This window comes from Apteryx mantelli, chromosome 4 (assembly GCF_036417845.1).
Source record: "Apteryx mantelli isolate bAptMan1 chromosome 4, bAptMan1.hap1, whole genome shotgun sequence".
In the NCBI taxonomy this organism is placed as follows: Eukaryota; Metazoa; Chordata; class Aves; order Apterygiformes; family Apterygidae; genus Apteryx; species Apteryx mantelli.
This window is the reverse complement of record NC_089981.1, coordinates 27,620,780-27,764,958: the sequence shown is the minus strand read 5'-3', so window position 1 is coordinate 27,764,958 and position 144,179 is coordinate 27,620,780. Positions and strand designations below refer to the sequence as shown.

The 144,179-nt window shown below is 38.6% G+C and overlaps 1 protein-coding gene across 1 annotated transcript; it reads left to right on the top strand.

The window, feature by feature from the left end:
* Positions 1-29,567: 29,567 nt before the first annotated feature.
* Positions 29,568-131,855, top strand: INSC (INSC spindle orientation adaptor protein). The gene is made up of 12 exons (XM_067295517.1): positions 29,568-29,613; positions 62,021-62,366; positions 62,875-62,927; positions 64,629-64,752; positions 67,461-67,574; positions 77,148-77,273; positions 108,187-108,358; positions 110,277-110,455; positions 126,208-126,274; positions 129,731-129,886; positions 130,585-130,661; positions 131,727-131,855. The coding sequence occupies exons 2-12, from the start codon at positions 62,022-62,024 to the stop codon at positions 131,853-131,855; spliced, it is 1,542 nt and encodes a 513-aa protein (XP_067151618.1). The 5' UTR covers positions 29,568-29,613; position 62,021.
* The last annotated feature ends 12,324 nt before the right edge of the window (positions 131,856-144,179 follow it).

The following is a 144,179-nucleotide window of genomic DNA, read 5'->3' as shown; positions in this document are numbered from 1 at the left end:
GAAGGACAGCGCAACTTATTTCACTGAAGATTCACAAGCCACTTAGCTGGGAGGTGCTGAGGTTGCTGGCCCTAATGTAGCAAAGCACTTAAGGAGATGTCAGGTTTTAAACATGCGAGGTTTTTCATTTTGGTTCCTATGAACGTCCTTAAGCACTTTGCTGGACTGGGGTCCTGGCAGGACCGAAACCTGGGTATCTTTGCACATTAAGCAGTGTAAGTTAAAGCAAGTTTAGATTTGTACCTTTTTCTTATATAATATAACACAGGTATGCTATTTTTCTTCTGGCTGCTCTTACTTCTTTTTGAGCTTGAAAGAGTTTACTATTTTTCCATAATATTGAAGTCTACGTTCTCTTGCTATTAGATATGCATACATGCTTAAAGGACTTGAAAAAAATAGAAAATATTCCCTTTCCAGAACTTTGAGGCTTTCCATAAAGAGAACTGCAATCTTGTCAAATAAATTGGTATAGAGAAGGAACTGTTTGGATTCTGGTCTGTGAGAAAGAGTCAAGCTTGACAGTTGCTATGCTTCTGTATTTGCACTTAGCATGAAGCCAAAGATAAAGCAAATCTAACAACAGCTGATCATGGTGCTTTTTCTTTAAAACAAAAGGTGTTCAGGTAGGAACTTGCAGCTAAAAGCAAACCGTCATAAATGATGTATTAGTTACACTAGAAAACAAGTGCTGTTGAGCTCGATTCTGCTTACGTTTCATGATTGCATTACACGCCCCTCTGTGCCTCTTAGGTGATGATACCCCTCCCTTTTGTAAAGTTCCTTCATTGTGTATCTATATATTATTAAGAAGGATTTGGAAGGTTGGATGGCAAATACTGTACACAATGAATTTTTCAAAAGGCGTTGTTAGCATCATCTTGCTGGATTAAGTGTTAATAAGGCCACAAAATGACGTTTCAGCATAGAGCTACGTATGTTCATTTTGGTTGATGAGAAGAAAGCTAGACCAAGGCAGGGGGGGCTGTAATGATTCAGGCAGCAGGAACTGGACTAGTTCCTACAACTAGGAACAGTTTGCTATGTTGCAGCTTGCAGGCTTCCTATTCTTATTATTCTTCTAAAACAGATCTTTAAAAATTAATTGAGGATCTCCTTTGGCCTGGAGCAAAGGTGAATGCTGCAGTTCTTCAGTGGCAGAGGAAGCCTGTTCAGGTGGAGGGATTTTGTTCCAGCTTTGGGTATTCTGTCTTCCTAGCTAATCAGTCTGTCTGAGATTGAGGGACTTCAGCAGTTCCCAATACAAAAAACTGGACCAGCGAAGAAACCAAAGAAGATATGATTTCAGGAAGAATTTTTCTTATATAAAAAAATGAAAATCTCTTTTAGCAATTAAATGCTGGTCTTTTGGGAGAGAGCACTGATACTGCTGTTCTTCTAGCCAGAAGTATATAAGTTTCTATTTCCCAAAATGTGCCAGATATGTCAACCCCCAGAATATGATACTGGTTGCCTTAGTTACATTACAGACCTGACTATTATTTTGAGGTTATATAGATCTTCAAAAGGGCTGAATTGGCCCCTTCATTTCTTTTCTAAAAATTCTGTTAGTAACAAAACATGAGTTCAACTTTCATTCTTTGCTCCAGCTGAGGTAAAAGGAATTGAGTCCGTTTTCAGCATTATATCGTCAACCACTGGCCTAGGCTTTGGTTTAATGATGTTATCTGATATTCCAATAGTATCCAAACTAATAGGTAGACTAGCGTTCAGAATAACTGTAAAATAAGCAAGCAGAGCCTTGTAGATTGTATGTATGAAGACTATATATTTTTTTTATTCCAAGTCAATTATCGAATAATTATTGAATAAGTGGCTGAGACTGTAAAGCTTCTATAGACAGTCTCCTAAGAGAACTACTTGTTTGGAAAACTTGCAAGCTGGCGCAAGGGCTGCATGGTAGCCACTCCTTGCCTTTGGTATTGGGAGGACCTATGAGGAAGAGAGAAAGAGAAACGAAGTGTGTTCCCAACTGCACTGAGTTATTCCCTGTTCTCCAGATCCTCGGGATGACATGTGTTTTGAGAAACAGAACGAATTTTGAGCAGATGTGGGTATGCCTTGCTAGCACTTGGGACTAGGCAAGCCACTAGCTTAAAACTATTTGCAAGGACGTAATTACTGAGTATTGGGGCCAATATGTGTATATGAGATTAGCGCAAAAAGCGGCCTTGTTAGTTGTCTGTTAGGATTGTCAATTTTTAAAATCTGGAATGGAAATGAAAAGTTATTTAACTCCCCTCTTCGTACCACTACTACCTCTTTCCTTCTCCAATCTCAAACATATCTAAACTAGTTATTTGGGACTGAGCCACGGTGATGCAAAACTGACTGAATTATGAACTCACTTGTCCTGTGACATCACACAGCTGTGTGGTGTGTGTGTAACCTGTGCCTCATACTGTATGCGTAGATTAAAAAGGAGAGCGAGAAGTAAGACATCCTTTTCACAAGGTGCAGCAACATTCGTCCCCTTCCTGGTAAGTCTATTAACGCCATGATGGTAAACGTCTCTTGCAGCAACTTTTTGATCTTAGCTCTGCTAGTTAGTCTTTGTACTGGCTACTGAAGAGGAAGCATGTGGATATGTGCAAGTCTCGTGGGCAATACATTTTCGGGGGGCTAGGGGGGTTGTTTTGTTTTTTACAGATGTCTGACTGTGCTCAGCGCAGTATGGAGATTTAATGTGCCTACGTAAGGCCAAAGCATCCTGGACTGTGGCATTGCTTGCTCCTCTCTTGCTCTCCACTATGCAGGCCTGCAGTGGGCAGAAATGCACACAACACAGTCCTACAGTTGCCTCAAAAAAGTGGCTCATAGAATAAATGTCTGTTTGTCTATTAGTATGGATTGAAAGACAGAAAGGTAAATGCCATGCCTAAGTATAAACTCTGCTACTACACTATGAAAAAGCAAACTGAACTTAACATCTATATTGTGTTATTATGCTGGTTTCTTTATTGTTCTTGACAGGTAGCTTTGAAAACTACTTTTAAACTTTAATGTGAGCATATTTGTGTCAGATAATCCAAAGGAACACTTTATGCTTTTTGAGGAAAGGATTTTTTTCTTATTAACTTTTTGGGTGGCCTGATTATATTTCATAAACTGAGCATGCTAGTAGCTGTTAAAAGATGAGGTAGATACCAGAATCAAAATCTCAGGGTATCTGTTTTCATTTTCTCCAAGTAAGATTATTTTAATTATGGCAGTAATTAATGTGATGTTTTACTAATCATGAAATGTTAATTGATTCAGTAGTTTAATGCTTTGTGTGATTAATGAAAGTTCATTGTAGCACACAGCTTTTAAGTACTAGTAAGTAGTAACTAGTAACTAGTTCCTAAAAATTGTGAACGAAGTAGCAAAATTTTAGGGGGAGCAGCTAAATATTTTTCTGCTTTTCTGCTTTATGTGAAATCCTTCCACATTATTTTGAAAGTTTTTTTAGTTATTCTTCATATACTCTAGTTAATAGTGACAACACAAATGACTTATTTTTTAACTGGTTGGGTGCTGATGGTCTTTACTTAATTGTTAATATTATTTGTATCCTGAAGAGGACTCTAAATGATAACAGTTTCAGCCTGTGCTCTGATCCTACAGTGAAGCAGCTTCTCCTTTCTGCTTACTGGCCCTATGTTGTAAGGTAACAATACAGTATGTAGGGAAAAACAATCCCCACCATTTACAACTTAAATAAAAAAACCTGAGTTTTATGTGTAGGAAAGTCACACCCAGAGATGTTGTATCTCTCCAGAGATGGCTCATTCTATCACACATGCTGAATTCTAGTTCACCACCTTCTTCAGGACAGAGTGTAAACATTTCAGAGAAAATATGACAGCTGGAAATTTACATTAATAAACCTAGGCTGTTCTATAGTCTTCTTAGATTATAGCTTGCTATGGCAAGAAGAGTGAGCCATATTTTCAGGTGGTGTAAACTGGCACTGCTCCTTGACTGCCATCTATTGTTGGCATCCATGCTGTCCTTCAGTAAAGCAAAACCTGTTCATTTGCCATGGGTTATGTTCTTAATGGATCCACATTACAACATTAGATTTGGCTTCAGAAAAGACATTTCAACTTCAGATGCGAGATACGTGTTTTGCATTATGCTGGAAGCCATATATCTGATCCAGAACAGCAGTATTTATCAAATTTTGAAAAGATTTCTGATGCTTTTTGCTGTGTGTTTTTTTTTTAATTTGAAAATCAGATCCTTGTTCCTTGAAAGATTTTTTCAAGATCTGCTTCATGAGATCTACTTTTATTTGGAGAAAAAACATTTGAAAAGTTGTTCACTGGAATCAAATGGCCTGTTGATCAGTAGCTATCTTCAGAAGACAGCTGGAGTCCCAGTGATTGAAAGGGAAGAAAATGCACCTATAAGAACTTTGCAGTTATCAGAAAGGAGCCATTAGAAGCTGTAAAAAACATTAGTCATTAGACCATATATTAGACGATAACTGAACTTTGACGTACACAATGAAAGCCTCAACTTCTGTCAGTTTCTCATGTATCTTCAATACTGGTATACTGTTTGGAGTGAAGAGGGAAAAATATATTGTAGGGAGCAATCTTTCAGGGCTGGCTTCCTGGCTGATATACTTTCCCAGGCACTGCAGATGGCAAAGCAAACCTATTCAAAGAGACAAGCACAGGAAGAATTAAACCTAGGTCAACTTGTTCTAAAAGATCAGGATCTGAGTAATTTGCAAAACTCAGCTTTCTTCATATAAAGGAACTATACTGCCAAGCATGCACTGCATAGGGGGTTTAAACATGCCTTTTCAGACCAAGTGCAAGGGAGTTTGAATGCATTTTCTTGTGCCAAGAGAATGGACTGTTTTTTGTGGATTTTTTATTTTTTTCAGACTCAGTTGTTTACTGGCCAGCTGGGTGGGTGGATGATTCTTTTTTGAAAGCAGTATTTATTGTATGTCCATTATGGTGTGATAGAGCAAGCAACTGCAAGGGTTTAAGTCGGTCTCTGCAACGGAGCAGTGGCAAACAGGAATGTGTGCTTCTGTATTTCTTAGGCTTGTGTCTTTGACAGGATCAGTCTAATACATTGAACTGTGAACTGTTAAGGTAGGCATAGGCCCATTCCTGATAGATTGTAACCTCTGGTACCAGGGCAGGCTGAGGACTGGGGTTGTATTTTCTTAAAAAGCCACAGTATTTAATACCATTTTTTGTATGTCAGAACCTGAAGAGTTTACATATACTGGATTCTAGAATCGCTGCTTCACAATTTAGTACTGAAGTGGCAAATTTACTTCTTGCCTATTGGAACAAGCTTTATTTTTACTTTATTCTAAGCTGTTTAGTTGCCTTTGCTGCTGCCACTTTTTTCTAGCTGTGATGTAGTTGTGCTAGAGACTGCACTTATTTATATAAGTGCTTGGGAGTTTTCTAATGACACCATGATGGTTGTGTCATATCCAAGACAGTGCAGACAAGCAAAATTGCTCTCAACTCCAGTGCAGTGTGCTCCTCTGGAAAGCAGAGTAAGCTGCACCTAGGCAAACAGTAGTACTGAACTACTTTAGTCCCTGTACAGACAATGCTTTAATTTTTACATAAAATCCCAAGAAAAGATCAAAACAGTTGAGAAAGCTGTGCTAAGAGACAGAAAGGGAGCTTGAAAAATAATTCCCCAATGATTTTTGCATATTTGATCTAGTGTACCTTAAGAAACACATTTACCTTTGTGATTTTTTTTTCTAGGTCTGATTTCTCTCCCTTGCACTCTCTCCTCTCCCTCTCCCCCTGCTCTACAAGCATTTTGCCAGCTTCAGAACAAAATGAAAATAAGAAAATACACTAACTGTGTCTATGCTGAGGAAGTGGTTTCCTTAGAAATGGTAACCATATGAAAGCTATAAATGCTGATACCAAAACCATATTTGAATATATGGATGTGGGCCCTGGAAAAAGGGAAATGGGATATGTTTGCTAGCTAAAGGGAAAATCTTGTTGCTGCCTAGGTTTTTTGCCAAAGTACAGTTGAGTAAGATTACTTTAGGTGTGTGTTGTGTGGCATTTTTTTCCCTCTTGCTTTCTCTGTAAGGTGCTCATAGGAACCTGCCTATGAACAAAGAAAAGTCTGAGCACATGCATTACAGTGATTCAATTTCATATTTTCATGGACTCAGTGGAAAGGGTGGGTATATGCTTTGAAAACTTAGTTTTGGGTCCACAGGTTGGACGGGACTCCCTGTGACACCTGGGAAGGGGGGTGCCTTTGAGAAATGAGGGACAAAAGGGGAACCCACCCATTACCCCAGTAGCACTGCCAGGGACTGCGCTCCTCCCTGCAGGAAGCTGGGAGCAGCTCTAGCAGCTCCTGGTGCTCAGCTGCAACTCAGTACCTGTTGGCTCTCTATTATGGCTGCTGCAGGGTCTGGGCAGACACTAGATGGGCACTGCTGTTCCTGGGTCCCTTACAGCACTGGAGATGTGAGCTTGATAACTGGAAGAGGTCACAGGAACGAGCACTGGGAACAGAGTGGGAGACAAACTGTGCAACCAACAAGTTGGTTAGTCTGTTAGCCACAGAGCCTCCTCCATTTTATAAAGACAGGCACTGGCAGCAGTAGGCTGTGAAGCCAGCAGAGGCTTCACCTTGGTCTGTCCTTGAACTCCAAGTGCAGACTGCTCCTGGCCACCAAACCCTGAATTGCAAGTCCTTATTATAACAGGGATGAGTAATGTCCACCTCCTCTGTCAGCTCTCGTGGCACAACGACTTCCTCTCCAGAGTGCTCAGCCAGTCTTTCCTGTCCACTCATCACAACAGCTCTTTCCAGCCTGCTTCCTTTTACTCAGCAATTCTCCTTCCATACTGTCCCACAGCCCTGATTCCTTCAAATACCCCTCGTGGCCTTCCTCAGCCTCCTTCATTACCCTGGCTTCCTTTGAGCACCTTTGCTTCATGGAAGTCTGGGGATACTTTCCTTTTGCCCACAGGCATTAACGCTGAAGCAGATTTCACCTTCTTTCTCTGAGTTATGAATCACTTTAAATGGCAGAGAACAAAACTCATCAGTTCTGGTAAACCTGGCAGCTAATTTTCTTCTAAATAGGAAAGTCTCTCAGGTACTAGAAGGACAACATACTTTCTGAAAGTACCCATGCTAACCTGCAGAGAGCTTCCTGCTAAGCCTGAGTTACAATGACAATTTAATATAAATGTGGTATTGGTTCCTATCTTGAGTAAATGCTAAACCATCAGTGAATGTTAGTAGGCACCCAGTTAGAGCTAGATTTCTGTAGAAATGTTAGCATATGGCCATGCCACACAGCACTGTCAATGTACAATGAGTGATGTGTAGAGTTTTATGCCTGTTTCCTTCAATTAGTAGAGATCCACTGACTAAAGCACCTTGTCATTTAGTCTTGCTTCTCAGCTAAGCTAATTAACCTGGGTACAGATTAGCGTCTGTAGGGCCAGGTTGCCTAACGTTTGGAAGCTAACTTGGTTGCTGCCAGTTTGGAGTTCTCACATGCATAACACTGTACAGCATAGCCCTACCTGCAGATGGTTTTTGGAATAAATGTCTCTGTACTTAGGTTGATTTTGAACTACAAGGCAATTGCCTTTGAGACACTAGTAACTTTCCTTATAAGGTATACACTTTGGTACCTTTACATCCCCTCTATTTTTTCTGCTGGGACCAGCACCTGGATGCAAGTTACAAAATCAGTCAGTCAGTACATCTCCTTTAAAGGAAAAAACAGGAATGAATATGGAGCCATCACAGAAATGCTTTGGAGATTGCTATCTTATTGTGATGAAATAGAAGGCAGAAGATGATTTGAATTCCAGAAGAAGGGATATTCTTCCATTTGTATGTATTTGAGTCTTGTTATGCAAGATTTTGTAATTTGGTTCTCAAAATATCCTTGAGATTTCAAGCACTTCTAGAATAAGTCATTAAATGAAGAAAAAGAGAAACTGTTCTGTCATTTTAAAGATACAGGAATTTAGAAAGAGCCAAATTACAGCATCAGTCTTGCAGAGAAAAATGTAGCCAACATAGATTGTTTAGCTGAAGGATGTGTAAGTAAAATTTAACACATTACTGTGCCTGAAACATGTTCTCATTGCTGAAGCGCTGCCTCATATTAGATTGAGACTTACTGTCTACATCACTGGCTGAGGTGCTAAACTAGCACAGGATGCAAGAGATTTTTTCATGTCAGGCCTTTTGCTGTTTTTTCAGACCAAATCATAGTCCTCTTCAATATAAGTGCCTCCCTCCCTAGAACAGATTTCTTTCATAAGTATTTTCTCACATTCTTTGTGTGTTTGAATGAACCCTTGTTTCTCTCCTCCCATTTCTAGCTCCTAAACATTAGGACTTCAGAAAGCATTTGTAGGACTTGTAAGAAGAAGGTGACCTCTGGCTGCTGAGAAAGAAAATATAAAAATTACTGGCCATTGCTAAAGGGATGTATTAGATAGCTTCTGACATTGTGGGAAACCTGGAAAACCTCAGGGAGTGGTTCTACTCTGTGTTTGGCTCTATTAAAAACATTCTTTGGGTTCTTTTTATCTAAACTTATATGAATTATGGCATTAGGGAGATGGCCCATTATAGGATAGCACACTTAGCTCATATAGAAGTGTTTCCTGTTCCTTTATTTATTTAAGTATTACCATAGCTAGAAAACAATGTCAAGGGTTCTGAGGAAAAAAAAACCTCAAAACAAGCAAAGCCTGATGCTAAGTGAGCAGGGTTGGGCTAAATAATCATCATGCTATTTTCTAGCTGATATGTTTGCCTGACCCTTAATGTCTGTTAATTGTAATATGAATGAGAATGCAGTGCACCTGCCTAAGGTGGAGGAAAATTGTACTGTATTTTGGTATAATTGTACTGTGTTCTGCCTCTCAAGAGGGATGCTAGAGTGCTTTGTAAATACTACTTGTGAATCAAGTCCATTTGGAGCAGTTAGCACTCTTGTTTTAGAGAAACTTCCGCACTACAGGGATAGGGAGAGCTGTCCCAAGCTTTCCCGTGCCCTGGACAGCAGGGATTGGCAGTAAACTGGGATGAGAACACAGCTGCAGTGAGTCCCTGAACCTCAGCATTCCTCCCCACACCATCAGACCGGAGATGATGTCACGTAACTCATCCTAGGCCAAGTCATTACTTCAAATAGTGGTTTTCACATTTATTGGCAATAGTATTAGCCATGTTCTTGAGTCAACTTTGCAGCCGTGGCACTGCTGGTGTAACTGGCCTCCTGAGCCACCCCTGCGGGGGTGAGCACCTTCGGTCTCAGCTCTGGGTGCTGCAGCACCTGGCGCCCAGGCCTGCTCCTCCCAGCTACATGGGCCGTAGTGCAGTGAAGACCTTAGGAAAAACTGAAGTGCAACATTGACTCCTCCTGCCTCCTCCACTTCAGTGTCTTCTAACTTCTGTCATTCCAAGCAGGCTGTTCTGAGCAAGTATTCAAAAACATATATACTATTTTGTACACTCTCAATACTTCATTCTCAGTACTGCTCAGTGTAGCTACTATGTGTAGCTGTTTTACTGGCAATGTAGCTTGAAAGTCTAAGTTGCTCTGAACTTTCCTGTTTGGCTATCTAGGGGATTTCAAAACTAGAGAAATAAAGATGTTAGTAGTTTGGTGAAGAGAAGTCAATTTTATTTTAGTGAATTAAATTCTCAAAAATGTGGAGCTAAATTCATATTCTCAGTGTTTATTTTATCTGATTATTTTTAATATGGGCTTTGTGGGTTTCAAATACAATGCTACAAGTTTTTTCATCATTATGAACTTGTTACTAGGGGAAGAATTGGCTTGCAATCTGGTTTAACTTCAGTGCCTTTCAGGTGGATAATTTTTCAGCAGAAAGTAACTGTAGAACATTTCAGAGGATCATCACATATTTGAAGAATTTAACTCAGAAAGCCACTTCCTTGTGCACCAGAGGGAATGTCAGCAGATATGTTTAGTCTGAGAGCAGGGGGGAGAACAACGAAGACATTGTGTGAAGAGATGTAGGTAAAAGCAGAGATTACTTTACAGGCTGAAGGACTAGAGTACTGCTTGCTAAGGCCTTGTATTGTTATTACTATTATTTGTATTATTATATCCTTTAGAAAGTTTTTCAAATTGACAGTATTTTTGAGTTTCTTCACATAATAATGAAGAAGCAACCTTTGCCTGGTGAAAACTGACATAGCATGCATGACAGCTTGGAGCCACTGAGAATCTGGAGCAAAATTTAGTTGATGTATTTCGTTTGGGTAGAGCTCAGAGTCAAAGTAAGATAAATCCTTCATAAAAAAGAAGAGAGCTAGCAGAATAAGCAGGGAGCATCAAATTACAGAAAACAGACTTTAGAGACAATGAAATGCAAACCTTTCTTAGGCACTCAGGAGCCATACGTGTAGGAGGTCTTTTGAATAATTTGATAAGCACTTTTGGATTTACAGGCACAAAATGTCAGTTAAATTCACAGTAGTCTAGTTGGACTAAGCCAATCTTTTGATTAAATCCATCAGTATGAACAGCCAGTCTGGAATCCTTGCTCACACAGGTGAGCACAAGTAAGTAAATACCTGCTGAGAGTGGGAAGGGTTCCACTGTCCCAGCAGCTTTAAAAAAGGTGAAACGGAAAGAGAAATTACAACAGTCCAGTCTGTAGCTTTTCACATGTATCCTTTGAATAAAGAAGCTAGCTACAGCTGTTTTCCGTAGTCTGTTGCTTGCAGTCCTCAGGCAAATTTCATTTGTTGGCCTAGGTGAGTGCAACTCCCATTAAAGTGAGCAGGTGCTGTATCTGCTGAGCTTGGCCCTCTGCCTACAGAAAATTAAATGCATTTGCAGGTTAGCCAGAGGAAAGCGTGGGATGCCTAGTACTTGTTCTGCAGTGTTCCAGCTCACAAAAGTGAGATGCTCTGCAAAATCAGAGCTCACCAGTGGGGACATGTTGCCTGTTTCTTCTTTCCCTCTGTCTTAAATTTTGCAGATCCTTAGAACTGTGCAAAGTATGGTCACTGTCAGGCTCAAGATATGTAACAGCCCTACCCACACCTTGGATTTTGTGTCCACACCTATAATCATGAGAGTTCCTCCTGTATTTTCTCTTTTATGAGGCAGGGATTTGGCAGGGGACAATCAGAACCATGGCTTCAGCCTCTTCTCCAGGTTTGGTGGCCACAGCCTGCAGTCAGCATATATACAGCAGGGTTTGTAACCTACTTACACATGTGCTTATGTGTGAATGTGTGCCCTTCAGTGACTGAAAAAGAATAGAAATATGGAGAAAAAGGTCTTTGAATTTGTCTAAGGCTACTTTTGAGTTACTGCAGTGTGATCATTCTCCCTTCTTTCTATTTTTTAGCCCCAAACTGTATCCCTCTTGCTTGTACTTTATTTGATGTTTTTTCTGAATCCTCTTCCTTAATTCATGACAGCAACTGAGCTGTCATTTGCTTAGATTACATGAAGAAGAAATATTCCAGAGTCCAAATGTCTTGGGAGAGTCAGGCCTGTTTCCAAAAGTGAGGTAGCACTTAGTAGTATAAATCCCATTACAAATAAAAGTGATTCTGGTTTGCTTGTGCCTAAAATCCTTTTTAAAATAGAAATTTAGTCTCCTAAATACCTGCAGGCATGTGGAAAAAAAATATCACTTTGTGTATTAGTTTAAATTATGCTTAAAATCAAGCAGTTCTATAAGATGGTGGCTACCAGCATTCCTTGTATTGTTTGTATGATGACTTATTTCTGAAGTGGGTAGAATTATATTACCTAGATTTGCAACACTTCAGTGTCTCTTAGAATGTTTACAATAAAAATCTGATGCTGACAAATATTGTGGAGTATATTTAGTCTCTTGTTGTGGATTAAACAATTGATTCTGAAAGATTAAAATGCCCCACCTGCCTTCTTGCACACTTCTGTTTTGCCATGTCAAACAATATAAAATGAATACTGCACTTCCCTCTATCTAATTGAATAATTTACTGTAAATAGCTGTCATTTACTTTAGAGCAGTAGGGGATCATTAGCCAAATGGATGTGAGTAAGTCATGCCTTTAATGCGTTAGAGGGGCCTAAAATGGAATCATCTAAATGGGACCATCAATACAGCATGCTGAATTAAGTCAGAGGCACTCAAAGCTTTAAGTCCTCTTTCTTGTAAATTACATGCTCCCTCGGCAGAAAGGTAATCAAGAACTTGCATAAAATATGCCATCTTTGTTTCAAAGCTTTATTTTTAATGAATAAAATAGTACAATTTGGATGACATGAGTGGTAGCTATAACTGTGTTTTGGATTTCCCTCATTTTAATTACCTCCCTTCCTTACTGATTGAAGCATTCTTGCTTGGAAGCAACTACTTGTGCTGACTAATATTGGCTCTATTCTGTAAACAAGTAAGATGAGCAGGTAATAAAATATCTTCTTTTGGCTTTTATGGGTATATGACCTGATAATCATTTGCAGAAGTTTGTGTTTTGTGTATGTAATTTTTAGAAAAGTTCCAGTTAATCTTAACTCCTAAAATGTACAATATATTTTGGGTTCATTTCACCAAGCTCACTGGCAAGGCTGTTGGGTGCTTTAATGCATCTGTCCTTCTCATTCACTCCCCCTGTCCCAATGTTGCCTCCAGCTCCTCAGCTCAGGTCCCTGTTATCATGGAAAAGGTTGTTCTTCAGCTAGAATCAGAATCCAGACTTCCAGTGACGTCCTAAGAAGTGGAAGCAATACAGACAGTAACTGTCCTGAGGTGCAAGCCTTAATTTAAAAATTGTTTTAATTAATTGTAGCTCTGATAACTCGTATTACCCATAAGAATGTTCCTTTTTGAAATTTACTGGGTTCTGGGTCACAGCGACTTCCTGGGAACAAGCGTCACATCCTCTGAAAAAGCCTTTCTGAGTTTTGAGTTTTCTACACTTTAACTTCATAGAACCCCTAGAAGATTAGAAGAATAAAGTTCCTGACCTATCTTTCCAATGTTAATTCATTATTCAATTCCCCTGTTAGTCATCTCTTGACATGGTCAATCATCTCATAGTCTTTTAAAACCATTTTTTTGTGCAGTAAGCATTCTACTTTCAGGAGTATGAACTGTTTAATTCCTGAAATAACATATGGTCAGATTTTTAAAATCAAATTGTGAGGTTTCAAGGGCTGTAAATAAAGGAAAAAAACAATAATGTTATGTGTGAATTTCTAATTGTTTCATTGCAAATGTAATCTGTCACTTGGGCATTGAAGAAAATAAAAGAATTGGATACACTATCATTTCAGAGATGCAGATTAAATAACTTGCTGTGTGGCCAAGTTTGTGAGAAACCTTGTTGTAGAAAGCAGGGTGATTCCTTATTTTCATTCCCCAGCTGTAACCACTGTCCTATGTTTCCTGTAACTGATCTTTTTCCTTCTTACTGAAATGGATTTTTTTTTTAAAGGTAAATTCATTTTGTGCTTTGAAACTCTTCAGATTCTGCTTATGAACTGCTTTCACTTTTATTAGATGAGTCATGAGTCAAAAGCTCTGTCTTGTAGTTTCACCATGAGTAATGCTTAGCATTTTCTTGGGTTTTCTTTTAGAACACTATTAAATTAAAAGAAGAATCTGTTTTTTGATATCCTAATGGACAATTAGGTGGCTGGGTCTCAGAACTGATTTACATTTACTACAGCAACAATTTGAATTTTTTCCTCCAACTTAAGGATGTCACTTTTTTTCCCCCTTGCATGAACATGTTACAGGGCATAGCTTTCCATCTGATTCAAAAAAGAATGAGAAAAATAACATGATTTCAGCATTGGGACTGCTGCTCAAGTATTGACTCTGCTTTTGGGAAGGGTCTTTCATTGAGATCTGTATTGATACCAGCTATCAAAGTTGGTAGCATGAAGCCTGTGCAGACAGGTCTACATGACATTGAAGGTATGGTAGTGAATGTAGTACATCTGAGGATGTATACTCAGAAATTCTCTTCTTTCATTCTGGCACTGACCTGAGAGGTCATGCTCTAAGGTCATGCTCTGAGAGGTCACGTGCTCCTGAAACATCCGTGCTGACTCTTGTCCAAGTAATGCGTATCTAGGATGAAACTGATGTGGACAGTCTCTACTGCCAGTGGGGAGGGGACTGTCTCCCAAGGCGCTGGCACATCAGCAGATGTGTATAGGCACTACCCAACAAGTCATTTGACATACCTGGCACTCAAGTATTTACTGGTGAAACATTACGTGTCATCAGCACAAGCAGCGTTTGGATCCAGCCAACATAAATGCTGACTGTTGATAGTACCTCTAAGCTTAGGCACCCTGAAAAAATGCAAGCCATATTTGTAGGTGGAATATGGACTCTGTCTCCACAAGGGGTTAGGAACATGTCTATTTCCTTGCTGAGGCCAATTACTGGCTTCAGTTACATTGACAATATTGGAAGATAATGGTCCCTTTGGAGACAGGCAGTTTTGTGAGGCTGATGACGGAAAAAGAGATGTATGAAACAAACCTGAAAGGCTCTCAATAGAGGTGGTAAATAGAGTAACACTGGTATTTGAATAATGAAATGAGCTGTCTGCAGAAATTTTGGAGTTTACTTGGCAACTCTCACCCTGTTCTTGCAAATGGAAGATCACCTGCTTCACATCCCACATTTCACAGCTAACAATGGAAATGAGCCTTAGGACTGAAGTTTTCAAGGCAATGGATCAGCTTTGTGGCCTCAGCTAAGTTTTGGTGCATTTGCACCCAAAATGATCATCATCAGATTTTGGGAATGCAAGTTCACGTAGAACTTTCAAACTTTTAATGTACTCAGTTTTATCAGTCTCCTGTGCCTGGAGCGTTTGTAGTGCATGGACTTGCACTGGAAATAAGTGAACAGACTGTTATAAAAATGGGACTCTGTGCATCTATCTGTTTGACTTTCAGTGAAGTATTAATGAGTTCTGCAGTACAGCCATAAATACCTGCAAGGCTCAAGTCAAAACTGTGAATAGAAATCCAAAGTCATAGTTATGTTTTTCTATGAGAAGGAAAAATAAAGTCTGGAATCTGAACACTCCTAAGCCTAATGATTAGGAACTCACTGAATTTTAGATGCTAATAGCAAAAGTTTGGCTTTGGAATCTTTAATTTCAACTAACTCTGGTGTATGTTTCTCTGCTTGGGCCATCACAAACTATTAAAAAGCCATAATATTAATATTTATCAAAATATCAGCTCTTTTCTACAATGAGACATGCATGTCTTAAAAGATAATTTTTCTCTTCTCTCAGTATCACTTTTTAGAAAATCATGAGAACAAATAATACAGCCATTCTGGAACAGACTGTGAAGCAGTTCATTGTGTACTCAAAACTCACACGCCACTTCTTTTGCGTAATAGGTTACTGAACATCAGTTGAGCAGCAGTCAGTTACTGTAGTTCAGCTGACACACAGTAAGTTGCTGGACTCCAGTAACTTGCTGTGTATCTGGGCCCTATAGTTAGAAAAGAGAATGAAGGAAAATACAGACTCTAATTTGTGTACCTTCCAAATTTGGGACTTTACTTTGTAGCATTGCTACAAGTAGATAATCACTTCTTAAATGAAGCTACAAATACCCCCCAATAGTTTGTGTAAGGACAGTAGTGTGCAATACAGATTTATGACATATATTACTCAATGTTACTGTAAGCTGATGAAAGATTTCATGTTGACTCTATAGCATAGCCAGACTTAAAAAAACAACCCTCCCCCCAAACACCCAAAGGCCTAGAAGAAGAGGCCTAGCCCTCTTTGCTCTACACTACAGGCACACCTCGGAGATATTGCAGGTTTGGTTCCAGACCACTGCAATAAAGTGAATATTGCAATGAAGCGAGTCACATGAATTTTTTGTTTTCCCAGTGCATATAAAAGTTATGTTTACACTATAGTCTATTAAGTGTGCAATGCTAACGATCATCTGAGCCTTCAGCGAGTCGTAATCTTTTTGCTGATAGAGGGTCTTGCCTCAATGTTGATGGCTGCTGACTGATCGGGGTGGTGGTTGCTGAAGGTTGGGGTGGCTGTGGCAGTTTCTTAAAATAAGACAGCAATGAAGTTTGCTGCATTGATTGACTCTTCCTTTCACAAAGGATTTCTCTGTAGCCTGTGATGCTGTTTGATAGCGTTTTACCCACAACAGAACTTCTTTCCAAATTGGAGTCAATCCTCTCAAACTCTGCTGCTGCTTTATCAGCTAAGTTCATGTAACATTCTAAATCCTTTGTTGTCATTTCAACAGTGTTCACAGCGTCTTCACCAGGAGTAGATTCCATCTCAAGGAATCACTTTCTTTGCTCATCCATAAGAAGCAACTCCTCAGCCGTGAAAGTTTTATCATGAGACTGCAGCAATTCAGTCACTTCTTCAGGCTCCACTTCTCATTCTAGTTCTCTGGCTGTTTCCACCACATCTGCGGTTACTTCCTCCACTGAAGTGTTGAACCCCTCAAAGTCATCCGTGAGGGTTGGAATCAACCTCTTCCAAACTCCTGTGGATGTTGATATTTTGACCTCCTCCCATGAATCACAAATGTTCTTCATGGCATCTAGAATGCTGAATCCTTTCCAGAAGGTTTTCAATTTACTTTGCCCAGATCCGTCAGAGGAATCACTACCTATGGCAGCTCTAGCCTTATGAAATGTATTTCTTAAATCATAAGACTTGAAAGTCGAAATGACTCCTTGATCCGTGGGCTGCGGAATGGACGTTGTGTTAGCAGGCATGAAAACAACATGAATCTCGTTGTACATCTCCATCAGAGCTCTTGGGTGACCAGGTGCATTGTCAATGAGCAGTAATATTTTGAAAGGAATCTTTTTTTCTGAGCAGTAGGTCTCAACAGTGGGCTTAAAATATTCAGTAAACCATGGTGTAAACAGATGTGCTGTCGTCCAGGCTCTGTTGTTCCCTTTATAGAGCACAGGCAGAGTAGATTGAGCATAATTCTTAAGGGCCCTAGGCTTTCCAGAATGGTAAATGAGCGCTGGCTTCCACTTAAAGTCACCAGCTGCATTAGCCCCTAACAAGAGAGTCAGCCTGTCCTCTGAAGCTTTGAAGCCAGGCATCGACTTCTCCTCTCTAGCTATGAAAGTCCTAGATGGCATCTTCTTCCAATAGAAGGCTGCTCGGTCTCCATTGAAAATCTGTTGTTTAGTGTAGCCACCTTCATCAGTTCTCTCAGCTAGATCTTCTGGATAACTTGCTGCAGCTTCTACATCAGCACTTGCTGCTTCACCTTGCACTTTGATGTTGTGGAGACGCCTTCTTTCCTTAAACCTCATGAACCAACCTCTGCCAGCTTCAAACTTTTCTTCTGCAGCTTCCTCACCTCTCTCAGCCTTCATAGAATTGAGGAGAGTTCAGGCCTTGCTCTGGATTAGGCTTTGGCTTAAGGGACGGTTGTGGCTGGTTTGATCTTCTTTCCAGACCACTAAAACTTTCTCCATATCAGCGGCAATAAGGCTGTTTTGCTTTCTTATCCTCCGTGTGTTCACTGGAGTAGCACTTTGAATTTCCTTCAAGAACTTTTCCTTTGCATTCACCACTTGGCTAGCTGTTTGGCGCAAGAGGCCTAGCTTTCGGCCTCTCTCGGCTTTCGACATGCCTTCCGCACTAAGCTTCATCGTTTCTAGCTTTTGATTTAAAGTGAGAGACGTGCGACTCTTCCTTTCACTCGAACACTTAGAGGCCATTGTAGGGTTATTAATTGGCCCAATTTCACTATTGTTGTGTCTCGGGGAATAGGGAGGCCCGAGGAGAGGGGGAGAGACGGGAACGGCCGGTTGGTGGGGCAGTCAGAACACACACAACATTTATCGATTAAGTTTGCCGTCTTATATGGGCGCAGTTTGTGGCGCCCCAAAACAATTACAATAGTAACATCAAAGATCACTGATCACAGACCACCATAGCAGATATAATAATAATGAAAAAGTTTGAAATATTGCGAGAATGACCAAAATGTGACACAGAGACACGAAGCGAGCACATGCTGTTGGAAAAATGGCGCCGATAGACTTGCTCGACGCAGGGTTGCCACAGACCTCCAATTTGTAAAAACTGCAGTATCTGTGAAGTGCAATAAAGCGAAGCGCAATAAAACGAGGTATGCCTGTAATATGCTTTTGTTCATAGTTACTAAGTATCAGTGGCAAATGCTACATTTTCTTCCCTGTTTTCACTGAATTCTTAATGATGCACAGTTTTCATTGACAAAGACACTTCTGTCTGGAAAGGGGAATCCAGTTTTGTTTTTATCAGAATTAGTAATGTTATATGCTCTTAGGTGCAGCATGGGTCTTCATATATACACTACTCAATAGCTACACTTTACTTGATAATGAGCAATGCTCCTCTCCTCATGTCTCTTCTATTGCTTTGTTGCCTGTACTCTCTCCTCCTTGGCCCTTCCATAATAAAACTTCAGCTTCTAAAATGGAAAAACTGCAAACCATATAAATCTTAACATTATATCAAATAATACCATTTGAAAGCTCTCAGCTTGGCCTTCCAGGGGTCTGCACCCAAAGGCTCAAGAGTGTGTCTTGACACAAAGTGTGATTGCAGCACATTGACCTGAAGTAGACACTGCACTTTCAGCTCCAAGCTGTTCCCAGGACACAGCTTGATCTTTGGCGTAGGTCTAATCTAACGTGTAGAGGCTGCACAATCCCCCTGAGCCTTCAGGTTTGCTAGGGATTTCTGGATGTACTCTGGCTGTACTACATCTGCCCCCAAGACATTAAATACGTGGATCACGCTACAGAGCAGTTTGTTCTGCCTCTAGTACTGCTGGGGATTCCCTTTTTGTATCTTTATAACAGCTTTCTGGCCCTTCACATCTCTTTGTTTGACGGATGGAGGGGGAGGAGAATGTCTGATGACTGGATACTCTCTGGCAGTGGTTCAAAAATATACATACCATTTTTTTTAAGTAGAAAATGCTGTAACAGTGAGATTTTTCTCTCTCTTTTATTATTTCATCTTTATGTAGAAATATAATGACTAGGAAACTAAGTTCTGCTGACATACCGTCTGGAAGTGTTAATTGGAATTATTAAAGAAAAAAAAAAAAAGTACAACACTCAAATGTTGCAGTAGGTGCAAATGTGTTCATATTTTGCATATCCAGGCACTTTCACAAACCTGCTCTGATTTTTCACCCTTGTATGAAAAAGTCTGTGTTACTTTACTGGATTTGTTGTTTCACATTTTAGGAAAGACATACTTTAAGACAGAGACTGCAATTAGCATGAAGTTACCCTAGTGGAGAATCCCTGTTAAGATAACCGGCTTCCTTAAAAGTGCATGAATTGACCACCTTTGTTTTACATGTTCCTTGTTGTGCTGGCTAATCATCACATGCTTGTCATTAAATTGGGTCCCTGAACACTGGGTTCCCTGCTTTTTGCATTGTGTCCAGGTGCCTCATTAGCAAGCAATAACTTTGACATCTCGTTTATTTTCTTCCATATTAACTTTTCTATATAAAAGTCTCTAATGTCCTTTTATTTCTTTCCCCCAATATGCAGAAGAAGGAAAAGAAAAGACAAATTTTAGTGATAGAAGCAACAAGTTTATAGGTAATGCAAATAGAGAGGTTGTTCAATGGCTAGAGTGAGCTGTCTTTCATGTCCGTGTTAACTTTTAGGTGAATGTGCATTTATATGTATTGGTCTAAAGCTGGTTTTAAGGGTTTCAGAGTAATGACAAAAAACAGCAACTGGATATTAACTCTGTAAAATGAAAAACTTAATGGCTGCTGCCAAATATTGTGAAAATGCCACCACTGTTTACCATGCAATGACTTGCAATACTTCCAATAAAGACTTTGATAGTATGGGCTGTGACCTGAATTAATAATATTGTTTTGCTCATCTCTGTTAAAATGTCAGGTTTTTTTTTTTGTTCTTTAGGGGAATATCAATATAAGTGAGGATGTCTTTCAGACTGCCTGAGTAACTGAAATGGATATTAAGGTGAAATCCTTTAATTATAGGAAATGGATTGTATACAAAGATGAGTAGAGATATTGCCATCTTTCTTTGTAGGAAGTGAGTAATTTGTATAGGTTCTTATTCTTTTCCCTTCACTGAAGCTGCTAAGTACAAGGTTATCTTCTACAGGTACTAACTCACAATATTAGACTTTGGGATACTTGGTTTCAATTTGTGGTTGTATCATGTTTAACTTTGGGTAAGTCACTTCATTTCTGTTTCTCCACTCCTTGCCTGAAAGTGAAGATGATTTCATCTATTTTGACTTTAAGCTCCTTTGGATTTTTTTTTGATGTTTGTAAGGTGAATAATGAGCTTTAGCCATAATTTTTTTGCATCTAGAAGCCCTGTATTACCAAATAACAGTAAAACTGCTATAGTCTGTAGGCACTTCTGAGCAGCGCTGGCTGCAGAAGACAGCAGGACTCATCATGAGTGAGAGGAGGCTATAGACTAAGTAGAATTCATTTAAAAGCTTGACCGTAGACACGTTTACTAGGAAGAAAAAAAAATTTTTCCTTCATGAAGAAGCATCAATTTTATGAATTAGTTACAAAGTTATGAAGCAATTTAACAGAGGGATAAGAAGGAAGGGGCAAAGAAATGCCTCTCTTGCTTTAAGCAATCTGTACAACTTCCTGCTTGAAGATCTATTAAGAAATCAAGAAGACATATAAAACAATACTTCATGAAGCTTTTTGGAAGTTAGTCCTTGTGCAACTCAAATGACTATTCTTCAGCATATCTGTGCTGTAAATCTACATTGGGCTGCCATTTAGTTTTTCATTTGCCCTTGCCTTTAGCTGTCCTTTCACAATATGCTGCCCATTCCGATGTTTGCCTTGAACCAGCACTTGCCCCACTAACCTGCAGGATACAGCCTAGAGCCTGCGTTTTGTCTTCACCGTAGCATTAGTCAAATCACCTCACTGCCACTGGTGGAGCTGCGGCTCTCTCACAGTGCGCAGGGCCTGTTTTCTCACGCTGTTTGTCTACTCACTGTGAAAGAAGCTACAACCTACAGTATCTAGTTGCTATTGAATCCTTTATATTGCACATTCAATTCAGCTGTTCTTAGCCAAGCAATTTCCTTGAGATCTCCCAGCATGTTTTCAGCTAGCCAGAAAAGCATATTACAGTTTGCTGTACTTCAATGCGAGTATATGATAGCATAATTTGGAGGTAAACGTCCCCACTTCTGGATCTGCTGCACTGATGACATACTGTTCTCCTTTTGCATTGGTTAGGCTGTAATCTTTTAAAAATGCTTCGTACACGGTAGGAGCAAAATCCCCTTTTCTTTTTATTTATGTCCTATACAATAGCTAGTTAAAATAACAGCCCCTTTATTTCTGATCTCTCTACAAGGAGAGTGGGAGGGATACGAGGTCCCATCTCCTTCAAACAGAACATACTGGGGAGACAAGATGAAGCATTTGTTGCACCTACACTGGACTGTATTTGCCTGTGGCTATTGTGCCACAGGCAAAACAAACTAAAGTAGGGGAATTGTACTCAACTTATTGCCAACCAGTGCAAACCTCCACTCTCTGATTTAGGAATTAGGGGTGGGGAGGGAGAACACAATTAGATAAATGCAGAAACCCCCCCGCGCTGCACCCGGCCCCGCCTCACCTGGCCTTGTTTGCGCCACGGCGTCCCCTCCCCTTCCCCCGACGGGAGGCGGCCAACGCGGGCGGGTGAGGGGCGAGGGTGGCGGGGTGGCGGTGTGCTGCCGCGCCCAGCGTTACAGCTTCCTCGTGGCGTGGCCCCCCTCATCGTGGGGGCAAAGCGCCCCTTAAGCACGGCCTGGCTGCTGGGTGAAGTTGCCGCCCGCGCAGGGCTTTGCCGCGGCCGTTTTATTTTACCTCAGGACCGGCTGGAACCGGTTCCAACTGGCCGGTGGCCGTTGGCGGCTGTTGGTGCACGCGCTCCCCCCTCAGGTGAGTGTTGGAGCCCTTCGTGAGGTGCAGCCCGTCACGTTCGCCCGTTAGGGACTGAACCTGCGAATCGCGCGGCCCTGTTACTGGTTTAAAGCCGTGTGTCTCACTGTATACGTAGTCTTAAAAAAAAAAAAAATCTTTTTTAAATGGGGGTTTTGGTCTGGTTGCGGCTGAGAGTCTCCTAAAAGATGTTCCTCGCACCGCGGATGGGCTGTTGTGGCTGAGGCGGCCACTCTGAAAAGAGAAGGTCTGCAGACCGCACGGTCAAAATGAGCCTGTTTTAGCCACTGCGTGGCAGAAATGCCGTGGAAACCACGAACCCATTGCTGAGAAGGAGGTTGCTGCCACTGTGAGTGTTAGAACTGAGACGTGTGTTGGTGTGAAGCAGGTGATGTCAAATTAGCTTTTTTCATTAAGACAGAAGGGGGAAAGCACTGTGCAGTTAGTCCCTCAGAAAGCAAGGAAAGCATAAATATGAAGAAGTTGTACTTCTTCGCGTTTTGTGATAGCAAGCTGTGTTAATACTGCTCTGAGAACCAATAAACACTTTTATATGGTGATTATTCTGCATTATATAAAAAGATAAAATACGACTCCAAAGTGCACCAGCTTGCCGCTTATTCAGTTCCTGAATGTCAAAGGCAAATTCTTTCCTTTCCGCAAAAACTTTCAGAAGCAAACTGCTTCTGAAGTTCTAATCACTGGAAATGTGACCACTGATCAGTTTGCTCCAATAATACTGCTATCTATATAAATTTGTGTGTCCCTTCTAGTAGGGGAGATTATAAAGACTTTCAATGATAAGAAAAAAAGATGCCAAGTAAGTGATTAGGCCAGTGGCTTTTTGCCCCAAATAATTTTCTTAAAGGGGGGGAAGGAAATCTAGAATGTTATCCTTTTCTCTCTCCTTATTTAAACATTTTTATAAGCAGTCTATGATCATGGAAATTCCATTTTTCCAGAGATTTTATGTCTGAACTGGAAAATTTGCTAAAGATATACTAAATGAAAATTCATGCCTTGGCAAAAGAACTGACTGTAGTTTGTGAGATGACAGAGCTCTTCTGTCCCTGATCTCTATGGTTATATGCATGCTTTATCATGGTCAGCTGTGTAACAGTTTGGGTCTCTGCTTCCTCTCCCAGTGTAGCCAAATCTCCTAGTTGTGTTGCAAGTATGCTATTTAGTGCTTTCCATATGCTTCACTTGCTAAAATAAATGACAGGAACAAGTCAGTATCTGTTGTTTTAAAAGCAGAATTTTTCATTGGGCTCACAAAGAAAATTGTAAGTGTTGAAGGATGTTCTGAAGGCTTCAAATCCAGAAAGTGAATGAAGGACTCAAAAGCTCTGTATGAAGATAAATGAGATAGTGTCCTAAGAGCCTGGCTTGAGATTTCTTTCTTTTTTTCTTGCTTGGTATTTGCAGTTGGCAATGTTGCACTTCTCATGCTAACTTAAGACCTATGAAGTAATGAATCCTGCTTGTAATTTTCAACATGATCTGTTTAAACTGAGATAGATTTTATCTGCCACTCTATATATTTTTTGAGTTTCCAAGGTATAGCTGTGTATGGTAAGGCTAAGATGAGAAAACTTTCTTCAGTATCTGGAACAGAAAAGCAGCAGCACAGACTTAAGTTTGCAATAGTTTGCACATGTATGATGGGCATTGTCAAAGATAAACACAGAAATGTTTGAAATGGGACCCTCTGCCTGCAGAAAATAAAGAGAGATCAGATGGAAAGAAATATGCCTTAAAAATAAAACCCTTTATGAGTGAAAATGGATTTGTGCTTCTGACTGTACTTGACAATGTAAAGCATAAACTGCTCAGCAGTGCTTTCAGTTTGATCTGCAAGAGCAGTTGTTACGAATGAATGCTTCAGGTAGCCCTTGTTCCCATCTCTGCCTCTTTTAGTTTTAATTTTGCATTCTAGGAGTACTGATGCATACATCTGTGTATATGGATCCATATTAATATGATCCATTTTAATGCATTGTTTGAAGGACAATTTTCTGGTTTTATTGCTTCCTAGGTTTGTGAAACTCAGCTTAATTCTGAGTTGGCTTTTACTATTGTAAATAATTCATGCCTGTATAAACCTGATGTAAAGTAAAATGAGGATGGGATCCTGAGTCCTCAAATGGTTAGTGTGAAAAACTTCTGATGGACCAGACGTGTTGCTGAAGGACAGAATCTATGTATTTACTTTCTGACCTATCACATAAGTGCTGTCAGAATTTTCCTCTTAATTTGATTTGTAGCATTCCATTAACAGTTATTCTGTGTACCAGGAGAATAATAACTAATGATTCCCAGACTTCCAGAGTTGTAAAATAAGGACAGGCACTATTTGGCAGAACAGAGACTGTACTTTATTATGGTGGAGGAACTGTTCATATTAATCAAATGTTATCTAGTCTAAAATGACTTCTAGCTAATGACTTCTTGTTCTCAGATTAACCATACTACTTACAGATAACATGCTCTTCTAATTCTGATGATTATTAATAATCAAAGGCTAAATATGTGGTTGTCCTTCTTTCAGAAAGAGGAATGATGCTCTCGATTGACCTTATTTTAAGATAGTCTTTTTAGTGTTGAAATTATGATGTTAGGTGTTAGAAATGAGATGGCAAAAGTTCATTGATTAGCCTTTTAACTTAAGCCTTTATGAGGGTGGGTATGCTAGCAGTGAGTGAGTTCAAAAATGTGAATTTAATTGTGAGAGTTTCAGAACTTAATTGTTCAGGACATCATTTTTTGATGGAGAACTTCCTTGGGGCCATCAGTAACAGGAGTAAATGAGTCACACCTATTTCACTTTGAAGAATATATGCTGTAGCTGTGATGCTTTAGGACATGGATGCATTTCTAATAGAATTCTGTCTGCTAAAATCCTCCTAATTTCTGGTTGGTTAAATATGAGTTAATGATGAATGATGTTGATGATGTTAATGTTGAATGATGGGGAAGAAATTTAAATTGGGAGTTTTGTCAAGGTGCGGTCTATTGTCCTAGCAGAAATAACATCTTTTCCAGGATGCTAAAAGCAGTGTGGCACTTCAGAAGCTTCTATCCAATGCTAAAGTAGACTTAAGCAAGAGGTTCCTAGCAAGGAGTTTCTGAAATGCAGGTGGAATCTGCTGTTGTGGAACCAGCAGTTCGAGGTCTCCTAGCCACTCCACTGTGCTCACGAGGCATCACACAGGTTTCACAGGTGAACCTGTGTGCTATGGTGCCTAGTGTAAATTAGGATGAGAACCCTCCTCCTTTAACTTACGGAGGGGCTGGTTTGTCAGATTTTCAAGCTGCTTTTAGGTCTCTATATCAGTTGCCAACATCAGGTCCTGATGCTTGTATATGAGAAAGTTATGTTTTTCTGGTGTGTGTGTGTGTATGTATGTATATATATGTGTGTATATTTTATATATATGTGTGTGTGTGTGCATTTATATAGGTCTGTGCCCCCTTCCCCCCCCCAGTGGTCATGTCCTCTGCTGACATCATTGTTTCTGTGAGCAATGCTTACAGGCTGCTTCAGGTGTGCTGTTTTATTTTCTTCTTGTGTAGTAGTTTTCTCTGAAGGAAACTTTTGGGTGACTGTCTTCACTGGAAATGAAATGTAGCTTGCGGTCTGCTTATCTACATCTATCTAGTAAACATGAGGAAATAACATTTTAAAATCTAATTCAGTGTTGACATGACAAAGAGGATGATGCAGGACGCAAGGAGAGACTGCTGCCTTGAATGCGTCTAATTCTACATGCACACACCATTACCTACCAAAAGAATTAAGCTGATTGTAAGTCATTATTTATGATTGTGATGCAAGTCCATGTGCAGACATCTATTTGTGTTAAATCCTGTTTAAGGTATTAAAAATTGGCTTTAGAAAAGTCCAAGAATGTAGATTCTATTATTTCAGCACAGAAGTGTCACTCAGGCTTGTACCAAAATGAACAGTATTGCAAATTACAAGTAGTGTTACTGTTTTTGTGCAAAATTGCCTAGACAGCATCTGTGAGCAGCTGTGGGCATGATCTGGTGGCCACTGAAGCCAGTGGAAAGAACATAATTAACATCAGCTGCACAACTCTGCTAATATATTTAATAAATGTCTGTGTATATGTATAAAAATGTTTTGATGAAATTTTGTACGCATGAATTCAGAGGGGCATCTTTCAAATGATCTTTGGGAGAAAGGCCTCACTTCAGGCACTGTTTCGGATCTGTAGTTCTACTTGCTGCAATGCTGTCTGCCAATTGTCAGGAAGCAGCTCGTGGGGAGGGTTGAGAAACATGTATGTGCGTGCTTACACTTTGTGTATCGTTGGGTACGTGGGCTGATGTGCATGCCACCTGCTTTAGTTGCATATAACTATTGTGAAAGCTATTGAACTTCTCAATGTCTGCCTCAGAGGCTCAGATAGCAGTGACAGCAGAGAGTACACACAGTGCCCTACATGTGTTTCAGTCCTTCAAGGGAAAAGCATTGGAGAGTTTTTCATGACAGGTTGCTAGCACATGTTTCTGCTGGTAACAGTGTGTCTGTGTCCCTCTGTGCATTTTGTCCTGCATTTGCTAGATCAAAGAAGCCTTTAACTCTGAGTAGCTAACATAAAAGATTAAACATTTGATACTCTGAAGGTTTCTTGCTCTGACTTGAGATGATGCTTAGGGGTCATCTGCATGGGCAGCTTTAGTATGAGGTGTTATTTTAGGAATGCTGACTAGAGCTCAACACTATTGTGGCTTTTGACAAAAAGCATCAACAACTGATCAGAGGGTTTCCATCAGTCCTGTAATGGTCTTTACTAGGAAATACAATCTGTGTGTCTTGGCCTCAGCCAGAAAGCAGAATGAGAGCACCTGAGACTGAACAACATCTCCCACTGTGTACCATAAATACCCAGCAACATGGAGAAGCCATTGTGAGCAAGGATCAGGAGACTGGGACATGAGGTGCTGGGCAGATAACAGTATTGTGCTGCGTCATTCACTGGGGCTTGAATCAGTCTTCTAGTCATGGGTTTAGGCAGACTGTAGTGTGAGGTGCTGTGCTGTTGGAGGTGCATTCAGTCTTCTGGCAGATTGCCATGTGTTTGGGGAGAACACACCTGCTGTAGAGAGAGTGCTTCCTTACTTGGTCAGCATTAACGTGGGCTTAAAGATTTGAGCTAAATGTAGTCTTGAGGCAGACTGGTTAAGGTATTAGTGAGGTATTTTGTTATTGTTCCTGGAGCATAAGTGACTTCTAAGTAGGAGCTGATCATGTTTTTAGAGGCTCTTAGCCATAATATAACTGTATTTTGTGGGAAGAAAGAAAATAAAAAGCTGTATTTTTTTTGTCAGGTTTCTAATTTATAGAGAACAATGAGATGCGGTAATCTAATTTATGACTGTGTACATTATATCACTGATCCCAGCTAATGGAGTACATCAGATGCTCTGATTTGTGTATGTAGAGATTTCAGTGGGCTGAGCTAATGGCAAAGCAGCTTTAGCTTGCCAGAGGGAAGTGGTTGATTTTGTGTGGGGAGCTTAGAAAGGTAAATCCTGTGCTTGATGCTGAACAGAAGGAATTGGCTAGTATTCATGATGTCTGTACTTCTACAGACTGTTGAAAGAATATTTTCTCGGTTCTTTACATGTTAGGATTTAGGAGATGAAATTTTTTCTTGGAGATTTTGTGCGGATGTGTCCATCTTTGATTAGGGTCTCATTCCCACTAGAAGATAGTGGTAATGAGCTATTTTCAGTAAATTTGATTATATGGTTACTTGTATTTGGTAATTTTAAATTTCTTTGACAAAGAGTCAAAAAAAATCTGCTAGCAAAAAGAAATGAAGAAAGCTGTTTTTTCTTTATTATTAGTGCTATCTGTGCACTATATGTTAACTGCTAAAGCAGACAAACAACAACAAAAAAACCTCCAGAAAAGCCCAATAAGCCTCTTTTTCAAATCAGGGTGTGTCTTGGGCACTGAAGCATACATACTCATATTTTCATGTTTGAACATATGAGCTATTCAGGCACAGTCTGTCAAATACCAGAAGCTGTTACGATCTTTTTTAAATCATAGAGTTCAGCTTTTTTTTTTTTAATTCAGATTCTTCTCTCATTATCAGTATATTTGTTCATCCATTAAATTCATTATTTCCAGGAAGATTCAGGGGAAAAAAAGTTATCCAAGCAATCTGGCACTAGTAGCGGGCAGAGTGTGTGAATACATTACTTTGGCTGTAGTACTTTTATGTATTCAGGACAATGTTTGTGGGTTCTGCTGTGCAGATCTTGGCCAAAAAGAGACCCAAGGAAATGCATTAGCAATGAGATCAGTTTGCTAGGAAAGATGCTGAGGGCCACTCTGTGTCAATTAAGAACAATTTGGAAAGACAGATTTCTTAAATGCTGCCTGACTCAGCTTGCAGAATGTAGCCAATAACCAAATGGCAAAATTTCACAAGTGGTTACATCAGAAACATTCTCCCTCGGTTGGTGACACAAGTCACTTTCATTTCCTGTGTAAAGTATTTTCTCCAAGACTTAAATCCATCGATCCCAGGTTTTTCTTCACGTTTAAGAAAGCATCATTTCCCCGCTGTTCTTGTCTCCTCTTCCTGCAAGTTAATCTATCTCCTCCTTGTTCTTGAGTTGTGGATCATTCTCCTCTTTCAAATATCTCACATTTGTTGTTCTTCTAGCTACGTGGGTGGCTGGGAATGCTTTCACCTTTACTGGTAAAATTAATCCTCTTTCTGGCTTCTGTTGAGAACATTCATTGATTTGCCCTAGGTAATGCCTTAATGTAAGATGAGGCAAATTAACAGAGGAGGGAGGGAGACAGTATCCCTCCCTTTTTTACTAAAATGGGGAGACTACCTCTGTTTGTCCTCCTCCCCTGCCTCGTCCTAGCACAATGGTGAGTGTTCGGATGCTTCTGTTGGCCACTAAGTGTAGGGAAAAAACAGAGAAAAAGATATGCGTGGAGTTTCAAACTGACAGAAAAACAAAAAGGTTTAATACAGAAGGATCCAATTCTTCAGTAACTTAGACATCAAGGGCCTTTCTCTAAATGTAGTTCTATATGATTCTAAAATCATATAAACATACACTTGCTTTCTATCTTGCAGTCAGTCTTTCTGACAATAACCTGAAGAATTACAGTCTTACTAAATCTATTTCCTCTGGAGTGCAAGTTACTGCAAAATGATTTAGAAATGAGGCTAAATAACAACCCTATCTTAACCCTGTAATGTGTTCAACACAGCTCTGACCTGTGCAGTAATCCAGGAATTTCAGGAATATGCAAAACCCTATGTTGCTTATGCCATGAAGTGTACTTACTAGCTCTGATTATCTGCTAGAGGTTTGTGGTGGCCTGAGGTAGAAGAAGTCCTTTCAATTGATTTTAATGAGTTAACCTCACAGGTTAATGGGAGAATGTCATGCCACCCTGGACTGACGAGTCCTGAGTTTCCCTAATTTTTCTAAATAACTGTTTCTCTCTAGATTCCCGCCTATGGAGAAGTGCATGTAAGGAATAGGATAAATATGGCTTTTAAGGGCGAGAACCACTTAGATTCCCTTCCGTTACCTGTCCAGCGGTAAGTGATACACTCTGTCACACAGACTCCCTTGAAGATCAAAAGGTGATTTAAAAACTCAGTTTAAACTAATTTTTAAATAATGTCCATACAAAATGTTAAGAATGTGGAAGTCTGGGATGCATTTGTCAAGGCATTTGCAGTCTGGTAAATCATGACAGTGAATATGCAATCACCATTTTAAATAGATGAACATGTTTGCAGTAGAGATGTGACTATATTTACTGGATCAGTCGTTCCACTGGAATTCCCGGCACTCCGTGAAGACTGCTGAAAACTATAAATATAAATTTCTTTAACCTGATTGACTTTTTCCAGGTGTAGCTGTGGTAATGATATGGAGGTTATAGCATAATCTCTCCAGTCCTTGATGCTGGAGAGCCTACTAATTAACAGATTTTTAGAATCTGGCTGCTCCTTGGCATTTAGAGTATCATCTGTAGCATAGGTTCACCTCTAACATAATGTAGGTTCCATGAAAAGAGACAAATGAATACAATTGGCTTCCACATTCTTGTTGAACTAGAGTCTTGATATGTGGCATGATTGTTTACAGGAATGAGATCAGAAACAAAAGGGATTTAAACTTCATTAAATGTCATTCTACTCCTTTTTTTTTTCAGTCCAGATTGTGAATCTTTACTGTAATAACACCCTCCTGATATTCAATCTCAAAATGTGAGGCTTTTCTTCACCAGGAATTTGGTATTTTCTCTACCTTCCCTGTCTGACTCTTCAAGTGGGTATTTTGATAATGACATCAAGCTTATAGTCACAATAAGACTATTGGTGTCTGTTGTCTTCTGGAAAAAAAATTACATGAGGCCTTTGGTAATTGGTACTGTTCCCTGAATTCTAGCCAAAGATTGCCTTAGTAGTCAGTGACTCCCAGAAGTCCTGGATAGGATGGAAAGGACTAGTATCAACAGCAGTGGTGTGTCATGTCTCACTTATTAGTTTAGTTTATTCCGTGGGTTAGAGAACGGGTGTCACTAATTCATGCTGAAACTCAGTATCTCAACACACAGAGCCACGGAATACCTCCTCAGATGTACACAGCAATGAAGACAGACTGATGACTTTGCTGTGGAAGTGCTCAGGCTAACCCAAAGATCAGACGAATTGCCAGAAACCCAGGTTAATTGCTTGGTGAAAACTAATAGCTTCCAGCAGCTGAGTCTTGGATCAAAAGTCAAAGAACTTATCAAAGCCAACTGCTGTGCCAAGAACTCGGCTTGCAAGAAGGTCAATGAAGTCTGTTATTGTAGTAGAAAGCTAGTTGCCAACAGTGGTGTTAACTGCCTAAGGCAATAGGTCCTGTAGATGGCAAGGGCTGTTCTGGGTTAATGATAGCAAGTTTTGGTTACTAATGCATAAACGAGGATATTGGCTATAGACTCCATACGCTGATAACAGAATATGTGGTGTGGGAGTAATGCATGTGACACTCAAAGCTACAGTAACACAGAACTGAAAAGCACAGAAGCTGCAGGCTAGGGATTTCTGAAAAAGAAAACTGCCTGCAAGTCGATTCTACTCTATTCAGGCAGACAGGACTCTGCCATGTCATCTGAACAAAACCATACTGCCTTGCATCAACTCCACACTACATCGCATCTTATTACAGGAAGTGATCTAGACAAGTCCTATATAGCAAGTGCTGTGCTGTAGCAAACTGCTGGGCCAAGCAGGGCATCTTTATGTAGTGCCATTAGTCCCATTAAAGTCAACAGTTATCTTGGCTGTATAAGGAATTTAGAACTGGGGCCTTAAGCTGAGCCCCTGTGCTGGCTGAATTGTTGTTTACATTGTTTTCTCTCCTCTTTTATTTTGTGGGAAATTGCAGCTTGTATAGGAATAGTCCCTAGAGTATTGAATCACTGTGCTGGTGGTTTTCAAACATACTGTCAGACCTACCTTCTCTAATTGACATCTGGACTGTTACAGATACAGTATTTAAACATATAAAATATCCTGAGGAAAAACAAAATTATTGTTACAGAAACTTTATTTTCCATTTCACTGAGTTAGGAGCTTAGAAACGGTGATCATTATGTGTCTTAGGAGAAAAAACATTTGGAAATTGATTTAAATTCTCTCTTTTAAAGAATTCAATTAGTCTCCAAAAGCTGTCAATAGTCCTATGTAAAGCACTTTAAATGACCATAAAAATAATCCATTTCAAGCATATGTTGCCATCAGTAATGGCCAGTTCACTATAGCATATTAAGTGGGAATGTATTCCTTAGAGATGCATATAGCCCCATTCTGTAGTAGAGTTATTTTAGTGTGGCTTTTGAAAAATGCTGTGACTCTTTCCTCACATCTTTCTATTGGGATTGTTTTTTTCCATGTTTCTAGGGAGTTTTTGCAGATGGGAGAGCTAACGTAAAAGAAGTTTTCTTTCTCTTTTATTCCCCCTTTGCCTCCTGCATAATAAAAACTATCAGCCTTTTGTGTTTACTTTAAGCTAAAGCTTATGATATAGCCAGATTTTTCATGGTAGTCATGGTTTCTTGCACTTTCCATATTGGATAATAAACTAAACTTACAGTCAGGAGCACCGAATCTGAAGTCATTCAGCTAAACGAAGCAGAGTAGGCCATAACAAAAAGAGAGCAAAATGGAACACTGGTTTTGTTTCTCAGATTAAACATTCAGCTTACAGTTGAAATTGTGACAAATACAATATGACATAGACATTTTAAAATAAGGAATAAAGGGAAAATCTTTTATGGAAATGAAGTATTAAAAAAATCCTCATGCTGAAAGATGCTGAAATTTATGCTATATTTCTTGGAGATACTCTTGAAGATGAAGGGGTAAGGGGCAGAGAGAGTTTATCTTCCTGATCTTCAGAAATGCAATGATGCAGGACTGCTTAATATACAGTTTGAACATCATTATAGTTTTAAAAATGAAAGGTGAAAATGGAGATTATAATTTCAACTCATGTACAAACAAAGGGCAATGTTTATTATTTAAAGATTTTTTTTCTTTTGTTGAAGGTCAAGACTTTGAGTACCTGGAAGATAAACCCATTAGATGTCTATCTTTCTGTCTTTCTTGGTGCTAATACTATTTTTAAGTTATTTGCTCATGGAAGTTTCCATAGAATCTCAAAGCACCAAATCACCATCATCAACATCATCAGTGGGTATAGATGAAAATTTTTATCACTGTGTTTCAGATAAAGTTGAGACAGAGAAAGTAGACAAGCCTTTCAAATCTAGGTACTTGCTGCTAAGTCCTTTGACTGTAGCATTTCACCTCTGAAAGTTATTTCCTTGTTTTGATCCCCAAAGTTGGAAAAGTTTGCCATGAGTGACCTCTGTGTCAGAGCCAAAAACAGAATCCAGGTTTCCTGTCTCCCAATTCTGTGTCTTAAGCAAAAGACATTCCTTCCTCCTTTTGTTACTTTCTTCCTTTTTCTGTTAAACTAAAGATCTGAGCCCTATGAAAGAACAATATGGATGAGGTCACTCCATGCATATTTATAACCTTGCACTGCTCTTTAAAATGTACTGTGCATCAGCAAGTTCTCTAATAACTTCTCTAAAGGATTTGCTTAGATGTCCTGTTATATAAATTAAGATCTACATGCCCTCTTTTATTAAGAAAGTCAGTGTTAGGGTGGCTATCAACTTAAGAAATGTAGATTTCTTACAATATTCCTTTTGGCTTATTTGTCTAATATGTTTGTTTGTCTTAATTTTTTATTTCTTGCTGTGTTATTTTGTATTTCTGTACAGTAGGTAATGGTGACTGGAGCTCTGTTCACTGCACAATGACTAAACTCTATGTATATATCCATATATCTCTGGTGAAAGGAACTATACCAGCTGTAGTGACTAAATCCGATCTGTAGGCCATGTAGGATATGATGGAAATTACTGAAGGAGTTAGGAAAAAATCCTGTTATAGGGACAACTTTTCAATGGAAACAAGAGTACATTTAATAAAGGAAAGTTTGTCTTTTAAGTCAAGGCAGAATTGTAATTACCTTGTCCCAAACTCATGTTTGCTGAAAAAAATGGAGAGGTTAAAAACAACAAACAAACAAACCTGACAGTTTGTATATGTCAGCGTGGGCTTGTCATACACAAAAATCAGTGTGTTCTTCAAGTTCAGATTTGAAACCTTACTCCTAATTAACAGCTTGTCCTGAGGAATGTGCTCATCTAAGTGCCGCAAGAGAAGCAGGATTTTAGAAGGGGTTGCATGAGAGGCCCCCCACAGGCGAGATGGGAGCTTAGCAACAGACCTACTGCAAGGCCCCCTACGACAGTAGCCCCTGAATTAACACCAGCTTAAGGTGAAGATTGCTGAAGTGGACATGACACCAAATTTTATGGTACAAAAAATTTGAGGTCAAATTTGGCTTGGTTATAAGAAAAAAAAATTGTGCTGGTTGCATGTTTCCTGACCTTGTGTTAAAACAGATGAAAGTGATATCTGGAAACTGAGGGATGGGGGATGATTAGGTGGAAGAGTGAGGACCTGTAGTGGAAGAAGCAGAGACTTTGATCAGGTTCAAAAATCCAAACACAGTGTTGAAGGATTTAACAAAATCTCCAGGGAGAGAGAACTCAAACCTTTATTTTCTTGGCAGATAATATGGGCTAGAATACCATCTCACTGTAGATTGCAGGGAATTCTGGATGAATTGTGTGAAGTAACTTTCAGGTTTTCAGTACAGAAAGTAAGCACTTTAATGCTTCTTCCAAAGCTCTAGGACCAATGCCTACCGTCCATGAAGTGCTGGACATCATGTTGTGTCTTCCACAGCTCCACTAAATACTTTGTTACTTCTCCACTGGGGAAAGAAGTAATGGTTGAAATGATGCTAAGACTTCTTTGAAACTGTAAGGAAAAATAACGGTGTATATTTGGGGTGAATTGATTCATTGACAGAAAATGTTTGTCAGAAGTTGGAAGTTACTTGAAATAGAAGCAAGAGAAATTTAGAATTTTTTTTGCTGGGGAAACTGTACCAATTCTACCTTGTTTTTCTCCCAAATTGGGATGACAAATATGCAGACTTTTATGGAACAAACATGGAAATTTATAATGGAAACTTTTAGTTTTTTTTAATGGAAACTGCATTTCTCCTCAAAAAAAATACTTTGACAAAATATTCCTGGTGATGAGAGTAGAATAAGAATCTTTGTAAAGTAGGATGGATTTTACCTATTCAGGGACTGAATTATTTCAAGGACTGTGCACATTAGATTTTACTTCTAGAACTTTGTATGGCCTCTGTACAGCTGAGAAGAGGTTTTTTGAGTTTGTTGAGTTTGAGCTACAAAACACATGATGAGCCTTTCAACAATGTTTGTTTAACATTGTGTTTCACATGTTCGGTTAGCAAATATAACCAGGACTGTCAGGAAAAGAGTGGATCTATGTGTTGGGCTTCTGTCACTAAACTTCACAAATATGTGATTTAGTCCTCAGAGTCACAGGCAGGGAAGTGCTGTTATACAGTCATAAAAATTGAGTCTTGCCCAAAATTTCACAGGTATTTTCCTTTCTATTCAGCAAGCTGATGTTCTCTTATCCCTTGTATTCTGTAGGTGATGGAGATTGTTAGGTTTTGGTGCCCACCTGTTCATCTGGCCTTAAAGTGAAGTAAGTTCAGGTTTGGAATGAATTTTGAGCAGCAGGTTCTTTTGGTCATGTCATAGTTCACTGAACCCTTTCCTGTTTGCTTATCTATCTACTTTCTTAGATATGAATACCTGAAATGAATGATTCCTGGGACATAACTTCTGTGTATTAACCTGAATAAAGGATACTGGCTTTTATCTCATTCTGGTCTATTCTTTCTCTATTTTTTTCCCCCCTCAGTTCTTGTTAGAAGTTTTAAACCTCCTTCCTGCTTATTCCATATCTGAATGGCTTCTACATTCTGTTATCACTTCTATCACTTCTTACTTGTGTCTGTCCTAACAACATTTACCTCACCTTCCCAATTTCTTACAGCACCTTGACTCTGAAAGACTCAGCAAGCCATTTATAAGTATGCACAATTTTAAGACTGTGCTCAAGTTCATAATTAATCATAAAACCATATTTAAATGCAAATGCTTCAAATGTTTCCCCTAATCTGGAGTTGTATATGTCCTTATGCTTCTCAGACATTTTCTGTAAGAGAGGAATTCTTTCTATTTCATGGTTTCCTGTAGTGCCTGCTGCCAATTGTAAAGGGTTTATTCTATGTTTCTGGCTTTTCCACCCATGTCTGAAGACTGAACTTCGTGTCTGAGAAGTGGTACTCCCTACCGAAGTGGAAAATATTTGTATTTCCTGTTTGTAATTTACAGGCTACTTACTGTGCATAGGTCTTGCCTTGATAATTTAAATTCTGGGTTCCCTATACTCAGTTTTATTTGGATAATATCAAGGATGTTTATGTCATAGTTCTCTAAAGCATTTAGCTAAAGACCATAAGAAACCCTAGAGAATAAAAGCACATTATCTATAATAAGAGCTGAGAGTTGAAGGTGTTCAGAGTACAAAGTTCGTTGTATTTACACGGCTCTATTATTTGCTGTATGAATTTTTTAAACCATCCAGGAATAAAATGCTTGCTAGAGAACTGAAAAAGTTCTTTTTTGCAATAAGCTCTAGGAATGGTGTACTACAGGAGAAAAGAGGATGCTATGCCAGTAACACACAGTTATCTTCTGGTGACAAGGAATAAACTCAGTTATTGCATGGCTCAAGGCACTAATCATATCTCACTGAAAGACCTGTTCTTTTCATTCCCTTCAACTACCTGTAGCAATTCAGCAAAGAATTTTATAGCTTCAGAAAGGGAGCTTAGCTTTTGAAGTAAATATTTCTGATTTTAGTGACTTATATTTCACCTGCAATGAAACTGGAAAGCAGGTTGTTTGTGAGGATTCTGATGGTGTTAGTTAAAATAGGTGCATTTATCCACATGCTCCTTTTGAGAGGCATTTTGTGGTGTTGCTAGTTGACTGGATCCAAAGGCTGATGTTAGTAAAATAGTGACTGTATTGATTTGCTATCATTTGGTGACATTTGTGAAGAATATGAACTCAACAGATTTTTCTTTTCTTTGAATCCCTGGGTAAAATATCTGTTTGTTCCTGTATTCAGGATGTTAAAGTGTAGGTCAGCAGTTTAGCCCACAGGCAGTAAAAATAACTACATATTCTTTGTACTTTATGCATTTTGGGGGGTATGTAAGCCTACCAGAATGCAAGTTTTTTCCTAACTTTTTCATTCTGATAGTTTTATCACTGTAACTTTATATTTAGCTGTTTAACACGCTATAGAAACATATTCTATTGCTTCCCAGAGCTATGCTGTTAATATTCTATATTGAAATGTAGAAATTGCAAAAGAACTTTGGCTTTTAAACTGAAGGAAGTTTGAATTTGTCCATTATAATAGCTGTGTGAAGTTATGGTGACTTGCTTTAAATTCATTAATTTGTTCGCATTTTTAAATAATGTCTTCAACTTGCCTCATTAGACCTTCATTTATTAGTGTTTGTATTTCATATTTGTGGCTTGCTGTTAGTTGGGCAACTCTCTCTCTTTTTTTATGGTCAAGCACCATGTTTCATCCTAGATGACAGCTAAGCATTCACCCTGAAATCCTCTTGTCAGGATAACATGTTCCATAGTATATAGCACATAAACACTATGTAATGATCAAGTTAGTGCTGGTAGAGCCTGTATCATATAAGAACTCTGGCTGAGTGTTTTCAGAACACACATTGAAATGTGGAAATCTGTAGGAAAGGCTTTTTTTCTCTTTTTGTATCCTAAGGAAATAGTAGAGTTAATCTGCCTGATGAATATCTTCCCATTTGGAACTTGATATCCTTTTCAGAGAGGACCCTCAAATTAATGTCTCTAACATAAAGTAACAGAACTTGCGTGAATGTTAGTTCATCTTTATTCCAAGTCATAGATGATGCTTTCTGTGTATATCTTTGCCAGTATTGTGTGATTTTTTTTTTTTTTTTTATTGCAATATCAAAGTAGGAATGCAACTTTGAACCCTCTGACTAGCTCTTCTACTATTACTTTATGGCTTTGACTCAATGGTTTGTTTTCCACTCTACAAATTTTTCTCTGGTACAAGCAAGACTTTTTCAAATAATTCACATGTCATTTGTGGTTGATAATGTTTACTTGCATTCCAGTTTTCATCATACCTGTTTCTTGGTGGCATATTTCAGAGAAGATGGTAATCAGGTGTTTATATATTCTACTGCTTATGTTAGATTTCTCTGTGCTCTGTCTTCAGAAGATAGTCTTGCCAGTTATTTTTGTTCTTTAGGGTTGTATCTTGCATGTGGGACTTTACTTTGTTGTAGCATGGAAGCATGTTCAGAAGTTTGGAGTACATTTAGCTCTACCATGAGAAAATCATGAAAATTTTAAATCTTAAAGTAGTTGCATTTATATTGTTATTTTAGTCCTTTAATTCAAAATGTGATTTCAGCATTTTCTGCCTATTGTTGCATAGATTTACATAATGTAGCATTAGACTTCTTCCCTTTTAGTTTTTAGGTGGTGGTCCTGTCCTCCCGCTGCCGCCTGCAAAAAAGATGAGACAAAATCAAGACCTGAGAATGTCTAGTTTTAGTACCTTTATAAGAAAAGTATGTAGACATCTTGCTTATTTACCATGAAAGCTTAGGAGAAAACTCCCCACTAAATACCAAAAAGTTAACTAGCTCTCTGATTCAGCAGTTGTTATGCCCCAAGTCTGTGGTGTGCAATCCCTAATAATGCTTCAGCCACAAATAGTTGGTAAGAGCCACATTCCTGGCTTTCTATATTGTCTATTTGAACTTCCTGGTGTTACAGAATACTAAGCCTGAACTGCAAGCATGCTTCTTCTGAACCTATTGTATTAGATATGGAGGATGGATATGCAGAAGAAACCTCTCCCAGCAATTTGATGGCTAAAAAGGATTGCAGAGTTAGAAACACTACAGCATGACAGAATCAACCCATCATGATAACTCGATGTTTCTAGTGACACACAAGACAGTGAAGAGTCCAATTGTTGCACTTAAGAGCAGGGGAACTTGGAGACCTGTGTCCCACAGAACACAAGCCTGTGGCTTACAATCCTGTCTTGCGTGGTCTCTGAACAATGCTGTGTGCCTGGCAGTGATGCTGTACTTGATGATTGAGGCTGCTGTCAAACACAGTTTCCTGAATGTAGGAAACAATGAGCTAAATGTGGTAAAGCTGGTGTTTGCAGGTCACTATGAAACTAAGTGCGTGCTCATTCCTTTTCTGCTCCATGAGAGCATACGAGTGCCTAGGACTCTGCTCGTGAACCACACCAAGAGCTTTACTGCTACACTGGCCACAGTTCTTGGCGTGCATCTTAGAACTTTATTTCAGATCTGTTAGAGTTAGAAAACTTGGTCATGCACAGAAGAGTTTGTTTTAGTCTTCAAGGAGGCAAAGTTAAACTTAACATCAGCTGTAAATAATCCAGCCAACAAGGGGAACAGAACCTGCATTGTGTACTCTTAGATTTGATTGCTTTCCAGGTCTTTCTAAACTGCAAATTACAAAGACTGTGTCTTTGTTTTCCCATTCACTGTATGGGGCTAATGGTCATCTACCTTGCAGAACTATTGTGAAGCCTTGACTTTCTATGTAATTTTACGGATATCAAGCAATCTGAATTTAGTATTCTGCTGGTAAGAAGCTTACACTGGAATAAAGACCCATGCTTTGTCTCTTATTTTAGCAGCTAAGCCATGTTCTTTTGGTTATCATGTATGTAATATAAATGGGACTATTCTTATGAGCCCTGGAAAACTATTAAGGATGAAATCCTGGCTGTTGACCTCAATATATCCGAGATACCTTTCCTCTTAAAAACAAACAAAAAACGACAACAAAAAACAACAAAAAAGGCAAGCTTTGTCAAAACATTCCAGACACATTCACACTTGCTGAGCTAACCAGACAGGAAGAAAAGAACTGGAAAAGGACCACATAGTCCTCCTTAAAGGAATATGCCTTCTCACCAGACTCCAAAACAGAGATTAGACTAATAAAGGGATCCTCAAGACAGCCAACTCATTTACGTCTCTACAGTCTTATGAGGAAAAAATGATGTCTGTCTCCAGGTGAGCAATATGATTTGGAGAAGTTTTAATTTTGAATTGAACATTATACATCATTCCTTCTGATTCTACCCTAGTTATACTACTGATTAATCTTTTTGGCCTTAGGCAAGCTACTTTATCTTCCTGTGTCTTTCCTTCCTCCACCTCAGCTGGGGAGACACAATGGAAGTCCTTATTAGCCTATCTCCACAAGTTGCTATTTTAATAATGTTTATATAGCAGTCAGTATATTATGACCCTATATGCCTTGTTATGCCTGACATTATGCATGTAGCATCCAGTTGCACTGTTGCAGGTTGATAATGTTGAACGCTGCCTAACAGATGCTTTTCATAAATGTGAAAAGTGTTTTTGTTCACAAAAACTGACTTGTTCCTTTCACGCGCCATATTTTACCATCATTTTTACAATGTTGTTGCCTAGCGAGCTAGTTCACTGAACTTTTTTTCAACACTGGCTATAACAGAGGATGATGAATAATCACCCATACCCGGTCATTTCTAAGATGTTTTTCACCCAGTCTGATTTTTAAAAATAACTCTCTTCACTTGAGGATATTTTAATGATCTTACTATGACTTGTCATACTTATCTTCTCAGCTATTTGTTAGAAATACTTGTACCATATTGTGTTAGATACAGTATTTGTCACTTCAGTTCACATTTCCTGGGAATGTCTTCCTTACTTAATTGCCTCGTCTCTATTAATTTGGTTCATTGCTGCCTAGGGATGGTGGGAGGATCTTGTAATCAGTTGTTCACTTACCTGTAATGAGCAAATTTAAGAAAGCTGGCAGAACAATGATACAACCTCGTAAATGGGTTTTTTGCTTTTTTCCCTTTTTGACAAATAGTATAGCAATCTTAAGAAATATGATAGTCTGACCCCATTTCTAGTCTCATTAAATTTGCTAGTGTCTGTTAGTGGTTGTATTTCTGAGCTCATATTAACCCTGAGGGATTTGGAGTGATGGAGAGAAATGCATACAGGACTTTAATATTAAGCTGAAATGTAACTGTTAGCAGTGCCAGTTGATTTTGTTTGTTCCTTATAATATTTTGGATAGAATTATGATATGTATGTATTATGTGAGGCAATAGACCTAAAGGATTACAGATAATCTATGATTTTTTTATTATTTATTTTATTTTTTTAGAAAACCACCTTATATTGCTGGAAGTGTGGACTTTGCTTCAGCTACTTCATTACTTCATTTGTTTCTTTCCTTCTGTGGATGGTTGCAATGGAAATACAGAAAAGGCGTACACTAGGTACTTAATAGTCTGCACAATTAAAGGTGATGGAAGGTTGTCGCGCCCCCCCCCCCCCCCCCCCAGCTTAAATGGCAGCAGGACCAAGCTCAGATGGAGATTAGACAGATAGGAACAACCAGTGGAAAGCTGAGAAAATGTAAGGGGAAAACCAAGAAGACTAGGAAAAAGTACCAAAGTAGATCAAGGTTATTCAATGGATGGCAAGATTGTTGAAAGCCTTTGGGGAAGTGCAGGATAGCAAATTTTTTTTTAATGTCTGCTCTGCACATGTATAAAATGATTGATTTTGGAGTTGGCATGCATATACCTACTTTGCATTTTGAAAATATTTACAGGCATACCTCGGAGATATTGCAGGTTTGGTTCCAGACCACTGCAATAAAGCAAGTCGCACAAATTTTTTGGTTTCTCAGTGTATATAAAAGTTATGTTTACACTATACTGTAGTCTATTAAGTGTGCAGTAGCATAATGTCTAAAAAAAAAAGTACATACCTTAATTTAAAAATACTTTATTGCTAAAAAAAAATGCTAACCATCATCTGAACCTTCAGCGAGTCGTAATCTTTTTGCTGATGGAGGGTCTTGCCTCGATGTTGATGGCTGCTGACTGATCGGGGTGGTGGTTGCTGAAGGTTGGGGTGGCTGTGGCAGTTTCTTAAAATAAGACAGCAATGAAGTTTGCTGCATTGATTGACTCTTCCTTTCACTTGAACACTTAGAGGCCATTGTAGGGTTATTAACTGCCCTAATTTCAATATTTTTGTGTCTCAGGGAATAGGGAGGCCCAAGGAGAGAGAGAGAAACGGGGGAACAGCCGCTCGGTGGAGCAGTCACAACACACACAACATTTATCGATTAATTTTGCCGTCTTATACGGGTGCAGTTCGTGGCGCCCCAAAACAATTACAATAGTAACATCAAAGATCACTGATCACAGACCACCATAGCAGATATAATAGTAATGAAAAAGTTTGAAATATTGCGCGAATGACCAAAATGTGACACAGAGACACGAAGTGAGCACATGCTGTTGGAAAAATGGCACCGATAGACTTGCTCGACGCAGGGTTGCCACAAACCTTCAATTAGTGTTTAAAAAAAAAAGGGGGGGGGGGCAGTATCTGCGAAGCACAATAAAAGGAGATATGCCTGTATGTAGATTTAATTTGAAATACATGATACAGGTAGTAAGTTACTTTGCTATAGTGATGAAGTCTGTTAGTTTTGATATTCATTTCCTATCTTAGACAAACTAATTTGGTTTATTTGTAGTTTAAAAATAGATAAAATGAAAGGTAAAGGACTTCCCATGATTATGAACAGTTATTGGTTTCTAACTAGTCAGGAAGCAAACATTCACAGTGTGATATTCCATCAAATTTTTGTTCTGTTTTAAATATTCTGCTGAGTTCCCACCACAAAGTGTATTGCGACTGGGAGAACAGAAGGTAACTTTTAACCATGTCTGTTCCCTCCTAACACTCAGGCCTGGCAAGGGAGTCTCTACATTGGCAATGAATGGAGTAGTCCCTGACCACCCTTTTCTTAGAGTGCTATCAGCTTAGGGCCAGCTGTTCTCATCACAACAAATTTTTACCTTCTTTGTCCTTGTAACATAGCTGAAAAGGTTTGCAAAAGCAGACAGGATGTTACCCTTTTTATGGCACTTTTTTTAGTCATGTGAATATCATTGGAGTTAGATTTGTATCATCTTCACTGAGGGGGAAAAAGGGGTTTTGTGAAGAAGATGATCATTATTCATGGAATACAAAATGACTCTTTCAATGACTGTTTAGTAAGTCACCTTTGATATCTGAGATTTGAATAAATCATAGTATCAAGGAATAATTCAGATTGGAAGGAATCTCATGAAATAGTCTGATCTCCTGCTTGCAGCAGGCTATCTCTTTCTGTCTCTTTTTTATGTTGACACCTTTCGTATATTTATAGGATGTTTTTCCTAACTTTGGTCGATCTTGATTTTGACATACTATATGTTAGCCAATTCTCTTCTGGGTTAAATGTGGAAAGAAAAAGCAAAGCACAGAAAAATTAAATAGCTGTTTTTACTGCTTCCTGATTCCAGTAATGATATCTATTCACAGATTGGTTTTTCTGATTTGTAAGGCTTCCAAAGTAAGGGAGCCATATTTCTCTGCAGGCTAGTTGATGCAGCAGGCATGAATTCTGGGCCAGTTGCTTCAGTGAGAGATATAAAGAATAGAGGCTTCCCTAACAGTGTTTTGTGCCAGTGATGGAAAATGAAACTTTTCCTGTATTTTACGGGTTTTTTAAAAAAACACTTGCAAAACAAATTCACCGAAATCCAATTACTAAGACTAAAATTTTCAGTTAACTATAAAATCTGAAATGCTGGCCTGCCTTCAAGGTTTAAGTGATGAGACCTTGCCAGTGACTTAGTGAATATTACAAGTATTTAGCTTGCAGAATCAGAAGTCCTTTATTCCCAATCTTGAGAATATTACTGAAGCCCTCAGACTTGCAGATTTCAAGTAAGAATACTTAACTTCTACTGTTGTTTAACAATTTCTTATAGTCCAGGGCCCCCAGTGGGAGGTCAGAAAGGACAAATGCAGCAGAGCAATATGCCTTAATAAACCCTATTTTAACATTCTTCTGACAGAAACTTCTCCTAATAATGGTTGAAGCATAAAGGTGATTTCCTCCGCTCACTTAAAAAAAACCCTTTCCTTACATCTGTCAGAAGTGCCAGTGGCACAGTCCTGATGTGGAGGTGTGCTGGCTGTGCTTATGCTGTGAGTGTGAATCAGGAAATGATTAGAACCAGCACACTCCTGGTTTTGCTGTGCGGAGTCTAACCATATCTTGCTCTTGGCTAAAGTACCAAAAACAGCCTGGAAAGAAATCAATGTGCTGCTGCCAAGGAAAATAAGAGATTTGGTCCCCAACCATTTGTTCTGCTCTGAAGGGCTGGAATCACACTGAATGTTCTCTGTGGTTCAACTGACTGGTGAGAGGTTGACCTGAATAATTTTGAAGAAGTGGCTTTTTCTTGGTTTTCTGCTATCAGATGTGAAGACAGAGTCCAACTGAGTGAACTGCTACACAGCTGTGTTGCCATAAAAGAGGGGGTGAGAAAGATTGGTATTTGTGCATTGTGTTCATTGGATGCAACATTGCTCTACTATACTTCAGGTTGCTGCAAATACAAGTCCCTCAGCAAATGCTCAGTCTGAGCATTTTTTAGTATTTGAATTGACATCTGGATGTCAGTTTATATACCTCTCCTATTGATCTTGCAACCCAGGAATTTGAATTTGGACTTTCAACTTAAATGACTGCTGAGACATGAGAGACAGTGATGTAATGGGCCTCATTTGTGACTTACTCCAGCTTCCTGGTTTGGGTGGCATGAATCAGTCACCATCCTCCACTGAACACTGACTGCACAGAAGGCCTTTGAGCCAGCAGGACAGCAGCCTTGTAGGACTGTAAGTACAGTGCAGCATCTCAGAGTAGATGTGCCATGAGGCTGCGAGTGGGAGAAGCTTGCAGGCATACAGGACCACCATTGTGTATGCTGTAAGGACTATGGTAATAGAGGCACAAGCTAAAGCAGACTTGCTGTTGCTTTGTCTTCAGTAGGGTTGGAGCTACACTGCATTTTCATTCCACTCTTAGCCTTTGCCAGTGCCAGATAGGATGAATCAGGGTGCATGTCTTCATGGGAGAGAAACTGGAGTCATAAGGCTTTATTACTGTCTTTATGGTAGACAAGAGTTCAAGCCATTTCTCCTATTATCTTTGTGAACTTTCCAGCATCTACAAATGATACTGCTCCCTGCTTACAAATGAAATTTGAGGGAGAGTGGGAGAGTCGGTTATGTTTTATATCTCAGCGCTTTAACAGTGAAAACAGCCCATTATCATCAGAGGTCTGTATACATCTCTGCAGCTTGTTAGAACAAGTTTTCCTACTTCAAGCAGATAAATGTGGTACAGATTAGCTAATTTATTATGGGTACATCAGAGAAGACATGTTAGGATTTCATGCATTCTTTTATGTCAGAAATGGTCTAACTTTTTGCTAATAGGCAGCAAAGTGCTGTTGGTATTCACCATCACACTGCTGTCCAAACTCTTGCTTCTTCTGGGTGTCTGTGAAGTAGCGGTACCCAGATTGCAGTCACCATTAGGCATCTGTGCAAGGGGTAGGCAGGTGGTATACTGAGTCACATACTGGTGAAGAGGCTGTCAGAGTATGCTGGCTAATAATAGTGTGACCCAGAGATTATTTATCATGGCCTAGACAATTCCTCTGGGAACCTCTGTTCTTTAATGTTCTCAAGAAATATGATGGTAGAACAGTTGCATGAATCTTGTATGCAGGAGTAAGATGATTATTTCACAACAGCTGGGCAAGAGATTTGAACAAATATTTATCCTTAGGACTGTGAATGAAATGAAGGGAAGTGACAAAGTATTGTGAGAGTGTTTATCAAATCTCTGCATTTGTTTTTCTCAAAGCTGAAGTTGTACAATAAATTAACAAGACTTCTGAGTGCAGTTGACTGAGAAATGATTCTCCTGTTTGGTGAATACTTGAGATTTTAAATATTTCTGTTCTACTTCTGCATAAAGTTAATGCTTTCCTTGTTTTTCCACTTAAATATTTGAAAAAGGACAGGAAGATCTTCCTCTCTTCTGGAGAGCTAGTATTTCCTACAAATATTCATTGAAGCAGGAACTTGAAGTTCAAGGTAAATGCCCTAATATCTTTTTGGATCAATAACTATATATCTGTTGATAGGCAAACGGCTCCAGCAGAATCTGTTGCGTGAGATTAATGTCAGAACAGCAAAGAGCTAGCACTTGGAACATGGAGTTAAAATGTGTGAAACAAAGAAACAACTTCATGGTCTGAATCAGGAGGTATTTGGCCTGGTAACCCACAGAAGTTGTTCTAATTGCTGGATTTTTTGACTAATGCAGGTTGTACATATGCACGCTCTTCATTGTGACTGCAAATTGTGGTACACAAAACCTGATCTGACAAAAAAAACCCAACAGCAACAAAAACTCAAATTCCCAGCCACCACTAGGTTTGATGTGTTAAACAGCATTTTAATAGTTGGTCTCTAGCTTCATGGATCTAGCAATTGCTTTTTTCTTTTTTTATGAACTATTATGACATTTGACTTAAAAACTGTCTGTGTTTTTACAAATGAGCACATACATACAATATGGACAAAAGTAAAATAAAAACTTCATTGGTATGTGCCATATTTCTAAACTTTAGGTATACCATACCCTGCTATCTCATGGTTTCACTCATGTTATCACCAGCCTTCTTTCCAAGCAGCTTTAAATACAGGAAAGACTAGTTCCAGCTAGGTTATGCTTGATGGAAAATCCAAGCACATTTTTAATGAATAAGCGGTGGAGTGAGATAAAGGTGATATTCCTTGAATACAGGAGAAGAATACTTTTCTATCCCCATTCTTGGTAGGACCAATGACACTCCTGTCAATATTGCTTTCCAAAGCCTCACATTATCATAGTTTGATCTGAATAGAGCAGTCTGGAGTGTCTCAAGTCTTCAGAACTTTTGAGTTCAGGTCAGATGTCTGAAGAGTTGAGGTGATGGGAAATGGTGGGGAGACAAGAGAAAGCAAAGATAGGTGCCCACTAATTTTGTCAATACCTGTCTGGCAAAATACAGACAGAAGATACTTTGTGTTGTTTTCACTGATTGAGTGAAAGCAGTAAGTTTGCAGCATGTGACATTGATTTATTGGCTACTTCTCTAGAGATAATCTAGTGCAATCTAAAGGTGTGAAGCCATGGCGAGCTATTACTGTCTTTCTTGCTCCTTCTATCACACTGTTGTTTCTGATTGCTCTTTGTGACCAGCTTTACAAAGGTTCATTGACATTTCTGTCCTGTTGTGCATAGTGGAAGTGAGAAGCAGGAAAGCAAGGGTCTCTTAATGCCGGCTCTATCAGTGCTAGAGAACAGAGGTACTGAAATCGATATCAGTGCCCTTTGAAGAATACATCTATTCAAATGACTGATTAATTTCTAGAGTATTTCCAAGAGAAATGTGGTATGCTTCACACAATATGAATTGCATAACTGGTTCTTGTCTCCTGATTTCAGTAGGAAGGTTTAGTTGCTTTGCTTTTTAGGAATAATTTTTCTTTATAGCCCAGTCTAATGAGGAATTCAATTAAATGAAGCTTTTTTGGGGGAAGGAGGTGTCTGAAAGATAAAAAGTCCATCTCCCTTCAAAGTTAGAGATGAGCCCAAAATGCATAGCTTTGATCCCTTTTCAAATGCTCTCAAATTCAGGATTTGGATTTGGGAGCACTGTTTGAATCATTCCAGAAATAGGTGTCAGGATGAAAGCCAGAATCTGAATTACTCAGCCTTTTGTTTGCAGTCAGTGATATGCAGAGTTAGCTTTGAGATGCCAGCCTGATTTTGTATGAGTGGCAGTTGTAGATAAACACATCCTACCTGAGAACTGATGGACTTTTTGAGAAACCATTGAGCAAGTATTGTGAGGAAAACTTCATGAAATGATGAAAATCATTTAATAAATGATGAATTTATTCATGCACTCAGGAAAACAGTGAAACGTAGGTAATCACACAAAGCTGGGTCTACTTGCATTTACTTCTCTATAAAGTCAAGTCATTTTATTTTCTGGTTATGTGGTGGCAACATCAAAGGACTATTAATCAGGCACTTCACAAATACACAGTGAGTTTTTTCCTTCCTCTGAAGACTTTACTCTCATAATAAGGAGAGAATGACAAAGGAAAAGTAAAAAGGAGTATCCAATTAATAAGTCATTTATATTTTTGTGCATCAGAAATGTATTTCACACTTATGAAGAAGATCTGTTATGGTTTTCCTAGTAGTTTAAATGAAACAAATTTCTTTACCTGAAACTGGTTAATAGAACAGACTTAATACTATAGAACATTTCCTTGCTTTCAGTTCTGCTACTTTTTCACATCTAATTTGCTTGCTCCACTGTGAGGTATCATAAAGCCTTATAGTAGGACAAAAACCTAGTTCCACTTATCCTTTAATTGTTTTTTAATGCAAAATACTGTACTCACATAAAATACTCATTTATTTGTATTTGGTGCCAGAGGCTAATTCATTGAACCTGGGATATATTATTGCAAAACAATGGTGTTCACAACATTTTTTTGCTCTTGTTAGCTGTTTTCCAGGTTCTTTCATGGCCAATAAAAGTTTATTAATGCTAAATAAATAATTAAGAAGAGATAATTGACTTATTTTTGTTCAATAATACCAGATTTTTTTTTTTCTGGAAAACATGATTGTTCTGTTTTTAATGCACTGCAGATTGTGGAGCCTGCAAACCCTTATGAATCACAGATAACTCATTTGTGCCAGAAATTCACTGAGAGTGACCCAAACCCTGCTCTCTCTAAATGAAGAGGAATGAATAGATATGCTATTTCATCCTACTCACTAAGGGGAGAAGAGGGGAAGAGATCTTTTTTTGTCAGTCTTCTTTTCTTGTCATCATTTGTAACATTCTCTGACTCCTCGTAAAAGCCACCTTGCTCTGTCCTCTGTGGTACGTAATGCTTTTCACCCGCTCCCTTCTGTGAAGATGGAGATTGACACATGTGCTGTGGTGCTCTTGTCAGCAAGATTTGCTCTCTCCTTACTTCTCTTCTACATCTGAGATTACCAGAGCTGCTGTGAACAGCAGTAAGGTGAAAAGTCTTCACTAATGAATTATATCCAAGGAATGAGCAATCTGTGGGACTCCTAACCTGTTCATCTTTGCTTTCACCAGGAAACCAGACTGTGTTTTTTCCTCACCTCAATGGTTTCTTGTTCAGCATTCTGAAGAACCCTCCTGAACTCTTGTCTTTTTCAGGTCTTAGATTCCAATTGCTTTGGATTTTATATTTTAATGAGACTGTTCTAGCTCAGGCATTCTTCATGTTTCAACTGTTGTCCCATGTTCAATAGCCACCTTCTGGTAGTAAAAATAACTGTTCATTTCCTCTCTCCTATTGCCATGAAGCTTCCGTACTCCTCTCAGAATTGCTTTGAAAAACTTACAGATTTTGCCTGTCTCCTTTATGTGTGTTATGATACCATCTGGAAGCTGCAACCAGGATCAGAACTCTGTGCACAACACTCTGTGCAAAAGTGAGGAAATGTCTTTTCCTTCATAGGCTAAGCAGACAATAGTGAGTCAGTTTGGCAGGAGAAAATGATGGCAGGAGGTAACAAAGCTTGCCAGAAGATCAGCAGGAGAGCAAGGAGTAGAGCTGAGCTTTTCCAATTCCCCCTCAAGTAGTCTATCTACTTGATCTCTCTGCTGATCTGTGTAAATTTATTGTGGCTGGAGAGCCACACAAGCATTAAGTAATTCAGAAAATACAAGTCTGGCTGTGTACAGCAAATGGCATGCAGATATGCCCTGATTTGGCTTCCCTTGGGGGTTGTGTGGGGGGAGTGTCTCTTTTGGCATTTGCGCAGTGGATACATGAGGGGAAAGAAAAAAGTAGTAGTATCAGGAGGAGGAGGGAAAGGGAAGAGAGAGCAGAATTTTGAAGGGCATTCAAAAGGCGGGAGTGAAACGGGGTCCTTCTGAATAAATTGGAGCCTAAAATTTATTCTGTTTTTTGGGAGGGAGGTAGGGTGTGCAGAAGGGGAAGTGTCACACATTTATTGGCATTATTGTACTCTCATCTGGAGAACAGGGCAGAGCCCAGGTGGGGAGATTAACACAGCAGGTCTGTGTTTATTAAATAACCATTTAAGAGGTAATTTGACTATGTGGGAGTCTGCCAGTTATACTGTTTCCAATGAGACCTTTTTTCAGGAAAGCTGTTTATTTATTAACACTATCTGAATTCAATAACCATACAGACTGAAAGAGAAGAAGGTAAGATATGCTTATTTTATGTAATCAGTAAAGGGTTGATCCTAAACACAGCATAGAAATAGTGCCCCAACTGAAGAAAGACTTAATTTTCAGTAAAGACAGGAACATTAACCATCTACTCTTGACTCCATGTCAAGCACATGGAAATAGAAATAAATGTGTCTGAGGAGGAAGCAAACCGCAAAGAACTCAATCCACTAAAGGCAGGAGAGTGACTATTGTAGGGTGTGGAATTTGCTAACAAAAGTTTGTAGTCACGCCAAGTGGAGATAGCAAAACCTGACACATACAGGGAGAGTGGAATAAGAGCTAACTGGAAGTGAAAAGAAAGAGAGGGAAATTCAAGAAAGAAATTCTAGGAGAGAACAGATAAAAATTTGGAATTAAGTTTTAAATGGGATGCCAAAACTTGAACTTGTCAAAGATAGATTGTACCAGACTAATCTGTTACCATTCTCTGATAGGGTAACTTTGTATTTTGTATTTTTTCCTTTAGCAAAGGAAATTCAGTGGCTATCATACACATGGTGATTATTAGTAAAAACAGATAAAATAGTAACTGTTAGGGAAAGGGTGAAATGGGAAAGGGAGATAGCAAAGGTTATTTTTGAAAGGAGAGGGTTAGAAGTGGACTTCAAATATCAGTCTAGAGACCTATCTTGTTTCAATGTTTTATTTTATGACTGATGCAGTTTACTGTAGCTTGAATTTCAGAGCACTGCTAACACAGAAGATTAGCGTAGTTTGGCCTATCATGTCAAAAAAGTAAAATATGCCTGATGCCAAGAATAATAGAAAAAGAATGATTAGCAGAAATCTCAAGGTTTTGTGTTTAGGGGCTGAGAACAAGCAAGTCTGCAACAACTTGGAACTCATTGGATGGAGGAGAAAAAAATAGAAGAAAAACCTATTTATACTCGTTGACAATGACATGATTGTTAAACTTCATTTGCCAATAAGATATGATGAAGGCAGCTGAACTGATCCTAGACTGTATGAAGTGCGGTATTTCTGGTGGAGATAGGGAGGTCCTAATAACACTGTGTAAGATACTGTGAGATTTCATTTAATATTAAACGTGGTATCAAGACTTCCAGTAAAAAATTAATTTTCTAATAGCTCTAGATAAAGCCTACCAGGGTGTTCAGGGGAAAAATGAAAAAAGAGACATTGTCTCATAAAAAGAATCTAAAGGATTTTGCTTGTTAAGTCTCACAAAACAGAAGCTGAGAGGATGTGTTTGCTTTCTAGAAATACATTGGAAGATAAATTTCTGTTTAAAAAGAAAGACAAAAACAAATGGAAATGAACCCCCTGTTTAGAAATTTGCATCTGAAATAAGAAATTTCTAACCATTAGAACAATGAGATTCTAGAATAGCCACTTAATAGCACACTTTTGAACCCACAATAATTTATTTTTAGAGGTGACTTTAAACCATTTATGAAAGAACCTTTTGACGTGGTTGCTTCTGCTATCCAAAGAGTGGATTTAATGACCTAGGGTTTCATTTTCAGTCCTCTGTTCCTGCAGAAGCGTGTAAGCTTGTGCTTAAAATACGGAATTTTATTGATAAGAAACTACTTTCTTCTAATGAAAATGCTTAATTAAGGTATTTCTACCAACCCAATCCAATATTTGTAACAGTTTGTGTTGCTAGCTTTAATCTTTTTAACTTGTCTTTTGGAGGGTTAGTGTTCTAGTGTGACTCTCGGAAAAGCCAAAACAAGGCTATCCTTTTCTTACTCTTATTTTCTTATTTTTTATTACACAGTTTTAGTAAGAACTGCTATGCAACAAATGTGAATGAGGCTCCCCAAATTTCTGCAGTCTCCCGGGTGATACTGATCTCATAACTCCCTGTGAAATGGTTGTTGCTTCCCTCATTAAGTAATCCAGGCTTTACTTAATCAGTAGGGTTAGGACCTTAAATGAGTAAATAGTAAAAGGTGAAAAGTTAATGGTGTTGCTCATAATGCATGTCATAACTCCTTTGAAAAAGACACAGAAGGCTGTACTGTTTGTTATTAAACTACAAATTAAGGCAGATTTAAGAAAAAAAAAAAGGAAAAGAAAATTGTTCAGTAAGGCACAGGCACTATTTTCATGGACCCTCATGTTCGTCTCCAAACTGGTACTTGCTTGTGATTATGTCTAAGCATTCCTACGGTCTATGGCCCCAAATTATTTCCAGCATTGTTTCCCTTCCTCTCTCTCTCAATTCTGTCTCTCTCTCCGCTAGGTGTGTACAAGGATTTCTCCCTTAAAGCACGTTGTTCTTATAGGGCCATGAGTAACACTGTCCTCTGCAATTACAAGTGTAGCCTGAGCATCTGGAAGCGGTGAACTGGGATGGACTCTTTGGTTAATATCCTGAGCATGTTCTCTTGTGCTGATAGTCCTGTTGACATTTCTCTCCTGTCACACAGTGTAGGATTCCCCCCCCCCAGCTATTTATGGGAGTGAGAACTCTGTGTTTTCAGACAGTAAGCAGCAATTTAAGTGTATACAGACAACAACATCCGTTCAAGATTATCAACATTTTTCAGTCACCAAGTTCTGAAAGAAGCTGTAGAAGTGTTCCCAGTAGAGCTGCCTTGTGACATTCGCTCAGGCTATGCACTTCTGCTTATGTTGTGCTTAGTACAGTCCAAAGTCATTGATTTTGTCTTTGTCTACAAAGCTAAGATGCCTCAGCTCTGCTATTTCATATTTTAGGAAAACTAACTCTGGGTTTCATGTTTTTGCAAGACCCAGGCTGCCACTTGCAAAGCGAACAAGAGTGATAGGATCTTGCCACTTCAGCACTGATTTGTTTGTGCAGTGGAGAATAGATTCTTATTTAGGGACCTAACCTTGGGGGAGAGGCTACCTCATACAGCCCATCAAAGAGCAATTTGCCAGAGGAATGAAGGGAATCTACTTGCTCACTGTAGAACAAATGAGTAAGCAACAGTTTTTTTGAACAGAGGATCTAATATCCTTCACAAATCTCAGTCAGCAGGTATTTTTATACTGTATTAACCCTTCTGTCTGCTTCACACTGACATTCTGTAAATATCATCAGAAATGAACATGAGCTAGATTTATGATTCAAATGTGAATTCATTGGATGGTCTTATCCTAATTTTTTATGCAGGGCACAAAACTACCATATGGTTTGGCAGTATTTAGCTACCTGAGAAATCTTAGCCCAGAGAACATCAGGTGAATATACCTAGTGTATGTATTACTGCTGAAATGAATTTGCAGAGCAAAGCAGGGTTTAGATAATGTTCCCAGTGTCTTGCTGTAAATGGGTTAACTTATCCTTGACCTTCAGTGATTAAGACATACTCTCACAAATAAGAATAAACAAAGACAATATTTGAAAAAGTGCTCCACCACGGAGTTCCCTGTGCAGGTCACTTTCTTAGAGGCATGGCACTCACCTTAATGGGTATAACCTGAGAGGTTGTAAAAAAAAATTTGGTGCACACTGGTAGAATTTGTTAAGTTTGCCACCACTTCCAGTCTCACGGATGGTCAAATGCAAATAAAAAATACAAGCATGTCTTTGGTAAGCCACAGCCTCAATAACTCATACTAACACATTTGGTTGATGGGATCTAGCAGCAATGGATCTGTATTGGCAGTCCCCAACCCCCACTTCTGCATGAACAGGTTCTCAGGCAGCAGAGCCAGTGGCAGAGCATTTTTTTTCTTTTTCCCATCTATGTTGTTATCTGCTGTCAAAATTGTAGAGTGGCTAAAATTGCCCAGTTGTGAGTCTGGTATGTTCCTCAAGTCAGATCAAACATGTCTGACCTGAGTCTGTAACAGTTCACGAAGCCTGAATGTGCCAGTATGACAGAGTTCACCAAACTCATTTGCTTTGGAAATTTTAGCCAGTTCACCAGTTTATAATGGTCAGACACCACAAATGCAATACTAATCATTACAAATATAAATTAATAATGTTATACAAATTATATTCAACAGACTTATCTCTTTAGCTGGTCATCACTTTGACGATATTAGCATACTGATTGTTTGGCTTTGCCTGCAAGCAAGCATATGCTGTCATAACTTGCTGATAGCAGGGCATATTTAGCATTTTTCTCCCATTCTGTTAGGAAATAGTATCTTTTTTTATTGCTGTCTTTTCTTTCTGTGAACTCAGTGGCTTCTGCTCTGGTCTAGACAGCTACTGTTTTAGCAATTTAATGCACAAGTAAAAATCCACAAAAAGAGGTTGAACTAGTCTTTTTGCCTTCTGACTAGACCATCAATTGACAAAGATTGAAAGAATCTGGTCCTACTTAATTTTTCTCACATGGGTAGAGTTTAATATATGATAAAATTTAACCTAAATTTTACAGAAGTTAATCAGCAAGCTGAATTAGTCTGTGATTTTATATCGTGCCTCCCTTATGTTCTCTACCATGCCAGTAATTCTGAGATGGTGTAATGCTTCCAGACATTTTTAGAGGAACAACTTACAGTGATGATTTCTCAGAAAAACATAAAGATCTGAGAAGGACATTGGTGTAGCACTTAACACTGAATGATTTACGTGGCCTTTTGGATAGATGTGATGAAGCTGTAGTAAATTTACACACCATACCATATATATATATTAAGTGTTTATAGTGTTTTTACTTTCCTTACAGATATTTCTTTTATATTTGTGAATGCAAAGGATTTCACAGAATGCAGGAGCCTGACCACAGATGTTAAGTACTAAGTTTCACAGGCTGGTGTCCCTGCAGAAGTTGGATGGATGCCTAACAGGACACATGTATACAAGCTGTTTGTGGTTTTAACATGTTTTGTAGTAGCACTGACTCTGAGGATGCTGCTGGTTTGAATAGTCCCAGCGTTCCAGAGTGCAGATGCCAAACCGAATTTGGGTCCTGTGAAGTCCCAGTGAATAGCAAGAGGACCATCTCTGGTTTCAGGTCAGGTGAAGAGAGGACCATGGGTACTGGTCTTGAGAAAAATGACAATATTGGGGTGTTCTCAAGAAGCTCACAAAACAGTTGATTTATGACCACTATTATAAAAAATCTGTCTTTTACCTGTCACCTTTAAGTAACTCTGGTTTTGCTACCAGTGTTTAATTATGCTTGCTCTGTGGCATCCTGCTTCCTGAACTAGTGGTAAAACCTTTATTGCTTCAGCTGCATTTCTTTGTGGTCTAAGCTGACTCCCAAACTAAACATAAATGTTAAAGGGTGTAAGATACCACTGTTGGCTCTTAGAGTCCCATCTTCCAGAATACACTTCATCAGAATACTTGGCTGACTGCAGTGCACCATTACCTTTCATTAAGTTTTGTTGTTTTGAGAAATGTTCAATGGCTTTAGCCTGCATTATCTCTTATAGGCTTCGTTCAGGGAAATTGGTTGATCTTAATGACTGTAAGGAGTGAGTAATCATTGAGCAAATTAAAATACCATTTTAAATTGCCTTCTAACTTCTCTGAAAACAAGGAGCTACCTTGTTTTTATCAGTATTTTCTAAAGGTTTAAATAATTCATACTAAACTCATCTTTTGTCCTGGTGAAGTTGGGTTGCTGATGTTTTATTGGAAAAGAAGAAAATCAAATCAAAGAATACTGTGTCAATCATATATCTAATTTTTCCACTCGTCACAGCAATTACAGACAACAAATATTCATAGACCTCTTTATTGCTTTGTGAGTAACCTGCAAAGCAATTGTGTTCACTTAAAAATCAGGGACCTGATTCTCAGCTACCCTACTGCTATTCTGTACTTCTCTAGCTATGTAAAATTTTGCTAAAATCAGTGCAAATAGTGTCATGCATCTACAAAGCTCTTTCGTGCAATTAATATTGCCTACAGCAACTTTAGGATAAATAAGAGCCCTCTCTATGGCTCTTCCTGATTCCATGGAATCCTTCCACTGAGAGTTGAATTCTGCTGTCCATTTTATTGATGTAGAAACTGATCCTGGGTATACTGGGTGCCTATGAATAATTTTGAACAGATGAATTAGGAAAAAATTGCAGATTTATGTACAAAGAAGGGGCTAAATCTATTCAAGAATTTGTTTGTTGCCAATTAATTACCTACTGCTGATTAGAATAATAAATTTGAATGTAGTTGTAAGACCTGACATTGACTTTCACCTTAGGCTCATCTGGAAGTTGTACTAAATATTATCATTAGGACTGGTTATAAATCTGTCATAATGGGTAAAAATGGATAAAAAGACTGAGAAGCCTTGAAAACATAATTCTACTAAGCAGAAATCTTTACACTTTATAAATATAATGGCCACTGGAATTATTCACATGGATTGATCAGTTCAGACTTCCACACGGTGTTATAAAACATGAAATTTTTGCACTTAGTGAAATCCAGTGTTAAAATGGAGGCATAACTCTTTTTCATTGTTAACATTTGCTATTTAAAAAAAATTTGTATGAGCTGCCAGTTGAATTGAAGTAGAGAGCTCCAAGCTGGATAAATTTTGAAAAATGATCTAGTTATCATTATTTATTCACTTCTGCATGCATGTAGCACCAACATGAGATAGGCAGGATTGACATCTACAGGATTACACACAGTTTTAGGATCCTAAAAAGCTTAATGTTTCATTAGTTAACAAAATATGCAGTAAATGGAAGAAGGTAGCAAGAAAAAAAGAAAAGCTTGTAACAGAGCTGTGAATACGTCTCTTTAGAAAGCTAAAATGGGATTTTTATTTATTTATTTATTTTTAATGAATCTTTCTCCAGGATGAAGTTGTCACATAATGCAGAAATGTCTGTATGGAACAGGATCTCTGGCATCTGTTGAGGCTATATACTTTTAACAAGCTGTTGGTTTCAGCCAATGACACCAAATGATTTTGTCAATATGTAACAATTTAGAAAAGACACTGTTTTTTGGCAGGCAAACTAGGCAGAGTATTCAAATTGCTAGTTACTCAAGTTCAGTAGAATGCTGTTGAAAACTTAAGCAAATATTTTACTACCTCAATTAAAATAGAATGACTTTGAAGAAATGTCGGAGACTTTCTTTTGAGTTTTTATTTTGCACTGAATTATTTTTACTGCAATTTTTACATGAAATGCTGCTTTTATAGTATAAAGTCTAGATAAATTGCTTTTTTGTCAATATGCCATGAAATACTAAATTCAGAAATTCTAACTGGTGAGGAATTATTATGTATATATCTAAGGATCTTGGCCAGTTACCCTGCTACTGTTACTCCATTAAACAGAACTAAGCCAAATCACACAATAAGGCCCCATATGGTAGTATCAGTGTTGCTCAACATACTTGTTAACTTCCTGGAAAATAGTTATAATAGTAGATAACAACACACTTGCAGCTAATGCAAAATTACTCAGAGTAATTCGAAATAAAACAACCACAAAAAGTCACTGAAGTCTCTCTCAGTACTGAGTCTCTGAAAGATAAAATACTGGGTGAAACTGAATGTCAATGAACATAAAATAGTGCGTGTGAGGAGGAGATGCGAGCTGAAGAATAGAATCTCTTTAATCATACATATACAATGATGGATTCTAAATTATATATTATCACTCATAATATGTTTGACATCTGGAAAGCAAGCAAGTAAAACAGAAATGTAATTTGGGGAATCCTTTGAAAATAGGGACAGCACTGAAAACAATGCAATTGTATAAATCCATAACGTGTCAGAATCTTGGATATTGTGTACTGTTCTTGCCATCTTGTCTTAGAAGGACATAGGAAAACTAGAAAAGGTAAAAAGAAGGGCACAGGTATGATTAGAGGTGTGAAATCACTACTGCATGAGGACAGACTAACGGACTGACTTTAACTTGGAAATGAGATAACTGAGAAGATATGATAGACCAAATGAAATAATGAAATACACAAAGGGTGGATGTATAATTATCACTTCAGTATGTCTAAGCATACTAAGAGCCCATGTTAACATGTCCGAGCAGCAAGTTTAAAACAAACAAAAGAAACACTTTTTCATACAAAACATAATCAAGCAATATGAGACAATGCCACTAGTTGTTTTAAAGGCCAAAAGCATAACTGAGTTCAAAAAGGGATTAATGGCTACTTTTGTTCCATGAATTGTGTAAACATCCTGCTCAGACACAACTTCTGGCTTAGGAAGTCCCTAAAGCACTAATTGCCAGAAGATGGGAAGGAGGGGTTGCTCAGCTCTTGCCATGTCTGCTATAATCTTCCCTTATGCATCTGCTAATGGCCATGTTGGGAGCAAGATAATGGGCTAGACAGATTTTTTGGTTTGACCCATTATGACTGTTCTTATTTTATATCTGTAGTATCTTTTCAGTAATGGGAGGTAAGATGGAAATTTTCAGCTTGTTTTCCGAGTTCAGTAAATGCTGTCTGAAATATGATTTTAAAAGCTAATTATGAATGCTCACATTTTTTACTTTGCTTATTTTAATATATAAAAAATTAATCTGCAGATTCATCTGCTGAATGTTCAGGAAGATTTTCCTATTTGGGTACAGGGAGATGTGGATGAAGGGGAATCATTTATGTATTTCTCTTGACTAATAATGATTTTTTTTTTCCAAAAAGAACAGTGTCACAGAAACACTGACATAGTGAACAGGGAGAGTTTTCTGTGATTCTTTTGTCTGAAGGAGGGAGAATGATATTATTTCTGCCATTGTTGTGAGTTACCAATACAAGGTTTCACATAACAGGACATTCCAAATTCGACAGTTGGACTTCTGTCAGTGACTGTACTGGGAACACAGGCTAACAAAGAGAAATTCTTTAAAATCTGTACCTCTTTTTTGTACAACTTCATCATCCCTTTTTCTCATCAGAGTGAAAACTGGCTCTTTTGGATTGAAAGCAACACCAACAATTTTTTGTTTTATCTGACTAACCTTCAATTCTAGGTTTTTCCATGCAAATGTGTAATGTAGGAGTTTATTTGTACCTACTAATTAGAGATTTAATCAATTATCATAGAGCACTTTAGAATTGCAAAATCCATTATTCTATGTCAAATGAGTTTATCCTGTACAGCATGCAAACTGTGCATGTCATTATAAATCATGGTCTCAAACTTCTAAAGTTGTTATTTTTGTCTATTAGGGAACCTTGCTTCAGATCCAAAAAAGCTATAAGGAGACTACATATAGCAAAAATAGAGAGCCACAATTGATCACGAAATGCAATTACACAGTATTCAAAGCTGAGTGGAATAAAGACCTTAAATAGCAGTAGCCTGTAAAGTTTAAAATTAAAAGTAGCTTCATCCAATGCGGTGAAAAAGGGGACTGGATCAGTGAAACTTGTCTCTTGTATCTTGTTCACGACTAGCTTATATTAAACGACCTTTGAGGTGAGCATCTTCTTTGTATGTATGTAACAAATTTTGGTCATTTATGCAATGTTACTTCAGCACTTTAGGAGAGGATTTCTTGAATTCAGCTGGTGCTCAGTGTATAAATGGAAGCAAAAGAATTAACAAGGCCTTCTGCTCAGTCATCTTTAGCTTGGCTAATGCAATTGAAGAGTCTGTTCTTGCAGCAAGGCTTTATATAACAGCACAGAGCATTATTACTGTGGTGCTGAATGCAATAAATCAGTATCTGGATTAAAAGAAAGGGGGATATAATACAAACTTTCTTTCTGGTATATAGCATCTTGAAAAACTGAATACAAACTGCTGCACCACATAGCCAGAAGGTATATAGCAATCAACTACGTTCTAAGAGTAGCTATATGATACTGATGGAAGTTTGAATAAAGTCATAACTAAGTCCAGCTGTGTTTGCTTTCACTGAATTTCTTCTTTAACTTCCATTTTCCTTTCTTTGGACTCCTCTAGTACTAATCCATCTTTTGCTAGAAAAAGAGGTACTAAAAATTTGAGGGATTTCATATTGAGAAGACTCACCAAAATTTTAAGGGCTAAATTTTCAGCTGATGAAAACTGACAGAATGTTTCTTACATTTGTTGCAGCTGAGTGATCTGAAATTCCTACTAAGTGCTGCTTTTGAAAGTCTGTTGTGTGGGTGAACATTATGTCAGTTAGTTATGCTTGTTATAAATTCTGTGGAAACCGTTTTAGACATGCAAATCAAGAATAGCTGCAATACATTATTGACAGTGATAGGTTAAATGCTACCTGAAAATCATGTCCTTCAGAATGTATCAGACTGCACACTGAAGAACCATGCCACGGAGACTTGCCAGGGACTCTTCAAACTCTTGGCCTCTTGCTTTGCCTTTTTTAGCAGTGAGTGACCTTGTGTTGAGAGGGATATAATGGGGCTAGGGGGGACAGATGTTGATGAAATCTCTCTTTACCATTACAAGATCAAAAATTTTCTCGTAGGCTTGGGTTATGCCATGTAAATATGCCATGTAATGATTCACTAATTCTAATTTCAGCAGCCATCATTAAGAATTTTTTAAGCTTGTGGAAAAAGATAAGAGAAGGAAAATTTAAACAATTTGAAAATAAATTAAGAAAGACTTTCTTCTTAATAACTCCTGTGTCTTTTTCCTTTAGCTGTTTATAACTGTCCCTTAGATTTATAGAAAGATGATGATAACCAATCTCTTGTGAGAGTTAGGAAGGGGGAAATGGTAGCTGAAATAATCTGGATCTGCTGGTAAACCTGAACAATTTTTTTTTTTTTTTTTTTTAAGTCTGATTTCTGGAGACAAATGGTGTCTGTTTGGTCCTGGGTTTGAAAGCAAGGGTCAGATGGGATCCCTTTGCAGAGCTGATGCTTTTTCCTTGGGGAGTTGGGGAACCTACAAAGGGAAACAGAGTTCCAGTCTTAGATGTGTGAGGTGAGAGCCAAAGTATGAAGCTGTGAGCCTGCAGCTTTGTGCAGGGTGACTGAGAGTCTGCAGGAGGCAGCGATCGGCCAGACAGGCTTCAGAGAGAGGGAACAAACTTCCGCGAATCAAAGGGGTCAGTGTTGCTGCCACTGAGGAAGTCCCTGAGTTAAGTGAAGCAAAAGCAGAAGCCAGAGCCTGCCTGCAGAGACCAAGTGGGTAAGGAGGAACGCGGTTCTGCAGCCTCTACTCCATGTGACCTTTAGTCATGTAAAATTAATAACACTAGTTCTGTCTGCCTGGCTCTGTAGGTGTGTGTTGTGGGGGGCAAGGAATAAGAGTTTTTTCGGTCAGATCTGGGCAGCTCACTATAAGTAGAAGTTTTAGGTAACTCTACCTTGATTCTCCGGGGGACTCAGGATCCCTCACACAGACAAGCTCAGAATGGCCCAGAAGATGTACAACTGCTCTCTTGGGTGCCATGTTTATTGTCTGTGTCACTGCTGGAGGGTGCAAGGGTGCAGAATGCAGGCTTATTACTCACCAGCCTTGTGTTAGGGTATACTCTGTGAAGAATTTCTTTCAGACTGACCAGTTCACAGAACCTTGGCAGTAGTGCAGAAAATGCACTTTGCAAACTGGATGTCAAAATCATACAGAGAGTAGTATGAAAAAAGGGGGAGGGTAAAGAGCTTTGCCAGGAAGAGAACCCAGCTGAGGTTATGGCATTGTGATATGGCAGAAACTGATGTTGCTGACAGTATCATTAGTTGCCTTGGTTTGGTTGTGTCAGTGTGGATGTAAGGGCTTTGAGAGGTGCTGCAAGGTAAAACTTTTTCTGTTCAGTGACTAACAGGTAAAGAGTGCTTAGGAAAAGCTGGTACTACAGTCCCACAAACAACAAGCAAACGCTCCTTTGCTGTCATATTAAACGCTGAATTTACAAGGAACTTTGGGGCCTGTTCTGCCAGAACCTTTGTCTAAACTGTTCAAGTTTACTTACCTCTAGTCCCTACTGATTTTACACAAACAATTTTATAGCAGGCTATGTGGTGTAAAGGTGATTAGAAAAATAAAACCCATCTTTGGAATAGGAAACATGCTGCTGCATTACTACAGGTAAGTTATTTGCTCAATCAGTTGCCACCTGGTAGGTGGATGTAGCTTAAATATTGTATTTCTGAAGGCTAGTCTAAATTACTTAAGATTGTTTTGCTTTACCTTATTCTTCCCTCTCTTTTTCTGTCTTCTAGCATGCACTTAATTCAGGTGGACTCTGTTCAGCGATGGATGGAAGATTTGAAGTTGATGACAGATTGTGAATGTATGTGTATTCTCCAGTCCAAACCGATCAGCATTGAGAAGGATGAACAAAATGAACTTATCCTTTCCTCACAATATAGTACATGTGATAATTTGCAATTGCTATTAAAAAGAGCTTGGATCATAAGCACAGAGTTGACCAGGATTGCTCAAAAACTGGAGAAGAATAGATGGCAAAGAGTCCACAGCATGACAGTACGAGTCAACTGCCATGTACGTTCAATGATAAATGAATACAATATATTCACCAGGAATTCTTCAGAAGAAATGCACCAGGTGGGGGTGCCTTACCAGATGTCTTATTTGCCTTGTTTAACTTTTTAATTGTAATAATTGCTATTTATTTTAAGCACTTTGTAAGAAATATTTGCATACCATTACTGGTGCTTGGTTAACACTTTCTAGTCCCTTTTTCATTGTTGAAACATTTTTGTCTCAGTTTGGATCCTTTTTTTAATCATAATTCTGAATGTTGTAAATGGTGACAAATCATGTTGAAAAAAATTTAGTTTTTGAGGACCACTGGACTGAAGTAATTAGACCTCCCTATCTGTGAGGTCTCTTTTCCATTAAGATGTATAAAATGTCACTTTTTTTCGTTATCTTCAGTTTTATTTCTGCTCATATTGCTTAGAAAAGAAAGTGGAAAAAGGGTGTTCATATAAAATATTAGGTTTCTGAAGAGGTTTTTATCTACTTACTATAAACAAGCATTATTTATTTTTTAAGAACAATCATGTATATGGTATATTGCTTTAAAGCCTCTTTCTTTCTTTCTCTGCAGTTTGAGAAACTTTTAATAGACAAATGTTCAGAGTTTACAGCATTCACAGAAAGGTAATTTAAATTTTCTGGCTGAAATACTAATTTTGCTGTTTTATTATGTTGCAGAATTTCTAATGAGAAGTACAAATCCACTAACACTCTCAAAAGTTTGAACTGGGCCCCTGCAGCTCTGAAAGGCTTTCTGAATGAAAGCCTTCACCCTGTGGGTGAAGTGAGTTGCTTTTATCTAAAGTACATCCTACTGAAAGATGGGGATCTGTTGTTGCACAAAGAGCCTCACACAGACACAAAGCTGTGTGCAAGTAGATTTTTCAGGGCTTTGGGACATCAAGGGGGAAAGTCTGGCTCTAATGATATCAGTGACGAAACTCCCATTGAGTTCTTCAGAGACAAGATTTCAGTCTGTGTGTGAAAACTTATGTTGTGAAATTGGGGTACTACGTGTTCCTGCATGAACATATCCATGTATTAGTAAATCAAACACGAATAAATATATATTCCTTTAAATTGTGGTTGTAGGTTTACTTAGCTCCATGCACTCTAGAATGCTGTCTATATAAGAGACCAGAAAATAAGAATTTCCTTTATAGTTCTTATCATGGTGTTTTCCCCTGACTGACAGAAGTTATTCTCTCCACCATAGTTCAACCAACAGTCTTTTTCTATTTACTTTAAACACTGTGCATGTCATTCTGCTCCAGAGATCATCAGGGAAAAAGACACCAGCTAATTATCAGGAAAGAACATTTCTTGAGTGCTGCTGGTTTTTGCCAAACCCACAGAGCTTAGAAACTTGTATATGCTCCTTTGGGACATATAGTATCAACTTTAATGAGAGCTCCAATGTTGTAGTGTCTGCCCCAGATCATCCCTTTCACTCCTTGGGTGTTTGACAAAAAGTTGATACAGGTCATGGGTGAGAGATGGGTACAGCTGAAAAAGGGGACTGTTGTGTAGATGGAGACACTGCTCAACCAAACTAGGCATATCTTCCATTATGGTGGTTTGCACTGGTGGAATGTTTTGACAATTTAAATGAATGCATTTCTGAGAGGAAGTACTAGTTATTTCATTTGAACTGTATAATGTTTTCCATCTTTATCTTGTGTGTTCAGTTGCAGCCAAGTATCACAGGTTACAGAATAATTATACTAACTCTGTAAAGCTGCTCTATATAATCTTTTTGCATAGAAAGCTGAATTTTGCTTTTGGGTACACTGTGTAAGTTTAAAACAGCTTTACTGATCTGGGGACACACTCATTTTAGGCCCTTATCCTGCTGCCCTTAAAATATGGCAAAGCAAATAAAGAAATGAAGATTATTGAAACTACTTCTTTGGTCTTGAAAGAGACACAGCTGCAGGTGAAATGCAGGTACACCACAGTGGACTGTAACTATAAGCATAGGTCAAAAACAGAAGAGTTACACTAGTATAAATGCAGAGCATCTGCAGCAGAAATTGGCCTGCAGTCTGTGAAGTAAACTGTTATCTTGATATTATAATTAATGTCCACAGTTACCATTTGCTATTATACTTACTATGTGTAGACAATGCTTTAACAAAATCTGCTGTGATATTAGTGACACAAAGTGTGTGTCCTGGTGTGAACAACTGAATCCCCATTATATCCCCATTATTAACATACTGACGCACCGTCAAGAAGTTACGTGTGACAGTCAACTTGATAAAACAATTGTTGCCTATGGCATCTTTTTTTTCCTTCATCTTTTCCCTTTCTCCTTCTTTCCAGGTGCATACAGACTGAAGATGAACAGATACTGAAATCCATGAAATCTTGTATTAATGAAACACTCACTACTGTTGCTCAGTATTTTGGCCAGTTGATAGAGCTGGTTTTAACACACAAGGCACAGGTCAGTTTAAATTTTTTTTTTTTAAAGTATGTTATCCTGAAGGAAAATATCCATTTGGGGAGGAATATAATTACAGCTCTCAATTTTCAGCAAACCTATGATCAGTGATTCAAATATCCTGCAAAGAGATGTAGATGTTTGTTTTCTGAGAAAGCATAGTCTCAGATTCTCCAATAACTTTATTTTTGATCATGGCTTTACAGTTATTCCATATGCATTAATCTAGTTTTTCCAGAACACAAGCTTTCTTCATTTTTAACACTCATTGACCTGATTCTAGTATCTGCAACAAAATGATCTTGTGGCTCACTGTATTTGATTGCTTTTCCTGTTAGGCCTCTTTCACTGCAAGGAAGCTAATCTCTGGACAGTGTCTTGTTAACAAAACCTCTGGACCAATTTACTCTCACCTTATGTAGACAATGCCTTTCTTTAGAAACCTTGAAAAAACTCCTGCCCCCTCTCAATGATTCTCATTAAAAACTAAACCTTTTATAACATGTGTGTATAACGTATATTATTACAGTGCACTTATTTTTTAACCAGTGCATATCATAGACTCTAAGAAGTAGTGATAAAATATAACATAGTATGCAAGCTATACGTGACTATCAGCATTCTTTTTGCATCAAAAGAGAAAATAACCCCTTACATGGCAAACAAAAAAGATCAACTAAACCAATAGCCAACCAAGAGTGTGAGGATTTGAGAGTAAAGTCCTTCATATACGTATAACCTTTCAGAAGTAATGATGCATCTTTGCAGACATGATGTGTAAATTCCAGTGGTGATTAAAAGGTAGGTAAATACACTGAGTAGTTAGACTATGACTACAAATGTATTAATTTTTTTCCATTAGAGCATTTTTGAGATAATAGCAACTTGTAAGTCTAACTAATCTATCTTGACTTAAATTGGTTTCTTTCTGGACATCTCATTATTAATCCCTTTGCACCCTCTCATCTTCCTCAAAAAAACTAAAAAACCAAATGTAGTTATGCTCAATTTGTTTGTACATCTTTCAGAACTGATGTGATACTGAAATTTTATGCTGCACCTGCATGAAAAAAAGAAAATGAGGGGCTAAGTGAAGAAGGAATTTACTACTTTGTAAAACAAAATTACTGCATGGTATTGCTTAAATTCTAATGTACCTTGGTGCTTTCAGATAGCAAACCCTATTGTTGTGTGTCTCTTTCATAATCATCCTTCATAGTTTTAAGAGATTACTGCGAGGAAGTGAGAACCCCCAGAATATATTCTCAGAGTTACAGTCAAACTAACAAGCTTCTTGCTAATGCACTTTGGTTAGGATTTATGAGAACTACATGAAATGCCATGTATGAGTCTAAGTAAGTAAATAATTGCACATCACTAAAGGGTTCTAAATGACAAATTCAGTGAGTAGGGTGTGATTGTTTGATGCCTAGTCTTTTTAACCTGAAAAGTAATAGTTCTTCATTGTTAATAGTTCTGTCTTGGACACTTTGACAGTTAATGACATGTATTAAATCCTACTCTCTTTTTCTTTTAAGGAAGCCAAATTAATTACTTTGCGTCATACTGTGTATTTGCATGGCTGAAGACTTAGAGGAGAAATCATTAATAAAAACAGTTTTAGAAGCAGTTTTCTGAGCTTTTTGGTCAGGTCGTGTGCTGACTTCTGCCATACAACCATGCTGTCTGTGGGTAGTCTGCCAGTCTGAAGCAGTCTATGTGTCTGTGTTAGAGGCCAGGACTCGCAGCTTAAATTGTTTTCACAAGAGTTTCTTTTCCAATTAGTGTATCAAGATTTTATTCAGGATAGGATCAATTTCAAAGTATAAACCAATAAGTTATGCCTTTTTCAGAACATTTTTCTAAGGAGAAATGCTAGAAGTGGGAGAAAGGGGAACACAGCCTTTTAAAGGGAAGATAATTGAATTTTGTATCAATCACAGTGTAAAGTGTGGCCTATTTCTTTGCACTTCTTACCAAGTTGTACTGAAAATGAAAATGTTTACCTTCTTTCTTCTGAGGAATATAACTTGTTCTTCCTGTAGTGATTATATGCACTTACAGAGAGGGTAAAATTCAATAAACTTCATATTATTCTAACAGCTCTGTTAATCTGTGCAGCTGCAATGGCACACATGCAAAAGCTATTTAAAACTCTTTAGAAAGATAGAAGTATTTAATCTATTTCATATATTGGAGAATTAAACTATATTTCTCTAAGAGAATTGCCTGTATTGGTTAATGAGATTTTCTATGTAGATTGAGAATAGTGATAATCCATGGCCTTAGAAAACAGTATTAGGCTGTAGCAATAACAAGGTGGAAATTTTGTATCATCTTGTGATACAGCCTCTGCACTAAGAATTTCTGAAAATTTTAGTTTAATTCTAGGCCAAAACAAATAATAATTTACTAAATAGCTGTGGAGCTCTTTATGAATACTTTCAAACTCATATCTGTTTTCTTACTCCATTCATATTTATTTTAAAGATCACTATCTATTCTTGGTTACATTATTCAAATATAAATAAATGTGGTAAAGTGTTATCAGAGTCAGACTCCTGCCCATGTTTTTTCCCCCTTTTTCTGGGTGAGAAGTAACATGACATTGATTTAATGGACTAGATTTTCCACTCCATTTCAACTTTAAATACAACGTGGTAATGTTTTTCACTGGAAATAACTGATGTTTATTATCTTATGTCACACAGAACCTGCTGAGACAAATAGAGTTGTCAGACAATGTGTACATCACTGAGTCGGCTATTAGTAGTTTATTCAGCCTTACCCAGGAAGGTGCTCATCTGTGCCGCATCATAGCTAAGGTAAGGGTGTATATGGATTAATTCAAAGTAAAACTAGTGATACTAGTGAATTAATTATTTTACTCAGCACAGTAGTGGTTGCGAGCTTTTAAATGTACAGTAGGAGATAAAATTCTGTGTTTCAGGAGATAGATAATCCAGGTCAAAGAAAAACAGTTCGAGAAACTATTCTTTCTTTTGTGGTTTTAAAAATAAATTGAGCATGCAACAGTAAGGAGATAGCAGACAATAGGGCTCCTTTCAGTTAATGATTCTTCATAATGTAGATATTTCACAGAATAATTCAGGTTTGAAGGGAACTCAGGAGACATCTAGTCCAATGTCCTGGTCCTGATGGTGAATTTTTTAATTTTTTTCCCCCCCTATATCCAATTAGAACCTCTCTTGTTTGAATTTATGCCAGTTTTTTCTTGTCCTTGTGCTGGGTGCTGCTGTAAAGGGCCTGACTCTGTCTTATTGATAACCTCCTCTTAGGCATTGGAAGGCTGTTATTTTATTTTCCCCACCTCTGCCCCTCCTGTGCTCTCCAAAATTCCTGCTTACTGGAGATGAATTGCTTTATCTTGCGCTTATACAGCCCAGATGGTGCCATTTATTCAGTCACCAAAACATAAGCAAAATGGGAAGAACCTCTGAATAGGTTCAGCTGGCCCACTTAATATTGATAACTCAGTATCTTGTAGATGAGAGATTTAGACTAAAGTTGCATGGGCAAGCACAGGAACGGGGAAGCTTCTAAGTCCTTGTGATTTATAGCTGTCTTAAGTCTTTCAAACTTGATCAATTGCTGAGCTTAAAATCAAGGCTGATTCCAGATTAAGATTTTCAGATGTCAGTTTGTGAAGTCTGCTAACATATACAGCACATTCCTCCCAAAATGAATTTTATCTGTTGAATCAGAACTTAAAACCTATATGTTGGGGGAACACACATTGGACTGGAAAAGCAATGAGCCAGGAGGAGTAACTTCTTAGTGGGCCTCTGCTTTATAACATGGAAATTCTGTTAATATCTCAGTTCCTTGTTCAGGGTATTGTTTTGCACATGCCAGAGATAGGTGTGTGGTGACGGTGACAAAGAGACATGAAGCAAAAGATTTGGATGTAATTCCTTGGCTTGCAGCTCAGCTCTGAGTTTAGTCCTAAAATACATGACTAGTAAAGAGTGTCTGTCTTTGGCAGTCTTTTGCTGTTTCTCTCCAAAGACTCTTCAGCAAGAATTATGGGAATAAGTGTAAACTGACTATCTTTATTAGATTTTTTTTTCCAGGTCAAGCTGGTTCAGAATACTGAGATAACATTATGATATGCCTCAAAAGTTCAAAATGTTATTCAGACTGAAATAAGTATCCGAGTATTTTGTTGCTGCTGTCACCAGAGGAGCTAAATAATTATGGTTTCATCATGAAGTAAAACACATTCCAGACTGCTTGGCAGATCCCAAACACAGCATATTTGTCCAGCGAGTATTTATTTTATGACATTATACTATAATGCACTGTAATGGAGAGATGACAGCTTGGTAGAACCAACAACACAGTGACTTTCCTGTTCCCATAAGAGAAAACCTTCAGCTGCTTTTTACAGTATGTTTGCAGCTTGAGAATACCATCTGCATTTTTTTTTTCTGATGAGTTTCAAAAATGCAAAGTGCTTCTTTATGACATATTGACTGAATTTCTGGAATATTGTGAATTTCCTTGATTGTTTTTCCTACAATTTTCCACTGAAAAGGGCAATAAACAGATAAATTATTTTAATGTATCACTCATTTTAGCAGGTTTTTAGAAATATTTGCTGCCAATGAAAAAGAGACTTCAGGGCTTTTAACTTTAAAATTGAAGATGTATTGAAATTATGCCCATTAGGACACTATTGAAACCTGTGAGGACCATCAAGAGAAATCATTATTTAATGATCACAGAAGGAATGGAATCAACTTATTGTTAATTCTCTTGAGAGAGCATTTAAAACAGAAATTAAAATAGTGGCAAGGATAGATTAAAAAGCATTTTTAAAAGAATTTGTGGTTAACTGGTTAACAGTTCAGACACCAGAATTTGACTGATTTCAGTATATTGTAACTCAAAAAGTCAATCAAACTTTAATACTGAAAGCAGTTAAAAGAGTTTGTTAATGATGAACCTGAAAAAATGGAGTGTGTTCATGATGTACCCTGGTTATAACGTAACTGATGTTAGTTCCTTTTATTTATGTTTTCAAGACCAGTGTACGGTCTGAATGATCTGGCAAATGATGAACAAGTAGTCTGGGGCATAATCCAAAATCCACTGGTATAAATAAGAATATTTCTGGCACAGTGGGCGTTAATAGTTTGAACAGTTGAACAGTGATTCCGTCTCTTATTCACTCCCTCTCTATTCATTCCATCCCTACTCCAGTTTTGTTTCTTTAGCTTTGCTGCAATTGATTTTTCCCTTTTAACTTAATAGAGTATACTAATGCTGTTGTACAGTTAAGGTCCTTAAAATGCTCAATTTCAATGCTAATGAGCCAGGTTCATAATATGAAAGGAACAAATCAACTAGTATGTTTCATGCTACATAGCAGCATCTCTACCTAAAAGTGCCACAATAGTATTCAGAAATCAGCCAGGTAGTATATATGTGGAACCTAATTGAGGGCAGAAATACCTGTTTCACAGAAAATGGAACAAAAGCATTTTTGTGAAGACAGAGACACTGAAATCACAGAATCAAAATAAAGCCCTCAACAAGCTCTGAAAGCTGCACTACAGAAGCAGCTGAGGATTTCCTCAGCACCAAATCTCCACCTATCTGCAGAGGCAGAATAGTTCTGAATAGGTGCAGCCAGATAATTGCCATTTTGCATCCTCCATTGGTGAAAATGTTTTATGTACTGGGCAAAAGTCAGTTAGGCATTCATTTAAAAATGTAGTGAATAGCCTTTGCTTTCATCATGGCTTTAGTAGTACCAGTTGTATCAGTTATTAATACTTTTACTGGAGTTATGTGAATGACAGACAAACATCCACTTAAAAAGAAGCACTGTAATAAACAATTTTAAGACCCATGTAAAAAAAAAAAATAAATAAAAAAAAATCCAGTTTTCTGAAAGGGCAAAGCGATCCAGTTTCCTGAAAGGATGTGAGAATTGAGTGCATAGTATTTTTACAAATACTTGCATGAATTGATTGACTGAGAGGAGATGGAGAGAGATGAACTTTCCATCATTTGCTTTTGGCGTTTTTGCAGTCTGCCAGGATGCAGAGATGTTTTCACAGGAATGCCTTTCTTCCAGGCTTTCAGGCTGACACTGAAAAGGAATTTTATGAGATCCAGTATACTGCTCCACAGTGGCCCCTGGCAGACCTTCTTGTTTGCAAACTCCAAGAGACAGCTACAGTGTCTCCTGGAACTTATGTCTGCTTATCTGCAGAGGCTCATGTCTGCAAGCATGTCATATGTAAGAGAACCAACTGTCTTGCAGTTCTATCTAGGACAAAAGTAAAAATGGTTTCATAATACACTACCAGAGCCTCTACATAAAAAGGAAATGCAAAGTGTATTTCCACAGTCGTCTTATTAGAATGGGGGGGAAAAAAAGCTCCAAACCCCCAATCTTCAATTTAAATAAAGCTCAGGGATTCTGCAGGAAACCCCAGTAGCATGATAGGCTCCAACAGGCTTCTGGACATTGCTTCAAATACAGTTTTCTTTGTGCCACTTGATGTATTACCACTTCCTTCAGCACCATTGGTGTTGTTTTAGTGTCTTTCCTGACAGTACTTCTTAAGTACGAACCACGTCAAGTAGGGAGAAACTTTACAGTCAGCTGTACATATAGGCAACGAGTACACAGAGAAACAGCAACACATCTTAAGCTCTGTGTACAGAGGAGTTAGATATTATTAAAGATGTAATTTTAGAGATACCTTGAAACCATCATTTTCCTTTTATGGGAATTGTCAGAATGAACAAAATGTGAGAAGAAGAGGTGTGAACTATGCTTTGGAGTTTATAAGGGCAAATAACGGAGTCATGTGCTGACCCTCATGCTTCCATAACACACAGACAAATAGCTACTGCAGATGCAACCTCAGGTGAATAACAGACCCTTATTCTTTCAAAGAAACAACTTTTTCTGATAATAAAAATCCCTCCAAAATCATCCCTTACTCACCCATTCATTATGGTCCTAGCCTTGTGTCAGCTGAAGCAAAGCTCTTATTGATTGCAGGAGGTCAGGATCCCTCCATAGGTGAAGAGGGGCATCATCACAGTATAGGTTACCTCTGACAGAGTGTGTTTTCATTCACTGAGTATCTGTTGCTAATGGTGAGTGTAAACCAATTGCTCTGCCAAGACCAGTCATACTGGTAACCCCTTCAGAGTTTGGACAATTGAGGATACTTGGATCCTGAAAAAGTGAGAATACTATGGCATTATGCGAGGTCAAGGATAGGATAATCTCATCCCCAGTGTATATAGACAGAAAGAAACCGTGTTTCTTAAGCTTCTGCTTGTGGAGTGATGTTCCAATCCTGTGCCCTGCTCAAAGAAGAGGTTAAGTAGCACCATCTAATCATTTTATTTCTGATCTGTATTTAGATGGATGTTTGCACCATAAAAGGTACTGCTCTGTTCCCAAGGCTGTGAATGAGGTCGACTGAGAAATGTGTAGTGGATCCTGGCAACAGCTTGAGAGGTTTAATTTTTTTTAAATTGGTATTTGAGCTCCACTCAGTGGTATCCAAAATCAATGCTAAAATGTTGAGTATAAAGGAAATGCAGAACTAACAATTTGAGGAAAATTGATCTTGTGCTTTTTATCATTGTGGGAGTTCCACAATAGTTTAATTTACATAAATCTCTTAATTTATTGCTAATACTACATTGATATGTCACAGGATGCGCTAAATGGTTTCCATGTGAGGAAATGGATCCCCTTACAAAAAGAACCCGAAGTGGTGTTTGGTTGCCAAATTATGGTGGTGTTTCCATCGCCTGATTTGTGTGTCTGTTTCCTCTGTGCACTGAAGTGCTTTTGTCCTGACTCACCATCATCGTTCACCTTCTGTGTATTGCCTCTGTTACTTGCCTCAGTGAGCAATGTGGCAGAGGAATCGTAACAGATCAGAATTTTGAATTCAATTACTTGAGTAGTTACTTATGGCAGTGAAAAAGTGCAAGGTGATAAAAATTTGGAACTCAGTGCGCTTACTAAGACGGTGAGAATGGATTCAATTTTTGCGAAGTTCTCAAAACCTCCCACAGATGCTGAAGTTTCCTTGAGATTGTTCTTCTTATTGCTGGTAAAAACTAGCCAGAGAAGTGAGATTATTTGTTTACAGTGAAAGGAAGACTCAACAGATTTGTCATGGAAACTTGAAGTCTTACTCTCCTTAAGAATGTGGGGTCTTGTGGGACTCTGTTTTAGTTTTTCCGTCCTGTCTCAAGCTATAAAGAACACATCTAAAGCACTTCAAAACCTTGGCCATGCAAACCAGGAACCATGATAATATAAGGCTAGCTGGAGCTGGTTTCTTGCATTATATTTTGATAAGGGTTTCAGCCTCTCTTCCCCTCCCCCCCACCCCCAGTTTAACCAATTTAACCAATTTAAAAAGGCTTTGAAATGCTAAACCCCTTGCTGAAAAAATGTCTATAATTTTATTCCAGGTGGAGGCACCATTCAACTCACTAGAAACCATTTTGAGCTTAGCAGTGAAAATTAAAATGCAGATGTTCATTGTTTTAGCATGTAACTTCATAATCTGCTGGGAAAGGGTCATGTTGCTGACTCATCCTGGCAGCCAGCTAGTTGTTCTCACAAACTGTCAGAACTATAAAGACTAAGAAGCTCTCTAACACAAATGAGTAGTAGCACGGATGAGGTAAGAAATGAGGAAGGGAGAAATCCTAAAAGAAATCTTTAAGCTCTGTGCTAAGGAAAAAAACCCAATATTGTGCTGTGAATTTTGGACCATAATATGTAGTGCTCATCTGGAGGCAACTACACTGGCGGCAGCATGGTGGAATCTCCACCAGTTTAGGCCTTTTAAAAGCAAAAAGAGAAAATGAGGAAAGCAAGAGTCAGGTGGAGCATTCGTTCCAACAACCAGAGAAAAACGTGGGAAGTTTTGCTCCAGTTTCTGCCTGCAGATCAGCTTCCCATGTTTGGAACCAAATGTTGATAAAATCCACCTCTGTCATGTTTTATGACACACACTTAAACACTAGACAGCATGACTAATTTGCTGTGTCATTGTCTGGGGTTTCATCTGCTGCAGGGATGCCTTCACAAAAGTGTCTTCTATTACTTATTTCTACTGGATTTTGATCCTGGGATCTTTCATGTTAAAACTTATAAATCATAGTCTTGGTTGCTAAAACTCTATCTTCATGTTTTGAGATCATAAGGAGACCTCAAACCCCAGAAGTTATAAACTCTATGAGTGGAGTGGAGCACTTGTAGAAAATTGGCATTACTTGAAGTAGACTGGTTCTAAATTGATTCAGCTTTGTGATAACCAGAATAATCAGCAAAAGTCAATTCCAGAGTAAAAATAAATGTTGGGAGATAGCACAATACAGAAAAAAGTCTTTTATATAAAGAAATCCATTTAACTGATGATCAATTAGAGTGTAATACTAACTGTATTGGACTAGGTGCTATAATATTAAGGTCCTAAAAAGAGAGGGAAAAATGAAGATAGCTGGAGCAGATGTGCTGTATCTGCTTATTGCATCTTTCTTGGAGGAGCTGACCCTGAATGCTTGACAAAAGTTTGAGTCCCATATGGATGTGCAGTAGATCACTTGCTCTCAGAAAAGCTTATATTATATCTTGCCCTTAACTTCCTTGTACCTCAGTTGCCTTTCTAATAAATATTTATTATGAAGACTTTTTCAGATATCTTTTGGGCTAGTTAGAAATGTTCTTCTCCATCCGGAGGAGAGGCTTGAAGAGAATTTGCTGCACATTGCTGAGTCATTTGAGGTTGAATCTGCAAAATACCTCTCCTTAGAGCCGGATGCCATTCCTCTTCCCTCTTTACTTCCTCACCTCACTGCTCAGTGAGCCTTTTTATGCTCATGACCTCCTTCACACATTTCTTGTGATTATCTTTTGGGCAATTTTGCTATCTATTGCTAAACCTTCAGAACAGCATGTTGGGGATGTCTCCAGGAAATTGAATTCATATTAATCCAATAAAGGAGAGAAGTAGGTCAACAAGCAGTAAAGCAAATTCTCATCTCCTGTGACTGCAGAGAGTATGTGAAGCCCCTCCTGGATGCAATTTGAATTACAGCAAGAGCAATCCTTCATGTATTATTTTGACATTTCCAGTTTTGGACCAGAAGTCTACAAGGGATAAACAAAGCACGCTTAGATGTAGCAGGAGATTTTGGAAAGGTGTTCTTTAAATTAATCTCCAAAGCAAGCAAAGCTCAATGCTGTTATGTTTTTTTTGTCTGAATGGTACTGTTCACCCATTTAACCAACTTATGTTTATCCCTGTCAGATGGAGTAGTTCTGTCATCATTGATAAAGGTACAGGGGATAAATTTTGGAAGAGGTGAATAGATTCTGGGGAATACTGAAATCCCAGTAAAGCTCGGGACAGCTGAGTGCTCCTGACATGCTGCAAAATCAGGCTCAGTATTTGTTGCATATCCCATATTTCACTACAGCTCTCTAGATTCATTACTTATGATCAACCTTTTACAGCTTGGTAATGGCACACAGGGCACAAAATAAACAGTTTGCATCTCCTCCTGAAAAATGCAGTAACAAATCACTCCCTGTTCATCACAGGCAAAAGCAAGGTACCTATTTGTCATACAGAAAGCTTGCAGAAAATGTACCAGCATCATTGGAGATTTAGTAGTGTCATTCATAAACTTGTACTTATTATGATCAAAGTAGAGAATCAGATCATCTCTGATTCTGCTATATTATGGAGACTTTCAAACTGAGAATAAAAAAAGCCAAAAGCAATTATGTTAAGTTTGGGGACAACTCTGTCTAGCTAATTCTGTATTTTCTGTAGATGATTTAATTACTAATTGGGCGAAGTATTAATATCCTTTTGTGGAAGAAAACCATGACTGAAACATTTTTCTGTTACTGTTCCACCTTCATTTATAAAAATGGCTCAGAAATGTCTTTCTGCAGTAGGTTATATATAGCAGTACTAGATATAAAATAATCTTGCACTTTTTTCAATTCCAGAACCAAATTTTACTCTTAGATGTAAACCTATTGTTTCCATTAACCTCATAGAAACAACATGTACATATGTGAAGACATGATGTAAAACTTGTATCTTGAAAATATTGAGGTGTTCTTTTTGTCCAATTCTGGTCTTTCTTTAAAGAGTATCTTCTTTTAAACTGGTATCTATCTTTGCTAAACTTGTACTGAAGAGAGAACTTTGCTTGCAGTATTATATTTCAGTAGAACTAATACAAAAATGTAAAAGGATTCTGAAAATGAGTAAAGTCTGAATCACATTCACAGTCCTGTGTCAGAACAACCTGTTGAGCTAAAGGTTTTCAAATAACACAAATAGTTGAGGAGAAGAAAAATGATTTCTGTGAATGTGAAAAATATTTTTATGTAGGGGCCACTTAAGCAGGCTTAAGATCTAAGGTATATATTACTCTTGGTTATCTCTTGGTCCCTGATTCCTGTTATTTTCAATTTACTACTGTAATCTGAATGTTTTTAATCTAAGCTCTTTCATCTATAATTAATATTTCAAATACTTCCCTCTTTATTATGTGTCTGCTCTTATATAATATAAGGCATCTGTATTCTACCTGGTGCCATAGCATTTTGAAATGTAAGACATTTCAGTAGAAAACATGAAGTGCATATATTGTCTGTATTTATTTATATCTTTCTATTTATTATGTGAACTTTGCTAACAGTTAATATGTTTACAGACTATGTTGGAAATGATTAAGGCTAGTTATTGTAGGGATGTGTGTGTACTCAAATCTTTATGTCATTAATTGCCACATCTATAGAAAAATGTGTAGCAACACAAATTCCATGTGCTAGAGGACAAAGATACTATGGATTGTATCTGTATAAAATTTGACACCTATTTCCACATTATTTTCTGTTGCTCTTCAACCATATGACTTTCTCCTTCATATTTTAGGATTAAGCAAATACCTTATGGAGCTCAGAAATGTAGAGAAATGGGAAATATTTGCTAACAGAAATCTGTTTTAAACTAATAGGCTATGGTTGAACTGTCACTCCAACTGCAACCCATTGATAATTCTGTGTAATTTTCACAGGAATGTCACGTTTAAATTGTGCTTGTAAATGGTAAAAGTCAATAGCTTAAGCACACCTCCCACTGAGGCTATATTACTTTTTCATCACTTAGTGTATAAGCATTAATCAGCTTGACTTCTCTGTGTGAGCTTAACATTTCTTTGTTGGTGTTGTGATGATAGCTAATTGGGATAAATTACTAAGGGAGTGTTCCTTCTCCCCCCGCCCCAAAATCCAAATCGAGTACAAGGGAAACACTCAGTGCTTCTTTCTTGATTTTGCTTTTCCCCTGCAGGAAGGAGGTGTAGTTGCTCTCTTTAAGATCTGCCGCCAGGATTGTTTCAGGTGCCTTTACCCCCAAACGCTGAGAACGTTGGCATCCATTTGCTGCGTAGAGGAAGGGATGCACCAGCTGGAGAAGGTAGGCGCTTCAGCATTCTGTACTGACTGCATCATAAAACAGAGGAGTCCTGTCTTTAATCTTTTCTCAAATTTGGTAACTTGGTGACATTTGTACAATGCTCTATACTATGCTTTTTGTGCTGAACAGATCTTCAGTCTTCACAGAATTAGTTGTAGCAATAACATTATCCTATTTAGTTGTTTGCAAAAAAAAAGCCCTCTAAATGAGGATAATTTTCATAAAGCGGGTAAATATGTTAGTGGCTACGTCAAGAAGCTAGTGAAATAATTTCTGAAGTCTTTAAAGTCTTTGTTTAGAAACTCCAATATTTCAAATATCCAAACCCCTTAAAACACAGAAAGCTTTGTACCTGTTTAGATCCTTTTCCTGACACTCAAACAGGGCACCTGCTTGTGGTACTGAAGTGACCTGTTGGAGCTATAATTGCCCAAAAAAGCTGGAACAGATATAGTAGCTAACCAATAGCAAAGTGTATCTGCTAATCAGCAACAAGTCTCATAAAAGCCAATTTTAACTGGGATGAATAACATCAAAACATTATCCTGATAAAATTGTATCAACTGCTTAGGCTTTATTCCTCTTTCTCGCTATATACTGCTGTGTTTTGGAAAATGAACACTTCTCCTGGTCACTAAATCATGATCTCATCCTTTGAATTTCATAAAACAGTCATCTTTCACAGCTGAATAATGGCCCCTTCAAGTTAATGATAAATGATTTCACTGCCACTTTACATTGACGTACCTTGTAATTTACTGCCCAGAATTGAAGCAAACCATGACAGAACATCTGCAGCAAAAAGCAAGTCTCTGAGCTTACAGTAAATGAAGATGACTTAAATTTTTTTTGACATAATGCTAGTTCAGACTGACACCAGAATTGGTCTAAAAGGATCTTTCATTATGTCCATAATAATAGTGGAATTAATAGAGATGGAAAAAACTGATTAAACTCACCTGGTCCAAATCCTGGCTGTGTCACCATACATTTAGTGTGGCCCATATCAAAGCTGATGAAACAAAAGTCCTAGAAAAAGCGGTATCTCTCAAGTCCATATGTCTCTGATCTGCTTTAATGTTGGTCACAAAGTTGCTCAGGGTAAATTTTGTCAAAATCAGGGTTGGAGTAGGTTTTAAAGGATTTTTAACTGAAATCATTACTACTACACTCAGTAGTTCATTTTTACATGGACCTTCAATTCTTAAATCCATATCTTGGCACAACCTACATCTGCAACATGAGCGGTTGGAAGTTAATCCTACTCACCTGACATAACAGGCAAAGATTTATAGGAGTATTTGGATATCACTTTGGCAACTACTTTGCCTAAGATTGTGTTATTGAGGATCTGTATGTTATGTGGTTCCATTACACTGTTTTTTTTTTGTTGTTGTTGGGGTTTTTTTTGGAGGAGAGGTAGGGGGAGGAGGGAAGGAATATTTCGTATATCAAAAGAAGCAAAGAAATTTTCCCTTCAGGGAGGTTAATGTCCTTTCATGTACTAGCAGATGTTGAACAACGCAGGCCATTACAATGCTGTGTCATCCTGTAAATATCTTTCAGCCAGGTTTGCCAGTCTGTATAGCTGATGGAAGGAGGTTAGTTTAATGAAAGCAATACTTGCCATGACTTTCTTCTGGAGCTATTATTGGGGGATAGTAAACAAGAAATTTTTGCTACCCTTTGGTAGTACCCTCTTCTCACCCTTTCCTGTACACCTGTTTAGAAGCAAAGAGATTTTCTGACGCTAGGGAATCAATGGAAAGTGCATCAGATCAGATGACCAGGATTTTGATCTGGACACCACACCACTTTTTGATACTGTTGTGTTTAAGCCTGTTTTTTTCTTTTTTTAATTTGAAGTACTCTTGCAAAGAACAAAAAAGAGGTTTAACAATATTAGCGTTCCTGTTATTGCAGAAATTATCATAGGACTTCTTGTCTGGCAGAAAGGGCTGCTTCTGTTGCCCAATTAAATATTAGGGTAGTGGTGAAGCATTTAAATTGCTCTAACGTGAATATCATTATGCCACCTAGTGCATTAAAACAACAGTGCAATTTGTACTGTATTTTTAGTACAGTATTTTTACCTCATTCAAACAGATGAAGCTTGGGCCCCAAACAGTTCAGGTAATTCAAGATAAAAAAAGCTTCTCTATTTCAATTAGATTTTGCAGCCATTAAAGTGTATAAAAGACCACTTAAAGGAAAACAGTAAGAGATGTCATTTCTAATGGAACACTTATTTGGGAGGTGAGCTAAAAGAGGGTGGTATACTTTCTGCAATAATTGCAGTGCTTAATTACTGAAGATGTTAAGAATTTTGTTAATTTATTCAATGCTCTTCAATCTTGCAAATTCGGTAATAAATCAAGAGCATCTCTTTTGACACAGATGGCTATATATAAAGCAAGCAAGAGAGTCAGTAGGATGTCCACAGCAGGCAATGCAAGTAGAGAGTAGTCTAGCATTTTTCTTGGATTTTAAGATACCTGAATGTTACGCTTTCTTTGTAGTTGGTGCAAATTTAATGTGAATGATGCTATACGGGGTTTAAACCATTTGTCTTGACTAAGTTTTTGGACTGTAATGTGGAAATACTCTCCTGGTTACTAGTGAGGAAAGTAGCAGTTGAGCTCTCGTTTCTAAAGATGTAGAAAATCTCTTATTTTAAGCAGAAATATTTTCCTCGTTTTTTTTAAAAGAATAATTCCTGTTCTTTCCTGTCTTGTGCTTTCCAGCATACTTTGAAAAGCTCTCTTCTGTGAGCAATTACTATTTTTTCATTACCTTGATAAGCAGATTTGTCTGTTCTATAATTGCAATAAAAATGTAGTTGGTACAATGATTAGTTTCTACTTTTAGGTGAATCTAGTTGTCTATATTTACAATAAATGCAAAATCAGTTGGCTAAAATGCCAGTTTAGAATAGTTTATTATTTCACTTGCTGGTACTTTAATGACTTTTGGAAGAGTACTGTTGCTTCATTGTGCATTGAACTACACAGCTCCAGGAACTTAACATGAACAAATTAGTTCAGGCTTTTAATATATGAAGATAGTGAAGAAGTTACCTCAATTTGTGACTGATGACTGTGTGTGAATGAATGTTTTTCTATGTGACCTGTGCTCCACAAGTGGTAATTGGTGCTTTGAGTTGTTCAGGAGACTTTAACTTCGTAATCCACATCCACACCAGCAGGCAGGGGCTTTAGAGCCTTCTGGTGTCTCAGCTGTCTGAGCAATCCCATTTCAGGGTGGAGTGGTGAGATCCTAGAAAAGCAATCAGAATTTTCCTCCTGTGCATTACTCCTGTAGTTGCCCGTTTCCTGTAGGTAAGCGAGAGCTATGTTGTCTATGTCTTGTGGTCTCTGAGCACACAGTTTCTGGGAGAAAGCCTATAGAATCAGAAAGAATGGTTATTCATGTTCTCGGCGTTCTGGACTTTAAGCAAAGAAGTAATAAAGTAAATCCCTACAAAGAGAAGAACTAAAAGGAATCTGAGGGAGGTGAGCCTGAGCAGAAACTGAAGAACAGTCCATAGAAAAATATGGACTGTATGTATGTGAGATCAGTGTGTAGAGATCTGTTCGTGTATCCAGCCTCTGGGATTTCTGCATCTCTGGAATGTTTAGAACAGAAATATAACGATGTAGTGGGAGATTAGCTCCCAACACAGACATGTGATGAGGGTTGTAGAGGGAAGAATATCTGGACCATTCCCAGTGTGCTTTGAAAATTCAATTCAATTTACTTAAAGGGTTTCCGTGTAGGAAGGACTATTGAAGGCAAAGAGTTGGGCTAGTTTAACATGTGCATTTCATGAAATTTAAGGCAAAAAAACCTGTGATCTACGATTGTCTGAAAATGTATATCCTCAGGTTTACATTGGGAAGAAACGCACTTAAAATATCATGTTCATCATGAAGACCTGTAGAATCTAAATAGATTTTGTCTTCAACGTGCAGTAGCCTTGCTGGAAAAGGGGTTTGCATTTGAATACACTTGTACATCCCAGCACGCTGTTAGCCCAAAACAGTTTTTTAGTCCCTTCACTTCAAAGACGACATTATGTCCTTGTTTTGCAGAGCTCTCTGCGCAGAATCTCCTATATATCTGCTGACACGCAGCCTTATTAAAACCTGAAGTCTATGGCAGTTTCTCTGTTTCAGACCTGTCCATACAATGCTAGTTGTCCATCAGTGCCAGAAGGCACAGCTTTCCAATTTTCGTGCTATGCCGAAGCTCACTTGTGTGATTTTTGTTGAGGCAAAATTCCTGCTGCGATAAAAGAACTGCAGAGTTAGTTCAGAAATAAATAACAAACAGATGCAATGTTGCAGTTTTTACCTGTGTCATGTAAAACATTACTACATTAAAAACCTGCAGCTCAGCTGGGACCTAGAATCAAGACTCAACTGCCACAAAAATAAAATGGTTTATACAGGTATTCATTCAAGCAGCTGCCTAAATATTAACACTGTGCAGTGTATATTTACTTACTATATTTAAAATAGTCCAGAGAGCCAGACACCTGGAATTAACTCATTAAGAGAGTTATTCCAGAGAGAGAGTGGTGACAACAATTGTTACTTTAATTAATAAAAGCTGTGACATTTTTGAAAAATTTTATTACTGTGCTTTAAGCAAAATTGCCTATATATGGATTGCAAATTGCTTTGAATACTTCATTTAAAACGCATTATATCAAATGACTTAAGTCCAGAAAAAGAATCTATGGACGGGGAAAGCAAGTATGAACTGCACAATTTTTGTGTTTGGGAAACGGCAAAAATTTCACAAAGACTTGTAAAACATCAGTGTGACCTAAAATCTGTTGATCATTGTGAACCCAGTCTGATTTTTAAACACAACCATGATTTTATACACACTAATAATTTCTGCATGACTGGGATGCAGTCTGTCAAGCACAGATGAGATGCACGAGATTTTTGCAATAACCTCTTTTTATTGAGAATTAAGTAAAATATTTCTTACAGAACCTGAAACTACAATTTGTTCGTCGCTTTTGGGTGATTGTGAGCTGATACATTGAGTTTGAAACGAGGTAATGCTCTGGTTTTGGCTAAGGTTAACATCTGAAACCAAAAGTTCAAGGCAGTTAGAGCTGACTGAAGTAATGTGTTGCATTAATTCTTGGTGACTAAAACCACTGAGTTTCCTGTAGCTGTAGGCTGAGACAGAAGTGAGAATCATTGTGAGAGCTTTGGTTTTGGGACTTGGATGACCAGGTATGAGAGTTCAATCACCAGTTTTTAAAATTTAAACACAAAAGTTAGCTAGTGGTGCACTTACCGAAGCTTTTGGGGGATTTTGTTCTTGTAGCATGCGAATACTCCACAACCCTGAATGTATTTATTCCCACACTACCTGTTATGGTGTGTAAATAATCTCATACCATGTGAGAGATCCTAACTTTGCCTGATCTGTATGAACTGTGTAACTGTCTTTGTATTTAAATATTCTAAATGTAAAATATCAGGAAGAGTCATACTTCAGAATGATCTCTTTCTAAGAGATCTGATTAGAAAGGACAAGCCCATAGGTAACTAGATTTTGAAGCGTGTCTGCGTGTTTGCTCTTTCAAGAAGAGTGGAGTAGTGTGCAGCCCTCTCAGAAGCAGCGAAGTGTTGATTTTTATCATGGCAAACAGTGGCTTCCTACCGAACTTCCAGCAGTGAGAAAAATCTCAAAGTTCAGAGGTTTGCCTCAGCCTGTTAGCCTGTCTCTTTGTTAAGAAAAGAGCTTTCTGTTAAAATTTCTTTTTTTTTCTGGTTAATGTATGAAAAATTCTTATGGCCCATTGCAGCATTTTTGTACCTGGTTTGTTTCAGAACAAGGAATTAGGCATGTCTAAAAGATAATTAAAATTACATAGATATTTGTTTTATTCTAAAATGAGTTGAATTCAAGATCTTAAAAATTGTAAGATTTTTAAGAAAAGATTTTTAAGAAAAATATTTTTTAAAATTTTTTTGAGCTTTAAAATTTGTTCATAGAAATATAATTTAATTCATAGAAAGTCTCATAGAAAGTCTCTCGTTTCATGTTATCATATCTCCTGAGTGAGACAAGGCAAGGAAAGGACTGTGCATTAATAGAAAAATAAAAGAACTTCAGAAATCATTTGATGGGAATAAGTTGTTGGGGACACTTTTCTTGTCTGTTTCCTGCAAAAGCATGGTAACACAGAAAGTTATAATCCTTTCCAGTTTTTCATGGCTCGTGTTGACAAATGTGTTCCCAATACTGTTCTGTGAAGAGAGAGTATCATTCTTATTTATTCCAGAAGGTAGTGCTGGTTTACAGGAAAAATATGTAAAATTTCATGAATGGGCATAAACTTTTAACCTTCTCTTTGTGCCCTTAAAACCACAGGGCACTGGCTTGTGTACCAAGGGCATGTGAGATGATCTAGGTGGAAAGAGCTCAAGCCATGCATTCTTTTTAAAACCCTTTGGCTGAAAAGTTGCCTCTTCTGATTTGTATAATGCCCTTTTCTGCATCCAGCATCGTTGCTTTGGCTCCCCTTCCTTGGATTGGCCAGTTGTCATCAGGCTTTGAAATAGTGCTTGTGAAGTTACGAATAATGAGGAACGGATAAAGAGATTTCTTTTCTTCTGAATCTTGAGAGAGGCAACTTTCAACACCCAGCTCTGCGCATAGTGACACTTTGTACCATTGACATCCAGAGCTGGGAACTACGTATTGTAGTTGTTGCTGAGTAATTGTGTAGATCACAGGAGGAGAATGAAGAGTTCCAGTGAGACAAGAAAAATAGTGAACAGTAAGGAATAGCATGGGGAACAACACATTCAGAAGTTGCTTTCTACATAGCCTTTTCGATAACCAGGCAAATCTATTTCAGTAGCTGAGTTTGTGGCACAATTAGATAATGTTAAGTTCTAGGCTTGCAGCTCTTCAATTTACTCAACACTTCTTCTCAGTAAGGCTGTTTAATTAATTGGCAGTGAAAAATGTGCTGGGTTTGGCAAATTACATTTCTGTCAAAAGCCCCCGCAAGATTCATTAAATCATATCTGAGCGTGCGGGAACTGCCCTTCCTCAACTGCTGGCTTCATATATATTAGGTGGTGTTTCCAGTTGTACCTCCTGATTACACGGCTATATATACATAATTAGTAAATGCAGCTCCTTTCAGCACGATCCCAGGCAAGTATAGCAAGACTTTGTAGGTAGCCACAGAGTCTGACCATTCCTGATGAGCCCGGAGGGGAATCTTCAGATGCTATAGGCTGCAGTTCTAGGGCAAATCACTTTGGAAGTCGTGGAAGTAACATGATTCTGAATGCTGAAAGCCAGTGTGAAAACATGATGTTTAAAAAACTGGCATCTAATTCGCGCAGTATCATTTGGTCTGTTCAAAACCTACTGCCAGTCACACAGAAGATTAAAATTAGTTTGCTTTATGCTAGTACCCATTTTATCATGCAAAGAGAAAAACAAGGTGGTTTTGACAGTCTTATTCAAGAGACATGGAACCAAATAAAGACAGACACGTTAGTGCGGGATAATGGGGCATTGCCAGATCTCTGTAGGAAAAAGTATACACTAAATGCTTTGACTGAGGTCACTGCCATTATTCCAATTCTGTTAAAATGACTAATTGAATTCTAGTGGTTGTGTTGTTGTAGCCCTGTTGGTCTAAGGAGATATCTATCAATTGCTCTAATAAAAGATATTACCTCTCCCTACAAACTTTGCTTCACTTTAATCATATTACTTATTTTAGAAGAGAGAGAAAGGAGCCAGCAAGCGCACCACTGAAGATAAACATTTTGATAATACTAGTAAAGTAGAAGAGTGTGAGACTTAGGTAAGGAGTTTGTGAATAGCTGCCATTTAGAGAACACAAATTCTGTTGTTTATCAGTAGATCGTCATTTAGATAACAGGCCTGGCCCAGATTCTGCAAACATATGCATATGCACTTAGCCTTAAGCCTGTCAGTAATTTCACTGAAAGCAATTGAACCCCTACCTGTTTAAAAAGTCAACAGGGATGCACATCTGTTGGTCTGTTCTGAATTGAGGCTTTCATAGAGTAAATACCCCTTTGGCCATCACTGAACATACCTTACAGTGCTGAGGAGCAAAGCAAAACTTTCAGAGCCAGGTCAAATGGGTGCAAGATCCTTTTGACAAACCATGACTCTTTCCTCAGTATAGGTGCAGCAGACAGCCTGTAAAAATAGATAACAAAAGGGCAAGCTGTCTTTTAACCCAACATTGAACATTTCAAAAGTCTTTTAGTGTGAGTCCTTTCATGTCACTCACAGAATTAGGTTTTGTTTCCCTTTGTCCTGTGCTTCAAGTGACAGATTGCTTAAGCACAGATCTGTAATAACATGCCTGCTGCAGTAAGTTGTGTGCAAAAATTTTTTAACAGTCGAATGAATCCTGCTTGATTTGGGTTTTGTCATGTTTCAGTAACAGCTAATCAAGAGAAGGCATTGCAGTGGTACTCAGGTATCATCAATGATGCACTCAGAGCGGATCTTACCCCTTCTCTGTTGTATGTTGACACAGCCCCAATGCAGTGTTCATGCAGGCTGTGAGCTGGTAAAATGTGTGCACTCTGGCATTTGGTTCCCCCATAGGGTGCAGCTGTTCCAGGAGGAGCAACATCTACTTTCTTATCTACTGCACAGCTCTATCATTTTATACACCTGCATTTTTTTTACCTGAGGTGCAGAAGAGACAGTCTTAAGTTTTTTCTTTCTTGTTTTAAAAAGTACACTTCACTATAACAGGTTTTGAAAATTGAAAAGGAAAATCCTCACACTGTGCCAGCTTACTGAGGTGTTCACTTTACTGTGCAAGATCAAATTGGAGCAGTGCCAGTAGATTGCCATTCCTTCCAACTTCATTTTGAGGATTTGAGCTGGTGCCAGGCTCCCACTCTACACTTGTTTGGCTCCCATATAATTTACACATGGCTTTTGCAGTCAGCTATGTTAGTATTTTATGCTATCTATTGATTTTATATTGCACTAAGTATTATATTTAAAGCACTCCAAATAGCTCTAGATTTATGTTTCAAAAGTCAGGATGTTACGAGAATTTTATAAATGAAAAATAGTTTGGAAATCACTAGATGATGATTTTTCTGTAAGGATTTAAAATAATGCTTAAAGCAGTGACAAATGATCCATGGATGACATTTGAGGAAACAGAAGCCAACACATCTAATGACAGGTGGGTTTTTCCTACCTAATAATAATAATAATCTATCAATCAAGCACGTTTAATTTTAAGGTGAAAGGAAAAGCTTAGTCAGCTCCTAAACTGAAGGCAGAGATTAATGAGAATCAATTGAAGCATTTAAAAAGAGTGCAGGGAGAGAGCTATTTTGGACCTTCAGATATTCTTCCTGTCCCTGATAGAGGCAGAAAAGAAACTGGAAAGAAATGGCCCTAAGAAAAGACATAGCAGAAGGACATCTTTCTTAAATCTTCTTTTCTTCTCACTCAACAGGAAGTCGTTGCATTTCATATCTGCATTTGTGATAACACACCTGTAGCACACATATTGGATACACTTACACTGTGCACATTAAATAGCTTAGCTGTAGCCAGAATGAAGTGCGAGCAGAGATAAGAGTGAAAATACTTAGTCATGCAGACAGACGCATTAGATAGATTAGTACATCTAATTTCAGCACAGATTCTGTTAGAGGCTAACTGACCCGTCCTGCTACAGACTTCATGACTCACTGCTGGTGATATTTTTGGTGACTCATTAGAAAGGTCCAGGGAGAGTTTACTGCCCAGAGCCTGCATTTCATGCAAGGGCTGACCCTTCAGCTTGCCTAAACCCCCTGCTCGACTCTGTGCAGGAAGAAAGGTTCACCTACACCATCTGGTTACAGAATGGAAGTTTAAGGGTCTTTGGAGCCTGAGAATTCAGTATTGGCATTACTCTGCCTTCTAAGGCCTCTGCCACACTTATTTTGCTGCCTGACCTTAACTATGACTTGGAGTTTTCTAGTGCTGTATATAGTTTCTTGGTCATCTATTCTTGCTTGCATAAGTGACCTTCAAAGTTTTTATACACATTTAATTTTGAAGAACCAGTTTTCACAGTTGCATACTACTAAAAAACAAAAGGAGAAATCCTTTGCTCATTCATTTAACTTGACCTTCACTGTACACTACAGATTTCCTCATTAGGATAAAACTAGACTTGCAGATGCACTGAATGACCAAAATCTCGCCTTCCATCTCCTCCCCCCCTCCCAGTCAAGAAGAATTTCCCCCATTTCTAGCTGTTTTACATTTCTTTTCTACAGGGCATGCCAGTTGGAGCATAGAGAGCTATATGTTTCTATCTGCTGGAGTTAACTCATCTGTAAATGAGCTAGTCTCAGTCATACATGAGGATAACATAATGGAGGCTGCCAGCCAAAGCGACTGGCTTACCTTGATCTGGTAGTGAGTGGCAGTCAGCAATTGGGGTGAGAGTCAGGACCTCACAAGAGCATCCAGATTCTGAGTGAGCTTCTCAACTTGACCACTTCCTGGGCCTTGTTTTTCAGTAGAAGCCCAAACCAGCAAAATGCATAAACCTCAACTTACGCAGTTTCTTAGACCTTGGCTGTCTTTCAGAACCACTTTTGTAATTCTCGTACTTCCAGAAGCCACTCTCCCCTTTCTCAGGTTCAGGATGGGGTTAACAAGCCTTTTAACAAACCACAGCCCTTATCAGTGTTCACACGTGCTGGCACAGGGAGGTAGTAGGAATCCTACAAACCAGGTTCAGGGCAGGTGTAAACTATGGAGATTTTCCCTAGTCCTTGAATTGTAGCTGCATGTAGGGAGGAACTTTTGCAAATCAGGTCCCAGAGGTGCTCCCAAAAGAGAAGCTCTGGATCTTGTTACTGAGAGGGAAATTCACAAATTTATATTTTGTGACCCCCCCCCTTTTTTTTTCACATGTATTGTTGTTTGGGGGATTTTTTTGGTTGTTTGTTTTCATCCAATATTTGCCAAAATTATCATCAAAATATGTGGTTAAAAAACCTTCTCTCTTTCTCTTTTCTCCTCTCCAGTATTTATTACTAGAAAAAAGTGAGCACTTTACAAAATAGGGGAAAAGTACATGCCAAAAACTGTTACGGTAACAGCTTTAACCGGTTCTGCTACTGGCCACTATTACTTAAATGTTCTACCAGAAGATTTGCTCAGTTTTACATGATGAGTGCTTAGTAGTTTAACATTCTCACTCAAACAGAAATATATAAATGCAACGTTATCTCAGAGTTTTCTTTTCCTGCTGTCAGTGTCAGTATATTCTGGCTCTCTACTGTGGGCCAACTGCTAACGCTTACTAGGAGATGAGTTTTCCCAGAGCTTGTTGTAAAAGTGGAATAGAAGGAATAAAACCCAGTCCCAGCTAATTGACCAATATGTTCAAACTCTATATCCTTTCTTTGTGACATGCATTTTAAGTCAGGGCTAAAAGTATTGAATTACTGCAGTAATGTATCCTGGATGTACTCTTAGCAAAACAGAAGTAAGTTAATTGTTTAAGTTGCTTTTTACCTCACATTTGCAATGAACTTAGAGTTACCATGTGGCTCAGCTGAAGCTCACCCATGATATGTATTAGTCACCTTGTATTTCTTAAAACAGTGAGGGTTAATTAATAACTAATGGCAGGTGATGTAGAGGCCTGTCTTGTGCTTCAGTATAATGTTTTTTTGCTTAGGCTTGTTTGCAGGAAACCACTTAGATCTGGCATTCTGCCTGATTTATACTAAACTTTCATGTTTCATAAAGCTTTTCAAAAACCTTTAAAGAGCTATTGGAAGAACAATCCCATCCCTTTAAGATAATAATCTTGTTTTGAAAAGCTGAATGTCTAACAGCATTGCTCATTTATCAACTGTATCATACTTCTCTTGACTATCATTAAGGTCCCAGTAATTACTCTGCCACTGACTGTTCCTTCTCTTGCCAGTACTGTTTACAACATTTCTTTTCCAGGGGCCTTTTGAGTTTGTTCTTTTGCCACCCCTGAAAATGAACAGGTAAGCTTATGTAGTATCAGGCATACTGATTTGCAAAATGAGTCTCAGTTTTCAGAGATACTTTGCTCCATGTCACAGAATGCCAGGCTTCCTCCTCCGCCCTGTGTTTCAGTAGAGAAAGTCTGGAGATTAATTAGAGCTGACATAAACCTGAGCTGGAAACAGCTGGGTGTTTAGTGTTATTCTTTAATTTGGAAGTAATTTGGAGTGCTGAAGACAGTCTCTTAGGCTTATTGTGTGTAGGTGATTGTTTAACTCTACCAGCTTGTAGCCTTCCAATAAAAATTTGACCTGAGAGCTGAGATGAGGTCTTGAGGGGAAGGAATCCCCATGGGACCAGCAGGTGGAAGTAAGAAGGCAGAAATCATTCTAGTTTGTAAGAGCTCATCTTCCCACTTTGTTCTTACAAAGAAGGTGTGGTCAAGGTTCCCCCCTTCTTACTGTCTTTAATCTTGCTGAAGAAGGAAACAGCTTTCTGCAATAGTTCAACTCCCCAAAGGCAGGATAAGGTACTTCTAGAAGGCAGAGTGGGAACATTATCTATTTGTTAACCTTAGAGGCTGTGAACACTGATATCTTTGTAGAGCAGAAGGTGTCTTACTAGTTTTACTAGTCCCTGGCCTGCCATACTTGCAACTGAGTGGTCGAGATACTAGCTGAAAGGCTTGTCTCTGTCCCTTAGGACATTATAGCCTTTCCTCCCACCTCTTTATGCATATGTTTTTTTATAAGGAAATATGCATCTTTTATGTAAACTTTCATTCTCAAAGGAGCTCTTTTCTGAGAGGGGTGGGTGGCTTAGGGGCAGTCTTGATCTGACTGAGGGCAATGGGGAGCTGGGTGCTTATGAGGTTGAAGTGACGTCCTGTGTCACTAGAGCACTTGTCACATGAACAGGTGCAACTACGGCCATGAAAGTTCTGCGCATGATGGGCCCTTTCAGTAAGTGCGATCATCTCCTGGTCAGTCTGTTGCCTACAAATCTTCATCTCTACTGGGTGATACTGCAGTCTGTAATGTCTAGTTGAAAAAAAACACTTTTAGTATCTTTTCATTTTTCACCAGAGTCCCTAATTATCCCTAACTATCCCTCATTAATTATTAAAAAGTTTATGAAATAAGGTGAGGGAGTGAAACAGAAAAAATGTAAAAGGAATCCCTAATAAATAAACAGGAGATAGCAGTGCTGCAGTTGAAATCCTCTGGTAGCCTGACCACTGCTCTAAAGAACTCTGAAGGCAGAACAGGACCCCTTTGGAAAGTATTTCAGATGGCTGTGAATGGGCAGTTTCTCTAGCCCTTGGTGAAACAGAAAAGAATATACGTGTTCCGGATTCCTGAAGGTAGGACTGGGTCTTTCTCCTTCTCTGTTAAAAGAAGGCATTTCAGACCAGCTGTTAATGGAAAGGCAGGGATTTGCCAGTTTTATTGCAATGCAAATTGATTTATAAACCCTATCTTCTTCCTATCTGTGACGTTCCCTTTACGTCCACACACACGTCTAACAGTCACATATCAATTTAAGTAGCAGGTAAGTAGTTGTTTTATCTTGTTGCCGTTTTTAATATGATTTAATGAACAGGCGTAAAGGGAGCAACTACGTGGATGATAGTCATTCCTGCACAGTTTGCCATTTCTGATGAACAACAACCTGCATGCCGAGAAGAGAGCCTTAGCAGAGCTGTTGCAGTAATGTGACTTGCTAGTCCTGTCTCAATTTTCTTTTGAAAATACTTTTATTTCCTATCATGGAAATCTCTTGAGCCATTTACCTTAACAAATTATTTGATGTTTCTCCTTAGCCACAAACAGCCACAGAAATGTGAGAAGATCAATTCAGATGCAAGACGAAGATCAGGTTAAGATTCAGTATATTTTTCCTTGCTGGTTGCCTCTGTTGATTTCCCTGATTTGCTGCGTAGTTTCTATCTTTCTCTCTTCCTGCTGTAGCTTCTTTGCCCCAGAGTAGCCTGTATCTGCCAGACAAATCCTTAAATATTCTCCTTTTTTTGTCCATCTCTGGGATCATACAGGCAGCGTTGGCAGAATCATACATGCTTCTGTTTACAGGAAAATCTGTGTCAGAATATGGCAGAATTTCAAGTATTTTGGATTTCTGCTAGAAGAAAGCTGAGATCCTTTCAAAGATCAATAGCTATAGGAATTTCAGTACTTACCAGTGCCAACATCTGGTTACCAGACAAGGGTGCATCATTTTGAGAAGAGTGAGAGAAAAGGTGAGAAGTTATAAAAATAAAATTCATAACCACCTAGACTTTGCTTCCTCTGTCTTCAGAAACTTGAAACAATTGTGGTTTTATCAGTTCAATTTAATGAATAGTTTGACAAATGATTCCAGTAGGAAGGACAGCATGAAATCACCTTGTAACAGTCTTTTGCTACCTGTAAGAATTTTCCATATGCTTAAGGTAAGCTCTCAAAATCTTCCATTAGGTTAGACAGAAAACTTAATCTTGCCATTTATTTATCAAAGGCCTGGGAAAAGGAAATACAGTAAAAACCAAGATAATACTATGAAGAATGGACTCTCTGAAGTAGACATGATGTTGTTTTGCTAAAGGTGACTACATCTTTTGGCCAGGATTTTCAAAAGTGACTCAGAACATTAAACTCTTGAATATTTTTGGATTCCAGCTTGACTGACCTGAAACTTGGTATCTAGCAAGTAGTGGGTATCCACCAACCATCAAATGGAAATCACATTCATTCCATAAAACTAATACTTAATTGCCAGTAAATTCAAGGGTAGGCTGATTCTGTATTTTCAGCATTATAGCCATCTTTTGTATGTGCGCAGTTTGAGAACACTGACTAAATGAGTGTTGATAAAGCCACCTGCGGATTTGTAGCAAGGCTTTACTATTGTGGTATTTAAGCTTGCACTGAAGCTCATTAGAAGAGGAGATGTGGTAATTACCTCTTCAGAGGTTAGAGGAGATAGCTCAGAATAGGTGGTAAGTTGATCATCAGTCAGCATGGAGAAGCAGTTCCAGTCAAGGGGCTAGAAGGCCTATCCAGTACCAAACTGGGAGAGAATCTGAGTACTTCTGGGCTTGAATCTTTTACCTGCAGTGCTTTAGGAGAAATTAAATCCTCCTTGTATTTCTGTCTCTTAAAGAATTATCCTCTGGCATTTTAAGGGCACAAGAAGTGAGTGATAACTCTCTGAATACAGTTCGAAAACTCTGGGAGTCCAGAAAGGCAAGCTAAAAGTCGTTTTTGCCAATTTGTTGACTCATGCAGTACATGTTATGTTATACAACAGTGGCACCCAGTGGACCCTGGAATTACAGCAAAGGCTTCCACTGCCAGCTGCTTGTTAAGGCTTGTCCAAATCTACTCTGAGTTTAGCCCTGCAGTTGCTGATTTGGGAAGGCAGGTCTATGAGAACCAAAGCTGAGCACAGTGTTCTCCTAAATCAAGCACTCTTATCTTATTTGTCAACCTGGCTTTTCGTCTGAGAAGTCTAGGATATCTGGGCATTTATCTGTCTATTCAGAGCAGACTCTGAAGAGCTTCACTGAATGGAAAATTACGTTAGTTGTAAACAAGTCCCTTTGTCTACCAAAAGCAAAGCATTAACTTACTCAAAGTATTGTAGGTGAAGTCTGTTTTAACAGGAGAAGAATCTAATTTTGTTGTTCCGTTTTCTCAGTCAAAAATCTTTCTCTCTTTTAAAGAAGGCTATAAACTGCTAAAGTAATTTGGCTATTGCTCCCTGATAGCTCAGTTTTCTAGAAGCTGCATCCTGCTGAAACTTCAGGACCCTGTTTACTCCTGTAAATTGTATGAGGGAGGAGGGAGAAGGAGAGGAAGAAAGGGGGCCAGATATGTGTCACCAAAGTGGGAAGAAAGTCTCTAGGGACCAATTTTTAATGCTTTAAGTTCAGGCGATGCTAACAGTAGCACCACCAAAAATAAACGGACAGTAATAGTAGTCCGTAAGCATGTTAAGCCCCCAGTAACATGGAGTCCCTCATACATTACAGTGTGCATGGAATCTCAGATTTCCTAGGTGGGTCAGCAAGTTGCTCCACGGCAAAATGAGACTATATGGGTATTAGATTATTGTCTTCTCAGAGCTGTGTATTTTGAGTAGTGGTAGTGAATAGGGATTTATCAGTAAGTGATTTGTAGTTCCAAAGAGAACTGAATGAATTGGAATAATGTCTCTGTATACTTAATGCTGTTGAGCTCAGATTTTATTTCCAGATCGCATGCCTTCAGTGTCTAATATTATCAGGAAAATGTGATTGAGGAGGATGATGATGCCCTGAGTTTGAAAACTCCAGGAGTACAGTTTCCATCTAGTAGAAAATTTCCATCTTTTAGTAGTTTAGCACACACAGCCCTTTTATTTTTCCATTTATTTTTCACCTTTTATTCTAAACACTAGCTGTCTTGGCATTTTGGACATGCAGACATTATTTTAGATGTACTAGGAGAGGGTGGATGCAGGAAAGCATGTACAAGTAGGTGCTGTTTTGCAGTCAAAAATTAGTTTAGGAAAGAAAGGATGACAAGTTGGACCAATGTATGGATGACACTTTGGATATACAGTGGGTAATAAGGAGCAAAAGACATTAGACAGAAGAGGCTGCTTATTAAGTACATGTTCTCCCATTGTTACAGTATGTTATTTTGCAAGTGATCCCATTAAGTCACTGGGACTTTCTGTAGCTTAAGTTACTATTCACTGTAAGACACACACTCATAATTTCTGGAGAAATGGCTGCTTATTTTAATGATAATAGGTAGCATCGTTACAATGGCATTTATCCAAGCATTATGTGGAGATAGGTAAGTAGATTTTATCTTTATTTTATAGCACAGGGTGTGAGAGCAAATTAAATTACTCAATAAAAAGTTACCTTAAAAATATGACAGGAACCTCACAGCTGAGCCAACCATTATGTTGTATTACCCTCTAGATTGAGAAAAGTATTATAATGAAAGGGAAGACAAGTCAGAGACTTTTGAATAGGTTTAAGATTTATTTTTGGAGCTAGACATTTGATTCGTTCTGGGCTGGATCATTTTAAGGTGTAATACAACATAAAATCCCCTTTTTCTGTGTGATTATCTTAAGATTGCTCCTATCTCATCCTGTATCCTGGAAGGAGAGCTGGGTTGCAAGTCAGATGATCCCACCCAGGAAATACTCACGGATGAAGCCATATGTCTCCTCACTTCCTGCTCTTGTTGGAGGAATTTGTTGCATATATTTAAAGGTTTTAACAAATTGCTAGTCTCCTTGCTCAGAAGAGGATTTTTGAAGAATTGTGCCCCAGGGAACTGGCAGTGTTTGAATTCCCCATCCCCATGTGCTGCTGCTGCAGGTTGTTGAGAAGCACACGCTACACCTTTACTGTACTGTCTTTGCCATCTAAATTGTATTGCAAGTGATGTTGAAGTTGCTCAGTAAAATTCTGTGTGCTGTTCCCCTTCAGTACCTCTACCTTCACTGCAGTGAAGCTTCAAGCTTTTTTAAACATGAAATAACACATTTCTATCTCATTTTTGCATAGTTTTACCGCTTCTTTTTTAGAAGGGTTTCTCTCTAGTGCAAGTCTAGTCAAACTGAAGGATTTATCACAAAATGTTGTATGGAAAAGGTAAGACACCCAGGGCATTGGAGAGGGCATTAGGATGAAAAAGTCCAATTAATTAGATGAAGATTTCATCCTGAAAAAGATCAGATAATTGAGACACACTCATATAATTACAATTGATTTTTATCACAGGAAAAAAAAAAGACAAACTATGGCAGTTGCTGAAGCTGCTAATAGAAAAGGAAGTAATTTTAGATAGAGATGACACTGCCTTTTTTCCTTCACTTTCCCTCCTATTTTGTAAAGAAAGTTATGAGTGGTGACTTCTAATCCTGAAAAAAAGCCAGTCAGGATAAGCCTATACCAGTAAGGGTTATTTCAGAAATGCAGGAAAGAAGATGAAAAAGGTGTAACAATCAAAGACCTTTTCAGTAAAATGGATTAAGATTGAAAATTGAATTAAGAAAGATCAGTTGTTCAAACTCATTAAAAGATGACTGATTAGGCTTTTTTTTTTCAGAATGGTTTGTGGCCATCCATTCTGAACAGGAACACAATTGCACTTTTATGTGCGATTAAGATAATGTCTTTCCCTCTTTTTCCCTTTCTCTTTCCATTAAAATCTCTCAGGCTTTGGAGTAGGTACTGTCTTATTTTTGTGGGGTCCATTCAGCTTGGCTTGTAATCACTTCTGTATTTTACCTCTGAATGATGTTTTCCAGCAAGACAGCCAGGGGTCTGAGCCATAGCTGTCAATGACAGCTCAGTCAGTATCTCCTCTGTTGCATCTGGGCAACTAGCCCATAATGGCCAGCAATGGAGATGAGAAGACACCCTGCAGGTTTTGTGCATAAGGAGTGGGAAGCCTTAGCTTTCTGCAGTGGCCAGAACCATCTAGTAGAAATTAGTTTGGAGCTACTTTGCTGAAATAGTACCATTGCTGAGTGATGTGTGTGACTGATGAGTCACCAGAGATCATGGTGAATGGATTTTGGTCCTGAGTAGATCTGAATGGAAATCAACAGTTAATTAGAAGCAAATGTGTTGCTTCTGTGACTCCCTGAATGCATGGTAAAAGATGCATTCCAAAGGAGTTTAAAAAGTGTTTCAAAACAAGATTTCAGCCGCCCCCCCCCCCCCCATTGCTCTGTTGAAATCTGAATGCTGTCATAAAATACACATTCTCTTTGGGGTCTGAATGTTAAATGTAAAAGTTGTGCTCTCTAAAATTGTCAACCGCCTGCAACTTCCAAGAATTGCATAACAGTGCCAGGAAGGAAGAGCAAAGTGTAAACCCATTTAAACCTTGTATATATTCAAGGGCAATATCATGCACGTATGAATGGGAACATAACTGTTTTGGGACTGTGAAGACATCTCTAGTAAACTCACTGACACTTAATAGCTCTCACTCACAGTTAGCAAAATTTCACATTGTTGTGGCAGGAGCTTTTGTTCATGGATTTTTAGGAAGACCTGCTAGAATGCAATGAATGGAAGTATTTAATTAGAGTACTTCAACGGCCAATGCTGCTGCTGTCTTTGCTCTTTGTATTATGGAAATTATTTTGATGTGGAACAGTATGGAAATTACTCTATTGGTATTTTGTTTTTGTATTATGGGAAGCCCTGTCACAGACCAAGAAGACATGTTAAATAGTGTATCTGTGCAGAGTTATTACTCACGCATGTGTGCACACCCACCCACGCACACATGGATGCAAAGAACTGACAATTCTATAAATATATTTTGAAGACAACGTAATTGTTGCTGATGGGTTAGCTAACAGAACTTTATAGCAGACACTGTGAGCAGAACAACTCCAGAGGGAGTTGTTAAGTGAAATTTTGAACAATATGATGTGTGAAATAATTTTTAGCTCAGCCAGGTCTTGATCTCATGGAAGAAGTTTTATTGTCGACTCCTAACTTCACTGGGGGAAGATTAGACTTCTGTTCATTATATGATTAATGTGCCTGAAATGCATGCTATTTTGCATGAAATGAAGCCTGTAGCATGCTTTTTGGTCATGGAAAATGAGAGAGCCGGTGATTCTTGGCACACCAGAGACTTGGATCAACACAAAGTTTTGAATGACGTACAGCCATAACATCTTTTGTTCTGAAGTTAGTTATATGTAGAGGTTGAAAGAAAATGTGCAGGAGACATTGGCCTGGACTTTCATTTGTTTGGAGGCTCCTAATCTAGTGATAAAACATAATAAAATATGCAAGTTTGATTTTTTTTCTGTGGGATATTTAAAAAATATATTTGGACTGAAATTTTTTTCCCAGGATCCTTTTTGGGTTTGGCCTAATACGTTTATATAGGTCTTGTTTTGTATAGCTTACTGTCTTTTTCAGACATCAGTCAAAGAGCATATTTAAAAAATATGCTGAATTAATATCTGATAAAAATAGTGGAATTGATATAACAAATACTGCTAGGTTTCCCTTAGCAGTCCCAATTGCCCTTCACAGGGCTAGCTCAGCCTTGTTGCAGCGTATTTCCCAGGAGTGAGAGGGATGTGACCAGGGTTCTGCCTCCGCCTGCTGCCTTATGAAGACCACAGCTGTATCATGAGAGGTGACTGAAAGGTCTGCCAACCCCAATGGAAATAGAAGTATTTTCACAATTATTTCTTCCTTTTGTCCTTCACCAGATCTATAGCTGAATTGTAAAAATAATCTTTTAAAAATTTATTTACAATCTGAAATATTCTCAGGTAGATTCCTAAGAAAATGAGGTTTATACTGTTTTTTAGCCCTATTGGAGAGGAAGTCTGCACTGCAAGTAAGTCTCAGCAGAGACTCCAGTGAGCCACCATTTCACTTCTGTACTAGTTTCTCTGGTGTCTAACAAGGCACAATCCTTCAAAGTAGCATCTTCTTCCCCCCAGACTCCCTGGTCTTTAATAGGATTTGAACTTGTGCTGGAAGTCTAGTATACTTTGATCTAAAGTTATGTTGTTTGGACACAGGGATTCAGTAATTCTGATTACAGTGTTACATGTTTATATCCCTGTTTTTCAATTGTTAGGCTTTTCTAGTATCTCACCTAGATGCTCCTTGATGTTATCTGTGCTTCCCTCTGAAACAGAAGTGAAAATGCCCTGATCCTGAGAGCTTCTCCTGGAACCAGGGAAGCCCTGTTCTCTGGAGAGCTGCAGCAGCTGTTCTTGTTTTACTTAAGGCCTCGCAGATGGCCGAGGTACAAGATGCTTACAAGGAAGTCTGATCCTGTGAAATTCCTAGCCCAGATTTGGGCTTTACAGATTTGGAGGATGAGGTTGGTTTGGGTATGGAACTAGAGTTTTTTCTGCCGATTTGTACTGAAGCTTGACTGTTACCAGTGAACTGTAATATTTAGTATGTGCTAGTTATTAGATTCGTTCTATCATAACACCTTTGTGAGCATTATTCTAAGAATGAGCAAAGTGGCTTATAAATTAGGAACATTCAGGCAGTGACTGGATGACACAGTCAGAGTAGTACTTGCAACTTTCCTCAACAGTACGCTTAGTTACCTAGATCTGTGCAATTTCTTAGCTAAAATATGACAAGCTAAGGTTTTAGCATTGCCATGAACATAATGCTTACACATTTTTCCATCTAAAATAATTGGAGAAGACCCTGGGCTGTCCACTTACTAGGGAAATTCAATTTCTGTGCCTTCTGGTGTGGTGTTTTGATGTGGGATCAGCTTACCAAGATAAGCTCAACTTGTAAATATGATTTTGAATGTTGATTGGAACTGTACCAAGTGTTATGATGTAGTTATCTTTGCTTCCTGAAAGAATAACCTGTATTGGAAGTGCAGCCATATTTGTGCTTCTGTTCCTCCTTCAGTACAACATTCAAACACTTGCTTAACTTTAAATATCTATATTTAACTGTTATCCTCAATAAGGATGCTTATTTGTGTTGGGACCTAGTAAGGCAACAAACAGTATTAAGAAGAAAAACTGACATTGAGCTGGTAAACATTCCCTTTTGTCAGCCTCTTAGCATTGCCCTTAGTTCTTCTGATACAGAATCTATGTAGCTGCTATATTCCAATAAAGAGCAGTACTGGGAGGTGTTGAAGTAAGAGAAAAATCTCTAAAATCATTTTTTCTGATGGCTCATATTAGACCTCTGACTCCTTATAAAGATTGCATGCAAACAGCTGAGCTTAAACTTGAATTTCTTATGCATAAAGCAATTACAAAATGATTTTATTGCTGCTGCAGTCATATAAATAAATCAAAGTTTGTAGGAGACCCAAGGAGTTATTCCTAACTTTGAGGAGAAGAATCTTAAGACCAAATAGTTTGTTTCTGATGAAGCCAGTCAAGTTGCATCAGTTTTCACCAGATGAAAACTGCTGCTTTTTTTTACTTTTTGAAATTTTTGTTAGAATATGGCTAGCCATTTCCTTTCTTGTTACTACAGCATGGAGACTCTTATTAAGCAAATTAATAATAGTACTGTGAGTGTTTCCATTATAAACTGTTATCTTAAAGCTTTATAACTTAGCTGCAAGATTTCCCTGCCAGTAGAAGTCTGGCACATACAAGGTTTGTTCTGGAGCTAACTTACTTAAATTAATTTACTAAAATAATTGCACAGCCATTGTGAAGTAATAAATGTAGCAAACAATTTTATTAATAGTTGGTGCCTCATAGTGCTTTTTTAACAAAAATAACAAATTCTAAAAAGAGGGACACTGGCGAAGCACTGAGTGCTTTTTGGCAATTATGTGTATTTTGGACATTAAAACTTTTAATTTGGAACAAGTTGCTCTATATATTTAATAAATTCTGTTAAGCATTCTGTTGTTTTGGTGGATTTACTAAGTGTACATGTAATTCAAAAACTGTAGAGGCCTTGCATTTTGTAGAATGCATCTTATAGGCTAAACTGAATGAAACCCTTGAAATGCGAAATATTTGCAAGAAACATTTAGGAAATACAGTTACTGAGTTTACTACTAAAAATCAGGTTTTGTCCATGGATGGTTTTTCATCCTGGAAAATGGTTTGCCCGAAGATCTGTTTGTGAATGCATTTGCAGAATCTCGTATCTAAGTTAACAGTAAAAGAGTAAAGTAAAAAAAAAAAAAAAAAAAAAAAAAAAAAGCATGCATCCTGTACTATTTCATTGCCCACTGTCCCTCTCTACCTATTCTAATGTAACACTATACTTTCTGCTGTGGTATTTGCTTTGTCATACTCTGAGCAAAGGGTGGATTTATGTTTATTTCTAACTTCATGGTGCAATGTTCTACTGACCTGTGCAAGAACCTTCATCTGATGTGAGGAGAAGTTATATATGAAGTTACAGTAATAATAATAAGCACTTTTGTTAACTCTCCAGTGTAGCATGTTAAGGTTTTATAATATTAACTTAAACGCATCTGGATTTCTGGCAAGAACATTGTCAGATACTTTTGTTGAGGAAAGACACACACTATGGAGAGTTAGATTAGCTGATAATGACTGCTTCTGTGCCTGTGACCTGTATGCTGCTCATTTTAGATAGAGGCAGTTTCTCATTATTCTAATTAGATGAAGAGGGTTCTCTACAAATGTGGCCTGCATGTGATTTTTTTTTTCCTCTCCTCATGAAGAGGTGCACTAACAGACACTTCTTGAAAATAAAATCCATAGTGTCACACAAAAAAAATAAATGATACAAAGTAATCAAGCATGTTGAAAGACAGCACCAGACACCAGGTGTTTGAAAATATGCCCTCATGCAGTGAAGTGTCTGTGACATTATTTATTTAAAACTAGATGATCGGAACATGTTTTTTCAGTGAGCACATCTCATTTTCAGTAGTGCCCTGTTATGCATAACCCTGGAGCCCCTGTTTGTTTATAGGAGTAGTGGGGTTTTTTTCTCCTCAAACTGTGATGCCCCAGGGCAAATAAAAATGAGGGCTGTGTGAAAACCACTAATGTATGGTCCTTCCCTCATTCAGGCTTCAGGTCCCAGTGTCTTGTTCAGCATTATTATATAACACATGACAGTTCCTCTCATCTTGTTGCTCAATCCTTTTTGTATCTGTGTGGCTTCATTCTAATGGAATTCAGACCCCAAAGTATAATATATAAATCCTTATGCATTATTTAAAAGAAACAAGCCTGTACTTTCTGGAATTTGTAATGCAGATATCAAGAGATTCCTACAAATAGGAATAGACTCCTGCAACTTAAAAATGAGCCAGTATGTCCAGCCCTCCTAAACGTAGGGCGAAAGAGTTAGCAAAACTTTTGGCTTCTGTCATGTGTCACATAACTTGAAGAATTTCATTTCTATCTTGATCATATGTAAACATAAATAGTTTTCCTGTATTCTTACAGGTTCCTGAGATTATAGATAACACAAATGCACTATTGTGATTGTCACTGTTGTCTTTCAACTGTCAGGGTGAATAGGAGAAAGAGAATGTAACAAATGCTGACTGCAAAGAGCATTAAAAATGTCTCTTTTTTTCTTTTTCCCCAAGCCACTGTACTCAGTCATTCTCTGTAGATTTCCTTCTGTTTTATAGATGCACCCCAATTCTGCAAACAATTAATACCAACAGTGGTTGAGCAGAAGGAGCTGTACTACAGATGAATTTTGCATAACTGCAAGTGAGTTGCATTGCAGTCTCTTCTCCTTCTGCCTTTATGGCCACTCAGTGACTATCCTGTAAAACTGGAGGCATGGGAGGAGTAGACCAAGAAAGATAAATGTATCCTTGGATGGTTTGTATATGTTTGCAGAGGGTATTTCTAAGCAGGATAAGGTATGAGCTATGGGACTGGGCAGATGTGAGCTGCTTGGCTAATAGCAGCGCAGTCCTGGTTTCTTTCATCAGCTACTACAGAAATAAAACTTTAAAAGACTGTCTTCCCCTTCACATCAGTCCTCAGCATCTGGGGAGTTCAAAGCCAGCTATTCCTTTATCCTTGAAGGGAAGAAAAGAAAGAAGTTTGGATGTCAGTCTTACTGATTTTTTTTTTTCCATCCTCTTCTTTCTGTAAAATACCTTATTCTCTAATATGTCTTTGACAAACAGTTGTACTGTTTATCTGCAACAAGCTTAGACCATATATGAGTGCCAAAGGACAGGCACTGTGACGTGACTGCCTTGCCCACGTTTCCTAGTGAGAAAAGATTTATATACTATTTATCTTTTCATTCCTAGTCAGTCCAAACTAAGGAACTTCTTGTTTCATCTTGCTCTGGAGTTCATTTCTTCCTGCAGCATGGTTGCAAGGTTGGTGCTTGGGCACTGCCATTTTTAATGCATCCCTCAAGCTGATACAGTTAACTGTCTCTTCTTTTTGAAGAGATTTGAGATTTTCTTGCTGCACCATGTAACAATATTCCCTATATAGACCAGGCCTCCCTCAATGTTGCCCCTTGATAGCTAAACATGAGGAAGGTCAAATGCATCTTCATTAGCACAACCACATTCTGAAGAAGGGAAGTTTAAAAGGGGAGTTTTGGTCAAAGTTGCCATGAACCAAAGCACCCACTCTCAGTCAGTTTAAATACAAAGCAAAGGTGATTGCCAGCGGTTTTAAAGCTACTGAGTTAGGTACCATTCAACCTTTATTCAGCCCCATACTATTCTGTAGAGTATAAAAGAACGGCTTATAAATTAGGTCCCATGGACCCTGTTATTTAGCAGTAGCTATAAAAATCATTGCAGTTTTGTTCACTGGTCAGTGCTGCTGCCATTGAATTGCTGCAGTAGCTTTGATTACTTGGAATAATATTTTTGGATATTTTAATGGCATCACTCTATTAATATATCAACTCATTTTAAAAATAGCTGACCAAATCTTCAGCTGGAGTAAATCAGCACAGTTCTTAGTCAGTGGCACTAAGAGAGTTTTTATCTGCAGAGCACTTGACAGGGTAACTATTGGAATATGAAAAAGCATTGTGTGTGAGGTGGAATTCTTTTTGACCTTTTCCCTTCCTTAGTTTCAGTGTAGAAATTGGACAAAAATTGTAGGCCTTTTTCTTCAGAATAAGTCTAAAAGTTGATATGGGATATATCTGAGCCTTGATGATCTGGAATTCATTTCATGATTAACAAGTCATCAAAAATAAAGGTATATGTGTACTGCTGGATGCCATTTTAAATGGAGTTGCAGAAGAGTGGAGTCGCCTCACATTTCATGCAGTGGTCTGGGGAGTGAAGTACGTTGTGTTCCAAGAACATAGAGCCAGGGATTCAAGCATTTTCTGAATATGATCATTTTTTTTCTCCCTCCTTCCCTCCTTCCCTCCTTCCCTCCTTCCCTCCTTCCCTCCTTCCCTCCTTCCCTCCTTCCCTCCTTCCCTCCTTCCCTCCTTCCCTCCTTCCCTCCTTCCCTCCTTCCCCTAAATTTTAGTTAGTGTTTGGGTTGTTATCCAGCTATGCAGTTTTCATCTTTTCTGCTTTGATACTGAATTCATTGCTCTTTAGTTGCTCAAGTATCATTAATGTTCATCTCCTCACCCATAGCCCCTAGCTACCCTGTTCTGGCTTCAGTTTGGAGGTATTCATACATAGCACATGTGAAAAGATAAAAACAAACCTGCTCTGTAACCTGCTGGTGCTGCTCACAAGCAGCACCTAGCTGTAGGCTGACAGTGTTATCCATGGATTTGGTAGTGGGAAACCAGCTGATAGCCAGCAAGGCTTTCCAGTCCCAGGAAGACGACTTGGGAGGTCCAATCAGAGAATGTGAAGAAACCATTGAGAAAGTTTACCTGTATCTGGAGATCATTTGAGTGTTAAGAGAGGACAAACAGGAATGTGGGAGGAGGCCATCCTATGAGGAAAGGCCTTCAGCAGCATTTTATATGGGTGAAGACAGAAATTATTATTATTATTAAAAAAAAAAAAAGTCTTGGTTCCAAGAGTGGGCTGGAAATCCTGCCTTAAACTGCTTGGTGGAAAGCAAGGAGTTAAAATTTTCATTGTTTGTAATATTTCAAACCAGGAAGTCATTAATGCAGTTCATCACAAGTTCTGTATTGTTTGCTTTATTAACTGCCAGGATTTGACTCCAGCGAGTTGAACTGCTTTAACAGAAGCCTAGTTTTATTTAATGTTTTTAGGAAAAGGACAGATTTACTAAAGAAAGAAGAGGGCTTCCCTAGAACTGATTCATTTCTGTTGCAAAAAAAAATAATAATAATTTCCTTCTGGAAGACTTGATCTATATGGCAATCTTGTTGCGTCTTTATTTTGTCACTTTAAGTTTATATAACAGGGCTCATGAGGTTGTAAGCTCCTGGCATTCTTCCAGTTATCAATACTGAAATATTAGTGATCAAGCATTTACTGAATGCCATTCCTCAAATGCAGGCTCTCCACAGCATCTTGTTGCATTCATGAAATTCATTTGTTTGCATTATCCTGCTAACTGGCTCTTTTGTATTGCCAAGGTGATGAACAGATTTGACATTTAGCTGATTACTTCACCAAAATTAAACAGAAAACAGGGCAGCCATCCAAAGTTCCTTTCAGTGTGAAAGCTAATTATAAAAATGCTTTGAGCAGCAATTTCTTTTTGGATGTTAAAGTGCTTTTATTAGATTGTTCCCCTGTCATTTTAAAATTTATTGCTGGACACTTACAAATGGCGTGGCCTGCTGGAGCAGAATTATTTTATTTTATTTTCTATCTTTAAGATGGGAGCCAAAAGAGTATAGAGCAAATTTAAGGCTGAATTTGTATTTTAAAGGATTCTGAATAGAAAGGAGGAAAATAAACTAGTACTGACTTTAATGGCATTCAAAAATATGAATTTTACCTTTATGATGAACAGAAATATATATCTACTATTTACAATTCAGTGACTCTTCGTTTCCAAAACCAATTACTTAGCAAATAAAAAAATCAAATATGTCATTTAAAAGTTGGGGACAGCCCTTATATTGTTACTAGCTTGCATTTTATAGTGCAGATTTACGCAATCTGGACACATCACAATTTGCTGATGGAAAAATCTAACCACGTGCAAGTACTTGTCTTTCATAGGCCATTACTTGCTCTGAAATAGCATGAAACATTACTCTGAAGTCATTCTGCCTAGGTCATTGAGTAAGAGTTGGCCAAATGAATTTACAGCAGTAACTTCAGAGCTGAAGAGTGGTGTATCCTGTTACAGATCTTTGAACAAGTTTCTCTTGAAATATTTTTCTAATGCCTTGGAAAATATTTAAGTTGTTATACTGACTGTAGTTATTAGCATCCTTTGGGCCCCAGACAAGGTGTGATCTAGCAAGGTTTCAAGGTGACAAACTGGTGATTTTTGCATGTGATAGTGTCTAGCACACATTGGCTACTAAATCAGCTTGTGAGGACATATATTAATTCTTGACACTGAGATCTATTAATATACCTTGAAGCCAAATGAATTATGTGAATCTGCTGTTTCAAGCTGTAGAATTCTGCCATAACTAGGAGGAAATATTTTTGCTGTAGGTAAATTAATGTTGAAAGCTGGTCAAAAAAAAGTTTAATGTTGAAAATTTATTCTTCCTCTCCTTGTCAGTGCTTGAGCTTCTATACTAAATCCCATTTGTAATCTGTAGGAAAAACAGAGATATAATTCCTTTTGTATTTCTCTGCATTATTAGGGTTCCAGTGGTTTAGTCTACTGCCTATTAAAATGTGCATCCCAATGAATGATCTTCCTGAGGGTGATTTTTGCTCTCATCAATCTGAGAGCATTTCTTGTAAAATACAGTAACTGCCAGTGCTTACCAAACAATTTAATTCATGCCTATTGCAGGATAATTAATTAAGATAACTCAGCATTCTGTGTTAATAACAAAAACGCGAACAAGAGAACTGCTAAATAAACTTTTTGGAGAAAATTGATAGGACTTAACCATGCATCTTCTAAGGAAGCTTTAAATAGAGAATGCAGTTTAAACAGGATTAAGAAAGACTAGATAAGTTTATAAGATACATAAAGGATGGTTTCTTACTTGACTGTTAAAATGTATTTCAATGGTAAGCCTTCATAACTCCTCTTTATACCTATAAAATGTCCAACCACCATATACGGTAATTGATCCCACATTACTTCAGGACTTCAAATTAAAAAAACATGAAAAAGGATCAGTTTTTAAAACAGCTATTCAGTGCAGTTTGTAAAAGCTCTTTATCATTTGTAAAGTGATGGGTCAAAGTCTGTCCCTGCAGTTACATTAGCTTCATCCATATGAAGATATTAGTGAATTTATGTGGATTTGACATAAACACATTGTTAATTTATTGCCTACATTTTCATGCTGTACCTGTCCCTTCTAAGCACATCTACCTACCTTCTTGACAATATGATGAATTGTTCAGGAATATGTAAACAGTGGGATAAATATGGTTCTGTTAACTTGAAAGTTGATAGATTTATGTCCTTGTCCACAGAGGACCCTCATTTGCTGGTTTTGGTTGTTAACAGATGTCACTTTTCTACAGTTTAAGCTATCACATTGGCTAACCCCTGTTGCAGCCTTTCACTGTGTCAGTGGGTCTACTACAGTTCAGGGCAAGGTGTGCACATATGTGATGTGCCTGCTTATGTTGTGTAAGGAATGAGTTTAGAAGACTTCAGTCGCTCTAAAAGCATAAACCTATGTAAATTTCACTTATTTTTCTGTTTATTTTTCAAATAAGCAAGGGATGTACAGACATAGCCCTAATTTGAGTTGGTGTGTGTTGTGCAAGCTCATCAGGAGCAGTTTGGCCAGGATCTCTCCTTGATGGTACTTCTTGATCTTGTGTTGGCTTTGTGACCAGTTCAGAGTGGAAAAAAAATCTCTGCCTGTGAAGATGTTAGCACACACACAGACCCGAGTCTAGCAGTGGGACACATTCAGCCAAGAGTTTGAATGAGGCTGCGACATAGCAGTGTTAGCATTTGATTGTCAGAGCTTGCTTACATGGGAATGCTCTACTTGAGACTTCTGTCAGAAAAGACTTGGGTTTTTTTGACCAAAATCAGTTCAGCAGAAGCATTAAGGGAGAAGAAAATGCAAGGCTTTTTGCTGAATGGCAGAGCTCAGAGAGTTGTGATCAGTGGCACAGAGTCTAGTTGGAGGCCTGTAGCTAGTGGTGTCCCCCAGGGGTCAGTACTGGGTCCAGTCTTGTTCAACTTCATCAATGACCTGGATGAAGGCACAGAGTGCACCCTCAGCAAGTTTGCTGACGATACAAAACTGGGAGGAGTGGCTGATACGCCAGAGGGCTGTGCTGCCATTCAGAGAGACCTGGACAGGCTGGAGAGGTGGGCGGAGAGGAACCTCCTGAAGTTCAACAAAGGCAAGTGCAGGGTCCTGCACCTGGGGAGGAATAACCCCATGCAGCAGTACAGGTTGGGGGTTGACCTGCTGGAAAGCAGCTCTGCAGAGAAGGACCTGGGAGTGCTGGTGGACACCAAGTTAAGCATGAGGCAGCAATGTGGCCTTGTGGCCAAGAAGGCCAATGGTATCCTGGGGTGCATGAGGAAGAGTGTTGCCAGCAGGTCGAGGGAGGTGATTCTCCCCCTCTCCTCAGCCCTGGTGAGGCCACATCTGGAGTACTGCGTCCAGTTCTGGGCTCCCCAGTACAAGAGGGATGTGGCACTACTGGAGCAAGTCCAGCGAAGGGCCGCAAAGATGATGAGGGGACTGGAGCATCTCTCTTATGAGGAAAGACTGAGAGAGCTGGGCCTGTTTAGCTTGGAGAAGAGAAGGCTGAGAGGAGATCTTATCAATGTGTACAAGTATCTGAAGGGAGGGAGTTGAGAGGATGGGACCAGACTCTTTTCAGTGGTGCCGAGCGACAGGACGCGAGGCAACGGGCACAAACTGAAACACAGACAATTCCATCTGAACATGAGGAAAAACTTTTTCACTGTGAAGGTGACAGAGCACTGGACCAGGTTGCCCAGAGAGGTTGTGGAGTCTCCTTCTCTGGAGATATTCAAAAGCTGCCTGGATGCAATCCTGTGCAATGTGCTCTAGGTGACCCTGCTTGAGCAGGGGGGTTGGACTAGATGATCTCCAGAGGTCCCTTCCAACCTCAGCGATTCTGTGATTCTGTGATCAACAGCATTTTATGTTGAACTCGTTTTTATTTACTAAATTGAAGCTCTTATGTTAGAAGTGCCACCAGGTTTAATCCAATTTTGAAAATAAACTGCTCAGTTTAGCCCCAGCCAAGCAGAGAGAACAGTGAACCTTACTTTGGTTGCAGAAGCGTTTCCTGGAGCTTAACCTACACCTGTTGGTTTTCCATAGGTTGATGGAATACTGTGCTTGGCTGACATTCTTACGGATAGTACCCATTCTGAAGCCACTCGTGCAGAAGCAGCAGCAGTAATTGCACAGATCACATCTCCACATCTCACGTTCACTCAGCATCTCAGCAGCTTTCTGGAAAATATGGAGGAAATCGTAACAGCACTTGTCAGTAAGTTTTTTATGGGATTTTTAAGTCTTTCTGTTAGGCTGATAGATTGGGGCAGGACTTTCATTAGCAATATTCCCTAAAGAATGTTTGCTGTATTTGTACCATATAAAAGAACTCAGTTATTTAAGACCCTGAATCGAGGTATCCTGCAATTACATATTTTTTACTCTAGTCCAAATTTGAATAGCGTTTATGCACATTTGTCAAAATAATATCCATGTGAAATTCTAACCTCAGAGCCAGAGAAAGGACTCAACAAAATACCCTCCTGTCCCTGAAGAAAAGTATAGCGTAATCTATGGGCATTGATGCAAGGAAAAAAGTCTGGCTTTCTTGCCTAGGCCTCTGACCCGTGGTGAAATGAGGCAAAGGTAACAGCAGGCTTTTCCTTAACCTGGCTCAGTGAGAATATTTAAGAAAAAATAAGATGAAATTTCTCATGTCTTGCTACAGAGATGAATATCTTATTTCTAGCACTGCACTCTACCCCTTTCAAACATCAGAAGCTTTCACAAAAGTATTCTTTCTGAGCAGGAGTTTCCCAGAGTTTCATGTCAGAAAGCAGTTTGGGTCATCTAGTTTGATTTCTTGTGTGCAATAAATCAATACATTTTACATGGATATCTCTTTCCTGAGCCCAGTGTCCACAGTTAAATTAGAGCAGTTCAATTTTCATGCATGTTTGTGTTCTTGTAAATAGAAGAGGAAGAGTGTGCTACTGCCAGTGTTCGAGGATTCTGCAGTGACTGCAGAATTAATTATCTGAGATGTGCTCAGGCAGTCTTAGATATGACCAACATAGCTAGTGCTGCAGTCAAGGAAACACTTTTATTTCCAATGGCCAGTGTGTCCAGCAGCAAATATTTACGGTCCTGTCCTGAATCTGTTCTGAATCCGGTGGGTGGAATTAACCCATGCTGAGATTGATTCTGCTTCAGGTAAACTGCTAGAGGCATTTGACCTGACCTGTTCTGGCTGTTGTTATGTACCGGTCATTACAGCGCACCACAGTCTGCTTCAAGGGACAATCTGAACAGTTCCTCCAGGGAAGATTAGCAAATGGAGCATTTTCCCACCTGTCACTATCCGAGTTCCACATGAATTTTAGTAGCATATACTCTGCCCAAGAAATGTGCACATTAAAAATAGAATGTGTATAACTTTGGGAAAGCCCTTTCAATAATGACACACTGGTTTCCTTATAATATTTATAACTCAGTAATTGAATTACTGTTATATGTTTAATTTTTAAAACATGCTGAAATCCAGCTCCTAGGTAATTCAGATCTTAGTTAAAATATATCTGTGCAAGGAATTAAAAGGTAGCTGTGTCTTCAGCACTTCTTACATAACCTGGAAGATACGCTGGACAGTCTTTGACTTTAGAGAAGTAGATTGAGATATGCAACGTATATATGTCTTGCTCTAAAGAGCAAGATGCATAGCAGAATTATTATCTTATGGATCAGTTATTGTTAGCCATCTGCCTCCTGTATCTCATTTTATTTAGATGTATAAAGTTTTATGTTGAGCAACATTCAGTGGCATATTTGCTGTAGAATGGTATACTGAGACTGTCATCTCATTAATTAGATGAATGCTTAGAAGAATTTGGTGTTCTAGGTTCATATTTACTGTCTTCCCTGCTTGTAGGGCAAACTTCAGAAACACAAATGAAGGTGCTTAATATTAATAATGTTTATAAAGCCCCCTAAAATGTCAAGTATTATTTAATTGCCAAGAATTAAAGTGATTTTGCTTTGGTTTTTTTTTTGTATTGAGTGTTATGAACTTGGCCATAGATGCTAAGATTAATAATCCAAGTTGCAGGTGGATAAATAATGCTTTGAAACAGATAACCATTTTTTTTGCAGAGAAGGAATGACTATTTTACTCAGCTTACTTTCTGCATTCCTAGAACTGTGCCAAGAAGCCTCATCTGGTGAAGTTTTTCTGCTAGCTTCAGCAGCTCTTGCCAATATTACTTTCTTTGATACCGTGGCTTGTGAAATGTTGCTCCAGTTAAATGCAATGAAGATTCTTCTAGCAGCATGTTCAGACAAACAGATAGTGGATACTCCATATTCCCGAGATCAGGTGAGCAGTTTCCCAGCAAGATGCTGTGTCTGAGCACAATTTTGTCAACCGCTTGATGTCACTGTCAAAGTACCTAGGTTTTGGTTCTGTGTCTGTTATGACATAGTAAAACCTAATTTGTCTTCATGCCTTCTGTTCTTAGTTCTTTCCAGTATGTGACTCTATCTGTTAGCGTTCCTTTTTATTCTGAGCGTTAGGAAATATGGTAGCCTTGAATGTGAGTTTGCAAGAAAAAAAAATAGCCAAGTCCCATATTTCCAATATATTAGGAATTTATGTTTTCACTGTGAGGATGATCAAACACTGGCACAGGGACCCAGAGTGGCTGTGGATTCTTCATCTTTGGAGATATTCAAAACTCAACGGACAAGGCCCTGAGACAAACAAGATACACATGTACATGGTTGGAGACTGGTGCCTAAATATACAATTGTCAGTTCACGGATGAATTACCTCCAAAAGCTGAACAAGGATCTGATCCTCAGCCCATTGACGTCAGTGTGCTTTGGATCATGTCCTAACTGACAGCTGCTTTGCAAGTTCTGCTGGCAAATACCGCTGATGTAGTTTTGCATTTCCCTTTTACTCTCTCCAGCTTTTTCAGTAAATAGCTGCAGAAAATCTAAGGTATGTGTTAATGCACAAATGAAGTCAGAGAGAATTCTTCCTTCCTGTCAGGCACTGTCATGCAGTGGGGTTTTGCAGAGAAGCGCTGTTTATATGGCTTCTGTGGCTTCTCAGTGATGAATTTGGCCTCAGCAGAGTAACATCCCTCTCTGAGGCTTGAGGGTTTCAGCAACTACCACACTTACTAACAGATGGAGTTTGCTAGTCAGCTCTGTTAACCTAGTCTGGTTTATGAGACATTGTGAATACAGGCATACCTCAGAGAGATTGCAGGTTTGGTTCCAGACCACCGCAATAAAGTGAATATTGCAACGAAGCGAGTCACACGAATTTTTTGTTTTCCCAGTGCATATAAAAGTTATGTTTACACTATACTGTAGTCTATTAAGTGTGCAGTAGCATAATGTCTAAAAAAAAAAAAAGTACATACCTTAATTTAAAAATACTTTATTGCTAAAAAATGCTAACGATCATCTGAGCCTTCAGCGAGTCGTAATCTTTTTGCTGATGGAGGGTCTTGCCTCGATGTTGATGGCTGCTGACTGATCGGGGTGGTGGTTGCTGAAGGTTGGGGCGGCTGTGGCAGTTTCTTAAAATAAGACAGCAATGAAGTTTGCTGCATTGATTGACTCTTCCTTTCACAAAGGATTTCTCTGTAGCCTGTGATGCTGTTTGATAGCGTTTTACCCACAACAGAACTTCTTTCCAGATTGGAGTCAATCCTCTCAAACTCTGCTGCTGCTTTATCAGCTAAGTTCATGTAACATTCTAAATCCTTTGTTGTCATTTCAACAGTGTTCACAGCGTCTTCACCAGGAGTAGATTCCATCTCAAGGAATCACTTTCTTTGCTCATCCATAAGAAGCAACTCCTCAGCCGTGAAAGTTTTATCATGAGACTGCAGCAATTCAGTCACTTCTTCAGGCTCCACTTCTCATTCTAGTTCTCTGGCTGTTTCCACCACATCTGCGGTTACTTCCTCCACTGAAGTGTTGAACCCCTCAAAGTCATCCGTGAGGGTTGGAATCAACCTCTTCCAAACTCCTGTGGATGTTGATATTTTGACCTCCTCCCATGAATCACAAATGTTCTTCATGGCATCTAGAATGCTGAATCCTTTCCAGAAGGTTTTCAATTTACTTTGCCCAGATCCGTCAGAGGAATCACTACCTATGGCAGCTCTAGCCTTATGAAATGTATTTCTTAAATCATAAGACTTGAAAGTCGAAATGACTCCTTGATCCGTGGGCTGCGGAATGGACGTTGTGTTAGCAGGCATGAAAACAACATGAATCTCGTTGTACATCTCCATCAGAGCTCTTGGGTGACCAGGTGCATTGTCAATGAGCAGTAATATTTTGAAAGGAATCTTTTTTTCTGAGCAGTAGGTCTCAACAGTGGGCTTAAAATATTCAGTAAACCATGGTGTAAACAGATGTGCTGTCGTCCAGGCTCTGTTGTTCCCTTTATAGAGCACAGGCAGAGTAGATTGAGCATAATTCTTAAGGGCCCTAGGCTTTCCAGAATGGTAAATGAGCGCTGGCTTCCACTTAAAGTCACCAGCTGCATTAGCCCCTAACAAGAGAGTCAGCCTGTCCTCTGAAGCTTTGAAGCCAGGCATCGACTTCTCCTCTCTAGCTATGAAAGTCCTAGATGGCATCTTCTTCCAATAGAAGGCTGCTCGGTCTCCATTGAAAATCTGTTGTTTAGTGTAGCCACCTTCATCAGTTCTCTCAGCTAGATCTTCTGGATAACTTGCTGCAGCTTCTACATCAGCACTTGCTGCTTCACCTTGCACTTTGATGTTGTGGAGACGCCTTCTTTCCTTAAACCTCATGAACCAACCTCTGCCAGCTTCAAACTTTTCTTCTGCAGCTTCCTCACCTCTCTCAGCCTTCATAGAATTGAGGAGAGTTCAGGCCTTGCTCTGGATTAGGCTTTGGCTTAAGGGACGGTTGTGGCTGGTTTGATCTTCTTTCCAGACCACTAAAACTTTCTCCATATCAGCGGCAATAAGGCTGTTTTGCTTTCTTATCCTCCGTGTGTTCACTGGAGTAGCACTTTGAATTTCCTTCAAGAACTTTTCCTTTGCATTCACCACTTGGCTAGCTGTTTGGCGCAAGAGGCCTAGCTTTCGGCCTCTCTCGGCTTTCGACATGCCTTCCGCACTAAGCTTCATCGTTTCTAGCTTTTGATTTAAAGTGAGAGACGTGCGACTCTTCCTTTCACTCGAACACTTAGAGGCCATTGTAGGGTTATTAATTGGCCCAATTTCACTATTGTTGTGTCTCGGGGAATAGGGAGGCCCGAGGAGAGGGGGAGAGACGGGAACGGCCGGTTGGTGGGGCAGTCAGAACACACACAACATTTATCGATTAAGTTTGCCGTCTTATATGGGCGCAGTTTGTGGCGCCCCAAAACAATTACAATAGTAACATCAAAGATCACTGATCACAGACCACCATAGCAGATATAATAATAATGAAAAAGTTTGAAATATTGCGAGAATGACCAAAATGTGACACAGAGACACGAAGCGAGCACATGCTGTTGGAAAAATGGCGCCGATAGACTTGCTCGACGCAGGGTTGCCACAAACCTTCAATTTGCTTTAAAAAAACAAACAAACACGCAGTATCTGTGAAGTGCAATAGAATGAGGTATGCCTGTATAACTAAAAGCCCAGAATTCAGTCCTGACAAGCCTATCCCCTTCCCACTTCAGGATTAGCCCAGGGGTGTTTTATACTAGTCTGGGGATGTGTACTACCATAGAAAACTCTGTGTACCCTTCAACAAGAGCCAGGCCATGGAAATCAAGGTACAAGAGACCATAGAGACTGATTATTGGAGAGCTTAAGGGGTTACTAAGGCTGTTTTAGCTTGCATTAAGAGCACGCAGTATGTTTCCAGCTCAGGAATGTTAATGAAAAGATGGCACAACCCATAATCACCATATTGCTCTTTGGGTGCTACCAAGAACCTCAGCTGTGGTGTTTGACATGGCTGTATATTATTATTTCATATGTACAATTCTTCATGTTCTTCTTCTGTTCCTCCTATACCTTGATTTACAGATATATTTATGCCCTGGACCTAGTTCTACTGCCTTTGAAATCAGTTTTGAGTTTGCAGTTTGCTCTGTGGTGAGCATAGCAAGCTTCTCCTTCATATGAGGAAGGCAGTTGTTTAAAGAAACATACATCGCTTATTAGGTAATAGACTACTTCCTGGTCTATCGCAACATTGCAGCTTGTGGGACATCTCATTAGCTAGAGTAAGAGGAAACTTCTAAATGGCATCCTTCCAAGAAGTATGAGGTTTTACAAGAAGTATGGGGTTTTAATCTCCAGCACCCCTTTATATCCCTTCCTTGAATGAAGAATTAGATGTGAATGGAGTGATGGTTTCCATCGTGTGCAGGAGGTAAGCAGTAAGTTTCTGAGTTGACTGCCTATTATTTTTGCAACGGGGGGGGACTGTGAAACCTTACCTGTTTATTGCTGTGTTGCTGAGCACCTGATACTCGGTAACTGAATGCTGCTCACCTTGCCTTTAAGAGCTGTTAGGGTTGCTAGTCAAGCAGTTTGGAGAATGTGACAGTCTTTTTAATGTTCATAACTCTCGGAGTGAGGCTTGCTGCTGCAGTTCCTTTATACTGCTGTGTGGTTATTCAGTATTTGCTAACAGAACTTCATTAGTGTGGCACAGCTCACAAGTTTAGGACTTTATGGAAAACTTGGGTGAGCAGGATAAAGTAAAGGAAATCTTGGTAATACTCTCATTGGAAAACTCTCATTTCAGTTGTTTTGCGTGGTGGGAATGGAGCTGATCTCCTCCTCCTACCTTGTGCAAACAACAGTCCCTTTCCCTGAGGCCATGCTGATCTCGGGAGGGTAATTACTTGGGTCTCCAGGGAAGACCAAGGTCATGTACACGATTACTATTTGCTGCTGAATTGGACTTTTCTCCACAGCCAGTCCTTTCTGTATACAGCTCTTAAGTCTTCCTTTGAAGCCCTAAACAAGTATGTGTTTGAGTAGATTGTTTCACACAAGGGTATTTGTTTTAGTGTTATATTAAGCAGGGGGGAGGACATGTTTTCTAGTTATGACAGCTGTATGGAATATTCTGCTTTTTAATTTGCTGTGTGTCTAGTTGTTGTGCTGAGGAAAACCTAGATTCAGCTAGAGAGAAAAACAACACTCCAATATTATCTTTTAGGGGTATTATAAATTACTATTTTGGCTTTTGATATATATACTTTAATTCCTTTTATGTACATAATAGAGTTAGTAACTTTTCCCATATATATATGTTATTATGTCCCAGCCTGTGGACATTCCCCTAAGGACAAGTTCATTAGAGTTAAGTAGGTTTGGAAATCTTTTGATTCAAAATTTTATTTTACAATATACAACCACCATGGAATATGTTTTTATTGACTAATGTCCGTTTTGAATGATCAAATAATCCTGGCCAATAAAATAGATGGATTAGAAACGAGCTATACTAAATGTTGAAACAATTAAATAAAGAACAAAGTAAGAATGCCGTTCGTATCAAGTGCTGCAAAATATAGTTTAATTATGATAAAATCTTGTAAAAGAGCCCCTCAAGCTTAAACTCCCCAATTTTCAATAAAAAGCTTTAAGTGACACAATTATCCTGCAGAAATCTACCCGCTATTTCTAAATACATCACTACTTTGGCATTACTGTTGATTTAAAAAAAAAAAAAAATTGTAATTTGCTAAAATAGCCTGAAGCACGGTCACCTCTAAGCCAAAAATAGGAGAAAGATGGCTGAAATGGAAGAAAGGAACAGTGAGTTTTGTTTTCAACTGAGTCATTTTACCTCATCTTAAACAAGTCACACTATGCCCACCTGTATGGCCTGTCTAAGGAAGCTAGAACTGATTAGTTGTCACCTTCCATGATGGTATAAATAGGTAACATTCTGCTCAGGAGGTGGCTGTTGGATGCATTATTTGCTGCCTGGAGAAAATGTTTTTCTGCTCAAGTACTTCTGACAGTGTTGTGTCTTTTTACTTCTGAAAAGCTTTTGAGTGCAAATGATGATAAACTTTTCTGCCTTCACTATTTGAAAAACAACTTCCTTCCTCCTTCACTTTTCATACAGTGTTAGATTAGGTCAAGTAAGAAACCAGGAGTTGAGTGCTGGTCTTAATGATAAATGAGGTAATCATCCTTTTATGGCAGCATGTATTCCATCTATGACCAGCAGTATTACATTAGGATCGCTTAGTTTTATAACAAAAAACTTTGTATAAAAGTTGTCAGGGAGAGCTGTAATTTCCAGAATGCTTAGCGTCCAGTTTTAGATCAAAATGGGTATGAACGTGCCATTTGTTTTTTTTCTTACTGCAGATACCTTTTTCTGGATAGCAGGTTTTTCACCTTAAAGGAACATCAAAATATTCTTGTCAGAGAGGGGTTGATACCCTGCTGAATCTGGGTAATGTATACAGTCAGATGTCTCAGTGGAGATTAAGCACTGTCAGAAGAAGGGTTTAACCAAAACCTTTATCATTCAAGGATTCCTTTGCCTAGACCATACCTAGAAAACCATGAAATATATATGTTTATGTGCAATATATTTATGTATAATGAAATTTTTCCCTCTGCATTCCCACTTGTCTTGTCTCCTCAGTGCTGCAAGTATTCTCACCTTACCTGTGAAGTTGTGGAGGTACAGTCTAACAGCTTCGGGTCTGCTGTTATTCAGACAGACAAAGAATTAACGTGCAGTGAACACATCAGTTCTGAAGTGGTTATTCCTGTTTCTAGGTTCAAAATCAGTGAATTATGTTCCAAAAAGTTTGAGATGGAGGTGGACTTTTAAAATGTAAAGAAAGAATGGAAATGGCTCCTCCTTTTTTTCTGCTAAATACTTTCCTGTTTTTTGGTGTTTGGGAGATGTGCAGGCTTTGAAGCTAAGACCTACTCTCTCTGTTAAGATTTGAAGACATTAATACTGTTCTTTCTCTAGGTTTTGCATCCTTTTCTTTGTTGTTCCATTTGTTCAAGACATTTATGTTTTCGTGTCTTCCCCCCCGCTTTTTTCTACCACATGGAAGGTCAAAAAGAGCAGAGACAGGTGTTACTTTAGGATCAAGAAGTCTTGATTTTTAAATGTCACCTAGCTCCCAGTGAAAGAGAGAGAGCAGTGTTTTTTAAAGAGACAAGAGTATTAACAGGTTCTTTAGATTTCTCTTTGAAAATTCCACCCTGAGTTACAGGAAGTAACAGTACTGCTTCTCAGGCTGAGTTTCTTGAATACTGGGCAATTTATTCCTCCTTGCTAAGTATGCTTTGTTTCTGCTTGTGGTCATGAAGACTGTTGAATTCCTGACTCCATTTTGTTAAAGTTCTGTCCAGATTTTCCCATATGTATGGAAGCCAGTATGGGCTGAGTATATTTAAGGGTATATCAAGAATATGTGGTTTGCAGTAGAGTTCGAGCAGTGTGATCCGTGTTAGGTGCCCTTCCTCATTACATCTGATGAGAAGTAAGAGACAAAATCACTGCTGGTCAGAGGGAAGGGAGTCTTGAAAGTGTCCTTGCCCCTGCCTTTATAGCTCTCTTCTTGGAGCCAAACAAGGATGGGGGAGAGCTTCCTTTCCCAGTTGGATCAGGAAAGAAATACCTCTTCCACTGCGGCACCATCAGCTGGTCTTTCCCAGAAAAGAAGTGCATGTGGTACCCTGGGACAGAAGGTTGGTGGTTCTGGCTCTGTTAGGTATCAGTAGACCTGAGCTTCCTGTTTAATTCTTCAAAATTACTTTGAAGGTCATCTGCAAGGAGGTGGGGCGACCCTTCAAGCAATATTTAATAATCCCAAATGGTTCAACTGCATGCTTGCACATCCTCTCTGCAGTTCAATACCCTTTTGTATATTTACATAGTGTGGATAATAATGCAACACACAGTCTTTACATATGAACATAGTCAGTGTTAGGGGTTGTTACATGTCAGAAGTCCAGCACTAAATCTCTTAAACACTAATCTTATTGATTGAGACAAAATGTCTATTTAGTTAAAATTCTGCGCTTTGGATTAGATATGATGCAGTATAAGGCAAAGTGCTCCAACATGCAAAGCAAGAGACTCAGTTGGAAGAGTAAAATTTCAGATCAGTTGAAGAACTCTTTGATATTCTTTCCTAGTTCTCTGTGGCTAGGATTTCATTCCTGGGATCAATTCCTAATATTGCTGCTGCCCTGATTTTGAAGTAATAATTTAACTTCTCTACATTTCTGTTTAATCATCTGTAAAGTTGGGCAGACAGCGTGCTTACTTAGTGTAAAGTCCCTCTGGAGGAAACATGCTATGTCAGCACGATTCATTGCAGTTTTTATTTTCTACTCTGCCTGCCAGATTCACAGTACAATCAGGCTGTGCTTAAGCAGGGCTATCTGTTTACTGCAAAAACTAGAAACGAGAATTTGCTGCAGGCTGTAGCAATCATAAAGCTGTAAGTCAGAGACGGTTGTGTATGCATTTTGGTGCTTTTGTCATCTTTTTGTCTTCTGTCCATCAAGAAATGAGATAGCGGGATTTGAACATTCTGAGTTTTGTCGCTGTACCTTTTTTCCAAAACAGAATCACTACCTGGGAGAAGGTTGTGATTTCAGCCTCAGTTCTCAGCAGGTGAGCTTGCATAAACAGCATTTCTACGAATTCCAGTTTCTTTCCTGATTCTTTTTCCTTCTCCAGTAAGTAACTATTACCTCAGAGGGTAGGCAGCAGAAATGGCTTCCTGGCCGCTCTGCTTTTCTTGGTAGTGGAGGTGACGTAGATCCTTGCACACTCTGCCTCCTGCAAAATGGGAGTAGTTAAGCTTACTCCTGCATACTCAGACTGTGAGTCCAAGTAGTCTAGATAAACAAGCAAAGTTGCTTCCTACAACTGTGTTGGCTTAGGCCAAGTCATGCTCTGCTCCAGGGAGGCCAGGTGTCTTGGGTTGACTGGGTCAGTTCCAAAGCAAGGATGCTTTTTAATGCCAAGAAGGAAGTCTGATGGATAATCTTTTTTTCCTGGATTTTCATCTGAAACATGGGAAACTGTGGCCCCAGAACTTACCAGAGCTGAAAGAGAGAAGCTCTGGCTCCATCACAGGTTTTGAGACATGTAACCTGGCTTAGGGGACGTGTCCTTTGACCATGTGACTCACACAGGACGCATTTCCTCTGTGCTTCTTTAAAAGAAAAAAATTTTCAGAATCTGGTTACTCTACCTACTTAACTAGATTAGTCAGTAATATCAAGTAAAGTAAATTAAAATGTAGTAAAGATTTCCTTCACACCAAAGGTAAGATTCATTTAGTTTTAGTCTCTGTTGCTCCACCTCAGGGTTTCAAGACGGTAGCTCCCTGGCACAGTCTCAGAGCAGACCTACATAGCTAGACCCAGACTTCCATCACCATGAATACACCAGCAGATCCTGTCTGTAACTGCTGTTACTATTTTATGGGGGTGTTTGCCTCTTATCAGTCAGGTGGCAGAAAGACCCACTGATCTGCTTATCTAGGTATACTTTCTTCCCTATTTTTAGGAAGGAAACTGAATTCCTGGCCAAAAAAATGGCCTGCAGATACACGAGGATTTGAGTTTTCTTTTTTAAGCAATATCATACATCAGAGACAATTTATAGAGTAGCCTAAAAGGTCTTTCTACATAGAGTTGAAGAAATGCCTGTTCTTGACCACTGCTGTGTGTACTCCTTTGCTGTCTGTAGGTGGGCTGATCTTGAATCAGGAAGTTTAGATATTTTTAATATTCATTCAGAAACAAAGACTCCATCTTGCTTCTGATAAGTTGGCAGATGCCCCTTTCTCCCTGAAGATGAGTATCTGGAACTTTGTAGACACACTCTGACTTAACCTTATGGCATTAATTTGAGTGAATTACCACATAGACTTATAATATGTAGCAAAAATTAATTTTACTTAGTGATGAATCAGCCTTAAAAGAGTAATTAACTAAGAAGATTAGCAATTCTATATTGATCTGTTTTGCCACTTAATTAAATTACTCAGTATTTCTCATTTTGAGCTTGCGTCTGTTTATGTTGGGACTATCAATAAGGGCTTACCAAACAGTGTGCCTTTATTATCAATAAAAATACATTGCCATCACACCTTACCTCTCTTGGAGAGATCTACAGAGGTGAAAGTGACCCTTCACAGGGGGTGAAAAGTGGAAGATACTGTCTCTTTAACGGCCCCAAATGTGAGCTTTCATCTTCTAAATCCTGCTGCATCTTTCTCCCTGAGTAGCTGGTTTCACACTAATGAGAAGCACTTTTAGGTCATCTTAAATCTCCCCTGTTAAGGATGAGTTATTTCAAGCAGTAAAGCAGCTTTTTGTTTCTTACATGTCCTGTAGGTTTAAACCTCTCTGTTACCTAAAACATTTGAGATTTACGCTCTCAGTGTATATATCTTCTTAGCTTACAACAAAGTATTTTCATCTAGTTTTCACTTTTGCAACAAACATTCAGTATCTTTGTGCACTGGTTAATGAACATTAGCATTACTTATTTAAAAGAAAAAATGCTTTTGTGGCATTTGTGATTATGTTCTTTTAGCATGAGAACTTCCTTAAGCTGACTGCTCTCTTTCAAGAAGTTTTGAACAAAACTATTTTAAAGGTTCTTATTTAACCATACAGTTTCTCAAATTTGAATCAATTTTGATAACTGTAATTCCTATGGTGCAGTGAAAATCAGACCACAGAAATCAAAAGGAAGGTTCATCTTTTCTAAATTCAATAGGTGTGAAAGACTGGGCAGATGGAGAGAAATTGTGTGGAACTAAAAATTCTTTTCAAATGATAGAAGTAAATTTTGTTTATTATAGTCACCAACAGTGCCAACACTGCCAATTATTATAGTATTGGGAGATGTTGTCACTGTAGAGGGGTATCTGTGTTTACTGTCTGTTTACTTACTTTGGTTAGAAATAGGGATCTTTAGTAGGGTTTTTAATTAATTTCCAAAGCAACTGTGAGACTAACAACATGATGCTATGCCAACATTTGAAAAAGTATGAAATATTATTTTAACCTGTTTTATTTATTAAATAGAGAAACTTGCCATAGACTTAAAGGGGAGAAAAAAAACACAAAAATTTTGCATACCTAATTCACCAGTGAGTGGTTAAAAGGTGAATTTTCAAAGCCTTTTGATTTGGGAAGCTTTTAAGCTCTGAAAATTAACTCTTTGGTCTCAGTTTAACCTTGTGAAAAATCACATTAGTCTCAATGGGACTATCTGCATGTTAAATGTTTTGCTAAATCAGTGCCTATACAGGAGCTGCTTAAATATGAGCTGGTCTGAAAATTCTCTCTGTGGCATGTATTTTACTGTGTCTCACATGGTTTAGGTGGATAGTGCATAGCACATATTAAGTTAGGTGGTGAATGCACAGATAAACCCCAGAGGCCTGTTACACTGGTTGTTTTTGGTAGTGTTTATCATGTGACCCTGACTTGAATAATTCAGCTTTCATCTGGTGTCAAGCAAATCTATTAGCCAGTTCATTATTAGTTGATCAAGTCTGTTTATCTCTGGTGTTCATTACTACAGTGTTTGAGTACTGTAATTCCCTTGTGAGTTAGGACTGGTATTGCAAATTCTTTTGAATGTCTACTCCCTTAAAATAGATATTAACTAACTGGAAAGCTAGCAATAACAAGTCTCAGAAATAATTGTGCTGGTCTGGAAAAAATGCCTGGATTTTACAGAGCTAAAGAACTCAGTTTAATTTACCAAAAAGAAGATCAAGAGGTAACTTACTAGATGCCAAACTCTAGTAAATAAGCTAAGCTCTTAACTAGCCAGAGAGAAAAAGAAAAAGAGCCAGGAAATAAATGCCAAAACACCCCCAATCAATGTGGGAATTAGGCACTTAAAATAAAACCAACACAGAAGGAAAAATATGAAGAGAAATATTGGATTATGCATTTCTTTGTCATCATATCAAGACAGAGCCTCACTGAAGGATAGTGCTGAGTTAAATACAGGTTATGGAGGTCAGCAGTTGCATAAATGAATGAAATTAAAGATTCTGTGAGTACAGGAAGTCAGCTTCAATGATTTAATGGTCCTTTATGGGAAAATCTGGGTTTTGGTTGTATCCTGAGTACTGTTTTGTTTCCTAAACATTTTTTTTCCTGAGCAACAAGTTTTTCAGTCCAAATCAGCAAGAGATGTAAAAGTTTCATAAATTTAGACGTTCAGAAATCTGGGAGCAGACTACTACTTATTTTGCCCTTTCCCACCTTTGCCACTGGGATCTTCATCACAGAATTCTCTCTCTCAACATACAATATTATATTTTTACTTTGCTATTACCCACAAATTGTAACAGATGTTTTCTTTACCTTGAAGTGTGGCATATTTTTCCCTTCTGAGAGTGTGAGAATGTGAGACAGGCCTGTGATTTGAATATGGTAGACATGGTTTTAAACTAGTGACTGAAACTGAAAGGATCTGAATTCTGTGGTCAGCCATTTTAGCTTCTCTGAACGGGATCAGAAAAATATGGCTGTCTATCCATATGAGATTATTTTTAAATAGTTTAACAAAAAGTGCATTTTCCAGCCAGAGTCCCTCCTTTTTCTATACTTGGTGTTGCCATGTTGATGGCATGTTTAACTACACAACAGAGTTTATAAATTTCTATGCCATTTATTTATAAATAGTTTTCTTTATATAATTCTTTTGCAAAACCCCCAGTGAACTGGAAACCTTCCAGACTCTGCAGTGTTCCCTACCACATCCCAGAGATCTAGACCCTGAGACCCCCTCACTCTGCAGCTAACCCCTGCCAGTGGTTTTAGGGCATCCAGTTCCTGTAGACAAAGCTGGAGCTACCGTAATTAACAGAATACTCCACTATAGGGGAGCACTTGAAGGTTTTGATGGGCCTGGGTAACAGAGACTAGAGTGCAGATTAGACTGGGTTAGACTATTTTAGGGGTCTGCTAGAGTTAGAGATACTGGAAATATAAGAGCCAAGATGTAGCTCCAGAACAGCTCTGTGTAGTAGACGTGCAGGCACCAAGGTGGGGAATTAATGCTGGATGGGTCTTCAAGCCATCAATTCTTGCAGCACATCCTTTCTAAGGCAGTCCGCTAAGAATCCTCCTCTAGGTTTGGCAAATGATTGAGGGAGATTTCATTAAAAAAATTCCAGGTATGATGAATCAACAGCTTTTTGCTGGAAAATCTCTGCCAGTCTTTGTTTAATAGCACCTCCACATGTTCCGCATTTCAAGATGGCACTAGGGTGCTGGAGTTTGTGGATGGCTTGAGCACAGACTTTCTCCATGGTGTCATAGGACTTGGCAGATGATCAGAGGTCATGTGTTCTGTCTTCATGGATATCCTTTTGTGTGGGGATGTGGGGGTGTAATTTCAGCTGACTCAAAGTTCATTGTATGGCATAGGAATCCAGAAGGATTACAAGAATTATAAATTGTCACAGGTGCCAAGCCTTTATAATCTTGGAATGTAATATTGTTTAAGACATCTCTTGTACAAATAATTAACTTGATATTAAATACTGCAAGTTGAATGCTAGAGATTGTATGTTGAATGTTATAAATTTAATCTCATGACTATAAAATTCTAATTTATTTGAATTCTGAAAGAGGTTTCCTTATCTTTTTTTTCCCCAGTAATTTTCATCTGTTTTCTTGGTGCAAATGAGGCTTAGGCAGTCACCTTTATGTATGTTTGTTTGTGTTCCATGTCTCATAATAATATCTATCTGTTTGCGCACTTGATAGGGCAGGTAATGGAAAGAGAGAAGTTGAGGTAGAGATTGCAGCATGAGCCTATGCATCATTAGACAGAAAGAATCTTCAGTGGGAGAGATACCATTAGAAAAGTTCTGATTGTGGTTTGTGATCAAATGTATATCCAAAAGAAATCAGGCTTCATTAATACTAGTGCTCCCAGAAGTGTTGATTTTCAAAGCAAATTGAGTCTACATATAAGTTTGTGTTTTTCTCCAGAGAATTCATCTTTCGTAATAAACTTCCTTGAACTTTGGTCTGTGTTACAGAGGGAAATTTTCATGTAAGCTGTGTATCTACTCAACTGTAAAGTAGGCAAGTATAAGGGAAATATAATACTTAAAGTAAACTCTTGATCCAGCTCACCTATTGCTTGTTTACATTATGCTGTTTCATGTTTACCTTGGTCACATCACAGGAAAAAGTGACTTGCTTTGGGGAAAAAAAAATCTGTCTGTATGGAGTAAGTTAATCTACAGTTGAACTTGACGGTTACTGACAGGAAGGGCCATATATAAACCCTTCTGAACAAGGTTAAATAAAAACCCTTTAGGCTAGTTCGTAGATACCTCACAAAGTATAGGGGACTGCATAATCAAAGAAAGCAAAGGTGTCTGAAGTATAGATATAACCGTCACTCAAATAATTTTTGGTGTCAAAAGATATACACAAAATATTTTTACATATGAAAATCCTTATCAGACAAAATAACTTGAAGCAGTGGAATAATTGGCACGTATTCAAATTGTGGTTAATTGAATTCTTCATCTGTGGCTTAGAGAGCCACATGGGGTACAGATTCTTCATAGAGGAAGTAATTTTCATTAACAGGATATAATTTAGAATGAGAAACATATACACTCTGCCTGATACACTGTTAATAATTAATATGGAATAAATACATAGACATATACTGAGTTACCATATTTCTACCTGTCACTCTTTAGAGTTTCAGCAACTCATTTGCATCCTAAGTAAGTATATTTATTCAGAGAGATGGCACTGTAACACTACCTCCAAAAGTGGAAGACCTCTATGTCACAGCATCAGATGAGTCATCCTTGTTATTAAAATGGCAAAGTGAGATCAGATGGTGATTTGATCTCATGCCTACTTAAATCTATCTAAGAAGTTTGCTTGTTTGTGAACTAATGCTGTACAGTTAAAAAGCTGATAGCCAGTTCTCAAACTCATCATTATTTTGGAGAGTGATCAGCATTGCTCAATTAGAATAGAAAGAAAATAAAAGCCATTTAAGAAAGAATATTATTTCTGTTTTGTGTTCTAATTATACATAACATATTTTATTTGGTCTCACATTTACTGTTAACATTGACATGTATTTGCATGCAGGAAGCAAGTTATTTGAAGACTAAAAAATAAAAGAATATCTGGTAGGATGCCTGAGAAAAAGCATATGATATCACTGAATGGAGTAGGTGATTGAGAGCCAGCAGCTCCACATGATCCGGTCTCTGTCAAAGGCTTGCTGCATCACCTTAAGCAAGCTGCTTTGTGCCTGATCTTGAAAACAATGCTATTTTTGGATGTTCAGATATTCTGTAGATCAGGATTTCAGAAAGTGCTTCTGTTGGTAAAAAACCAATTTCGGCCTTAGCTCAGGAAAAACATAAACAGATGCCTAAGTCCAGCTCAGTTTGGGACAGCACTTTGACATGCATATAATACATGGCTTCAGAAAGACTGAAAAGTAGTCTTTAAATCTCCCCTTGAATCAGGGCTCAAAACTCAAATCTTTTGTGAGGGTTCCTCAACATTTCAGCTGAAGCAGAAGCATAGCAATAAATTACTTTTATTGGATATATGCTATGTACCAATTCTTAGCTTTCACTTTGAGCTCTGCCTGAGTTGGAAAGTGACTACAGGATTTGCTCCTGAGGGAGGGCAGCTCTTGGCTGAGGTTTTTGTAGATCTCCAGCTTCATTTGCTTGTTTGGTTGTTTTTTTCACTTGTTTATTTTCTTCTTTCTACTGATTTGACTGCTGAACAAATCTGCTGCATAGATCTCTATATGGCAAGCCTTTACGCAAGGGCAGGAGTGTAAGGAAAAAGGAGGCTTTACCTTTTCTGGTTGTCCTCATTTCAGTTAGCAGCCATATGTAAGATAAAGACCCCTGAGAAATCACAGAGGTGGGAGTAGACTGTCCACCTACAAGAATGCTCTTTAATTTTGCTGTTTGCCATAGTTCTGCCATGCTGGTTTTGGAAACCACAGTGGTATTTAGCATTTCTGAATTACAAGGCCATACTTCATATTTCCTTCTCTTTTTAATAACAGGTGGTAACAATATTGGCAAACATGTCTGTGTTGGACCAGTGTGCTTCAGAAATCATTCAAGGAAATGGTATGTATTTTAGCTGAATTGTGTTCTGTATTTGTTTGCAGAGAATGTGGGTAAAGGAGAAAGGAGTAATACAAAGTAAAGGAGAAAGGTTGCAAAATTAAGTGTTATTACTGAAGCCTGTGTCAGCTGGATAATACATGTTGGTGCAGGATGCAAAATGAGTCCATGGGGTGGTTCTATGCACTTCAAATAAATTACAACTGCTTTAGATAACTTTGCATGTTTGACCGTATTGCTTATTTTGTTTGTTTGTTTGTTTTGTGTCATGTATCCACAGATACAATGCAGGGTAGTATGAAGTGTTTCAAAAACCTTTGTTCTTATAAATTACATTGTGTAAGGTGGCAGTTCTTATGCATTGAAAGACATCACCTGATACTGAGCTACGCATACCTGCATTTTATGTCACTTTGTTCACAAGTATTCAAAAGTACTGTAAATTTTGAGGCATTATGTTTTTATTACTATAAAGCAGTTGCTACATTTTTTCCCACACTCCTTTAAATATCATGTTGTGAGAAATTCATTTTTTAGAAAAGAACTAGGCATTATAGGGCCACCAGAAGTCTGAGAAGTTAGGTTAATAATTCTGTGGGGGGTAATATAGGAGGATGTAACTGACTTAATATCACACCTTCCAGCAAATTCATGGCCAGGTGATATACTAAGACAGCTTTTTTCTAGTGGGAGATATTCAGTAAGTGTGAAGCATCATGTCTATTGCTTTTTCTGTCCTAGGAATGAATACTCCTTCCCCCCACCTCCCTTTTTAAAATTAATGTTTGGATAGGAATGGTTTGAATTTGGCTCCATTTGAATCTCAGAGATCGCTGATTGTAGGTGGGAGAAAGGGTTTCAAAAAGCCCCTTTATAGAGGTGGTTCTTGAAATAGAATTGGCCAGTTTCTATATAATATTGGATTTAGCTGTTTCTTGCATTTCAGTGGAAAAATTGAGCTCTGTGCACACAAATATGACTGGCAAGGACCATATGCAACTAATTTGCTTGATGGAATCCATGTGTGTACGTAGATAATGTGCATTGAATATTCTCGCTAGGGCAGGTAGGTGTTGTGGTTTGAGACCAAGTGAGTGTGGAGGCTGAATGGATTTGGATACTAAAGCACTTTAATCACAGATATATGCAGTTTTATGAATTACACGGGTTTCCTGTCCTGTGTGGGAGATGGTGCAGTGAGGAGGAGAAGCTGGTCAGGTTAGCATTGTGATTTCTTACATGACTTCCTCGTTCCATGGGAGAGGTGGGGCAGTCCTGGAGAGAGGTCCATCAGGTCGGTGGTGGCTCCTGCTGCGCGATGTGTGCTCCTGGCGCAGGATGTGGGGTGCCCTGGTGTCTCTTCTCCCTGTGTTCCCAGCAGTTGGAGAGATTGTTCCAGATCCTGGTGCAGGATCATGGGGCTTCTCTTCCCAGAGTCTTTTCAGAAACTCTTGGTAAGATCCCAGCGTTCCTAGATATCCTTAATTATAGGATAGGGTAGAGAATACACGGCTGGTGACGTGTCTGTTTGATTTGAGCTGTTGTCTTCTGATTTGCTGTTGCCATTGTTGGCACTTGAAATTTGTTCGTTCTGGACATGTCCTGGACTGTTTTGTACTCCTTGATACTTAACAGGTTGTGTGTGTAAATGAGCTCTGTATTTCCTTGAGCACACCAAAAACTATTTGTTATTTGGGACAGGTGGTTAGCTGTATTTTGTTTAGTTCTGCTGCAGCAGAAAGTCAGTTAAAGTTCGTGGGCTTATGCTAACAGCTATGCTAACTAGGCCTAACTCATGCCAACTGCTGCAGTAGGTGGAGATGTACATGTGGATTATGAAGTGCAATCCAAATAGGCCAGCCAGTAAGTAATACAATAGATAGACCAGTCTGGGTCCTTTGTTATCCAACTCAAGAGACCGCCAAGCCCTGAAAACAGCTGCAAAACTTTTGCTCTCAGTCAAGACAAGGGATCGTCCATTCTCAAACTGTATAAATCAGGAGAAATTCCCTGTATGTCTCCGGAGTTTCACAAGTGGAGAAAGATCATAATATGACATTCAGTCATGAAGTGCTTTACAGGAACAGGACCTTATTCATCACCTTTTGCAAATAACTGCGAAAGAATTTGGGCAAGTTGTTGCGTATTCATCATAGACTATATTGGACCTATGCACATTTGCACCATTTATGAGTTGTAAGCATGACTTGGACCCAAAGTGATTTAAAAAACCAAGCATACAGTGCCAAATAGCCCATTCTGTTTCCCCAGAGAAAACAGAAGGTAGTGTTTGCTCTAGTCCTCCCTCAGTGAAACACATAATTAACCGAAGTGTGTACATGGCAAAGTAAATTTGTGTATACACTTCTTAATGGAAGTTCACACAGAAGCATTTGCCCTCAGGCTTATGAGAAGGGTTGACACTTATCTTGTGTATAAAAGCTTCTTGTGTCTGGCTAATATTATAATAATTAGCTGCTGATCAGAAGCCAGATTCACAAACGTGCTACTGAGAAGGGTGTTTGGATCTGGAAGAATTTAGATGGGTTTTCTTCTCAACTTTGACTTGATATTTTTGTATGTCAATTGATTATTATTTAGTTGTGTGATTCTGATGCTAATTCTGTTAATTATTTATGCAAATGTTCTAATAGTTATAATCCTCTGATGCTAGCTAAAGTAATCTGAATGCCTAATGGCATATGGAATCTAATAGCACATAATTGTCCTTATATTTAAAATAATTTAGAAAATATGAATCAGTACAGTCTCATCTGTTTTTGTCCTGCTGCAGTAAGAATATCAGCTCTTAGAGGCAACAATAAGTTAATAAAACCATTTCACCATGAGTGAAATTATCTATTCTGAAGTCAAGAGCAGCAACACAATAAACTTCAAGAGGCCAGAACTTCCTCTTTTCCCTTATGAAGGGTATTTAGAATGGTGTTTGCTTTATGTATTTAAAGAGTTTGAGGGGGAGCTTTTAAAGGTTTGCTTAAAAATATATAAACTGAAAAAATTTTATTTTCCTCTAATTCAGAACAAAACTTCATACAGAGACCTGAAATCATTACTACTAGTTTTTAAGTTAGTAATACCTTTAGGTTAATTTAGAATTAATTAAAGAATTGCTTTTAGGTTTCGAAAATTTTCTGAGTCAATCTAAAATGCTAACTCCTAGATTCCAGTCAGTGTGTTTCAAAGCAGGTTGAATGGAAGAGGGAAAAGAACTAGTGCATTTTCTAGTTCCAGATGTTCTGTAGCTTCCTAGTGAAAACAAAGTTTTGCATAGATCAGATGTGCCTAAATCCTGATGGCAAAATTCCAAGCCACTGTTAGGCATTCTTCATGCATTATTCAGGCAATGATTGGTCTGTATTTACCTGGTTCGCTTTTCCCTTTACTTTTTTTGAAATTTTAGTAGGAGAGAGGCTAACAATGGCTTTCACATCCTCGTAGGTGTTCAGCTTTTATTGGAAATGCTCTTTGAGAGATCGTCTTCAGGAAATTCAGCAGAAGTTGCTGCTTGTGAGCGAGTCCAACAGAAATCTGCAGTTACACTGGCACGACTCAGCCGAGATCCTGAGGTGGCAGATGCAGCCGTAAAACTCAGATGTAAGGATGTGTCACTTGCTTAATGGACGACTGAAAAAGAGGGAGGAACTGCCAGTCAAGGAAGTTCTTTTTTCTTTTCATAAGCTGTACCTTGTTTGGTACAGTTTGCGGAAGAGGTTCCTTATGCAAAATCTGTCCAGACAGTGGATTAGGAGGTTGTGCTAAATGAACCTCTGTCTAAGTTCCCAGAGGAACATGAGGTGCAGCTTCCTCCCAACACATAGTTGTGGCAGACTGTGACAACTGACAGTGCTGCATCCCTCATTCCTTTCCTTGGAAATCATTGTGCAGGATACATCAGCAGAAAGAAAACTTGGGCCCCTGCAATTTCAAATATAATGAATCTGGTAGGAAACAACATGTTCTTTTGGCTAGAGCTTTTTACAGGTGTGCAGAATGATTGATAGGGAAGAAATCGAAGTCATTATTTTCTTTGTGAAAGAGCGGTAGAGGGTAAAAACAATGCATTTGTTTGTTTATGCTTGCAACTATTATTCAGGACTGTTTTGAACTGCATAGCTCCATGGATAGTCCCATAAGTATTTGCATACAATCTTTGCCTTAGTAACCATATCAAATAAGGAAGATAAATATAAAATATCTTTAAAAAAAACAAACAGGCCTCTTATCTCAAAATAAGGAGTTTGTTTTTCTAAATTTTCTAAATTATTTCTCCCAAAACTCTTTTGTACACTCAGGTATTCCTCGCCTAATTAAACTTTGCAGATCACCAACTGAAAGAAATAACAGCGATTCTGTTTTAGTGGCATGTCTGGTAGGTATATTTTTTATCATCCTTCCTTGCTTATCCTGAAAAATGCTGAAACTCCAGCCTGAAAGATTTCAAAATGTTTAAGTATTGCAAGAATGTTTTAAATTTAGGCCAGGGTCTCCTGCAACCCTTAAGCATAGTTCTGCCAATTATTTCTCTTCTAATTGGAGATTTAGGCACTTAAGCAAAAATGACTTTATCTTCACAGTACGGAGGAATCAAAAATTCACTGGAGTGCTTCAGAATTTAAAGTTTCAATAATTCTTAAATTTCATCCTCTGATGATGCTGTCTTTGCTGAAATAAGCTTTGAATCACAGAATTACCAGCCCTTTGTCTCTACACACTTGCATGGACACACAAACGCGTACACACACGAATGCATGGAAATATTTATGTAAAATGTCTGAAGAGGGGAAAAGAGATTTCTGTCTTTCATTATAATCCATTTTTCTATTTGAATCTCTAAGACATTATAGAGCCCAGCCAAAGAGTGGTCAACAGAAGGCTAATGTGTCATCAACGTATTTTCTATTGTGCAGTCTCATAATCTGAATATTTGTTCCCAGATGGTTTGAAATGTATGGTTTCTTTCTACTACAGTAGTTCCTAAAAGACCTCTGTTACGGGCATTACATAAAACTTCAGTAGGAGGTGTTTTATGAGTCAGACAGCTCACAGTCTTCATAAATAAGACAAAAGCTGAGAGAGTAATTGAGGTACAAAGAGGCAGTGTGAGACATGCAGCAGATCAGAGAGAGGTTTACAACCTGAGCTCTTTGACTGTCGCCTCATTTTCTTCTTTTTAAGATGCCACTGTCCCTCCTGCTCATATCTAAGAGTAATGTGCCCAGAAAGAATTGTCCTTTAATAGCTGCGTTTGAGGGAAGATTTATCTGATAAATGAACACAGTAATGAGAGAGTAGCCAGGTGAAAGAGCCCACGGACCTGCACAGGAGGTCGTTTTCAAGTCCTGGCTCTTATTTAGAGATTGTTATAATGGATTCCTGCAAGGAAGAGTTTGTCAGTCTGTAACTCTGTTACTGTTGTGTTGTTTTGTTTTTGTAGGCAGCCTTGCGAAGACTAGCAGTTATGAGTCCTGATGGACTTGAAGATTCAGATTTTCAGCAGCTAGTAAAGCCCAGACTTGTGGATTCCTTTCTGCTATGCACAAATATGGAAGAGAGCTTTGTATAAATGTGAGCCAAAAACCTCAAAGCAAGCTAGCCTCTGAAAAACAATCAAGATAACATGTATACAATTTTATGTAGTTTTAGGCCTATTATTTATGACTTATTTATTTTAAAACCATAAACATGCGGTTTGTAGTAGCAAAGAAACAGGATAAGCAAACTTGTTTCAGTGGTTTACAAAGGTAATATCTTGTTTTCCTGCCATACCTGAAGACATGTCAACAGACCATATTGGTGCAGTCTAACATAAAGTTGTCTTCTTGTTTAACAGAGTTGAATCAAAGTAACGAAGCCAAGAATTTGGTGCTCTGATTTTAAATTTTTATAATAATGTTTTGTTGATGATGTTTTACTTTGATTAGAGCATTTTGCATTCCTTGGAAGAAATGTATTAATCTTATGCGTTCATTTCATTAGGGAAAAATATGATTCTTAAAGTTTCAAGAGAATACTTTAAAATGAAGGGATGTTACAGTCTGAGTCCGCTTCTTAACTGTTGCTGTTACGTTTTAATAGAATTATGGAAATGCCTAACTGTGATTAGCTAAGGTAATTTTTAGGAAATTTTCAAATACTGGCTTTTAATGATGTTAGAGGACATTCTTAAACTGTATACAGTGATCCATTAGAGGATACATAATTGTAGACAACTCTTTTATATGCATGTGACTCAAATTTCCTCAACAAATTAAGAGACTTCTAGAAAAATCTTCATGAAATCAAACATACATCATCAGTGTGACGGTATTGACATAAGACTTAAAATTCTCACTCACTGATAATTCTTCCCTCCTTTCCAAGCCTTAAAATAACTGGAAGTGATTATGTCCAGGCCTATTTTTAATATTCAAAGTACTACTTCTGTGAAAAATTGTGCATGCATATGTTAAATAATCAGAACAGATAAATTGTTTATAACTTAAATTTCCAATTTTCTGTTTTTCTAACTAGTTTTGTATTTCTAAAAATGTGAAATAAGATTTTCAAGAGCTCTTGTAGTTGACAAAAGATTTTACGTAAAAATAGGTCTATTTTTTCATAAATATTTCTCTTAAAATTTGGCTTTTTTTTTTTCATCAAGAAACCATATACATTTAAAATTGATCACCCAGCAATATCTGGAGAGTGTTTTTCTACCTGACTTCTCACAAAAGACACTGTAGAGTGTGAAAGGCTTTGTAATTTGTTTCTTGATGGTTTGCAACTATTTCTCTGGATCACTTTATGATCAGGCAACTTTACAGTACCAGGACATCTGCCAAAAAAGTAAGTAGGATTCTTCTTGACTGTAGTTACTTTGTAGGTATATTAAGCAGCTTAATCCGTTAATGTTTATTTAGTATCATGTGGGGGTTAGATGAAAGGCACCAGATAATTGCTAAGATGTGATTGCCTTCCACATTTTGTTCTGTCTGAGAAATTTGGCCTGCATCAAGCAGTGATAAATAGTGGCTACTTTTTTCTTCCCTTGAGTATATGGGTTAAGAAGCTTTTGCTTTAATGTGTCTTCCTTGTAATCTCTTCATTTAACTATGAACTGTATCTTGAATGAAGTTTTAAAAACATGAGAAAACATACAACCTGTGTCATAAGCAACTACTCAAAGACAAGCATAGACTCAGATATTTTACAGATGTGATTTTCTAGTAAAAGCAGAGATGAATTCTGCTTTGTTTGCATACTTTGAGGCAGTTCCTTAAAAGCGTGAGATTAAGATGTATTGCACTGTACAGATTTCAAATTATTGTACAAGTGACTGACTTGAACACTTTCCTCACTAAGCAGAAATGCACGTATGAACTCTGCATGCCTTAAATAGTGAAATAAACATTCTTGATATAAAATATTTCATCTAGAAATAAATTATAGTGAATTCAACAAGGTCCTGTTGCAGTCATCCTGATAATACGATTATCCCAAATAATATACAACAAATCAAATTCTGTTGCTGAATATGCTGTACTGAATCTTGTTCTGTTACCCGTGACTAACACCAGAAACTAGTCGTTTGTAGACAGGGATAGAATTTATCCCATAAAAAAGAAATACTACAAATTAAGTACAATTGGTCTGCTAAAAGAGAGAGAGAAAAAAAAAAGAGGTTGAGGGTTGTATGTACATGCAGAAAAGAGCAGAGATCGTTTCCTGATCAAGGCAATGGAATATTTACGCATGTACTGAAAATAGTTGCATATAAAAAGCAGGGGTTCCCAATATCGATTTACACTGACATTACTAGATAAAATGTCACTGGACTACAAATGTGTTATTTTGGCACAAGTGGAATCGCCTCAGTTGTGGAAAGGGAGCATGGAGTGAATCAGACCGTATTGTTGCATAACTGTTGCTCACAGATCAGAATGATAAGTAAATCCAGGGGAATTACAGGCCTCCCAAGGCAGCAGGATTAATTCCTGGGTCCTTAGAAGTGCAGCTCAACTGTGAGATGATAGCAGGATTAAAAATAAATATATATCATTTCAGAGCATAACCAAATCAAGCAGAAAAATATAATTTGGGTTCAGTGGGGAATCAGAATACTGTGCTTTTCAGTAGATTTTTCTCTCAGTGCTGTCAAACAGTCTTTAAAAACAGAAGACTAAAAATGAATATATTTGGCATAAGCATGATACTGATTCTAATGCCAATTCATCTTGCAGTACAACAGCCCAGATGTATGAACTCTGCAACAGGGTGGAATGGCTTCTGTAAGACCCGTAGCACTGTCTGCAATGGTGTCCTTACCTAGGCAGCAAATCCTTGCTCCCCTGAAAGTAGAATTTGAAATCAATGAAAAGAAATAATCATATATGTTTTATAACAGTATGTTTTGTAAAATTCTTACCAAGATAAGCTGCTACAGGTAAAAAAAAAAAAAAAAAAAAGCTTTTTTTTCAGTATTATAATGCATCATGCAAGGCAATAGTCACGTGTGAAGTGAATTAAAGCAGCTATTAAAAAAAAAACATTATGACCCATAACATTTTTAAGCCATTTCTAACAGGTCAAGCAGTGAGCAGACCAGTGCAATGAATGAGTCTAATTTTCTGTCCGATGCAGTTATATAAATCCAGATTAACTGATTTTACTACAGATATTCTCAATCTGTATATATGTAGTCATAAGTCTGGGCCCATACAGTCTGTTTACGTGTGTTCATATTATAAATATGGTTGTTTACATTATAGAAACAAAATAAATTTAGATGGAACTCATATTTGTAGTGGAAAAAATATATATCAAAAGAGGCAGTTCAGACCTGCTATCACTTAAGTGTCACTGAAACCATTTATGCTAGGTCTGAATTTTTCACCCAAAGTTATGTACTTTATTTTTGCATATGTTAATGCTTATGAGAAAATAAATATTCCTCTTCCCTCCTGACTCATTTAGAATTAAAAAGTTGTTAGAAAGTATTGAAGTGTTATTTTCTCATCTCTTCTGAGTGAATTTTGGATCAAGAATGTTTGGTTTGAAACTGACTGGTTTTTAAACCAAAAAAGCAACAGATTAAGACAGAGCAAAAATATATAATTTCTATCTGGTATGAAACAAAATATTTTATGTCCAAGTATTTTCACTAAAATGGGTAATTTGGTGGATCAAAATTAGGACTCTGTATGTCCACATAGTTAGAGTAAGGTAGAGAGTGTGTGTAATGTATATACGTATGAGTCTATACATGTGGACTTACTGATCTGTACAGACTGTGTGTAAGCTAGACAGATGCTAGCTTAGTCATTTGGGAAACTGAGTATTATGTTTGCCAGAAATGTAATAATTTCATTTAAATTGTTCTAAAAATCCTAGATTGTGGGTTTTTTGTTTTTTGTTTTTGTTTGTTTTTGGGGGAGGGGGAATGTTAGACAAACATGCAGTGAACTGCAGGATCCTTTGTAACTTTGATTTAGCTCTAATGACTTTGGACAGCGTGTTCAGATTTAAGCTTTAGTTTGAACTGTTTACAAATATTTTGGCCCAGACATTTTATTCATAGAATAAAATTTTTTGTCTCAGTTTATTGTGTGGTTAGTATGTGAATAATTTATGTGGAATGTTGTTTGTATGACCTGTTCTGTTTAAAATAATAGTTTTCTCTACAAATATGTCTGGGTAAAATGACTGTCTTACCTATTTTGAAGGTTCTCTTTTAGTGTCTGAAAGACAGGATTTGATCGTCTTAGTATGACAAGACCAATTCTGGTATCTGATGTGACTTGTTCCAAATAGGTGTTTTGAATATCAGGCTTTTAAACTATGTCCTTTTAAATAGCAGTAAGGAGCAGTCAAAATAATATTGCCTTTGGTACTGTGAATAATCTTTTGTTTTCAGTCTTAATTTATGCTGTTTAATGTATTTAAAGTGACACTGTAGCCAATGTAAGATACGCACTAGTATTCTCATTTTTAAAGGAGGCAGGGAGGATGTCATTGAGTACAAAACTACAGTATCTCTTTGAGCATTAAAAGATAGTTCTAGAGTGGTTTTGTTCATCTGAGTTGGATGTGCTTAGCTGGTGGTGGGGTGGGAGAATAGTTTTAGTCCTTGACAGGCTAAAGAGCCAGGAACGAGTAAAACACAAGGTCATATATTTTTAAATCTTGTATGTTTTGCAGAAATCCTTATCTCTACTTTCTAGCTTGCTCTTTGGTCCGAGTTTCTCTTTCATATAGCTGGTGCTAAATGTGACAAACTTCTGCTGCTTGGAATTCTGTTTAGAGGTTTTAGAGGCCACATTTGGAGTACTGTGTCCAGTTCTGGGCTCCCCAGTACAAGAGGGATGTGGCACTACTGGAGCAAGTCCAGCGAAGGGCTGCAAAGATGATGAGGGGACTGGAACATCTCTCTTATGAGGAAAGACTGAGAGAGCTGGGCCTGTTTAGCCTGGAGAAGAGAAGGCTGAGAGGAGATCTTATCAATGTGTACAAGTATCTGAAGGGAGGGTGTCGAGAGGATGGGACCAGACTCTTTTCAGTGGTGCCGAGCGACAGGACGCGAGGCAACGGGCACAAACTGAAACACAGATGCTTCCATCTGAACATGAGGAAAAACTTTTTCACTGTGAAGGTGACAGAGCACTGGACCAGGTTGCCCAGAGAGGTTGTGGAGTCTCCTTCTCTGGAGATATTCAAAAGCTGCCTGGATGCAATCCTGTGCAATGTGCTCTAGGTGACCCTGCTTGAGCAGGGGGGTTGGACTAGATGATCTCCAGAGGTCCCTTCCAACCTCAGCGATTCTGTGATTCTGTGATTCTGTGATTTACTTTTTATATTGCATTATTTCTATATTTGCTGGTTATCAGGGAGGAGAGTTAAGTTTAAAGGCCTGGTCCTGCTAATTATAACATTGATAAGATTTTTCTGAGAGACTAAGTAACAAAAATAGCTTGTTAAGTAAGTGTACTCTGGATCACTTAGAACAAAAGGAATGTGTTTATTGTTCCCACAACAGGAGGAAGAACCAGCATGTTCTCCAGAAAACTTACAAGAGAAAACAAATGTATAATAGTCTACCTCCAGGTATGTCGGAGTGGGAGACGGACCCGGAGTAACGATGAATCTCAATATGAGTATGGTCGTTCTCCCTTTATTAGAGCTTACACAGAGTATATATAGACAAGCAATAAGCATGCACTAGCAGTAGCTGTATGATTGGTTTACAGTCTCTGTTCACGCGCCTAAAGCGAATACACGATTGGTGCAAAGTTGCTGTTCACGTGGAGGGGCTTATCAGCCCCCTCCTTTACTTGTTTACCACTACTTATCTTCCCCTTCTGTAATGGTCTAGGAATGCTCAAGGACAATTCACATAGCCGCAGGGATCCTCCCTCTATTGTGAAGACAGGATTGCTCACTTCTAAGAGATCATGCCCCTTTTCACTTAACCATTCTTCCACACAGGTATTGGTACTTTTACAAGTAGACTTGGTAACTAAGCATTAATGAATTGATCAGTCCTCTGACAAATAATCACTGAATCAAATTAATGAGGAAAAACCACTAGAAGAAAATACAGATGAAGCACTGGCAAATCAAAGATTTTCTTTTTCTTTTCTTTTTTTTTTTCCAACTGTCAGTGAGTGACTTTTTGTTTCAGTGATTCAAATGAGTTTAGAGGCCAAGGGAACCCTTGGAAAAACAGTGCAAAACCAAATGTGGAGTGGGTAATACAGCTAATTTGCTTTAGAGAAAAATAAAATGGATCAAGTGACTTGAGTGAAGAAGAAGGTGTGTCTAATGCAGTACCTTTTCTTCCTCTTGCGATCGCCTGTGTCACAGATGCGTAACTGAAAGCTAAACTACTTGTACTTTACTCTTCAAGCTTTTTGTATATTGCCAGTGTCTTTTAACTACATTTGTCAGTGTCTTCCATAACCTTTAGAATGTGTTTGGTTCTGACGTAACAATATACATATGTTTTACTTAATTTTCCATCAAAGTAACTTACTAATTTTGGTGTACAGAACAGCTGACTCCAAGTCTGAATTTTTTTAACCACATCATGTAAAAATCTTCATTTTGAGAAGTTCTACAAGGATGTATCTAGCAAGATATATCCATTATGTATGCTCATTAGGTAAGGCAAAGTTTACAATAAATCAAGAAGATGCACCTAAAAAGATCCAGGAACAGCCATGTGCGTTTTCACCTGCATCAAAAGAATAATTATGGAATGGACTGAATCACCTAGGGAAGCCGCCTTTGAAGCTATGGTAAGTCAATGTGCCTGCACTGCAGTAAAGAAGAACAGAGCTAAATCCCAGGTTTCAAGATTCTTGCTAGAAATAGAACTGTAGAGATAATATACATGAATAAAACCTCGCAATACTGAACTAAGAATTAATGACTTGACACAGGTGGTGGAGGAGCCAACAAGGAGAGGTGTGCTGCTGGACCTCGTACTAACAAACAAAGAAGGACTGGTGGAAGATGTGAAGGTCGGGGGCTGCCTTGGCTGCAGTGACCATGAGATCGTGGAGTTCAGTATCCTGCGAGGAGGCAGCAGGGCACCAAGTAGGATTGCAACCCTGGACCTCAGGAGAGCAAACTTTGGCCTCTTCAGGGACCTACTTGGAGAAATCCCATGGGTTAGGGCCCTATAAGGAAGGGGCGTTCAAGAGAGCTGGTTAATATTCAAACATCACTTCCTCCAGGCTCAAGAGCGGTGCATCCCTATGAGTAAGAAGTCAAGCAAAGGAGGTAGGAGACCTGCATGGATGAGCAAGGAGCTCCTGGCAAAACTCAACCAGAAGAAGGAAGTATACAGAAAGTGGAAAGGGGGACAGGCCACTTGGGAGGAATATAGCAACATTGTCAGAGTATGCAGGGATGCGACGAGGAAGGCTAAGGCCTGTTTGGAATTAAATCTGGCGAGAGATGTCAAGGACAGCAAGAAGGGCTTCTTCAAATACATCAGTAGCAAGAGGAAGACTAGGGAAAATGTGGGCCCTTTGCTGAATGGGGTGGGTGCCCTGGTGATGAAGGATGCAGAGAAGGCAGAGTTACTGAATGCCTTCTTTGCTTCAGTCTTTACTGCTCAGGCCAGCCCTCAGGAACCCCAGATCCTGGAGGCAAGAGAGAAAGTCTGGAGAAAGGAAGACTTTCCCTTGGTGGAGGAGGAGTGGGTTAGAGATCATTTAAGCAAACTTGACACCCACAAATCCATGGGCCCTGATGGGATGCACCCACGAGTGCTGAGGGAGCTGGCGGACGTCATTGCGAAGCCACTCTCCATCATCTTTGAAAGGTCATGGAGAACAGGAGAGGTGCCTGAGGACTGGAAGAAAGCCAATGTCACCCCAGTCTTCAAAAAGGGCAAGGAGGAGGACCCAGGGAACTACAGGCCAGTCAGCCTCACGTGCATCCCTGGAAAGGTGATGGAGCAGCTCATCCTGGAGGCTGTCTCCAAGCATGTGGAGGAAAAGGTGATCAGGAGTAGTCAGCATGGCTTCACCAAGGGGAAATCATGCCTAACCAATCTGATAGCCTTCTCTGATGGAATGACTGGCTGGGTAGATGAGGGGAGAGCAGTGGATGTTGTCTACCTAGACTTCAGCAAGGCTTTTGACACTGTCTCCCATAGCATCCTCATAGACAAGCTCAGGAAGTGTGGGTTAGATGAGTGGACAGTGAGGTGGATTGAGAACTGGCTGAATGGCAGAGCTCAGAGAGTTGTGATCAGTGGCACAGAGTCTAGTTGGAGGCCTGTAGCTAGCGGTGTCCCCCAGGGGTCAGTCCTGGGACCAGTCTTGTTCAACTTCTTCATCAATGACCTGGATGAAGGGACAGAGTGCACCCTCAGCAAGTTTGCTGACGATACAAAACTGGGAGGAGCGGCTGATACGCCAGAGGGCTGTGCTGCCATTCAGAGAGACCTGGACAGGCTGGAGAGGTGGGCGGAGAGGAACCTCCTGAAGTTCAACAAAGGCAAGTGCAGGGTCCTGCACCTGGGGAGGAATAACCCCATGCAGCAGTACAGGTTGGGGGTTGACCTGCTGGAAAGCAGCTCTGCAGAGAAGGACCTGGGAGTGCTGGTGGACACCAAGTTAAGCATGAGGCAGCAATGTGGCCTTGTGGCCAAGAAGGCCAATGGTATCCTGGGGTGCATGAGGAAGAGTGTTGCCAGCAGGTCGAGGGAGGTGATTCTCCCCCTCTCCTCAGCCCTGGTGAGGCCACATCTGGAGTACTGCGTCCAGTTCTGGGCTCCCCAGTACAAGAGGGATGTGGCACTACTGGAGCAAGTCCAGCGAAGGGCTGCAAAGATGATGAGAGGACTGGAACATCTCTCTTATGAGGAAAGACTGAGAGAGCTGGGCCTGTTTAGCCTGGAGAAGAGAAGGCTGAGAGGAGATCTTATCAACATGTACAAGTATCTGAAGGGAGGGTGTTGAGAGGATGGGACCAGACTCTTTTCAGTGGTGCCGAGCGACAGGACGCGAGGCAACGGGCACAAACTGAAACACAGACAATTCCATCTGAACATGAGGAGATACTTTTTCACTGTGAGGGTGACAGAGCACTGGACCAGGTTGCCCAGAGAGGTTGTGGAGTCTCCTTCTCTGGAGATATTCAAAAGCTGCCTGGATGCAATCCTGTGCAATGTGCTCTAGGTGACCCTGCTTGAGCAGGGGGGTTGGACTAGATGATCTCCAGAGGTCCCTTCCAACCTCAGCGATTCTGTGATTCTGTGACTTGTAAAATTCTGTGATAAACATGGGCATTTAAGGAGGGTGCTTTGTACACCTACCAGTGTGCTTGTTCACACGTTTATTTTCACTTTCAGAACAAAATGCGATGTTCTTTGACATGGCTCTTTACTTTTGTACTGCTTAATTATTAAAAAGGCCATGCTATTATTGACAGTACTAATTACTACAGATTAGAGATTTCAGAAGTTCAACCTATCTTTATAGGTAGATACAGCGGGAAGTGACTAGATACCTTGAAGCACAGCTGATCATTTACATGAGTGTCTTATCCTTAAAAGGACACTGACTTTGTGGAACGAGGTAGACTTGTAAGTGTTTCAGAGTTTGGAGTAGAAGAAATCTACTTACATGCGCTTTTACTCTAGGGGGGTTCTGGTCTCTTTTGAAGTTTAATTCTGTAAGTATAGTTTAGTCCGGTCCCTTAGGTGCTTCTGTAGACCACAGAGAGAAGCTGGAAGTTCTTTCTCTTTGAGCATGACTGCCCCAGATAAGAGAGTATGCATAAGGCTGTGGAGGTGCCTGTTTTTTCCAATGGCTGTGGAAAAGTTTCTGATGATTTGTTTAGAGGAGATGTCTAAACATCTCGACATCTAACTCTGCTCGTGAGAGGTGAATCCCAGACTTTTGTCTGTAGACAAAAGGAAGGCACTTGTTCAGCTGGGATTTCACATGCTGTTTATGTATCAAATACAGTTCCCATTAAAAGAGAAAATTCTGCAACATCAGTCTCACTCTGAAATTACTGAGATACTATTTTCTTTTGTATGCACTCATCCTATTTGCCAGTGGTGTAGAAGGAGGAAAACCTGGACCAACTCATCAATCTTGGAATACTATAATGGGTTATACATTCTTATTAGAGAAAAGTCTCTTGTATTTAAAGAGAGGGAGAAACAAGGCAGGTCACAGGACACTAGTTCAGAAGAGTCTCCAAAGTACGCTATCTCAGAGGATACATGAAATACCATTAAGCTAATAAAAAACATTACAAATGTCAAGATAGCTACTGCTCACAGGGAAAAGAAAAAAGAAAAAACAAGCCCAGCACCTGTCTTCCCAAAAAGTAAAAATCTAAGCTTTAAGGAGAAAAATTCCTCTTATATTTCCTCCTTTGTTTTAGATTTATCTTGTATTTTTGTTATCCTGTCTCCATCTGCAAAGGTGTTTGCTTTGGCTTCACTTGTGTTAAAGGTCTCATGATAATTACTGTTGTCTTAATAAATATTTCTCCTTTCAACTCAGAATGTTTAGCCCTGAAGACAGTATTAGATGAATAAAAGACAAAAAAATAGGATGCTAAACAGGTACAAAACTGAAACTATAAAGACTTGAAGAAGGAGTTTTTCTCTGGAAATGTATTCCTGTATAAAAAAAATATTCAAACACAGGTCTGATTAAACAGCTTAATGAAGGAAAAAACTGAAAAATTGTGTGAAGATAATCCTCCTCAAAGTCATAAAAAGATGTGTTATGGTTGTAGAAAAATCCACTCTTTTCAACTCTCAGAGGTCAAGAGAACTTTGGAAATGGTGTGTTTGGGAATTTTGCACTTACTTGTTTGAGATGATCTAGTGAGGCTTTTATAACTGAATACCACAAGAGCAATATAGGTGGATCTTAAAACCAGTATCCATTAATGTGCTGTTTCACAGATGTCATCGCTTGAAAATAGGCCAAAGACACAAAATCTCTTGGATGTACTTTTGCTGGACTGGAATAATCATTTCTTTACTCCTTTTTTTCCATGTCTATGACTATAAGGAAAAACAGGCTGAGTAGACCCAACAGCATTTCAATAGCTGCAGAAAGACTTTGTCAACGTTTGTATTTTGGTTTTTTTTCGCTTGGCCAGAGAGCTACCAGGTTTGGACCACAGGATAACAGTAGAAGAGGAACCTTCATTGCAAGGCAGAGTCTGAGACATAGCAGTGTCATGGGTAACACACTGATTAGTGAGGACTATATCTATTTATAAGTGGTTCAGGCCAACCTAAGTGAAGCCACGCTGAAATATTAGAAGTATAAATGGAAGCTGCTTACTATCAGGGCCGTTGCTAAGTCCTTGCAGGCAAATGTCTGCTACTGCATTTGTTCTGGTTTAAGCACTGAGCTAGCAAACCTTAGTAAACCATTACTGAATCAAGAATATGCTTGCAGATGTTGACATGTGTCACAAGTTTGTTTCTAATTTTCTAGTCACCTTTCCACCTGATGTCAACAAACTGATTAATGTTTGCCTTTAGAGTGAATCAGGACTGAAGGATCCGCATGGCCCAACATGAGAAAAAATATTCTTTTCTTCCAAAAGATCAATTCCATCATCTGTGACCTCCAAGATGATAGCATGTTGTACAGTGTGTTTGCTGGTACTGTCTGATCGCTGGTACTGTCTGATCACTGTTACATCTGAATCTAGACATCCTTGGCCTAGCACCTTGGCTAAGAAGTTTTCTGTTTTCTCATTTACACAGTTGTCACCATCTGACAAATATTCCTCTTCAAATACTCAAGTCTTATTTTCCTCTTTTGACAGCATTTAGTTACCATAAGGCAGGGCAGGGCACTCAAGCGGGATCTCTGGATTCTGTTGCCAAAGATCAGGTGAATATGGGTGAATTCTTTCTACACTCATTTTTTGGTCTCTCTTTTCCCATATAGACTAAAAGGGTTGGAGCGTTCCTTTCATTGTTTTTGCATGATACTATGTCCAAAAGACCCCTCATTTCATTTGAGGCCCCTTAAAGCTAATATATTAAAAATAAATATTTATACAAAGACCACCTTTTTGGAGGGACCAATATGTTGTTTGTGTTTGTGGCCCTGTGATAGTCCACATGCGAAAATGTCTTTGTAGCTTGTTAAGCAGTTACTGATTTGTCATGGCTCTAAGATGGTTGCCTTTTATGTCCAAGTACATTTTCAGTTGCAGCATTCATTCAAAAAGAATAACCGAATTCAAACATTGTTCCATGGATAAATCTATTGTTTGCAAGCTTATCTGAGTGCCCCTTTCATGTGACAATGCTTCTGTTGCCTCTCATACGCTCCGTTCAAGTCCTACTTTCATTAGTCAGCTTGTATTATTTGTTGATTTTTCTCATATCATACAGATAAGAGAA

Excerpts from the sequence above, each read along its gene's own strand:
- INSC (XM_067295517.1), top strand. The coding sequence starts at position 62,022 with ATGCACTTAATTCAGGTGGACTCTGTTCAGCGATGGATGGAAGATTTG. Across the intron at positions 108,359-110,276 it reads AATCGTAACAGCACTTGTCA|AACTGTGCCAAGAAGCCTCA; the intron begins GTAAGTTTTTTA and ends CTGCATTCCTAG. Across the intron at positions 130,662-131,726 it reads CTGTTTTAGTGGCATGTCTG|GCAGCCTTGCGAAGACTAGC; the intron begins GTAGGTATATTT and ends TTGTTTTTGTAG.